The sequence below is a fragment of the Ammodytes marinus genome (genome assembly GCF_949987685.1).
Source record: "Ammodytes marinus genome assembly, chromosome: 5".
NCBI lineage: Eukaryota > Metazoa > Chordata > Actinopteri > Uranoscopiformes > Ammodytidae > Ammodytes > Ammodytes marinus.
In genome coordinates, this window is record NC_137234.1 from 26,409,414 (window position 1) to 26,533,492 (window position 124,079).

The 124,079-nt window shown below is 42.0% G+C and overlaps 4 protein-coding genes across 5 annotated transcripts in view; 2 read left to right on the forward strand and 2 right to left on the reverse strand.

Annotated features, from left to right (window-relative positions):
• Positions 1-12,224, forward strand: part of jph3b (junctophilin 3b) — a gene marked incomplete at both ends in the record, with an annotated part of 57,584 nt that extends 45,360 nt beyond the window's left edge. The window contains one exon of the mRNA XM_080027450.1: positions 12,144-12,224. Coding sequence (XP_079883576.1) covers positions 12,144-12,224 — 81 coding nt within the window. The remainder of the gene's footprint in view (positions 1-12,143) is intronic.
• A 3,901-nt stretch (positions 12,225-16,125) lies between these two features.
• On the forward strand, positions 16,126-47,580 carry zcchc14 (zinc finger, CCHC domain containing 14). The gene is made up of 14 exons (XM_080027449.1): positions 16,126-16,996; positions 19,149-19,355; positions 29,182-29,410; positions 33,188-33,258; positions 33,406-33,477; positions 33,823-33,887; positions 34,432-34,610; positions 38,003-38,039; positions 38,128-38,527; positions 40,107-40,204; positions 42,059-42,159; positions 42,295-42,450; positions 43,145-44,116; positions 45,088-47,580. Exons 1-14 carry the CDS (start codon positions 16,496-16,498, stop codon positions 45,141-45,143), a joined length of 3,144 nt encoding a protein of 1,047 aa, XP_079883575.1. The 5' UTR covers positions 16,126-16,495; the 3' UTR covers positions 45,144-47,580.
• Positions 47,581-50,563: 2,983 nt separating this feature from the next.
• Positions 50,564-60,747, reverse strand: map1lc3b (microtubule-associated protein 1 light chain 3 beta). The gene is made up of 4 exons (XM_080028652.1): positions 60,490-60,747; positions 56,506-56,561; positions 52,293-52,399; positions 50,564-51,840 (listed from the first exon to the last, which is right to left on the reverse strand). The coding sequence occupies exons 1-4, from the start codon at positions 60,527-60,529 to the stop codon at positions 51,663-51,665; spliced, it is 381 nt and encodes a 126-aa protein (XP_079884778.1). The 5' UTR covers positions 60,530-60,747; the 3' UTR covers positions 50,564-51,662.
• A 6,914-nt stretch (positions 60,748-67,661) lies between these two features.
• On the reverse strand, positions 67,662-78,322 carry det1 (DET1 partner of COP1 E3 ubiquitin ligase). 2 transcript variants are annotated; one of them, XM_080028403.1, is made up of 9 exons: positions 78,183-78,322; positions 77,042-77,413; positions 75,768-76,034; positions 74,729-74,941; positions 74,101-74,324; positions 72,822-72,951; positions 70,370-70,560; positions 68,912-69,103; positions 67,662-68,403 (listed from the first exon to the last, which is right to left on the reverse strand). In XM_080028403.1, exons 2-9 carry the CDS (start codon positions 77,288-77,290, stop codon positions 68,214-68,216), a joined length of 1,656 nt encoding a protein of 551 aa, XP_079884529.1. In that variant the 5' UTR covers positions 77,291-77,413; positions 78,183-78,322; the 3' UTR covers positions 67,662-68,213. The 2 variants fall into 2 exon arrangements, with proteins under 2 accessions (XP_079884529.1, XP_079884528.1); XM_080028402.1 differs by having other exon boundaries at positions 78,103-78,322.
• Positions 78,323-124,079: the final 45,757 nt, after the last annotated feature.

The window sequence follows — 124,079 nt, forward strand, 5'->3', positions numbered from 1 at the left end:
CGATGCACAGGCGGAGGGAGCGGAGATTGCCGAAGCACACACACTCAAGTGTTGACAGGACGTGCTGGATCGCCAAAATAAGAGAAAGAGCTTCCCGAAAATCTACATAGTTTTTTGTGATGTGATTCGTGTCAGGTTGCTCTATAGCAGTGTAAAACAAGAAATTAAGACCAGAAAAGTAGTATAATAGGTCCTCTTTAATGATCGCCGCTGGTGAGGTGCTGCCACTGCCACACACAGTCCATTGGGGCAAAAACATGTTAATGTTCAGTTGTTTTTCACTGTTTGTTTGATGCATTTAAAGTGAGGGGCTTGTTTAAAACCTGATTGTTTGTGTCGATAAGCCTAAATGAACTGTTTTGAAATTATGCCTAGCAGGGTTCCAATCATCGCTGTATCACCAGATTAACCTAGTGCGTAGATTTTTATAATTACTCAAAGGATGGCTGCCTTTAACAAAGGAAACTTTTGACCTAGAAGTAGTATTACATATTGAAAGGTTTCCTCACTGAATGCAGTAAGACAACTGCAAAAAACAATTGCGGAATTTGTCAATTAATACATTTATTTTTATTTTTGGTCTCTCATGTTATTCTCTATAGCCAAATGTATAAAATGCATACGTGATTGTTTCCAAGACCATGGGAATTCATCTTAATTCATCTATCGGTGAATGTCACTCAAGTCCTTTATAACTGGCAGAACCGTTAGTTTCCAAACCTGGCTTTGTATTGGGAGACACTGTCATGTAGAAAACAGGAATGCGCCTTCACCAAACAATAGCTGTAGAAGATCTCATTGAGTGTGTGCTATATCCCACAAAACAACCCCAGTACATACCCTCACCTGTCCATACACAAATGTACCCAGACAGCAGGAATGTACATACTGTTCTTTGCTATAGAGTGTACATACTCTTTTTTCACCGAATACAGTTTGTTAGATATCTTTCAAACTGCAAAAAGGGATTGTTTGGCCACTTCTAAATCACAACATTGAATATTGACATTCTACAGTATTTTAAAATGAATTTTAGAAACGTCAATATTGCCAACGTTAAAGCAATCAACTGCAGAAATAGAGCTCAGTGTTCAATCTTGTTTGAGCAGTTCTGGTCTTTTTGATGGAAACAAGGCTGCTGGAGCATTTGAGACTGAACCAGGGCTATGAAACCAACACACAGAGACTAAAATCACTTGAAATCTAATAATGAAAGATGGCACCTTTCATTTTCCATAGTTTTGAACCCTCGCATGGCTTCGTAGGGCCTCAGTATCACCCTGGAAAGCGGCTGTACGGTAAATTTTCCATATCTGCCGTCTCACTGCCACACATTGATTCGACTAAAAGGATTTGTTGCCCACTGTCATGAGGATACATTCCATCCCCAGTGACATAACACAATGTTATCCTACATATTAAGATAATCCAGGGGCAGAGGCACGAGGTTTAACCTTGTGAAATAAAGAAAAAATGTTGTGTAATACGAGCAAGCAGCCGGAGGATTACGCCGCTATAATGTCATTTTTTTGGCTACGTCTTGATTCAGGCTGGGTGGATGGCCACTGAAACATGCTAATACTGGTTGGTAATACGATCGCAGCATTAGCTAATGAAACCGACAGGAAAATCATTAGCAAGTGGAAAGCACTCATCATACGCCATAGACATCATGGAACGCATCATGAATACAAACTGGCAATGGAGTTGGGTGTTTAGAAGTTTAGTGGCTGCTGCTACCTGCTACTTAAAAACATGAAGCCTAACACACGCGCACGCACGTGCACACACACACATGCACACACACACACACGCACACACACACACACACACTCACACGCACACGCACACACACACACACACACACGCACACGCACGCACACAGACACACACACACACACACACACACACATTCTACTGGCGAAGAGAGAACCCCAGCGGTCCTCTCTGCACCTTAGTAACAGCAGACTGGCAAACTAGCCCCTTCCACACAGAAGGCCCCCTATTGGTTAACCAGCGTTCTGTTGCTAGGGAACAGCTTATGCCTTGCTTCAACGGTGGCCAATCGGTGGGCATGTGAAAGGGGGAGGCGGGGGGTGTGTGTGTGTGTGTGTGTGTGTGTGTGTGTGTGGGTGTGTGCGTGGTATTTGTGTGTGCGTGTGTGTGTGTGTTTGTGTGAGCAAGCGCATGTGCGAGAGTGTGAGTGTTTGCAGCCGCAGAGAAGCAAGTGAGGTCTGTCTACATCTGTCTGAGATGGTTCACAGCATACACAGATACTATCACACTCTGATAAATACACACAGGGAGCATTGAGAGCACCATGGGAACACTGGTGATGCTCTCACACAGATATGTATATGCAGACACACACGCACAGGAACTCTATTTATCAGTCAATAAATCAAGCATTATTGATATGGTGCTTTTGTGTATGATTGCCACGCAAAAGTGCGTTATATAAAACCAAAAGAAAACGTTCAGCATAGCATGAAACATCTGTACCAAATATAGTGCTGCACCTCTGTGTCCACTCAAAGACGTCAGCCAGTCATCGTTGCTGAGCTCATATTCACAGGTACAACACCTTAGGAAGATGTTTTCCGAGCCGGCCCACAAAGTAAAAAATTGGTGATTGAGAAATCTATTAAATATCTCCTATTATACTACTTTTCTGGTCTTAATTTCTTATTAATGACTCCTATAGAGCAAACTGACACGAATCACAGCACAGAAACTATGTAGATTTTCGGGAAACTCTTCCTCTCATCTGGGCGCATTCAGCATTCTCTCTCAACACTCGGCTTCGTCCTTCTCCGCCCCCTCGCCCCCCCTCCTGCCAACCCCACTCCGTTGTGATTGGTTACCTTCCGGAAGACTTTCAGCAGCACGTGGGCAGATTTGAGCAGGCAGGTGGGGGCATGGCAGGAGCGTGCCTGAGCACGTTGCAGCATTACCATACATGGAAAATCCAGATTGATCTACGTAGATAAATCCCGGAAATTTGAACAAGTGAATCGTGACCGGCGTTCCTAGTGTTTAGCGCTCAGCAGGAATGACGTCTAAATGCTTGTAATTCATTGTTTGACAAACATGACTATAAATCATTCATTATAACAACGTTTATCGGCCATAAAAGTTGAAAAAGCATAATAGGTGCTCTTTAAATAAATGAAGAAAATCGCATTCAAAAAGTAAAATAATAAATATACCTTAATTTCAAAAGATTGTGATGCCACGGGCTCCAGACAGACACTACACCCTGCTGCTCTGTTGGTAGCTGGAACAAATGAAAGGCCTGTGTTATATAAATGAAAAGATTTAGCAGTGACACATCTTTGGTTGAGCAGAGCTTAAAATGCATAAAGAAGTATCCAACTACCGAACAGGTGTATGAATACATAACATGTCCCCTATTGATTCTGGTCAGCACACACATGCTGCTGCTTCTTGGCTGGTCTGCAGTTTGTCCAAAGCTTTCTTGGGTGGGCCACAATGTAAAGCATTACAGCACTGTAGTCAAAGCCTGCTGATAATAAAAGCACCCATAGGTCTCTCTGGGTATCTGCGTGGGAGAGATAGAGCAGTTTTTATCTGAGATGATAAAAGGCAGTGCTGGGGATATTTTCAATATGTGAGCCCTCAAAATTCCGATGCGGTTCAAGAGGTAAAACAAGGACACTACTTACTGTAGCTTTGGGCTTGGGATTTTTATTTATTTCTTTTTTTCGTCAAGGTTTTATGTGATTGCATAACTCCATGTCTCTGAGCCTGTGTTCTGGTATAGTTTGAATACGCTGAAGATGGTTCCCAGTTGCGCTCTTGCGCCACTGAGTGGCGTTCAGCCCAGTATAAGGCAGAGGGATTGTGCCCATAATGGACCAATCCGTACCTCACGATCTATGCCCTGTGCCAGCGTAGTGCAGTGCCAATGCAGGAAGAAATGTAAAGTGAAGCAGAGTTCTTTGGTGTGTAGAGGTGGGGATAGTTACGACGTTGGTCATGTATCACCAAACTGCTTTGCGTGCCTAAAACCTGCAGAGTCTTGCAACTGTATATGGTTTGCATGGCAGTGAAAACCAAGTCTATGTTGGCTGATCACCCTCTTAACTGTTGCATTTAAAGACTGAACAACAATGGAGCAAAACCATTTGGACTCATTTATGGCCCCCTAACATCCAATATCCACTCATCCTTCAGCTCTGTTACAATTCCATGTGTATACTGTTTAATTCTTTGCCTTTTTCAAATCTTTTTCACTTGCTAGCAGCTTACCTTTGGGTTTTACTTGAAGGTGGGTAGGGGGCGGGGCATTGCAATGTCAAGGAAGTGCTGTGCATATGTTCCATCATCTGTAATGAGTCAAGTGGTTCGGTCTCTTTTTTTATTGCACCTCGAGTAGGGGAGAACGGGGTAATTTGTCACATGGGTTGGATGTCACAATCGTTATATCTCGGAACCAGAAGGTGCTGTCTGTGAAATTTTGGTATGTAAATATCCAGAATTGGGATCAGAGGTCACCTACATAGTCTTCCTTGGAGTTAGACCGCTGAATTTGAGGTGAGACGACTGTTTGTGTTTTTCATGTCAAATTGATAGATAGATAGATAGCTTTATTGTCATATGCACCGTTACAGCACAATGAAATTTGCCTTTTCAGTACACACCTCTCCAAGAAACATACAAGACAGTGACAATAACATGGGTGGACAGGAGATAGTGTAACTGCAGGGTCGCAGCAGTGCCGCGCCCCTCTTTCATAGGAGGAAAAGGAGAACAACAGGAAAGATAGGTCAAAAAAATGCAAATCTCGAACTACGTTCCTTATGGGAGCGCAGTGCGTGATCAGTGAAAAACCACCTTAGCACAAATAAGCAACATGATAAACACCACAGACAATAAGACTCGTAGACAATGCACATTAAAGGAACGGGTTAGGGCTTTATGGGAAGGTAGGTGTCACAGCCCAGGCACCAGGGGGCGTACGCAGCCGGCAGGCGCCCCGCCCGCAGCTTCCGGTCCGCAACGAGGGAGGGAGAGGGGGACGGATTCAAGAGGGCTTGATTAGTCAGGGTTACTGTGTGCTATGTGTTTACGTGTGTGTGTGTGTGTGTTCCATGAAGCTATCTCTGTCCAGACGTAGTGGGAGTCTACAGGCGCCAGGTGTTATGAGACAGCCGTGGAGACGGCCTCGGGGCCCGGTCACAGATAGAGTTCACAGGAGAAGTAGGTGATGGGAGGGTGGGGGTAGAGCGTCTCTCCACGTAAACATCCCGGAGAGAGAAGAGATAGCACCGCGCCAAGGACGGTGTAGGGAGCCGAATCGAGAGATTGTGATTTTGTTTTGGTTGAGACTAGGCGCTGGAATGAAGCCTGTCTTACAGTCACTGGTTTCCGTCTAATAATCCGAAATCCAGTGGCCTTTTCCAAGTGCCAACGGCCGGTTAATTTGCAGCCATGATCGAATCCACTTTTCGAATAAGTCCAGGAATCACTTCCAGCTTGCGATTCACCTCGCTTATCACTTGAGTCTGTGCATTAACGGCCCGGCACAAACCCTCAAAGACGGGCAGCTGCTCAATGGCCTGATGTGCTGCCAACGCCTTATTACCGTTGCGGTAAATCAGGAATCCGCCAACTCCAAACAGCAGGAAACCTGATACCATGAGCCCAATGATGTAGATGTCTTCGGCGTCCTCAATGGAGAGTATTGCTAGACACATCTGGTTCCAGCCACTCCACCCGTCCCAGGTGTATCCAACAGTAAAGGTTCCATCCGGACAGGAGGCTTCTCCTTTGCCCCCTTTTCTCGTCGAGAAAATTTGGTCAATTGCAGAAAGACCCCAGCTGATCAGATCCATAATTTAGGTTTTTCGGAGGAATATGCAGAGAGACACTCGGAGGTTAGACAGAGACAGCACAAGACAGGAGAGAGCAGAGCAGGAAAGATAAGGGTTTCGGGAGGGAACAGAGTATGCGACTGCCCTCGTTGAAGTGCAGAAGAGAATATTTAGCTCCTCAGTATTTTTCTTCCAGGCTTTTACACAATGGGTTTATAACAAAACACTTGTCACCCATACAAAGTGTGAAGGGTAAACTATAGTTTAGATTGTGGTTAGCGAGCTAATTAGTTGTCAGATGGTTGTTGGCCTTGATGCTAGCAAGAAATTCAAGTTGGGGTTGGTCGTCACATTTTTTGGGGGGTTGGTTGTCACATGTTATCTCAAGGCTGCAGCCAGAAAAGGAACTCAATAATGAAAGAAATTGTCAAGCTGCATCCTCACTGACACCCCAGAGAAGGAAAGAATAGAGCAGGAAAAGGCAGCAATCATGCTAAAGAAAAAAGGGCAACAAAATCAAAACAACCCAGTGCATCCCAAACTGGACCAGCTGCCAAGGCTACAGTAAGTTATGTAGGCCTATTTGTCAACTTGACAATGCAATTAAACTTTCAAATTTAGTTCTACTTGCTTGCCTTCTTTTTAAGATTATTCCCATTAAGATAACATTGTGACAAACAACCCCATAGTGTTTGACAACCAACCCCTTGATGGGGTTGGTTGTCACAATGTGTAAGGGTGTCTTTGATGATTAATTTCTTCTTTATTACAATAAGATAGAAAAAGTGAGGGGTACACATTTCAAGCCAACACCTTAAGCTTCAATTCAATGTAGGAATGACTATTGAAAGATGTTTAGGTGATAAGCAATTCTCACTAGAGTAAAAAGTGTGCCTACTTACCCCGTTCTAACCTACAGTCCTGTCATTTGGTCAAGTGCTGCTGAGAAACATCTGAAAAAACTTCAAACTGCACGGAACAGAGCAGCAAAATTTATTCTGTGTTGTTCTTTCCGGGCTAATGTGTCTGTGACGCATAAAAGGTTATTATGGCTTTCTGTGGGGCATAAATTAAAATGTTGTCTTCTTCTGCTATTCATGCATAATGTTATATGGAACAATACGCCGCACTTCCTTTGTGAAAACCTCGTCTATACAGGTTTCTGTCATGGTCATACTGTATATCACATGTCAAGTGAGCGGTAGTCTCGCAAAGCCAGACCAAACTACAGCAAGTAGTATGGTCTGGAACCACGCTTTTTAGAGCCGTCTATCCGGGGGGAAACTGGGCTGGCCTGTTTTTATTTCTTTAAACCAATCACAATCGTCTAGGGCGGGGCTGAGCCCAGGAAGCAGCAGCGGTGTCCGTGCAAAATAGTGTCAGAGAAATGGCTAAATCCCAACCGCAAAAAAAAAAAAAATGATTCAAGACAAAAGGTATAAAACCTAGTTAGTTGCTTTCTCACCAGGATGTCAAGACAACATACACCTTAGCCCTCGAGGAGCTCACGGGATAACTTAACGGGAGTTTACTCTGGTAACATTAACAACGGCGGCCTGATGTCCCGTAAATAACTAAAGAAAAGGAACGGCGGCTCTTGATCTAGCTGGTTATAAGGTCCGCTGCTCAATCCAAACCCCCACGCTTCATTTTCCAGAGTTTATGAAGGTATTTCTGCCCGGGGGAAGTTGTACAATGAATTGGCTAGGCTAAGCTAATAGGCTGCGTCCCGGACCGCCGCCGCTATTAGTAATGGCGAAACCCGGCAAGCCAGACTAAGTGGTCTGGTTGTGCCAAGTCCACGAACATATTTAATGATGAGAACTGTTCTCTATAGGGCTTCTTTTGCTTGGAATAAGCTCACCATTAGCATCAGACTTGACAAAAGCAGACGTTCTTTTAACTATTTGCTTAACAATTGATGAACCCAATTTAGATCTTCAGAAAGTGTGCTTATGGATCACTATCAGTTCCTATTGTTTGTTGGACGTGGTTTCATTTATTCACTGTTAGTTTCATTTGGCTTGAGTCTGTCGTTTATTGTTGTTTGTTTTGTTTTATTGTTTGTTTTGTTTTAGTTTTATGGATAGATTGTGATTTAATATTATTGTATGTTTTAACCGTGTCGCTTTCTGTGTGGACCTCAGGAAGACTGGCGAACACTTTGCGGAAGATAACGGGGATCCAAATAAAGAATAATAATAATAAAGGGCCATAAAACCAAAGATTAGCTTAAAGAAGCTAAAGCTCTGTAGAGTGTGTTGATACTTTTCCATTTTCACATTCTACTTGTCAATGTACTGTACATTTTTTTAAACTGTCTTTCCAATGATCTTATTGAGTCGTTCTTTGAAACAAGTCTACATTTTTGGAAGTTTCTTTTATCCAAGAGATGCTTCACAATGGTAGTTCTCAGTGCCATTGGAAGGTGCCAGTAGGCAGGAACATGTTTTTTTCTTTTCTTTGCCAGCACTAGATCCTCAGAAAAATAAGCACTCTGTTATAAAAATGTGTTCGGTCAGGTCAAGGGGAAGTGGTAACGAGTTGAAGTAGGCTACGATGCATTTCTCTGTTAAAGACAGCAAAGTGGAACATTATATTTAGAAGAAAAAGAAAAATTATGGGCAACTGAGGGATCCCACTATTGGTGCAGTGATTTTATACTCACCCACATCTTTGTTATCTCTGTAGAGTACTGAGCTGTTCATTTTCCTGATTTCACACCAGGAAGATTAAAGGTGAAGTAAGCAATTTATTTATGTTAATATAAGTGTTAAATCGCTTTTTATTCATACAGTGATCACTTAAATAGTGAGTGCGTTTCAAACAGCTGATCTCTCAGTCACCCGCTCTACATGCAATAGGTAAATAAACTTTTCGGGGATCCCACTACTGATAACAAATCAGAGAGAATACTACAAACCGGCACCCGTCTCACTGCCGGTGCAAATGCAGAGCGACAGATGGGTGAATGTGTATGCGCCTACAATGGTGGAGCAGGTCAAAATCCTTCCCAATGTCTGTTTTGATGGTTTTTATCATGTTTTATCACACTTACGGATCTGAGATGATGCTAGATAACTCGCTGCTTGAAGACCGCAGGGCATTAATGTGGTAACGTGGGGACGAGGGAGGGGACCGCTAACTGCAGTCACTGAAAGGAAGTTAGCTAAACTGACCATTCCGCTTACTGAACCTTTAAGAGACGTTTTTAAACTATATATTGTCACTTTTTGGCCACGAGAAGTCCACCGTTTCATGCTTGAGGCTTTAATAAATTGTAGTAGAAAACACATGGTTTCAGAGTCACATGACGTCAGCTTGTATCGACTGGTACAGATATTAGAGAAACAAGAAAGCAAATCAGTGTATTTTTCAACATATCCTCCTTTTCCAACTATTCATTTAAAAGGCAGATCCATGTGGCTAAGATTTGAGAGTATTAGATTATTTACTCATTGAAAATACAAATTGTGAATGATGGTGCTCCTTTGGCGCAAATGAAATAACCGACAACATAATCCAATTTAGTCAGTAAACAACATGTAAAAAAAACCCACTGGAAATGATATCATTATAAAGATCTAAAATTCAGATATTGAACTAATAACAAATAATGCACACATGTTCTTACTAATTTGGAGTTAGAACAGGCTGATTATCAGAGGAGTTCACCCACCTGACCTGGTCATTATCTATTAAACAGATCTGTGATAAACCTATCACCGCATTGATCGGCAGAAACCTTGTTATAGCAGCCCACCCTGGACAGATTCATTTACAACAATGTTGTGCTAATGCTGCTTAACTGTAATATCAGAGTGTTACTCCGGGTCCCATTTTGTTTCTCATTGCAGCTATTGGTAAAATGATTTTAGAGAGTGACTTAATTAAAAAACCTTTTAGGGCACCTTTTCCTTTTGGTATTATCACACTCTTTGTAAATACTAGAAAAAACACATTTCAGACTCAAGCAATGGAGAATATTTGTGAAACTAACTGTTGCATTGTTGATACTGTCAGTGAATATATTTGATTCACTTTCACATATTTACCAAGAGTGGACAGGTGGTCAGAAAGACTGGCCTTCACCCACATGACCCGGGTTGTCAGCAAGCATCTGCTGTTGTGTCATCGAGCAAGACATGGGCTCCCCACCGGCTCTGGGCTTGCTATTCTACAGCAGAGCTTTGCCCTTTGACCCCACCTCTAACTGGGTTGTGCTAAAAAAAATCCATACGGCAATTAATCATGATATTTATTTTTTGAGGATATCTGTATCGTATCGTAAGATGCAAAAATCGACATTTTGAAAAGAAAAAAAGAAAATTCCAGTTTTAAACGGGTTGCAACTATACACTTCAGTACAGGCTTTGAATTTGAATTAAAACATTTTAAATAAATGGTTTTGACTCAATTTGTCTGAATGTCGCATTATGGCAATGTATCGTGATGCGTATTGGATCGTGAAGTCCTTGCCAATACACAGTCCTCCTTCTAACCCAAACCTACAATTCCCCTTAGAACACTGAGAAACATCTTAAACCCGTTATTCAATTGCAATATTTTCCAATTAAGAAACATTGCCAAGCTATGCTCCTCTACCTTTTAAACAGCTTGAACAATAATGGATTGGATTTATTTAGCGCTTTTAATCACACTCAAAGTGCTTTACAGGGTTCCAGGTTCCATTCATTCACACACAGTCATACCGGTGGTGGTAAACTACGATAATAGCCACGGCTTGAGCTTGATGACGGCCCCTCCGACCACCACCTCAAACATACAGCGGTCATACACATTCACACCAGGCAAGGTGGGTGAAGTGTCTTGCCCAAGGACACAACAACCATGACACAAGTGGCAGGGCGGGGATCGAACCGCCAACCCTTTGATTATTGGCCGACCCGTTCTACGCTCTTTGTCTCTCGACACGTCAGGGCTATATGGACAATGCTTTGAATTCTGCTCCTGCTTGATTACTAACAAAGACTCCACAATGTTCCCACATGAATCTGTCACTGTCTTACTTTAAAGGCATACAAGTGAGTAACTAAACCTGTTTGCTTGTCTTTGACCTAAATATTCAATCAAATGCTTTTCATTGTCTTTTTATTTCAACGGCGGAGCACTCTGTCACCCCGGTTTTAAAAAGTTCTTCACAAATTGAGTCCGATTAAGTTACTTACAGACTATTTCTAAAGGAATATTGGGTTAGATAGACACATCTATGTGTGGCACTATACTCACACATCTTCCTGTGTTACTTAAAGGCCTACTTCACCGGTTGGAATATGAATGTGTATTGAACTCGGAGATCCTATTTAGTATAAATGTGCAAAAAAAAAATTTAATCGGATCATCTTAGCCTGAGAAAAGGCAGAAAGAGTGTTTTATGGTCTCACTGTCTAACCCTACAGTTTCCTTCTTGTGCCATCACAGTAAGGGTTAGGATTAACAGGACAGCTGGGCCAAGGGAAGACTAAGGGAAGACTGAGGGAAGAAAAACCTCATTCATTATATTATAATAGTTATTTTATAATGATAAGAACGCTGGTTCCGTATGGGTGAAGTATTCCTTTAATGTACAGTATATCAGTAACACAGGAAGATTTGTGACTATCCAGTGCTTGGAAAAACTAGGGCTTTTTTTTCAACCACACCGGGGCAGAAATGAATGAATGAAAAACTCCAAATACATTGCTTTAAGCATCACGCAGCAACAGTGAAGGCGATATCAACATTTACTCAATACAGGAGAGCGCTGCTGCTGTCAGGTTGAAGCCTTGCATCTTCAACGTGTCAGAGCGTTGTATTGAAGTAAGTTGACATCCATGACTTTCAGTTCACTTGTACACTTCTTTTTTTTTGAAGATGTTTTATATACAGTGTGGGGCATAAGAAGGGATTATCTGAACCAGTAAAATAACCTCATCAAGCTCAAGGGAATCCACCTGACAGGGTTGGGATGATTGATGTGTGGGTGCAGTCGTTAAATGTGTTCAAACATAGCCCATTACCATACACCTGTACTTCAGTTATTCCCCCTTATACTGAGTATCATGTTTATGGGAGACATTCATGTGAAACATGTGGTACTTCACAAATGTATTGGCTGGTGTGCATTGCCCATGTTCTGAAGGTAAAGAGAGATGAATATAAGATACTGTGTTGTTTTATGCGTATTAGAAGGTTAGGTATACACTCTGTATGAAGACAGCCTTGCATGTGTGAGAACCCTGTGTGTCCTAATTATTATTGACACTCTTCCCTTTTTCTCTCTCTCTCTCTCTCTCTCCCACGCAGGCCTACAGCTCTATCCTGGTTGTCATGGTGATTCTGCTCAACATTGGAGTGGCTATTTTGTTTATCCACTTTTTTATTTAAAGACAGCTCAACCGCTTTCAGAGTCAAGCCTATCTATACTTCAACAACTATAAATTCATATGAGTATTAGGTCGATGGCTATACTGCTCCTTTGTGTTCCTGGAAGACTATAGAACCAAGGAGGGCTCCGCCATCATTTTGGGCTAACGGTGGCTAACCCTGGGCTAATCTTGGTCCAGCGATTGTGAAGGAGATGCTGAGGTGCCTAGCCCCCAAAAAGAGGGACGGAAGAAGGGTAAAGCGGCCCAGGACTCTGGACCACAGGGAGATCACATACTCCATGAAGCTGGACTCCAGATCATGTAAACTCAAATGGGCTGAGCCCGTCTGACCCGCAGGCCAGACCTGCACCTGGCACTATACAGCAAGATGTCTGCTTCCACTGTCTGCACACACGACTGACCAGACAGACTTTTTCATCTTCAAACCATAGTTTTCAACGGATTTGTAACTTATAATTTATTTATTAACATTTTCCTCTCATGTACAATATGTTGATGGATATATTCTTTTTTTTTTGTAACCCCCCTCCACTCCTCTTTATATACAGTAACTCCTGCCTTTGTGTCCCTCTGCCTGCCCACCTGTTGTTACTGATGGTTCGAGCTGGCAAATGTGTGCTGCCTGGATACGTGTATGATAGCCGCAGACACAGACACACACACACACACATTTCATCCATCCCCACTCTGATGTCTTTTTCATCTCATGCTGGGAATGAGACTGTGTGTGTGTGTGTGTGTGTGTGTGTGTGTGTGTGTGTGTGAAGGAATGTGTGTCTCTGCATACTTTATATACAGTATAAATGTCTTTTTGTGAATAATGTGAGCGAGATTGCGTCTGTATCAAGCTGCCATGTCTTTTCCGGCAGTGTGTGTGTGTGTGTGTGTGTGTGTGTGTGTGGTCTTCAAGTAGCTCAGTGGCCTTTCACGCTGTTCATGAACTTTTCAAGAGCATCTCATGAGGACGCAGTCACTGCCCATCCACATCCAGCCTACTAGAATGGGCTGACAGCTGCGCTCTCTCTCTCAGTCTCTCCCTCCTACTCTTTCTCCACCTCCACACAAACACCAGATCAGGATGGAGCTTCCTCTGAGTTGATGGTAGTTCAAGACAGACCGTTCCTTGGCAAAGCCCTGCGCCTATACTGCACTGCCAGCAGAGGTATTTAGAGGGGATGGTGCATTCAATGTCACAAAACCTAATGTGTGGCTGTAAAGATCCTATTGATAAATCAGCATCTCTTACTGCTTCTCTCAAAACTTAACCTCAAGACAAAGACAACATCTTTTATACTACACTTGCAAGGTGTCTGAAAAAAATACTAGTCGCCAACTACCCTGCTTTCGTAGCGCGCAACTTGATAAAAGTAAAGCAATGCATGCACATGTACTGTAACATCTTAGTTGTGCGTTGAATCTGAAAGTAAAGACAAGCTTCAGATGCACATGCGAAACGTTAAGTTTTGATGGGAGCAGCATCTGGTGATGAAGCGTATTTGGCATGGATTATGAAGCTTGGATGAAAAAGTCAGAATTTTCTTGAAGGAGCTTTATTGAAGGGATTGTTGTGAAGTGATCCAGCTCTGCTGTAGCGTAGGAACAAGCAGTGGCCAGGATCATGGTCAGGATTTAACGCATCCTTTCCTTAGCCTTTCTTATACCGATCCAAGACCCCCACTGATAAACGGACAGAATGAAGTAAAGTCACAGATGACTGTCACTAATTGTCTATTTTTGTAGTGGAGTGGAGACACTGTGTGCGAGTGTGTTTGTGTGTCTGAAATCTGGGAGACCAGCCCCTGTGTTTGTTTGCATGTATGCACATGAACGCTCATCTGAATGTGTGACCATGTGTGTGCATCCTCCTACATCCACGTGATGGGATGGGATGGCTGAACCCGTTGCCATCAGTAACAACATCCAGGGGGCAGGGAGGCTCGCTGCTGTTTTTTCTGTCCGACAGCGATTCTCAAATTATGGATTGGATCTCAAACTGGACTGTAGGCTCATTTCTGGTGTTCCCCCACATTATTACAGTCTAATTTGCCTGCACCCCGAGAGGCAGAACACTATATTGAATTTGATTTAATTTGGGTCCCAGACTGGAGCTCTGCTGTATGCCATCAGCCTGGTGACAAGGCCCTGCGCCAACTTGTTAGTCCGCAGCATGCTACAGCATGCCAAGCTCTCTCTATAGTTTGACTCTCCTCTTTCTTTCTTTCTTTCCTTCCTTCTTTCTGTTTCTGGGAATTACTCTGTTTTGTATTTGAGTTATGTGGAGAAAATAATGAAAGTGTTTGAAAGAAAATCACTCTGGGCTCTTGTGTTTTAAATCTTTTCTTTGTGTCTCTGTGTTGTGCCTTTAGACTTTTCCGTGTGTGTCGGGCAGCATCCCTGATGCAGAGAGGGAGTGCTACCCCAGTTGAAAAGGGAGGGGTGTGGTTACTATAGCAACCTTAACTGAATTTCCCTCCGTCAGAAGTGGGTGGGCCTGTGGTTTGTGGGCGGGGTTTACCTCCAGAGACCAATGTTGTCAATGAAAGGGAGGATGGAGGGATGCTGTCATGAAGGAGAAGAGGCCAAAGAAGAGAATAACACCAGGAAGGGTTAAAACGAGTGATAATGCATGATGCATCAAGTGAATCTGTCTTTAGTCAAGATTCTCAAATCATTCTTCAGTGTGTGATGTTTTTGTGAGGAGGCATGGTCAGGTGTCTGGTGTGTGCCAACACTACATTTATCAGCAAGTGGCTACTGCTACATCAAGTTTAAACATGGACATCTGACGCCATCTGCTGGTCCTAGGTAGGAATTACAAAATAAAGTAGGCTAACCTCACTGTGGGACAGATTTCCAAACTATGATACTTGTAACTAGAAATGTAGGCTAATACATATTGTTGCTGCTGCCATGTAAGACAGTCCGAAAGTCCTTCAATATTTCAGTGTATAGCCTAATTTTTTTATATTTTATTAGTCAGTGGGGTCCGTGATTGAAGCCTACCAAAGAGGCTAGGCCTAGTAAGATTACCATTTCGATGTATTTACTTTTGCTCAAGTAGGCCTACCTTCCCTGACATGTTCGAATAAGGCTAACTTCCCTCTGAAAATAAGTAGGCTAACTTAATAAGTCGTCGGGATAAAGCATCACTTTATTTAGGATAATATCATGAAATCAACATACAGACTCAGTTTAACGTGTATCTGGCACTTTAAAGCTCCAGCAACTAAGATCAGATATGTATGAGCGCATAAGAAAAAGATGTGAACTAGCAGGACAGCGGATATCCCTCTGAACCAATCACGAGAGAGGCCTCAAATACAGACGTGCCTCGCAGCCAATCAAATGGTAATTTTGTATGGTGGGCTGGTCTTTGCAGCATAATGTTATACACAGCTGTTTTTTTCTGGATTTTAACACTCACGGCAGAATGCAGGGAGCCTAAAACTAAATGTTGCCTGACTTTCATTCATGGACACTAAACAGAAGTTTGACTGCTATGCTATCACCTGTGAGTTTTTGTTTTACAACCACAGCGGCGTTTAATGAGGTAATATCTCGGAATTGGTCTTAAGTTATTTCCATTGGCAACGGCGGCAGCGGCAGTAGCCGCAGGTTTTTGTTTTTAAACTTTAACTAGTGCAGTCTTGCTAGCGGTTGGGACTTCAGCCGAAGGCCCCTCGCGCGACTTGGAAAACCATGAGGACAGAGGAACAACTCTCCAGGAAGGACTCGTTGTGCCTTGCGGGACAGGAGACCGGGACGGCTCACATAAAAAAATTCTGTATGGGTGAGCGTCTCCTTGAATGGGGCGGTGTGTTTTGATTCTGTCTGTCATTCTGTCAGAGGGGGCGGGGGGGTCAGCGGTCCGACCGGCGGGGAGGGACACGGCGGAGGGACTCCTGGCTGCCGTGCTAAACACTCTGGCTGACTGCATATGAAGTAAGGTTATGGTTCGGAAAGGCCTTCTGCTGCTGCGCTGCCCGGTCCGACAACGAAGAAAGCCGCTGTTGCTCCTTTCAAATAACTTCTATGGCCGAAATGTGTCAAACAAACAAACAAACAAACAACAACTGTCTGAAGTGTGAGGCGGCAGTCTCTGAGTTCAGCCAAAGTTGTCAAATGAGCTCGGACTTTATGGCCACTAGAGTGTAGACGCTCACGCGCGCCTGGGTAATTGCGCACGTTCTCATACACACCCGCTCCCTTTGTTCTGAATTTTACGAATTAGTTGAACGTGTAACATTAATAACAGTCCCAGTAGAGTGTATGAGGATGGTTGAGAGCCGGAGTTGTGTCCAGAGGGAGGGGGTGTACCGTTGGTTCTCCTCGCTCACCTCAGCCCAGAGAGCAGAGTTCCTGTGCGGCCTTCTGGACCTCTGCGTCCCCATCGAGCTCCGCTTCCTCGGGTCGTGCCTGGAGGACCTGGCCCGCAAGGATTACCACTCCCTCCGTGACGCTGAGATCAAAGCCAACAACCCCGTTGACCTGTCGGGACTCACCAACATCACGGACGAGGTGGTGCGCAGCAAACTGCTCGTGTCCCTCGCACTGCTCGGCTCGGACAACAGGGAGGCGGCAGGCGTCCTGTACCGGACCCTGACTCACATAGACACGGTCATCAATAACTACGGCCTGGCCTTGAACGACGGGAGGACCGCGGAGCAGTTTCTCCTGCTATTCACCATGGCCTCCCACCACCCGGCCTTCAGCTTCCATCAGAAGCAGGTGCTGAGGCAGCAGCTGAGCCACGTCCAGGACGTCTTTCAGGTGAGAGGGATGCTCCAAGTGGATGAGAGCCTCTAGAAAGTTCGCGCCTTAACATTCACGGGGTTCCCAGGAGGAAAGAGCACGGGCCCAGTTTTCAGACTGCCTATGACAAAATGAGTTATCCCTTTTAATTTACAAAGACCCTTTTTTTTGTAGTGAAGAAAAAAATTATTTGTGAAAATATTTCACTGCTAACATTATTCAATGCAATCAATTTAGTTATAACCTACTAGTAGAGTAGGCCTATACTAATACTTGGAAATGAACAGATGGTGCTTTTGGAAAGTACTGTGCCCTAGGAGTCTTATGTTATTGGGAAGAAATGCCACTCAGCAACATGTGACAAGACCCGACACACAGTCAGAGCACCGTTTTACACAAATGCAATTTAAGGTGAGACACTGCAGGTGAATAGGGACAGTTGATATCATTATGAAGTTTTGCCAGTTGATTACTTAAAATAAAACTTTTTTTTTTTACTTACAATTTTTCTGAGATGTTATAATAAAAAGGCAAATTTGACAATATCTTAGTAATTAAAACAAAAATCTAGATGTTGGATGAAGCCAGAGTTAACTTACAACATAAGTGTCCAAAGTTTTTCACAGAACTTGGTGCTTTATAATTTGAGATTTTTGCTTCAGACGTATAGAAAAAGTGAATGGTTGTACAGGATAAACATATAGACAGACAAGGCAGACAAGACAAGGTTTGGTCAAAAAAAAACGAATGTAAATTTTGGACCTTTTGATTTATATTAGTATGAAACAAGACACGTTATGGAAGCAAGTAGGAAACATGTCTATAAATTGACCAGTGCTTGAAAAACAATGTTTTTGCCTTCAGTGTCTCGTCTTAACTGTCCACTTTAAGTCTCTCACTTAGATGCCAACACACCTGTTACATGAGACATGTCAGTACATGTGCACAGACTGGAGCAGGGCGATACAATGTCTCGCATACTAAAAGGCTAGTGTGTTACCATGTGAGCACTCTGTCAGAGGGAGTGAAAGCAGCTCCAATCAACAGCCCTGTGTGGCTTCTATCAGGTGTGAATAGCACAAACAAAAACCCATTCGCTAATAGTGAACGTTCTTCTCAATGGCTGACTGATGACGTACGGTTCCCCCCACTGTCTGAAAAAAAAACGTTGCAGGCTGCCTGTTACCATTCAGGTTAAAATAAGTCCTGTAAATTCACAGCCAGTGCAGGCCAGGGTTCTTCTGAGCTCTTGAGTTATCATCACCCACATCCGCTGCCCACTTAACAGGTCACGAGTCCGGGCTACCTCTGAGAGGATAAGAAAAGTCACTATAGCAGCAGGTGAGAGAGCCAAAGTCATCTCAGGCTTTTCTGAATGCTGAAAGAGGAAATATGTCAGCAGACAAGTACAGCACTCTGTGTTACCCATACATCCAAATGACAGGTGAGACCTTAAGTCAATGACAGGCTGCCCTCATGTGTTATTCAATGCAGAGCAGAGTAAAGTACATGCTTTTAGGTGAAGCTGACAGCGAGACCTATAGAATAATGTATGTCTTTTTAAACCAGTTGTCTCACATTTACTGATGGATTTTGATGGCTTCTGTCATTTATTGCACTTTAAGTGAGCACCTGTCACCAACTATTATTTCAATGCTTTCTCCCTACTCCAGCCGTATCACACTTTGTTAAAAAAGCATACATTGCTTTATCATGATGGTAAACATTGATTTTTTAAATGATGACATGTTTCAGCAGTCCCCGGTGCCTACAGAACTTCCACCACACATTACTTCTAATGAAGTCTCCAGAGAACTAGGTTATTTTTACTCAGCATTCTCCATCACAAATATTTCAACTTCTATTTTAATGTGAATAATTATGTCACGCCAATTCATTTAGTTTTTAATCGAGGACATTTAAAATACAAAAAATGTTGCCTGCCTAACTTCTTTACAGATACTCTTTACATTCAGATACCACTAACACTGCATTTCCCAGACATCCTTTTACTGTTTAAAAAAAGTGGCGGTGTAAAACAGCAAAAGAGCTTTCTGTCTCTTGTGATAAAAAAAGACCTAGATAAGTAGAAAAAGAGATCAAACAACTGCCATGTGGTACTCTTGATGTATCCGTTGTGGCATCTCACTCAACATGTTGGTTGTTGCAGGTGAGCAGTGGTGGAGGAGGAGGAGAGGCTCCGGCAGCATGCCCTGCTGTGGATAGATCGTCTGTCTGTTACACTCAGCCACACCACCACTATCCCCACCAGACCATGTCCCTGCCTCTAGGCTGCTCCATGCCTGAAGCCAGCGCTGCCTTCCTGCCTCTGTCTGCCTGTCAGGCCTGCCACACACACTGCACCTGCTGGCACAAGGTAGGAGGCAACACAGACGCAGTTCAGTGGGCTTTGGAGGTGCTCATGTACATTTAGTGATAGAGCAAGTTTCAGTTCCTCAAGAAATAACACAGAGATAAAACTGAAAAAACTTTATTGATAGGTTGTCTGTGTTTCTGGTATTTTTATATGAATGGGCTGCCACGTTAATACGTTCAAAAAGTAAATGAATGTTAGTAATGACTTTCAAGAATGCAACACTACCTTGTTAACCCCTCCATTTTGGAGAGTGTACAGAAGCTATGGTGGCCTTGAAAGACATGAAGCAAGTTACTAAAGATGGCCTTATCCACCATTGCCTCAAGTCTTTCCACAATATCAAGTGATGAGGTGAAGATGTTTTTAGGATTTTATTTTATAGTACTTGTACTTTGTCTTCAAACATCTGCATTTCCGGCGGACACCCATTATATATTAAAAAAATAAATAAAGTAAGGCTGCTAGGTTTGTCCATTCTGTGCAACTGTAGAAACATGGTGGTTGAACATGGCAGCTTCAAAAGGATTTTAAAATAGATAAAACATGCAAAACTGTTATTTTACTATTCAAATGTAATTTATCTCCCTAATGGATCACACATTGGAACTTTGATCAATCAGTCTGCATGTTTCCATCAATGAATAGGAGTGATTCTTACCGTCTGTGTTGCGCACAGCTTCTCTGTACTGTATGAAAAGCAGTGCAGATACCGTGATACCTCTGTGTATGAGAGGGATAGATAGATAGATAGATAGATAGATAGATAGATAGATAGATAGATAGATAGATAGATAGATAGATAGATAGATAGATAGATAGATAGATAGATAGATAGATAGATAGATAGATAGATAGATAGATAGATAGATAGATAGATAGATAGATAGATTAGATTAGATACTTTATTGATCCCTTGGGAATGTTCCTTCAGGGAAATATAAAATTCCAGCAGCGGTAGCACAGACAACAGATGCAAAAAACAAGTGAGAAAAACACAAGTTAAAATGCACCAATAGATATGGTAAAAAAGTAAATAGGGGAGAACGGGGTAATCTGAGCCACTTTTCACATTTGCTCCCCTCTAAGGGAGCTAAAATGATTTATGACTCAAATTTACACATGTCCCAGTAACTCAGGAAGTTTCCCAGAAATGGGCATTAGGAGAATTTTTTCAAGACAAAGGGCAGTGAAATCAGAACCAGCGAGAACAGCCTGGGACTCAGAACACAGGAGAAGTCCCAACTGAATCATAACATCAGCCTGTCATACTCTACAACTACGCCTACTCTACATTCCAGCCCTGAAGGTTACAGGGAAAGATGAGAAGGTGCTCTTTCCGTGTTGTTGCCCCAGGTCGTCTTCCTGGTGTATTTCCTTGGCTTGATGGCTTTTCTACAATGTGTATGACATTAAAACAAAACATATGTTATGTAATATTACATTAAAATGTGTTTAAGACTAAACTTAACTGGTGCCTCATGGTGGGGGAAAGTGAGACAGTGGCTCACTTTCCCCCACAGCATTTGGCTCACTTTCCCCCACCACCACAATTTGAGAAAAAACTACCTCTCTTAGCATTTCAGGCTAATCTTCAGTTATCAGCATCACATGGTTTCATATGTTGGTAGTTCATCAACACGTATGATAGAAGTTTTTCTACCTGAATACATTTGCTTTGGCACAACAGTTGATTAAGTTGACAGCAAGAAAATTTACTTTTACATGTAAAATACCTATTTTGGTGAAAAAAACATGCTTACCACAGCATCATGAGGACCTCTCTTTCAGGGCCATGGGGAAATGAGAGGGGCTTGAAAACATATATCTCACATGACCACAAATGTTTTCCGTTGCCTAGATACAGGGGGTGGCTCACATTACCCGGTGCCTCAGATTCCCCCGTTCTCCCCTACAGATTTATACTTATAAATACATTTAAAACAGAAGCAGCAGCAGCAGATGTTAGCAGCAATTATTATATCATATTTGTGTTTGTTCTTGTTTAATAAATGGAGTGTGTAGCAATAAATAGATTATGCAAGTTATTATTATGTTCGATCAGCCTATCCTATTTCTATTTCTATTCCCCCCCCCCCTCCCGTCCACTATACTCCTCCTGCCCCCCCCCTCACCCCTCCTGTGTGATGGCACGATGGACAAAGGACTTTTTTAGTGTTGAAGCACACGTGGGAAAACAAAAAAAACAATAAGGAATCTTTCCAGTAGGTCATGATTCCCCTTTCTATTGGCAGTCTTATAATAACTAGTCCCCAAGCTTGTGGAGCTGGACGTGGAGTTTGAACCAATAACTTTCTTACTGGCAGCCAGCCAAATCCCTGTCGTGTGATAAATGGTGTGAAATGTGCTCTTGTTGTAAAACGGGTGCCTTTGTCTTAACAACAAGATGAGTGGCCAACAATAAAATCTCCAATTATGGATGATAGAAGAGGTCAGTAAGGGAAAAGACAAGTTGTTTACAAGCAAATGTGGTCCCTCCTCTGCCTCTGAAGTGTGGCAATGAAGAGTGAAGATCACAGGGAGGGAGGGAGAGAGAGGAGGGGATTTCCCATTGATGCAGCCAACTGAGTGCTGCTTCACTATTCGCTGGAGTCAGCCATTCTGGTTTTTGACGAAAAGTGATTTTGGCAACGAGCATTCTCCAGAATCACTGACTCCACCTTTAAATCTCTGTTAGGGCCAGACTTGGGATCATCCTGCAGAGGGCTACACAAGTTTTTATTTAAAGGATTCTGGATACTTTGTTTGGAAGAGAAATAAACTGATACTCTTATCAATGTGAGCAAGATTAAGAGAGAAGCAAATAGAAAGTGGAAGAGGCTACACGTTGGGTATTTTTCCTCCCTTACACACAGATGTAAACACACACACACACACACACACACACACACACGTATATGCTCGCACAGACGCAGGCAGGCACACTGTTTGAACATGTGTGAGCAGCAGTAGTGAAGGGAAAGTACCCAGCTCAGAGAGGAGCGTTTGTATTTAGTGTGTTGTTGCCCTTGGCTCCTGCTTTAGTGCAGGTCAGCACATTTCTCTATGCTGAAATCAACCCTCTGTGGTGTGTGTGTGTGTGTGTGTGTGTTTGGGAGCGTGTGCATGTGTGTGTGTCTCCAGTGAATCCCCAGGAAGTTATAAATGCTCTTACTCACTCTCTCTCTCTCTCTCTTTCTCCGTCTCTCTTTCCTTCCCTCAGCGCTCTAAAGGGAATGACAGGGTTTTCATTGTAAACCAGAGAAGTGGCTTACATTATCTAGTAGTAGAGCAGCTTTTAGCCAGGCCTACTGCTGCCTACTGTACACAGATATTTGACACAACAGCTTGCACTCAAGGCTGTAACAGTGTGTATCTCTGCTGCAGACAGGGCCGCCCATAAGGGTAGAAAGTGGGAAGGCTTTCTAGGGCCCAGCCACTTGGGGGGCCCATGGTCTTTGGAAGCCAATAACCTTACTAAGCTAAACTTTATTTTTAGATGTTTATGTCAATATCTATTCAAAGTTGGGTGTTTACACAGAGCCGCGGATCAGCTTACGGCCATTTAAAAAGCAGTAGAAAAGCAGAAATGTTCAAAATGTTTCAGATTGATCACAGCGGAGTGTAACTCTTTCAAACATAATCCATCCTATAAACCCTTTGTGTGCCAAATGGTGACAAGATTGGGTTTTGATATTAAGCAGTTTTGACTGGATTATATTTCCTGACTCGTTCCTGCTCACGGAAAACACATGTAGGCCTACCTGCTACTTGTGTCTGGGTGTCGTTGTGAAAAGTATTTGGACCCCATGAAAAAACAGGTTGGGTACCTTTTGTAGTTCTTCTACATTCTTATAAACAGGACAGGCTAGTTACTCTGTAAATTTCCTGAGTCTACAAACAGGTTTAAATTCTCTGTCCACATAATGTAAATTTTTGTGAAAAAGAATTTCCCTTTGGGGACTATACCTTCTAAAGGCTTTGACATAAGTCTTCAGGTTGACACGACCAGCCAAGTCTGACCAGTTTTTCAGAAACCTGGCCAATTGACCAACCAGACGGGTCATACCACAATGAAGCTGACGAGCAGCATCATCCTGTTTTAATTATTGCCACCAAGGTCCTGCTTTCTGTATTGTTTCTAAAAATAAAAAATAAAAATAGACCTAAAAAAGTTCTTAATGCAAAGAAAGACACAAGGCACAAAGAAGTTGGAAATAATTGAAGGAACAGATTTGAGTTCAAAGATTAAGAACTTTTTTTGTAATGATTTCAGTGCTTTTGCAGTGATGAGAGGAGAATGAACTAAGCCTAAATGTTGCAACCAAACATAGGCCAACTTTATAGTTTTGAGGGTAGGTTGGTTTGGTTATTCATGTAGAGAACCGCCTTTTTTTTCATTTGTGTGTGAAGAATTTGTTGTTGATGTTGTTTTTTAAGTGTTATTTATTTCAACAATACCACAGATTTCAAATGATTTAATGTCATGTGCAGAAATACAAAAAAGTGCAATATATGGTGCAGTCAATTAGTGTAAATGTATCTTACCAGAAACTAGTAGTATAGAAAATGTGCAAATTGTGAACAAACTGTTTGCTTTAGTGAATACTAAAGAAGAACAAGGTCTCTGTGTGAACTGATTATTTTGTAGAAATATGTTGATCTGTTAAACAATTGTGTGAGTGTAAGGGAATTAAAATAAATTGGTAGGTATGTTGGTCTAAGTCAGAAATGTGCTACTATTTTAAAATAATAATGAGCCCTTGCTCCCCCAACTGTCCCTGGTTGATAAGATAGTTAGTCTCTCTACAAATACATGTATGTGTTTATTGAGGGATGAGCGCACTCACACTCATTGTTGATAGGAGTAATGGGTAAGGGGGGCCCATTGACTGGAGGTTTTCAGGGGCCCAGCCATTTGTGTGGGCAGGCCTGGCTGTAGACAAAGTGTGAGTGCACTGGAAGTATAGTGTAACATAAATACATCATGGTCCAGTCAATCATTCAAGTAGTAGCACATCATCAGCGGTGAAATAAGAACTCAACAATGCTTCTATATTAACAATTAATCAAATGATTGTATGTAAGCTCTCCATCTCCAAAGCAACTAATAGCTACACCTGTAAGATACATATATTCGAATTAGGGCTGTCAAACGATTAAAACATTTTCTGTGGATTAATCACGATTAATCACGATTAATTTTACCATTCGAAATATGCCCGAAAAATTCGAATTTTCTCTGTATATTGTTGTATGAACGGATAAGATAAATGACAGAAGGTGGATATGTACATTTAAAATTAGTATGTTTATTAATTGAAAATCCAAATGATGGTTTTAATACTGAAAGTAAATTTAAATCACACTAAAATACGCGTTTTTGTAAATTTGTCAATTTTGTACGCGCGACCGCTTCCTAGGGGACTGTTCATGTGTGCCAGGAAGCCGACGTTATGTTGATGTCTGATCACACACACCTCTGAAAACTGCAGACGTTTGTGTCCTCGCGGGCTCTGAACAGAGCGGATAATGTTTCTCCTCCTGTTGCTCCCGACATCAACTGTCACCCGCGGCAGTTGATTTTATATCTATGCCCCCGACACAGACGTGACCGTTAGCAGTTTAAAACCTTAAAACACGGCATGGGCTAACGTGCTGCTATGTTCGGCTGCGCGCAGCTACTGATCCTTAGCCTGGCTCCGCCCGCCTACTTCCGGCCAAATTTCATTTTCCCTTCAGTAGTCAGTCTGGGTGTACAGTGCATTTCCCAGTTTTCTCCGGAGAATCTACAATCGTCCAATCAGCGAACAGAGCGAGTGGCTGAGAACGATGGCGTCGAAGTCGCACTCCAGTTTCAGTTGAATGCTGCGTTCCTTTATACTCGGAAGAAGGAGATTTCCGACTTGGTAGTTCCGAGTTCCGACCTGTCTGTGTTCCAGTGCATCTGCTTGCGAAAGTATGGACGCCTAAAACCTTTCTCGTCCAAATAACTAAACGTTAGGCTCTAACAAGTTACTGTTGCCAGGTACCGGTAGATTCATAGACTACAATATGTAGTGAAGTCGGAAATTTCCGAGTTCCCTGTCCAACTGGAACGCACCGTCAAAAGCCGGCTCATGACACACGTGACGACCAAACGTGATGCGATTGGTTGGCTAATCCAGAGTGGCACTGGGCAGATCCAATAGTTTTAAACTTCGACAGACACCCGCCTCCAAGTGAGTGAACGTTTGCCAATTACAGCACTTCCAGACCTTCTGTACAAATGAAATGAAGTACGATGGTCTGGTTGGACCAGGCTAACTGATCCTGGGTCAGCCACAACTATAGAGTGACTGTAAGACAGAGCCGGTGGGATGTACGGGGCGGATCATTCTGCACATGCGTTAAATGCGTTAAAAAAATTAACACCGATAATTCCAGAAATTAATCACCCTGTGTTAACGCGATAATTTTGACAGCCCTAATTCGAATACAATGTATCTCTGAACTGCTGGGCAACTGTGTTACCGCACTTTAAAATACTCTATTAAAGTACCTCAAAATTCTACTTGTACTCGTGAACAAAAGTACTTCTAACTATTAGTTACTTTCCACCACGGCACATGAGATACTTTCTACTTTTAGTGCTGCATCAGCCACAGAAGTCGGCTCTTCCTCCAGGATTCAAAGTCAACGTTCATGAGCGTTGTTTAACACGAAGCAGCTGGATTGCTGAGTCACTCCAGAGGGAAAAATGGTTGTATATTAGATTTTTCTCCAGCGGGATCTAGCGACAGAAAATGCTGTTGTTAAAAAAAACAGCAGATACCCATACACAGGCCACATCTGCTGGGCCCTGCTTAAATCTGCATAATCGCCCTATTATATGAGTGCTTTATGTAGCTATAAAAGCAAATGCCGTTGTCGGAATTCACAACAGAGTGGAGCTGACTTTTACAGAAGAGGAGGGAGGCGTTGCTGTCAGCCCACAGTATGTGTTTTATAGTTTATAGACAGCTTTTTGTTTTTACTGCATGATTGCTACTAGCAGTGTTTTGGGAGAATTACATGCTGAGTGTCCAGATCTCCGGAACGTGTCTTGATTTTTTTTTTTTTTTACCACGCTCGTTCATTTTCCTCTGCTTCTCCCCTGTAATCTTGCATATTCATATTGTCCCTCATGATTGCTTTTTATTTTTGACTGTGTGTACTTACTAGTGTACTTAAAGACTCCGACTTTCCCTTCCCTCTCCTACATTCTGCAGACAGAGCACAGGGCTGGCAGTTTGGGCAAGAAACATGTGGATGTGGCGGTAGCACACTTAATTGTTTTCAGATCTGCTCCCGCGTGTGTGTGTGTGTGTGTGTGTGTGTGTGTGTGTGTGTGTGTGTGTGTGTGTGTGTGTGTGTGTGTGTGTGTGTGTGTGTGTGTGTGTGTGTGTGTGTGTGTGTGTGTGTGTGTGTGTGTGTGTGTGTGTGTGTGTGTGTGTGTGTGTGTGTGTGTGTGATTGCTGGCAATAGCACATTTTGGGTTTTTCCCTTTGAAAAATAGAGAGCTGCTCACTTTAACAAGCTAATGTAGTCTTGTTATTTTCGATAGATTATTTGTAGAAATCAGCATTTGGAGGGATTCTTCTAGACAAGTAGAAAACCTTTATTTAATCAGTTGTAGATATAAACACTGTGTCTAACAACATGGCTTTAAACATAACTATGTATTACAGCAAGTATTAGGAACATCCCACCGAACCACTACATTTACATTCCATACATTATACAGAGCTTACTGCCCACAGCAGTGTAAAATAGAGTCGATTAGTAATTCAAATGTGATCTTTAATTTCGTCAAATTGAAGTGACAAAAAAACAACCATGGAATAAATGGCAGGGGAGGTATTTCCATGACTAACAGATGCTGTGTATGTGGCTCAAATAATTGAAGTTGCTTTGAAGTTCCTGTTGTGTTTGCAATCTGATGATCAACAACATTGTATTATGTTTCCATTTTCTCTCATATGCCATTGGTTTCAATGACAGGCTGAGATTTAATATTGCCCTCCTCTGCTACTTAGGCCACTGCAGGACACACAAATGCAGTAGTTCAGCTAAAATGTTCTCTCTGGGTTCTGTGATAGCATAGTATAGTAGTTTAAAAATAAATGTGTAAGAAAATAAATGATTTAAAATGTATTCGTATTATTTTTTATATTCATGGCAATCCTTAGATGTACATGTAACAAAGGAGACTATTAAGGTGGCACATTTTAAATCTTAAACTACAAAAAAAACATTAAAATCAATTTTGTAGCTATTTCTTGACATTTACCACTATCTGTTAATCCCCTCTTAAACAATCTTATTTGCACTAAGTAAGTATGTTGCTTTTAATAAATGTTCTGTGTTTTTTCATTAAAAAAAACTCATGTAACGCAGCTGGAATTTTAAGGGTTAAAATCGTTCAAATTAAAATTAAATTTTTTTTCTATAGGAAGGACTGAAGTTGAAAATGAAATGTGTATACAAATATTCATAGCAATCCTATGGGACCATACATGTGACGAAGGAGGCTGGGTGTGATTTTTTTTTTTAGGTTTTTTAGGCACTGCAGGTTAAAGTTGTTCTTTCAATAACACCTGCATTATTAGGACATTTCATTAACTCAGACATGAACCATTTCATTGAAGTTTGAATTGAAATGCCATTATCAATAATGAAAATAACCTATTGTCCCAGCTCTAGTAGAATGTGTGTGTGTGTGTGTGTGTGTGTGTGTTATTATTTCCCTATGTTTGTCCTAATGATGTAGGATGACCCAACAATGTCCAATTAAATTGGTACCTGGTACCTGGTAGTCTGCGTCAACTTCATGCCTATTGGTGGCTTGTAAAAAAGCCAGTGTGAATAAAAACCCGCCCAGAACTGAAACACAATATTGTATCATTGATTTCCTGTTGGTCTGGATTACATGAAAGGCACCGCACTGCAGATGTGAAAGCCCCCCCCCCCCCCCAGGGAAGTGGGGAAACCACTAGCGGAATGAGAAGTTATTGGAAAGTCCATCCAACACAGACTGATATGACAAAAACTTGTGACTGAAAGATTGTCATGAAATAACAGTATCCTCTGAAGATGGGGAATTTTCCAAAATGTAATTGTTACAACATGACAATAATTTGCCAATGTGTTGCAAGTAGCTGATTCTTGTCCTAGGAGAAAAAAAAACAGTTCTGTTGGAGTCGTGGGAGCATTTCTCAAGGTTTTTTTGAGTAATAAAAACATCAATCGCAATTTTATTCAGAGCAGCATTCAGTTAAAGGCAGCTCCTACGGGGTTTCAATGGGTTTTCAGATGTCATCTCTTTTTCCCTTCAACTGCTCCTCGAGGACGTTGCTATAAATAAAAGCTGTCCCCTTAAGTGGACCAGCCCAGTTCAATATTGGTTTGCTCTACACTGCCAGCCCTGGACCGAGCTTTGCTTGGTTCCAGTTTGTTAAAGCAGTGGCAAACACAGAGCCTAAGCGTTTGCATTCATCAAGGTGGCTGTTAAATGTTGTGTCGTGTTTTGTTTTTGTACCAACTTGGGGACTGTCAAGCAGGAAGCACATGCAGAAAAAAGCCCTATCTGCCTCTTTCTAGTTGACCCATGATCAGTAAACAAAGTGCTGCCAACTTAAGGTCACTGTTATATATTGGTACCACACACACACATGCTCCACTGTGCAAACAACACCTGCGAGTGAGGAGTTTTAACGCTGTCCTTCACTGTATCAAGTTCTCCCTGACTTGTGCCTCCTATGGGTTTACCCTCTCTTTAGCTGAATGATCTCTCCCCCCTGCCCTCCAGAACCAGACCAGAGAGGCCTGTGCTGTCTCGGGGCAGGGCTCCATCGGACGGCCAGACCAAGCGCTCAGCCAGGAGCTCACTCCCCATCCCCCAGAGCTCCCTCATCCTCCTCCACCTCCATCCCCTCCTACACCGCCACCTCGGTCCCACCTGCCTCCTCCTATACCTGCCGGGCAAGACCAGGACGCACCGGCACCCACCATGAACCACCAGGGGAAAGCAGGGAAAGGTGAGTTGCTTGGGCAGTCGTTACAGAAGTTGTTGTTTTTTTCTATTCCGGTCTTTAAATAGTCGCTTCACTCACCAGCTTGTGTAATGTAAATATTCTCTAGTATGCCGCTATACTTGTCTTGATCTTAGCGTCTGTCTGTCTGTCTGTCTGTTTGTGGGACTTATATGTATGTCCCCTCACCCCCACATTCTGTCTTTGCAATACTGTGTGTCATGCAATACACTCAGTAAAGCCGGATTGAACAAGATGTGGCATGCTGGCACATCTGAGCACTAAAACTAAGCTTAAAGAATGCTGCCCTCAGGCGTGTGCGTGTGTGCGTGCGTGCGTGTGCGCGCAGTGCACATGGTTTCAGATGATCCGTCAGTGCTCTTGTGATTAACCTTTAAGATGTATTTCTAGTTGCTTCAAGTATGATGAATCAACCTTTTTGTCATACGCTGATACAGTACATTCCTAATATTAAATTAAAAAAATTAAACAAACTTTGGGGTGATAAGAAAACAAATCTCAGAGGTGTCTGGGGGGAAAATACTGGTTTATGAGAGTTTGTTTGCTAAAAGTAGCTTCCCGATGCTGCTATGGAAACAAGGTTTAATCAATGCATGGTGGATATGGTTCAATAACTGTGCGGTTCAAGAAGCAAACCATTATACACCGTCTTTTGTTCTAGTGTTGACATACAACTAATGATTTAAGAACATCTGTATCTTTGAGTTTTAGTTTTTTAATGTAGTCAGTTACAAAAGAAGCTAGTAGTCATAGCAGCAAAAAAGGCAGGTAATGGATAACATTAAAAATGACTGCATTCCATTCAGGTGAACTAGTTCCAGGGTCCTGCAAGTGCATGCTCACAGCTTACTGTTACACTTGATTGGAACTGAGCCACAGACCTTATTTCACCCTCTGCTTTTCCTGCTGTGGCTTACCCTGCGTTCCAAATCACATACTTTTTCTTTTAACTACACTACATTCTAAAGTACAGAAGAGTTTTAGGGCCACAGGAGCGAAAAAAAAATAAGATAAGGACGTTTTTTTTCTCATTATGTCGAGAAATGTCAAGAATAAAGACGAATACTCAAACATTTTATCGGAGTTAGTGGGGCATTTATGTATTTTCAGCATACTATAATTAACATGCATGTATCGGGACATCCTAAATCTTTTTCTGGCATACTAAAATAGTAGGGAAGTATTGGGATTGGAATGCAGGGAAGATGTGTGCAGTGAAAAGGAACCATAAGATTCACAACTAGAACCTGAACAGTTTTTTTCAGTGAGGATTATGTCAAAAATGAAACATGAGTCTGTGGATATATCCTCCCAATATTATTCATTTGAAATCAATCACACAGTGACCGGCTGGTGTACACTTTGTGGTTTTCAGGGGGCGAGCCTCTGCAGGCCAGTCTGTTATTGTCTGGGCCTCATACCTCTGTCTGTAATATAATACCAAACTATCTCACTACCTCATGGTCACATCACATAACTGTATCCAGCATCACCGGACACACACACACACGCACACACACACACACACACACACACACTGAAATTGTAGTTGTAAAGTTATAAGGACAAAGAGGCAACATGAGATGGATTAATGGATAGACAGTATTAACTCTTTAGGAGATAACTAACACTCTTCTTTTGATCATGTCATCACCATGTAACGCACACACACTCCTGTGTTTCATATTGTGTGTGTGAGAGTAGGATGTGTGTGTGGCAGCCTTGATCAGTGTGAATGGCAGGCGGCATTTTGAGCCTTCCACAGCTGCTGCCCGACAGGCACAAAGCAATGTGGTGAGGGACGTGTGTGTGTGTGTGTGTGTGTGTGAACAGCTCTTTTTTTTCTTTTCCCCTTTATCCTTCTTTTAATTGGTCTCCTCCTCCGCTCATGCCCCCCCCCCCCCACCTGCTGCTTGTTCCAGCATGCCTTTTGTGTTTTTAAATGGAGAGTTCTTGGAGTCTAATATTATTCCATTCTTGGAGGTCTTGTGCAGACGACACACATACCCAACTTTGTAATGTTCCCATCAGAGCAACTCACTCTCATCCCTTCTATTTAATGACATGGATCCTGAAGCAGTAGAGCAGTCCTGACCTGCCTCTGCACCTGGGGGCATGCATCCAGACATATTAGTAGGCACTTAAGGATGTGTGCTGTCTGTCATCCTGTACACCGACATGTGTCAAAGTAAATACGAAAACAGGACCATCATTAAATATGCAGAGGACTCTGTTATTGTTAAGTCTCCTCCAGAAAGATGAGACTTGTCATGGCCCTACCATCATTTTATCATTTTTTTTTTACTATCTAATTTATCCTGGTCAGTTTTAAGTGTTCTCATTGGGATTAGCAATGGAGCACTTACATTGTTTTGTTCATGTCACTGTCCCATTTGTGTTGTATGTTTAGTCTGAAACAGTGTGTAATGGAAGCCCAATTTAAACTGCAAAACAAGTTTACCTACGGGTTCAAATAAAGTAACCTGAACCTGAACCTGAACCTGAACATGCACACATATTCCCAAATATGTTTGCACATTGTTTCATAGGTGTAGTCAGCGATTCTGGAGAACGCTTGTTGTCAGAATCACTTTATGTCAAAATCTTTGAATATCTCCTCACGATCCGCTACCTGTCTGTACTGTGTGTTCGTTTGCTGAAAACAAAATCTGGTGTTAAAACACAGCCTAGGCTCTGTAAACTGGTATGTAAAAAAAAAGTGTAAACAAAGGAGGCCCACCATAGCAACATGCCCATTTACAGAGCCTCGGCTGTTTATTAACACTGGATTTCTTTTCTTGGCGCACACAGATTATGAGGAGATATTCACTGAATTTGACAAAAAGTGATTTTGACCATGTATTCTGCAGAATTGTTGACTGCAGTGAAAATCATTTCAGAACCACAAGAGAGGATTTGCTGGCAGACTTTTGTAGAGGCCTTGTAGGTGTAACTGCCTCAATAGTCTCGAAAGCCAGTTCCAGCTTCCAGTTCCAGTTCTAGTTCCTTCTGGACAGACTTTCTGTCCAGAAGGAAAATGAGTGTCAGTGCACACATACAGTGGCTTGCAAAAGTAATTCATACCCCTTGAACTTTTCCACATTTTGTCACATTACAACCACACACGTAAGTGTATTATATTGGGATTTTATATGATAGACCAACACAAAGTTGTGCATAATTGTGAAGTGGAATGAAAATGATACATGGTTTTTTCTGTGAATAAAAAAACTGAAGTGTGGTGTGCAAAAGTATTCAGCCCCTCTGAGTCAATACTTAGTAGAACCACCTATCGCTGCAATTACAGCTGAAAGTCTTTTGGGGTACGTCTCTACCAGCTTTGCACATTTAGAAACTGCCATTTTTGCCCATTCTCCTACATCATACAGACATTCAGTATTGCTGGAAAGCTTTTCTGCTCTTTGAATTGTAACATTATCCACGTGACTTAATTCAACCAAATATATTAAGATTATTTATTGCAATATTATATGATCCTAAAAGGTTAGGTATCTAATATGCCAGAAGCGCAAACATCGCAGTTGGTGTGGTAGCACCTGATGACATGTTTGAATGACTTCCCTCGTAGCTTCTTGTTTTGCCCTCACGTTATTTATTACTTCTGAGCGTAGGCCAAGTTGAAACGCCTCCAGGCCATTTAAAGTAATCAACCCTTAAACAACTGATGTGTCACAGCAAACCGTCTCACACATGAAGTGAAGTGTGCCTAATCATCTGTGAAACCTTCTGCACCACTTTCAGTGGTGATCGAGAGGGTGGTGCTGAGGGGAGTGACACACAAGTCTGAGGACGGCAGCGAATATGTGTTCGAGGTGGGTCTACTCGGAAACACACACACACACACACAAACACACCTTTCGTTGACTACTGCCCACTTTGACAAATGTTCAACAGTACACCTCTTCATGTTTTCCACTCCTTCCCCTCCACCCTCCTCCTCTCCACTCCCACCCCTCCAGGCCAACTGGTCAGACGGTCTGGTGTCATCCATCATCAGAACTCGGCAGGAGGTGACAGAGCTGCTGTCACAGGTCACGGCCACCACTGAAGCACACACTTTCCCTGATTGATTTTTACAATCACATTCTTTAGAATAGTGAAATGTTTTAAGTACTGTAGACACTAAAGATTAATTGTTAAGTCCTATCACATTATGAATGTATGAAGAACGTTCCCCTCTGTTGGGATTGGACTATGGCAAACAGACTTTTGTTCCTATTTATATAAAGCATCAGGCTGTTTGAACATTCAGGTTGTATGAACATTCAGGTTGTATAGGGATAAATAGCTCAGTATCGTCGGCATAGAGTCTTAGTGACACAGTGTGCTTTGTTTAGTGTGTATCTGTCTTAACGGTAGATTTTCTTTCTTTAAAGCTGTCACAAGCATTTCCCGATCGCGTGGAGAAATTCCTCCCTCAGTCTGTAGAGCTGGACGCCAGGTGAGTCCCTCAGTGAGACCCTCCCTGTCTGTTTCTCCCATGAAAAGTGTCCTCTGTCATCATTTCTTTTGGAAATAATTCAAAACCTGTTGTGTTTTCATCTATGTTTGTTTTAGATCAGTCTCGTTCCTCATTGAACTCTCTTAGTGCATTCCTAAGTTTCTTGGTATATTACTGCCTTTTGCCTATCAGTCAGTGAAATAGCATGACACCTGGCAACTGGCAAGTATGGGTACTGCATCAAATGTATGAGAACATAATGTGGAGCAGTTCTACAGTAGTAGAAACCCAAATTACAAATTTGAATCTTAAAATGAGCATAATATGTGACATTTAGTAGAGCATGTTAAGATGCATTAATATTATGCACAAATCAACTTGTTAGATGCACCTGTATTCTGTAGCTATGAGATGTTGAGTGGAGTCCCTTTTAAGCCCGACATCTCAGCATCTCGGCCTCCCTGTGTTTCTGAATCCCTGTCATTTCACCCACCCCCTGCTCTCCTGTCTCTCTGCCTGCCCCGTCTCTCTGCCTGCGCCCCAGGTGTCTGACAGCGCTGCCCTGCCACGTCCTCCACCACCACAGTGTCCAGCTGTTCTTCACCTCCGCCCTGCCCGTCTCACCCAGCAGTCCTGTTTCCATCCCTCCATCCCTCCATCCATCACCCTCGTCTCTGCCTACTGCTCCCGTAGCGCCGACCTGTCCGTTCAACTCCACCTCTAGTAAGTCTGTATTAAGTTTTATCGTTAATTGTGTGTGTGTGGTTGGGTGGGGGGTTCTTCCTTTTTTCTGCATGTAAATAGGGTATGCCAGTAGTGTCTTTCCCACTCTTTCCTCGTATCCTTGCTGTCTTAGCGGTGTAAGCAGTTGTTGTTAAACGGGAAATTGGCCGTTGATTGAAGACATTGCTTTTTGTTGGCTACCGTAGTGCCAAACTGTCAGACTGCTAGGGTCGTGAACTGACGCAACAACGTCGGTGCCAAAGTGACTGGACAGTCCCAACAGCCAATAAGAACGGAGAATCGGAGCCTCGCTCTGATTGGTCAAAGTGTACAAGAGTGGTGGCAATTTTGGGGGGCGGCACACAGAGGCAGGGGAGAGCAAAGTGATGAGCAGATATTCTCAGACCACTTCACCTACATATAGCTGAATGGCTAATATGACATTTTTGCCAAATATTACAGTGAAAAAGTTTCCCATCCCATCTTTAAGAAGTTGAGATTTTTTATTTAAAAAAAACTAATTTGGAGATCATGGCTTTAAAGGTGGTTGTATAGGAGAAAAAAGATGCAAACAGACACATTTTAGTCAAATAAACACTTTAATGCACATTTTGGACCTTTTATTCATACTAGAATGAAGACATGTTACGGAAGCAATTAGCCAAAAATCTCTTAATCTTTAGTTTTTTCCCTCCGTGTCTCGCCTTGAATTGGAGATGACATGTAGCAGAGATGGTCACATATGTTTAACCTGCACGTCATGAGTGTGGCAGCAGAGTCTATAAAACCAACAAGTCTTTCTAAAGGGCAGCGAGGGTATACAACAGGAGAACCCTATTCTTAGATGCAGGGAATTAATGTGCCGAGGAGCTACGAAGCAAGATGGAAGATGTCATGTCTGGGTTCTTGATGTTTGGGATGAGAGAGCTAGGGACCGACCGATTTATCAGTGCTTTATTGGAGGTCATTCAAAGACACTTTACATCATACATATAGAAAATCATACTTATAGAAAAAGAAAACAAAATACAGACAAATTAAAGATAAGGTTCGGAGTGGAGTCAGGTGTCATTATGCTTTCTTAAAGAGGTGAGTTTTGAGTTGACTTTTGAATGAATTTACTTAGTCTGAGATGCTGCTGTTTGGATGGGAGGGAGCTCCAGAGGGTTGAGTGCAGTCAGGCCTGCCCACACACATGGCTGGGCCCCCGAAAACCTCCAGTCAATGGGCCCCCCTTACCCATTACTCCTATCAACAATGAGTGTGAGTGCGCTCATCCCTCAATAAACACATACATGTATTTGTAGATAGACTAACTATCTTATCAACCAGGGACTTGCAGGGACAGTTGGGAGAGCAAGGGCTCATTATCATTTTAAAATAGTTGCACATTTCTGACTTAGCCCAGCCTACCTACCAATTTATTTTGATTCCCTTACACTCACACAATTGTTTAACAGATCAACAGATCTCTAGAAAATAATCAGTTCACACAGAGACATTGCTCTTCTTTAGTATTCACTAAAGCAAACAGTTTTTTTCACAATTTGCACGTTTTCTATGCTACTAGTTTCTGGTATAAGATACATTTACACTAATTGACTGCACCAAATATTGCACTTTTTTGTATTTCTGCACATGACATTAAATCATTTGAAATCTGTTGGTGGTATTGTTGAAATAAATAACACTTAAAAAACAACATCAACAACAAATTCTTCACAAACAATTGAAAAAAAGGCGGTTCTCTACATGAATAACCAAACCAATCTACCCTCAAAACTATAAAGTTGGCCTATGTTTGGTTGCAACATTTAGGCTTCGTTCATTCTCCTCTCATCACTGCAAAAGCACTGAAATCATTACAAAAAAAGTTTTTAATCTTTGAACTCAAATCTGTTCCTTCAATTATTTCCAACTTCTTATTTTTTTAGGTCTATTTTAATTTTTTATGCAATAAATAATAATAATTTTTTTAATATTTTTATTAAGCAATACAGAAAGCAGGACCTGGGTGGTTAAGGCAATAATTAAAACAGGATGATGCTGCTCGTCAGCTTCATTGTGGTATGACCCGGCTGGTTGGTCAATTAGCCAGGTTTCTGAAAAACTGGTCATCCTGAAGACTTACGTCAAAGCCTTTAGAAGTTAGTGTCCCCAAAGGGAAATTCTTTTTCACAAAAATTTATGAGGGAGAGATAATTTAAACCTGTTTGTAGACCCAGGAAAATGACAGAGTAACTAGCCTGTCCTCTTTATAAGAATGTAGAAGAACTACAAAAGGTACCCAACCTGTTTTTTCATGGGGTCCAAATACTTTTCACAGCCACACCCAGACACAAGTAGCAGGTACATATGTTTTCCATCAGCAGGAACGACTCAGGAAATATAATCCAGACAAAACTGTTTGATATCAAAACACAATCTTGTCACCATTTGGCACACAAACCCTTTGTGCCAAGCAGGAGAAACATTTCTGCTTTTCTACTGCTTTTTAAATGGCCGTAAGCGGAGTTGCGGCTCTGTGTAAACACCCAACTTTGAATAGATATTGACATAAATATCTAAAAATAAAGTTTAGCTTAGTTAGGTTCTTGGCTTCCAAAGACCATTGGCCCCCCAAGTGGCTGGGCCCTAGAAAGCCTTCCCACTTTCTACCCCTTATGGGCGGCCCTGAGTGCAGTTAAACAAAATGCTTAATGTCTGAGTTTAGAAAATGCGTCATGTCACTTATTTGTAACACTTTATTATTTTTTTAGATAATGCATATTTCAAGTAATAAATAGTTTCTGTACACCTATCGACAGTAACAAGTATTTATATAATTTGACGGTTCAAAAAAGTAAAATGTTTCGATATATATTTTGGGGATTAAAAAAAAAATCGTCCATTTTAATCGTTATCGTAATTTTTCTCTGAAAATAATCGGCATCAGCACAAAAATCCATATCGGTCGGGCCATAGAGAGAGCAAAGTATTACAAATAGGTGATGTGAAGGATAAGGCTGTGAGTGTAGATGTTGGTTGGTGGGTAGTGAAGAGGTGAGACAGCAGGCAGAGGGTTTTCACTGTTAGTTTTTTGGAAGGTGTTGGAGGGAGTCTATTTTAGTCTGGTGTGGGAATTCAGCATGACATGTTTGTGTTGGGAAGCCTGGAGTGTGATGACCTCATGGTTGGTGTGTGTGTTTGATTCTAAGAGTGTGACCCCGAGAGTATTTATAGCTGTCAGCGGCAGTGTGTGTGCATGTGATTCTACCTCTGTGTGTGAGCGGGGTTTGTGGGATTGTGTGTGTGCTTGCGACCCAAAGGAAACAAGGCTCATTTGAATGTGTTTAACCCTGCTGTAACTTGAAGATAATAAAGGTATTGTGTCTGTTCACTCTGTCCCTCAGAACTTGGCTGTACGGTTCAGTACAGAGGAACCAACAGGTGAGACCTCTTCCCTCCTTGTCTTTCCATCATTCTCCATCATCAACATAGTTCCTGCCCACTCAACCTGTCTCCCCCCCCTCCATAGAGCGGTGTACAGAGTGGCCAGTGTCCAGCCAGTGGTCAGCAGCCACAGCTCTGTGCTGGCTCGCCCTTCTCCTCTTGTCTCCTCTCTTCCTCCTCCTCCCCTCCCTCCCCCCCAGCTGTCCTCCCTGCCTCCCTCCATGGTAACTGGAGGTGAAGCGTACTCCCAGCCACAGCTCTACCCCCAGGCCCTGCACTTGTCCCATGCCCAGCCAACATCCCACTCTCTCTCCCAGTCCCTCTCCTACTCCCCGTCCCACTCTCACTCCCGTCCCCAATCCCATCTGCAGACAGCGGCCCAGTGCCAGCCCAACACTCTGGAGCAGAACGGCATCCTGGACTGGCTCCGCAAGCTGCGGCTCCATAAGTATTACCCCGTCTTCAAACAGCTCACCATGGAGGAGGTGGGTCTACCTTCTATCCTGTCATGTGTTTGTACAAGATATATTATAGGTAGTAGGGCTGGGTGTGTTGAAATTCGATACTTTTTGATGTGATAGACCTTTATTGGTAGCTTTTTAGTGGCTGTTGTAATGGAGGGGTGACACTGCAGGTGAATAGGGTAACATTTGTAACTTATAGTTATTATCATGAAACTTCAGCAGTTGATTGCTTACATTAAAACAATCTTTTTTTAATAAAACTATTTTTTCAGAAATGTTTGAATAAATATGTTAATTTGGCAATATCAAATCAATATCATTCGTATATATATTTTTTTTTAACCATCAATAGGTGTCCGAAATAGCCAGAGTTAAAATAAATATTTAATTTTTACATCAAGGGGTCGGTTGTCAAACACTATGGGGTTGTTTGTCACAATGTTATCTTAATGGGAATAATCTTAAAAAGAAGGCAAGAAAGTAGAACTAAATTTGAAAGTTTAATTGCATTGTCAAGTTGACAAATAGGCCTACATAACTTACTGTAGCCTTGGCAGCTGGTCTAGTTTGGGATGCACTGGGTTGTTTTGATTTTGTTGCCCTTTTTTCTTTTGCATGCTAGCTGCCTTTTCCTGCTCTATTCTTTCCTTCTCTGGGGTGTCAGTGAGGATACAGCTTGACAATTTCTTTCGTTATTGGGTTCCTTTTCTTGCTGCAGCCTTGAGATAACATGTGACAACCAACCCCCCAAAAAATGTGACGACCAACCCCAACTTGAATTTCTTGCTAGCATCAAGGCCAACAACCATCTGACAACTAATTAGCTTGCTAACCACAATCTATACTATAGTTTACCCTTCACACTTTGTATGGTTAACAAGTGTTTTGTTATAAACCCATTGTGTAAAAGCCTAGAAGAAAAATACTGAGGAGCTAAATATTTTCAATTTGACATGAAAAACACAAACAATCGTCTCACCTCAAATTCAGCAGTCTAACTCCAAGGAAGACTATGTAGGTGACCTCTGATCCCAATTGTGGATATTTACATACCAAAATTTCACAGACAGCGCCTTCTGGTTCCGAGATATAACGATTGTGACAACCAACCCGTGTGACAAATTACCCCGTTCTCCCCTACCTCGTTCATAGTCTGCATTCTACCTACATGTATACAGGATCACATATCGCATATTTGAGTTTGTGTTCTGCGCTTGCTCGAGAGTTCCCTGTCGGGGATTTCACAAGGAAGTGGTAGGAGACAACGTAATAAATAGTAGTGTTGTTGCCGGAAAGGAACCTGACGTGGCTCTATAACCACTTGTTGAAAGGGCTACAGCGCCACCTATCATAGCGGAGTCAGCCATGCTTCGGCCATTTATCGAATATTTTAAAGGCCATATACGTGACGCGGTCCGTTCGAGTGGCAAGTTCGGTATATGTCTTAATCCAATCTAGTTGTCCCATGGAAACGCACTGAGTGTTACAAAGTTGCTGTTAAGTGTAAGCTTTTCCACTTAAAACCAAACTTAAAGCATTATGTCTGCACCTCCATAAACATGCTTTTTTAGTTTCAAACCGGTTTCTCTGTTCACTCCAGTTTCTAGCGCTGTCGGAGGACGACCTCAACAAGTACGACCTGACCCAGGGAGCGAAGAAGAAACTCAAGACTCAACTGGAGCTCCAGAAGTCACTAGAGTAAGCTGCACACGTCACTCATCTGTTAGCTTTCAGACTGTGAGTGTCGGGGGTTGATGTGTCCCTCTGTCTTTCCCTTAAGTGTAGTTAAAGGATTGGTTTCCATTGTGCTCCTCTTAAAGCGTTGAAACTTTAAAGATAGTTATTTTATATTGAATGATTTTTTTCTGGATAAAGAAGCAAAGCATTATGTTGTTATTTTGTGACAATGAAGCTAGGGAACAAGAGAGCGCGTGTGAGTATGTGTGTGTAGTGTCATTCTTTTGGACCCTGCTTTTCCCAGTAACAGCTATGTGTCCGTCTGAGCCCCGGAGCGGCTTAACGTGCATCCTCTCACGTATTCACAATCACACAGAACATCTGGAGTTAATCATGGGGAGCAGATTTTGAACCCAACATCACTCACAAATTGCTATGCACCGACATAATATTTATTTGCCAATCTTGACTTGCATAATGAATCACACCTTTAAAGCTATAGTGCGTAACTTATGTTGTACCCATGAGGAATTCTGAGTAATTACAACCACACTGTGGGCACGTCTACTGCACATGAGGTAAAGCCTTCAGTGTTCGGGCATGGATTTTATACCTTCTGCTGCACGTCCAGTGTTTTTTCTTAGCAGTAGAATCAACAACTGAAAGATTTCTTGGGCATTTTTCTAGGCTCCTGCACCACTGTCAGGGTTGACACCAGTTTGTAAACACTGCCATACTGAGAAATACGGAGAGAGTTTGTGGAACTGTCAGGCTTAATCAACTTTATTTCAACTCGTTTGGTTATGGCTTGAATGAGGCCAACATTCATTTATATATGAAAATGTTTCGCATTATAGCTTTAATTAGTTTTCTGCTTGCATAATAGTTTTGTCAATGTCAAATTCCCATGTATTGGAGGTTCTGAATTCAGCTTAGATGCAAAACTGATGTACTGGCCAGTGATGCTATAGCCATCCTCAGGCTGTGCGTCAGTAATAACAACTAGTCTACATACAGAGTGTTGTTATGTATACATGCCTGTCATCTTATCTTATGCACTATAATATAAGTGCCTGTATAATGAGGCGTATTGGCATTATTGTCCATACCCTTCTTCAGTGCAGATGGATATGACAGCAGATGCTTTTGTCCTATAAACCATTAACATAAACACTGATCAGGTTTCCACGGTGAATAGGTAACGGCCCACGCAGCAGTGTCAATGGTTAACCTACTGTAGAGATAAGATGTGCTAATGAGGAGATAACCCACAGAAACACACGCAAAAACACAAAAACATGGACGGGCCAACGAATGCATCCCCATGCACTGACTCTCTCGCTTACAAACGCATGCGCGCGCACACACCTACCTGGGCTCCTCACATGTGAACCTGTTCTTAGTATCTCCGATCGTGTTTCCATCCACAGTATCAACAGGTTTCCGTAAGGCGGATGACGGTGTGTGTTTGTGTGTGTGTGTGTGTGTGTTTGTGTGTGTGTGTGTTGGTGAGGGTGAGTTTATGAGTGGTTGTGTGAGCATGCTTAAACAAGACCCAGAAAACGGAAAGTTTCCCTCAGCAGTTTGTTTTCCATGTGACTGGTTTTGCAGATGTGTTTGTGGGAAGAGCAGTCAGGACGCTGAGGGGCCGGTTGAGTGGACAGTGTCTCCACCTAGTGGTGAAGGGTGGACACATGCTGCCATTCAACTCTTGCTGTTGACATTATGTAAACTCAAGAGATTTTAGTTGTCGTTGATTCCCTATAAAAATGTGCAGAAGTCTAGCTTACAAAATGATTTCCCCCTTTGTAAATGTACTGAAAGTTAACTTGTAAAATGAAAGCTGGAAGCTGTCTGCCTGTGTGTGTCCCACAGCAGAGAGATGAAGATGGAGAAGCGGCCCTGCAGCGGCATCGCCAGGGTGACGCCTTCCAGTCACATGGGACCCTCCACACATCCCACCTCCTCCAGCACAGGTTGGTCTCAGGCTATTCCCACTCACTTGACTTTATTCACACAAGTTTACATTGTATAGATGTCCTGTCCACACATGCAGAATGATGGCTGCCAGAATCCCAAATTGTGTTGCATTAAAATCCCTTGTATTTCAGGAGAGCTGCGTGTGGAGGTGGAGGGGGCGCCACACCACCAGCCCGTGCCCACAGACAGCAGCTCGTCCTCTGGATACTCCAGCTCCTCCTGTTCCCCCCGAGCCCCACCACTCTGCGGAGACTCCACCTTCGACAGGGCCAGGGACATGCACAGGCGTACGTATTTTTTTCATTGCACCATTGAGAGATCATCCTGAAATAATACACAATAGCAGTATTTGAAGGAGCATCCGACAAAGTGTATCCATAAGTATCCTTTAGTGAGTCTGGTCTTGTGAGACAAATTACTGGAAATATTGAATCACCAGTGGTGGGTCATTTGTACAGGCCCAATTATTATGAACATAATAATGAGAGATAATAACTAAACATTGTTAAGCTTTTTTAATAATTCACTGATAGTTTCTATAATAATACATTGGCATACACACACTCATTTTACTATTTGTACAAGAAAAATGCTTTTCATTATTTATTAAAATCCAACCCTATTTGTAAAGAAATCTTTACAAATTATTTTCTCTTTATTTTCTTTTTTTTTCACTGTAATCAGCACACAAACTACTTGTTTCTACAGTTAGAAGAAAAAAACGTATAGCACTCTAGTCTTCCGCATCATGATGCAAGACACCCTCGAAAAAAAAAGCCGGAAGGTTGTGTTCTGTAGACTGAACAGCAAAATCTATGACGTTGAAAGCCGCGTAGTGAGTCTTATTTTCCATTCAAATCCCAACATAGTGTATATTTATACGTCTATGAGCCTTTTAGCTTCCTTCTATCGGACATTCAATCATACACACGCGTGAGCATTAAGATGAGCTTCACCACTGTGTATGTGTGTGTGTTCCAGGTGTGTCAGGGCCAGACGCAGTAGCAGTGGGTCTGGAGAAGGAGCGGCCCTGTCTCTTCATCCTCAACTCCAGCTGCTCCAGTCGGCCCACGGCCCAGGTGCTGCCTGTTCAGACGGACCCTGGCCCTCCTCCTCTTCCTCTCCCTCAGTCTGCCTACCACACACAGGCCTGTTACCCCCAGAGCCTGCTGTCCAACCCAGCACGCATCATGACCCCGCCGCGGAAGCCCCGTCCCCCTCCGCTGTGCACAGACGACAGGGCTAAGCTGCCGGTGGGCTCGGGCTTCAGTACCAGAGCTGCTGTGGGTCTGATGGTAGAGACCAGCTCAGCTCTGACCTCCACCTCCAACAGCCTCCACCATGTCTCCCACCCTCCTCTGCACTTCCACCTCTCGTCCTCCTCCTCGTCTTCCCCCTCTCCGTCTGGATACTACTCCTGCCCCCCCATCTCCTCCTCCTCCACTTCCTCCTCCTCCTTCTCTTCCGGTAGCGCTGGGGGTTTTGCTTCCATGGCAACCTCCAGCAGTGTTCCTGTGATCGCCGTCCCAGGCACTAGTTACTACCCAGCCCAGCCTAGCTCCAGCCCCTCCTCTTCCCCCTCTGCTGTCTCTCCATTGGATCAGAGTTCAGCTCCCTCCATGTGTGTCTGCAGCTCCTGTGGTTGTCGGGGAAACTGCGGTGTGTACAGTGCGTTGCCTGGCTACGCGGCGGCCGGCTACCTGCAGCAGTTCTCTGCGGGCGCGTCCCTCTTCACCCTGGCTCCTCTGCTGCTAGCCTCAGGCCCCAGCTCCTACCCCATGATGGTGCCCCCCCAGCTCTACCAGCAGGGCCACGCCTTCTACCAGGCCCACGGCATGCTGGGAAACGGAGGACAGAAACGTGCGGCGGGATACCTGTCGTGTTATAACTGTGGTGCCAACGGACACCGAGCAGAGGAATGCAAACAGCCGGCCATGGATTCAGCTCAGCAAGGTGATTAAACTAGCCTGGCTCCGCCCGCCTACCTACTTCCGCTCAATTTTCATTTCACTTCAGTAGTCAGTCTGAAACGTTAGGCTCTAGCAAGTTACCGTTGCCAGGTACCGGTAGATCCATAGACTACAATATGTAGTGAAGTCGGAAATTCCCTATTTCCCTGTACAACTGAAACGCACAGTCAGAAGCTGGCTCATGACATAGGTCTGACCAAACGTGATGTGATTGGTTGGCTAATCCAGAGTGGCACTGGGCAGATCCAATAGTTTTAAACTTCAACAGACGCCCGCCTCCAAGTGAGTGAACGTTTGCCAATTACAGCACTTCCAGACCTTCTGTACAAATGAAATGAAGTACGACGGTCTGGTTGGACCAGGCTATGATTAAACCACACCATAATTCTAACTTGCTTCCTGAACTGAATAATTCAATAATAATAATTGAATCAATGATAAAAATACAAAGAAAATTACATAAAAATATATTAATTTTAAATAATTAGGATCTTCTTTTTTAAGTAGTTTGAAATACTTTTTCTCAGTAGCTTAAGTCAACCAAACTAGGTTACTCCCTGGGTCTTCCATTGTGGAATAATGGGCAGTTTGCTAAGCAATGCTTTCAATATAGCTTCCCAAACACTGCTAATTGATTTTAATACACAGTTTTGCCTCAAATATGAAAGTTTTTAAAAGTCCAGAATTTCAACACAACCACACATGAAAACAAATATTTAGTGTTTAGTTTAGACTGCATTTAAAATTCCTTTTTTTGGATCCTTTTTATCAAACAATCATTTTGAAATTATAATTGATATTCTGTTGATAATCGCACCTCTCGTAATTGGGGGCACAGAATTAAATGTGGCTTTTGAAACACTAGAATTCACTCCACTAAATAACCAAATAAAAGGATGTCCGGCATTGCAAAGCTTTAACACAAACTCTCTTTTTCTCTGTTGGGTTCCACAGGGACGTTTCGGCTGAAGTACACTCCTCACTCCGACAGTAAGGACTCGGGGGACTAAGCAGTGGGAGCACCGGTGGATTGGAACCATTACACTCTCAGTATGACAAACCGTACCTCATGTTCCTCCTGCTAACGATGTGGCAACAGACGGCCTGTTCCATGAGCACACACGCCCCCTCCTACCTTTTACGATGACTTATGGAGAGAGGATTGGCTTTTTAATCCTTCATCAAAATCACCCACCAATACAAACAACATGTCAGAAGGAGAGCTGGAGATTTTAGTTAGCTCTGCTTTGCTTTGTGTTAGAGACTTTTTAGCTGGTCGCGGACCCTATGGTGCAGTGCAAGCAGCTAAATGACAGAGCATTTTATAGTCTCTCCTACATAGTTCACTAACCAAAGGCCACAGCTAACACTCCAGTATCCTTATGACTTCCACAGGCACGCAGTCAAGTGCATTCATACTTGTTGTAAACAGAAAGTTCCACTCGGATCAAATCATGCCTTTATTGTGACAGAGTGGATACCTGTGAAGCCACATACCACCAGCTTCATCATTCCTTTGACTCAATCTGCTGGTATATCAAACTACTCAAAGCCTTGCCTTGTACGTACTGATTGTACACAGCATTTACAAAATAGGAATGTTTATAGTGAACGAAAAAATGAATAATAATAATTTTCATACCTACAGTCAATGATGTATGTGTATGTAATGAATATGTGTAATGAGCGAAGGCAATTCAAATGTGACTTTAGAACACAACAGTAAAAGATTTACAAAGAGAAATTGGTATCTGACTAATAGCCTACTGACTTATTAAAACATGGACACAGTGAGGTTTTCCCACTGTGTCATCTATGTGGTCATCCACCTTGAAGAGGAGCAGAAGGGACAAAGCCCTGTGGTGTATTCTTTACCACTAGCAGCACTTTGGAGCCATGTTTTGATGAGCGGGTCCATGCTAATAAACACAGGCGTAACCAATGCAGGATTTGAAATATTTAAACAATAAGCTTTGTAGATGCTTTACAGGGAAGGAAATGCACTCAACATGTTTGTTAGCCTCCAAGGATACACACAGTGTAATTTGGAGCAAAAAAACTGAATGTAAGCATGGCTTATGTTTGTTTACAAGAAAACTCCACAGGGCACCTTTAGAAGGAACTGAGTAACCCCTGATTCAGGAATCTGCTCAAGTTGTCCCATCATATTTTCTTTGCAGGAAATGAGATGGGACCGGCCTTGTTGGCTGTCTGTAAGTAAAGAAGTCGCTTTCTGGGTGAAGATATTTGGAATGTTGGAATACCCAGCCCTTTGTTTTGGGACCCAGCATAATAATATCATTCAAGTGTGTGGACAGGTCACACTTGGAAACTGGGAATCCCTCTTCAGCAGTTGGTGATCTCAGAGGGGAGCTGCGCCAGCCACTATCTAGTCCAGCAAAGCCCTTCAGTGCCTGGGGGTCAATCCACAGCAGCCTCTCTACCTCTGAGTCAAGCTGAGAGCAAGAGGGCCTCTAGTGCCAAAACACTGTTCACTACACCACAACCGGACAATCAGAATGTCTTTGTAGGTTCAGCTCACACCAGCGTTTATGTGCTCATTCAAGCTGGATGGATGTTTCAAAAGGCCATAATTGTTTTCAGCTCAGTTTAGTGATGTTCCATTGTTCTGGTGGTTGGTGTGAGGGAATATATGAGCTGCCTGGACGTTAATACCAGACCCCCAGGGACAGGACAGATGGAGCTTTTTGTAATTAATGTTTTCTTTGCCAAAAGAAATAGCAGGGTTGTTGAATAGGGAAGAGTTTAAGTAAGTTTGAAAATGTTTCAGCGTGTTCAAGTGTGTGACTGGGAGTGAGTCGCTGGGCAGGACCCAGTTTTACAGACACGAGGACAGCTGGTCCTTCAGATGAAACTGTGTGTGTGTGCGTGTGTGTGCCCCTGGAGGGCACAGTGTGGGGACAGGTTTATTTAAAATAGTAAAGACTGAACATTCAGTGTGTGTAACAACATATGTCTGTTGTTTAAAATAAGTGTGCTTTTGTATTGTAATGTCAAATGTATTTGGAGTGTTGCCTCTTCACAGGAACATGGGCTGAGCCCCATATTACTGTGAAGTGGCAACACTCACCCAGCCAGCCCTGGTTTGTTCTGCTGAATGTCCCTGACTCTATGACTCTACAATGGCTGCACCTTCAAGAAAAACTGCCTCCATACATTATACCAAAGGGCGCTTGCTTTGTAGTTTTACTGAAGCTTGCTCTGTAAGAATCACAGTCTGGTTAACTGTGGCTGTCGCGTGCATGTTGCTTCGTCTTCAGTAAAATAAATGTGCTTCGGAAAATATTTGTGTGCAAATGTTGGAACGCAGTTTATAATCATCCAGTTCATTTGTAGGTGAGGTTTTGATATCGCTCATTGTGTTTTCAAAATGTGTCTTATCTGAACTTGTGTTGGTAATAAAATATTTTTTGATTCTGTCTTCCATCACATGGTTCATGGTGATTTTTTCTTTTTTACAACTCAAATATCCAACCAGCCTTTTTCCCAGCAGACAATTTCATCTTGACGTCATTGAATAAAAGCACAGGTGGAACCAATAGCATTAACGATGCTTCTGTTCTATTCAGAGTCGTAACCGTGAGCAGACAGGCACAGCACCAGCCAGGTCTGAAAAGAAAGAGGGATGTGTGGAATAGAAAATGACCATGTGACCATTTAGTTTTTTCCGATGGCGCAAACACTAAAAGCAAAAGTATTACAACATTATGGAAACCTTTACCTCAAGAAGCGAAAAATGGCCCAGATGTGCAACACTATAAGCACAATGTCAGCCTCACACCTTTGCAAAACCCTAAACACACTTGTAGACACAGAAGTATACACTCACCGGTCACTTTATTAGGTACACCTGTTCAATGGCTTATAAAAACAAAAAGCTAATCAGCCAATCACATGGCAGCAATGTTACGCATTTAGACGTGGTCAAGACAATGTACTGAAGTCAAACCGAGCATCAGAAAGGGGTTTAGGTGACTTTGAACATGGCGTGGTTGATTGTGCACGGCAGGATGGATCCATACTTTCATGTTGTTTACGCCAAATTCTGAACCTGCCATCTGAATGACGCAACTGAAATCGAGACTCATCAGACCAGGCATGATTTTTCAATCTTCTACTGTCCAATATTGGCGATCCTGTGAAAATTGTAGCCTCATTTTCTTGTTTTTAGCTGACAGGAGTGGCACCCGGTGGGGTCTTCTGTTGCTGTAGTAGCCCATCTGCTTCAAGGTTGGTCGTGTTTTGCGTTCAGAGATGGTATTCTGCAGAGACACCAGAGTTACCAGAATGGCAGCTTAATTAAAAAGGTACGTTTATTTTCATTTAGGCCTAGATATACCGTTGAGATGTTATTATGAAGGGACAGAAAGCAAAATGTAGCCTACTATCTTGCTAAATCATTATTATTATTAATATCATATATTATTCAGTATAAACTGTGTTCGAACAACATGTTGGGTTTTTTATTGTATTTTGATCTGCATCACATTCTATACTATTAGATTTTTGTCTGAGTGATCTTTCAAATGGACATATCTTTGTGTACTGTCTCCCTTTTTTGTCTTTACTACATCTAAATCTATGGTGTCAGATTACAGTTGGTATGCTGTTAGCATGCTAGCATGAAATGACTGCAAAAAATTGTGTCAAATGCATGAAACCTCATGTTTTGGTCCGTAAAATGTCAGAAAATGTTGATACATTTTCCAAAGCCCATGTTGACGTCATCAAATGTATTGTTATGTCCAAAACACACAGATATTTCAGTTTACTGTCATAATAGGATTAAAGAAACCAGAAAATATTCACATTTGAGAAGCTGAAATCAGAGAATTTGGACATTTTTTATTAAAAAATTACTTGAAACGATTTATCGTAATCAAAATAGTTGGCGATTATTTTAGTAATCGATTAATAATCGATTCGTCGATTAATCGTTGCAGCTCTAATCATATGGTGTGTCTGGTTTTGCCTGTCACACCATATGATGCATTTGTCACACCATATGATATTCTGTATTTTCTTACACATAAAATGATTATTCACCTGAGCTAACACGTTATGTTTGTATTGTTTAGGTAATGGCTAGGTTAAATGTATATTTTGTCTTTTTTTTTATTATTATTATTGGTTCATTTCTACTGCTCTTCTGAGCCCGACAGGAAATAAATAAGTAGTTTTCAAAATAAAAGCCTATCCAATAAAGATTTATTACTTTCATTAAAACAATCAGTACATTTTGTCTCTTAAGCTCTTTAAATACCAAAAGTCTTTATGTTGGATAAAGCCAACATTAGTGTCCAAAGTCTTTACACAACAGATGTCACTGAGAGCCAGTGGTCTTTTCCTTTACATAAATTAAGACATTTCCACCATAAATTAATAAAGAAAAGGCACAGATTAGTGCATTAAAATCCACCAGAATGCACAAAATGAAGGGTTTGAAGCTACATTTTATTCTGGGGGAGTATCCCCAGACCCCAACTTTTAATGACTGTGCTTTTCAAGCTGTTTCTCCCAATCTTTGGAATGCCCTCCCGTTAAATCTGCGATCTCTTGAATCATGTGTGCAATTTATGAATGAGCTGAAAACACATTCCGACATATCTACTAAAGGGAGAGCTCAGTGACCCCTTTAGTGTCAGTCAAGCTTCACTGACTTTTGCTGGTTTGTGCACAGAATAACACAGGAGCGCATTTTTATTTATTTTTTTCTTCTTTTATTGTTTACAAAATACCAACATAAATACATAAAAGGAGGCTGTGTGATATTGCTGTGTGTGTGTGTGTGTGTGCGTGTGCGTGTGTGTGTGTATGTGTGTGTGTGGATGTGTGAGTGGGCAACAGAGGAGCAGGCAGAAAATGGCAGCACAAACAAATGCCGCTCCACCCCTCGGTCACAAACACACAGTGGCTTTCAATAGTCAGAGAAAGACATAAAAAAAAAAAAAAGATTATCCTCCACACACTGTAGACAGGGAAGAGTAAAGACATGTCGTACAACCAAATAAAATCACGTTAAATAAAATGCACAAAGATGATAAAATACTGCCATATAAGCAGCTAAAACTGGATGTGGGGAGTAGGAGAAGCACAAAAGCTCAGAATGTGTAAAGACAGACCCTCTATATACAGATGGGCTTTTCCTCTTTCTTTTCTGAGTGCACACTTTAAAAACCCCACTGGGCGGGCGTTCGTTCCCCCATAGACTATCAGCCCCCATAAGGTCAAAGCACCGGACGGACAGTCAGACGCTACGCTCATCAACCTGCCCCGTGTTTCAATCACTTCTTTTGCCTTTTTTATCTATTATTTAATTCCTTGAGCACCTTAATAAATATTGTGTCAAAGAAAATTCTAAAAAAGTTAAAGAAATGGCATCCCCCCTCCCTCCCTCCCTCCCTCCCCTCATCAGCATTTACAGAGACACCATCGTCCTCCATTCACACATCATGCAATCAGACCATGCTCCTCGTAGTGTGTCCAAACTTAGTCCACTTGGTAACACTCTCAATCGGAACCCATTTAGTCATATTCTAAAAGCCGTGAAGCCGATATTATCTGTACACACCAAGGCATTTAATTTGTTTCTTCTTTTTATGCAAAACTACAATCATCTGTATTTAGGGGCAAAATAGCAGTTTCCTTCCATATCTTTGTTACAGTGAGGATGTTTCAGACTACATGGCAGGGAGGGATCAACACAACCAGAGGAGGACCATTCAGGGGAATGTGAAGGGACACACAGATTAGCGAGGAGCTGTCTATCTCTATCTGGCAAAAAAAAAGACCCGAATCTGATTCCAATCTGATACAAATCTCTACGTTTGACCAGATATCTGCCATAAAAATCTCCATTTAAAAAACAACCTGTGAACCCACAAATCCTTAACTTTCTCTGGGGCTTAAGGTGTGCGTGGGGTTCCCGTCTCCTAAAAACCTTAAAAAAACAAAGGTTGGGGCTTTGTTCATTGGCTAATGTATACATATCTATTATGTCTATAGATAAGTGGTGGAGCCTCGCCAATTGTTTGTGATATCGCTACCTTAAGTGTATATATACATTTACGTAAATATAGACAATTGACCACACATTAAAAAAAAAAATTTTAAATGCTAACAGGTCGTAGGTTACCATGACAGCAGACATGATTCACCAGAGAGGACAATACAGAAGCAGAGGCGCTCACTAAAACCACTTGAGTCATAATTAGACTTGGGGATTTCTCTACTTGGACTGTTGTGGCCCTATTGGGACAGTGGTGTGTGTGGGGCACAAACAGTTCCCATCCCTCACTGCCTTCATACTATAGAAATGACACAACCTGAACCAGGACAGGATTCTACACTGTCTTCAGATTGACTTGGTGTTTTTTAGGTCTTATAGTCAAAAACTAAACGCGTGTGGCGAGAAATAGAAGGGCAGGCGGGGGCATAAAACTACAATTGTCCAATGGGCTGCCGGGTGGAAGAAGAAGAAGAAGAAGCAGAAGGGTCATGGCTGTTGTTCACTGCTCGGTCACGGGGGTTCCAAAGGTCTCCTGGGAGGCATACACCATGTAGAGGAAGCCATCTTGGTCCCTCTCACGCTCATACACCTCAGAGATGGCAGCAGACACAGACACCATGCTGTGGCCGTTGACCAGCAGGAAGAAAGCCTGGTTGGAGTTGAGCTGGAGGCGCCTCCTGTGGGAGGACAGACTTTGAATCCTGCTAGCATAACATAATCTCTGTGGCTAACAGCTGGGTTGTATCTATGACCCGTCCTATTTACTGGAGTACTGTACTATGTTTTCATTACATTAGTAGAACCTTATTGGATTGTAATGATTCAGGACATAATCATTCCTGATAATAGACACCTGGTCGGGCATCATCCCTTACATAATGAATATGAGCGGGCTTCAGTATAATGTGCTTGCAGTACTGTCTTCATTCGCTAAACTTCAGTTTCCACTGTGGAGTGAAAATGTGTCGCCCAAACCTGCAGCGCCCAAAACTGCAGTGCAAAGAATGAGGAAAAAAGGTAAGGATAGGAAATGCAATTGGAGACAATAAAAGAAAGGAAATAGGAGAAGAGAGGGGAGCGGAGGCAGGAAATGTAATTAAAGAAGAGGAGAGGAGAAGGAGAGTTCTACCTGATAATCTTGATGAGTTCACTCATGTTGACGTGGTCCGGCACCAGGAACTTGGTCTTGTCCAGGATGGGAAGCTGTTTTTCTCCCTTGTACCTCTCAATGATCACCTACAGGAGACACACACACACACACACACACACACACACACACTCAATGATTCCTCCCCCTTTTATTCTGGCTGGTGCACTTGTATTTCCTGTGCTGTTTTTAGACTGGACACCATGACAGTTGAAACAGTCTGGATCAATAGTGAGCTGCAGTAGGGAGTGGAAGTCACACATATCAGATGATAGGATACAAGAGAGCGCAGCCCTTTCCTCTGCCTAACTGACTTGTCCCTGTGAATCTGAGGTCTGAGTGTATTACATATCTAAGCCATTTCCTGTCTGGACTATTAATGTGTGTGTTTGTGCTACCTTCAAAAGGATAGCATGCACTTCAGTCAAATGTACCATGTGTTTTGTCTGTCTGATACAGATATATTATTAGAGATAGATATTAATGTAGCATGGAATGTAAAGTCTTATATAATTAAGGCCAGACACTGCAGACAAAAACATGTTTTTTTTTTTTCAAGCACTGGTCAATTTTGAAATGTTTGGCTATTTCGCTTCCATGACATGTCTTCTTTCATAGAAACTAGTATACAAGTTCCAGACCATTTGACTAAACCTTGTCTGTTTGCGTCTGTATATTTCTCCTATACAACCATCCTTAACTGACATTATCTCAACATTAGTTTTTTATACTCTCAACCAAAAATCACAACTTCTACAGCACTTACATCAATTTAACTTTCAAAGCTCATTCATAGCACTATTCTCAGGGTTAAAACAGAAAGATTTGGTCTTGTAAATCTTTTTCTGATTTATGAGACATTTTCTTCTTAAAAACTTGCTGGAAATGCATTCTAAAAGACCTGTTCATAGTATTTTCGGATTTATAAAATGAAAAAAAGGCTATATCCAAAATCTTTTCTGTAAAAACGTTGGACTCTTAAAGGTTCAGTAAGCGGAATGGTTCTTTGAGCTAACTTCCTGTCAGTTACTGCAGTTAGCAGTCCCCTCCCTCGTCCCCACTAGGGATGTGAACAATGTGTCGATTCTCGGCTCGATTTTCAACACATGCTCAAGACGACTCTAAAAATAGAAATCGGTAAATCGGGTGTTATACTTTATTAAATGTTTTGGGGACATGGGAGACATCCGTGATGCGAGTTCACGTGTGGTCGCAATGTGCGCGCATAACATGTCCGGTGTGGGTCAACAGTGCAGTGCAACATATGCAGCATAAATTTATAATATTCGTCTACGACCGTGATGTTAAATCACCTTCACTCAAAGCCTCCGCCCGAGCAAAGCAGCGAGTAGCGCTGTGACGGTGACGATCACCGGGAGACCTCGCAAGTATGAGTGAGTGAGCCGCCGTGCAGAAAAACTCTGTGGTTTGATGGATAACATAACCGGGGGTATCCTGCCCGTTAACGTTGTCTACGGGAACGGCTTCCGCGTTCTATTTTTATGTCTCGAGTCTAAATACACAGAGCCATGTCGGCAAGCTGACAGCGCCACTGAAGGGGCTGTACAGTCCTCCGTTAGTTTCTGTTTTCAGCCGAGTAAGTTACATTCACCTCCGACGCATGGACAGCGTTTTTAAAATTTAAGCCTCTCATTTTATTATCAAAAAGGCTTTGACGCAGATGAAGTCTGAACACACACAGCGGGCGACAGCAGTTTTTTTTAAGGAAAGCACAGTTTATCAGCATCACAACTAGGTGCTGCTGCCGCAAAAAAAGGCACACTGCCCTTTTTTTTCTTTTCTTTTTTTTAAATTGCACAGTAAATCGATCGATTTGTCGATTCATGCGTCCGACACGTCGACACGCAAATAATGGAGTCGTTTAACATCCCTAGTCCCCACGTCACCACATTAATGCACTGCGGTCTTCAAGCAGCGAGTTATTTGGCATCTTCTGAGATAAGTAAGTGTGATAAAACATGATAAAAACCATAAAAACATACATTGACAGTGTCGGTTTATAGCGTTCTTTCTTGTGATTGGATATTAATTTTGGGATCCCCGAAAAGTTTATTTGCCAATTACATGCAGAGCAGCTGACTGAGAGATCGGCTTTATGAAACGCGCACACTATGTAAGTGATCACTGTATGAATAAAGAGCGATTTAACACTTATATTAACATAGATAAATCGCTTACTTCACCTTTAATATGTTATACAAAGAATTCAACTCTGGCTTCATCCAAACTGTTCTTAAGGTTTTATCTGGAAAAATAAAGGTTAAATTAAAATAAAAAAATGTCGATTTAAAGCGATGAAAATGTATGCATGGTTAGTTACATATGGCCAATTTCATCTACTTATTAAAACATTTCTGGACATTTTTAACATAAACAAATATTGTTTTTTAAAGAGGTGGATGTAAAAAAGAAAAAAAATGGTTCAGAGTTGCAAAAGTAGCGTTCCGTCCTAGTCAGACACGCCTACGTTTCCCATAAAGCAACATAATAAAATATTGTGTAGCAAATGGGCTTTGTTTGTAATAAGAGCATATGTGATATTAAGAGAAGCCGGCCCTGTTAAGTCATACAGTGCCCTGCTCCCCCACAAGCCACTGTGGCTGGCTGCATGGGGTTACATTACACTGACACAGCGCATCTGCATCTGCTCACACACACACACGCACACGCACACGCACGCACGCACACACACACACACATACACATACACATACACACACACACAGATGGAAAGCTATGCTGCTGATACTGATATAATGAACAGGTGAAGCGCGAGGGCTTGGTTTGTTTATTGGTGGTCGCTAGGAGACACTGAACACCTGCTTTATCAGCAGACTGATGCAGTCACACCCATTTTCTCAGAGGAATAACCTGATCATAAAAACTAAACTTAGAATAATGTGAGAGCAGTGGTAGAAGGTAACTAAGTACATTTACTCAAGTACTGATTTGAGGTATTTCTGCCTTACTCGAGTACTATCTTTTCCTGTTACTTTGTACTTTTACTCCAGAGTATACACTTCATCCATCTAAATTAAACTTCCCAAAAGTTCATGCAAGTACGGCTGAAACATTAGTCGACCAATTGATTGGTCATTTGACAGCCATTAATTGGCTACTAACTGTTTTCACAATTGTTTTAGTCATTTTCATGCAAATGTGGACAAGATTTCATGCAAACGTTCTAGACAGTAAAAAACAGTTTTTTTCAACTAAGTTTTATAATATTTATGAACATTTCATTTCAATCAGATTTTTGAAAAAGCTTATTGAGACACACAACTTTGATATCATATATTGATTTTTAATAGACCAGGTTTACAGAGGCTTAAACAGAGATTTTAAATATAGGTGGGGAAAATATATTTTAGCATAATCTTGACCAAAACAACCAGATTTCATGCAAGTACACTTGGCAATTTTCCCATAACACACTGCTTACTGCAGGGCTACTGAAGCCACACCCCCTACATGCACTGTGCATTCCTCCATCACATGGGGGACATTTGACTTTATTTATTGAATGGGTTGGGGTCAGGCAGATGAGTAATATTTTACTCAACATTCACCTTTTTGTTGTTCAGTGAAATTATTGATTGTTCATAAAATAATCAAAACTTCATAAAGTTCTACTAACAAATACATCTGTTTAAATGTAATGTTTTTTTAATTGTATTAGTTTGCATGGATGTCTACCTGTAACGAAACCTTGTGTTTATGTTTGTATATGATACAGATCATTTTAATTACCGCCATTTCTAGTTCATTCCCATAACTCCCAATTTTACCGGAAACTTTCCACCCCTTTGCAACCCTTATCAGAAATATTTCAAAGTTCCCCATAGCACCTTTAAGTAGGATCTTAATACTTAGTCCACCACTGCTAGGGAGAAAAAACTCCAATCATGAAGTCAACGACCAGAAAGCTCTTGCCCAAATGTGTCAACATATGACATTTAAAAATATCTCCCAGACAGTTGGGTGTACAAGCAGGAAACATGTGGTTTTCTGTTGCAGTAAGCCTGTCTTGTTCTTACTCGTGTGTCTTCCTGCGTGCCTTTATACATAGTGTGCTGACACATTTCAGCCCTAAAAAGGGATTTTTTTCCCCCCGACATTGACATTGGTGTTCGCTCAATCATTGTAAGTGAATGTGCAGCGTGTGTGAACTCACAGGGATCTTGTTGGGGTGCTGCTCTCGGATCAGTCTCACATCTTCTACTCGCTGGTCTGTTGGGGGAGAAAAACAGACCTGGGGTTAATGGAAATGCCATGTAGACACATAAGCATGGTCAGGAGGATAAAACACAAACCATGACAAGCAGGCAAAGATATGAAAACCAAAACTAAAAATGGAGTCACAGTACACACAAACAGACAGACAGGTTTTGACAGAATGTCTGGGCCACTCCACCCTCCTCTGTAAAGTATTTGCTGATGGACTGGAGGAGCAGCAGTCAGGGGGTTTGAATCTCTTTGTTGAGGGATTCCATGTCAAACATGTCTAGGTAGATCCAAACCAAAGAAGGTCAGAGCTGTAATTGGTCTTCTAACATTTCTATTGTTTAGTAAAGAAAAAAGTCTTAGCCGAGTTATTTATTTAAAAGAATAATGATAATTTAAAAGGTCATTTTAGAATTTGTGTGAATTGACTTCTTCCCTAGATGACCTGCTCCTACTGATCAGTGTATCTTCCTTTGATTCATTCAATAAGCCTTAGTGGAACAGAGTATGTATCCCTAATAATATGTCCTTTTCTTATATGCACTCATGGATAATTAGTGGGGACTATTGCACACAATGTGAACACGCACACACACACACACACACACACACACACACACACACACACACACACACACACACACACACACACACACACACACACACACACACACACACACACACACACACACACACACACACACACACACACACACACACACACACACACACACACACACACACACACACACACACACACACACACACACACACAATGCAGGAAATTTGACTCAAATGTGTCATTTAGTTTGTTAAGAGTCCCTGCCTAACATGGACCATTCTAAAACTAGTCTAGGTTGTAAACACAGCTGCTGATGGAGCAACCACTTACTTGTTAAAGACCTAAGGCTGGGCATCCCCCCCGCCCCCTTCTTCCTGAGGTTTAAAGGAACTGTACAGTGATTTGCCAAAGTAAACAGTCTCAGATCAGACCTATGGGCTTACTGCACTTTGTACTGACAACTAGGGTTGGGCTGTAATAATGGTTATTCTATTCAAAAAGCGCCAACGATAGATTGCTTTAATTACCATCATGAAATAGTCTGCTGTGTAATGAGCGCATGTTTACAATAAATGCCAGAGAGTGTCTCCAAGTCCACAAGCAAGCGATGACTGTAAATGACATAGGTCTAGCTTGTCAAATGGAGAACCTGTCAAAAAACCTATTCAGACCAAGCGCTCATACTCGCTATGCATCACACGACAGCCTCTTCTCAGAACGGATCAATTAGAAAGAAAAGATGGCCGACACGGCAACTGCTGCCTCATTGTGTATAGCATCTTTAATATAGGAATGCAGCTTAAAAGGCTTTACAAGTAATGTTGGGCTCACACCACTAAAAATAGTGGATCGGTGCATCCCTATTCCGGAGTAGAATAGAATAGGGTAGGGCTATCAAGACAAAAAAATCACAAATTGGAATACCACCCAAACCCACTGACAACATCAACAGTCTGATGTGGAAAATGGGATCAGTAAACAAACTTTAACTTTGGGGGATAAAAACATCTCAATATCATGGGTTCAGTTTGTGGTTCATTGTGATTTAAACCAACTCTTTTGGTAGAACTAGTCCAAATGTACCAGATCATTGATTTCTCTAGAGCCGAGTGATCAAAAGGACAGCACACACCCTGTCAGCTGTCACGGTCACTTCAAGCATTTGACTTGACTGCTATTCAGTCTTGTGACACGGAACTGAAAAAAAAAAAAATGCTGGCAATGAGGACTGTATTTGTGCCAACGACTGATGGGATATATAATTAAATCGACTGACAAATGTTTATCTTCCTTCTTTGGGTTGACTTTTCCCATGTTTAACTTGAGGAAATGTATAGCCACTGTTCCATGATTACATCTCAATAAGGATGACCTCACCACCCATGTGTCTGCATGCGTCACTGTGACTCACCTGTCTCACATGACCAGAGCAAGCAACACAAAGCCCTAAGAGTCATCACTTCACATCAAATAAAAGAAGGAAGACAATATAACAAAAAAAAATCCCCAAAATAGGAAGCAGTTGACCTAAAAGCCTGACCCCCCCCCCTCTCATAAACATTTCTGTTCTGTCATAATATGGGAATTAGCCAGCAGCTGCACCGCCCGGCCGACTGGAAGATTCCCCGGCCTGTGGTGTCCTGCTATGAACTATAGTTCTGTATCTTTAAATGAGCTTCACACGCGCACATTTAACACAGGCTTATAGACTTAAGCAGAGGTGGAATGTTATACTAGTACATCAAGTAGCCTAGAATTTGCAGTAATTGTATTTTACTCAAGTATTTCCATTGCAATGCTACTTTAAACATCCGATCCACTACATTGTCCTAGTTACCTTACGATTCAGTTATGAGCCTGACACAATATATAATTCAACTCATACACTCCAATGTATTATTATGGATTAAGTTACCAGTAGTTTAAACCAGCCACACCTTCAGCAGCTGCCACACTAAAGTGATGCTACAAAATACATCCATCGATCATTATAATCCCAAAAATACAATAGGCATTTTAAAGGAAACTGACCATATCCTTTACGAGTACTTTTACCCTTTGATACTTTAAGTAGGCCTATACAATCATGACATGAATTAGGTCTACACAAGCATGAATAGACTAAGGCCTACCAAAAATCATGTAAACAACCACTAAAGGGCCTACAGACAACGTGTTGCTTCATAATGTGACAGCCTTGACAGACAGTTAGCAATGCTGCAGTGAGTTGGTCAAGACATGCATACAAAATAAATAAATAAAAACATCGATTTGGAACTAAAAGCTCCAAGGCGCGTGTGTCTCTTGTTGTGAAACCGGAAGTCGGATACTTTCAGCCATAATACCATGCATAATACTTTCTTTATAGGTCCATAAAAATACCGGGAATAATATTTACATGGCTCAGAGGAACTGCCCCCATCTTTGTTCCAGTATATGAAACGTGGGGAAACAACCAGAAGGTGGAAAAATATCATTAGGTGGAACCGTTTTTTAAAAATAATGTTTGGGCCTCCTGATGATCTTTCCTTTACTGTATTAACTTGTGTAGGTCGTCTACCCAATGTCTGAAAAGCAACGCTAGAACTGAGCAACTTATAAGTAGGCCTAAACTATATGACGTCACAGAGAGGCAAGTGGATAAGGGACTGTTCCAATGGATTTTCAAAAACACATAATGTGCTAGTCTTTAGAGTGCAACTATTACCCGCTAAAACAAAAATAAAAACAAAACTTGACACTTTTAGGTAGGACTAATCTTCTACATTATGTCTGTCCCCTCATTTTAAACGCCTCACTTCTCCTCCAACACAAACTGTCCCATCCCCCAATCCTGCAGCTCTCTTTCTCTCTGCCCTGCATTTCGACACCACTTTGTTTTTCTCCCACCGCTCTGATGCAAATAAACACACACACGCGCGTACACAAGGAGAGAGGCCTGCAATAACAGCCCTTTTCTATCCTATATTTTAGTCAACGTGTGTAGGCCTATAGCCTACGAATGGGAACGATTTGTCGTCTTACTTTCCTTTAGACAAGTTGCAGACAACAGACCTCCCTGTATGGTTAGTTTATCTTACTCGCTATTGCCGAGACAACACCTTTAACATGTCCCCTTTGTGTCAACACACATTTAAACTGTTAACCGAACAAGATGTTGGCTACAAAATGACCGCTAATGCTCCGCCAACGGGATGACTACATGGAATGTCTGTATTAACGGCCAAATGTAGGCAACACTTCCACAGTTCAGAGAAGAAAGCAGGCGACAGCTGCACACACGGCACTAGGCCTACAGTACAACATTCAGACACAGAGCTAGAGTTGTTAGCGTGTAAAATGTTAAAACAAGCCGTGATAACAAACACTTACCGAACGTCCTTCTTTGTTTGAAGGTTTTTTCTGAAGGCATATTGCGTCAAAAGTCGACGAGCTGGCAGTAGACGACAACAGAGAACCGTAGGCTATAGCCGACGTATCAAAGTAAGAATATAAAAGCTAAAATCGATGTATAAAACTAGAAGTATATTGTTCGCTGTTGGTTGCTTGTTGGTAAATAGACTACTAACTCAAGAACACTGGTTTCAATATGGTTTGATGTCGTCGCTTCCTTGCTCTGGCTGTGTTCTTTTTTTTTATTTGATCAGAACGAGCTCGAGCAAGCAAAACAAACCTGTCAGCTGACATGTGACGTCACGCGTCTCGCTCTCAAATTCAACCAAAACAATTCATTAACGTTGGATAAACACATGTAAGCATCACATGGCAGGACTTTGAGCGTCCTTGTTCAATTAAAATATTATGTAGGCTAATGAACCACTCTGAGTCACACATTTGAATACAAGTCGTCAAAGTCGTCAAGTCGTTTCTGTATATTTATTGTAGGCCTAAATAGTGCAGTGGTTTACAGTGCAAATAGTCCTGGATTAAATACTGAATGTTTAATGAGAGGGGTTACTCTATATACATTTGATTGAAATTTATTTCGAACATGTAAAATAAAACATAAAATGTCATACAGAAAGAAGATTGATATGACAGTCTTACAGTATATGCGCACTGCCATACATTTATATTTTAATATGATAATACGTAGGCTGCAAAGTGTGTAGGCCTAGCCTATTTAAACTATAAAATATATCATTCATAGGTAAAGATTATTGTACTTGTGTCTGGTGGTGTTGGCCTACAGTGCTCTGTGGTGTCTCTGCTGTAGACTCCTGATGTAATCTTGTATGGAAGCTGGCTGCTGGTTGGCACCGTAGATAGTATATCAAATTGGTTGGCACTAATGATTTTCTCTGCAGTCCTGGCGGTCCGTTGTTGTCTGGCCCAGACCCTGATGGTTGTGCACTTGTTGAATTGGACACAGACTGAAGTCCACTGTCATCTTGTCACCATAACTATTCATCCAATAATCATTTCAGATCATCTATACCATCTTTCCTCTCTGCTATTTAGGGACACAGTGCACATTAACACCCCAAATATTATTTCCTTACCCTGAACAGATGTTATCATTTTCACGTTGGCCAGATATACTTTAATCTTTGGTCTTATGCGGAATGTTTATCATATTTATGTTCGTAAAGTTGAAATAAGGACTTGCAGTATACGTTGTAGCATTGTAGTTTGTTAGCTGCTGCATTTATTAGGTTTTTGCAAAGCCAGTGCTATTAAACAGTAAAGCCTTCAATATGACAAGTCTTATAAGACACAATTACAGTTACACCCTTCTGGTAAAGAAAGCAGTGAGATCTAGAAAAGCAAGATGTCCAGTCAATATTATAGGCAATTTTAATAACAGTAAGATGTAGACTTCTAAATCATCCTAGCTAAAAAAATACAAAACAGCCTGACTTTAACATTTAATTATTGACATGTTTCTCTGAGCCGAAATGTATTGTTGTAGCTGCTCCAGTGGTGGTCACTTTGACTACTTTGTATTACTGTCGGTGGTTTACTCTATAGCAAATCCTATCAGATCAAAATATGTGATGCATGTATTAAAATCTGTAAAGCTAAGAAATAGACCTACTACTGTACATGCATGTGGTGGAACAAAGCAGCATGCAGCATTCTCCTCTGAGATGCGGCGAAGGAGCAATGAAATTAACGCTCAAATAAAAGTGTGTTGAAACTGCAATTAAAAGCCCGGACCGAAGGGTAGATAAATAAAGTGAAGTTGTCCTTCTTTTTCTCTTGGGGGCATCAGGATTTGGAAAGGTACAGGCTTAAGAAGAAGAAGAATGCAGTTCAATTATTTGTCCAGCAGGTGGAGAGCTCTGATCACCTGTTGCTGTCAAAAGGGAACAGCGCTGGGGGAGACTGGAGACTCACCTCAGGTTGACTAGAATAAGGAAAGACACCGACCGACCGGCATGCTGGTTCAGGCCTATGGGAGTTAACCTAAAGCAAATTGATAACTTAGTAATGTCTCTCACAGACATAAAACCACACACACACACACACACACACACACACACACACACACACACACACACACACACACACACACACGATAAGCATAATATTTCCCTTGCAACAATGTAGCCTTTCTCTTTTCCCCGTTGCAGTTCTCTCTGCCGGAATGGCTGATGTTACTGTGTTTGTTTATTCACCAGGGACCTGCCAGGGCATTGTATTTTTAGGTCGGCCATGCTGTGAAGCCTTCCCCGCGGACTTCCACCTGAAACCCCCCGACTGGTGCTCAGTCAGGTGTGTGTGTGTGTTAAAACGGGTTGTTAATGTGTGTGTGTGTGTGTGTGTGTGTGTGTGTGTGTGTGTGTGTGTGTGTGTGTGTGTGTGTGTGTGTGTGTGTGTGTGTGTGTGTGTGTGTGTGTGTGTGTGTGTGTGTGTGTGTGTGTGTGTGTGTGTGTGTGTCTATGCCGTGTGTCTATAGGACAGATATGAAGTCAGTTAGAAATGATCTGCAGCTAATATACACACACACACACACACACACACACACACACACACACACACACACACACACACACACACACACACACACACACACACACACAAAGCCCCTTGTCTTTCGATCTCTCTCGCTCTCTCTCTCTCTCACACACACAAACGCACATCCACCACAGTCAAGCTGTGTATTTGTCTCAGCATGGTGCAGGCCTTGAGGAGTGTGTGTGCTGGTGCGTACATAAAGCATGCACCCCTCTACTACCAAGTCAAAGACAGCTGTAGACGCTGATAACACAGGAAATTGTCAGTAGGTTTTTTTCTTCCAAGTCCGTGTGAACACGTTCATTGTGTGTCTGAACACACACCTATGAGTCGGGGGACACCCATATCATTCAATCAAATATTTGCAGTCAATATGTAGCCCCTCTGCCCCCCTTAGCGTGCCCTCACCTGCTCCCACCACTCATTGTGATTTCATGGCTCTCACCGGGTCGTCCACAAGTGCACGGCCAAGCTCAAATTAGCCATACACATGGATACAGGGCTAATCCATGTGATATGAAATGTTGACACTCTTATAGTGTTATATACTTCAGAGAGGAACAATACTATAGTGAGGTCAATAACAATCACAGGTGACGGATATGAAGGGGGCAAAGATCTAACACTCTTATCTCTCTTTTTGCAAGACCAGACTGAAGCTACCAATAGGGGCAGCTGAGAAAAAAAATATTGCTAACTCTTTATAATACAGGCAGCAATATAAATCAATGGGAATTATTTTGAATGTACAAGTACATATTAAATACCTATTGGTTCTTACTGGTACTCAACGGTGGGTACAGCCAAAGAAAACCAGACAATGTGAGGGAGCGAGGCAGTCAAAATTGGGCACTATAAAGGCAAGTAAAAATAATAGAAATAAAGTTTTCTGTAAGATTTTTTTCGTAAATACTGGGTACATACAGAGTACCACAGTAGTATTGTTCACACTTTAATTTATTTGTTGGTCTGTTCTTTGCAAACCTCTATTTATTCATATACCTAGTATTTAAAAATAAAGATGACAGCTATAGAGTATATGTATCTCTGTAGCTTACTAAATGTCGCGGTGCATTAATCACAGAGAGAGAGTAATAAAACTGTGGCCCTTCGATATATGTCAGGGGATGATGAAATCCCCACCTGGTAAATCTTTTCTGATCTTTTTTTTTTGCAGCTGCTGAATCCATATAATCATCTGTTCTCCCCCCCCCCCCCAACACCCAACACCGCCTGTATATTTCAGCAGTGTGAGTGAGTGGACCTGAACCACTACTCTACTCTCACTAAAGCTCTTAAATCCATCAGAATGGAGCGGGGCTGTTGTCGAGGATGCAGTCATTTTCAAATCCACCATAAGAAAAAGTCCTGTTTTTATAGTTTTTGGATCCTTTTTTGCCCAGTGTCAAGGCAGGTAATAAGCAGTAGAGAGAGGAGTGTGTCTCCTCACATGTCACATACAACATATTGTAGTGGGATATACTGTTCAGTAGGCTATACCGTTCCTCCCCATAGCCCTGTCTGAGAAGCCCCGGTAGGCTACTTAGTGTTCATTTAATGTTCATGTTACACTATTAATTAAATACTCTTACAAGTGGATGCTGCTCTTCTATTTGCTTTGTAAATTGTATATTCTGTATTGCTGCTGCATTTTTTTTTCTATTTTACATGTATATTGCATATTTTCATGTTTCCTTCTCGGCATTCAGTCTGTGGAAAACAAAGGAAGAATTTCATTTCATGACTGAGAGAACATGTTTCTTATTGTGCATATGACAATAAACACTTTGAATCTTGTCACAACAACCGCTTGGAGTATTAGAACCTATAGGTTTGGACACGTTTCAATTATTTCCGGCCAACCAATTACGACCCTTAAATCCATTTATTATGCCTATTTACTGTATTCAAGCTATGACTCACAGCTTTGGACTGTTTAATCTGCTCACTGTCTACCAAGTTTTCACTCTCAATCGCAACATTATTCAGATACCACAGTTTACTCAATATGTGAATATGTAGCCTAGGCTATGTTTAATCAAATGATAATTCCTATTTTGTCAAATTAGCTTAGATAGCCTAGTCTTTCTGCATTATGCCCTGCCAACTGTAGAAGGACCCCCCGGCTACATCTGGTTGGCAATTAGGCTACTGCACACTACAATGGAGAAAATAATTATATAGGCTATATATATATTTTTTTTTTTAATAGTGCTGTTATTGACTATACAGTACAATTAGCTACTCTGGGTATTTCAGTGCCAAACCTGCTATAGGCTCTACCTTTTATAAAAAAAAAAAAAAGATTAAAAGTGTCCGTGTGTGTTCAGACAGCGCAAGAGGAAACACTTAGAAATTGTGGCCTTCTCTGAATTACATTGGTTGCGCTGTTGCCAAGACGACAGCAATTAGAAAAGACTAGGTTACCAAGCAGAGAGCGGTTATGTTTCCGTAGCAACCAAGGTCAGGGAGAAGGCTTTGGGTTTACCTTCTTCTTAGGAATAGGACAGATGCAACATATTTGTTATTGCACTGGGTTCATGTGGTAATTTAATATCCTCCGCCAGAAGACTCCAGCAGGGACATTAAACTCCACACAGCAGCCCGCCCGTCCTCACTGGCTTTTAAACATCTGTGGGGGACATTGAATAGCTGATAATTGCTTACTTAGATACAAGAGGCTTACATTTCCAACAGAAAACAGACTAAAAAAACAAGGCTGGCAGCATTTGATTGGGTAAAAACAGCACAAATGTAGCTTTAAACAAAAATCAGCATTAGCCTGTGACAGTCAGATGAGACAGGGACTCTCCTCCTCAGCCTGCACTCAAACATTCTAAGTCCTGCGCATTTGCTGTAGGCAGTCTTTTTTTTATGCTTTCTTACAGACGGGAGGACAACAGACAAATGTGTCCTCCTCCCATACTGTATTTAGGCCTGTCTGCTCCCTGCATGTGCATCCTGTAATTAGTTGATTATCACAGCATGTTGTCACACACAAACACACACAGCTTACACAAACACTCTAATGACAATGACATAACATGACCTCCTTAAGCCTTGATCTACAAGATATATAGTGCTTACTGCGCTCATGCAAAACTCCACCTCCCTGCGTCCTGTTTTTCCTTCTCTCACCAATTGTCCAACTCTTTCTCCTTAAAGCCCCTTGTCTGTCCATCTCTCTAGCTCTCGCTCACACACACACACACACACACACACACACACACACACACGCACACCAACCTCTGCCAGGTCCACAGTAGTGTGTAACCAGAGGCAGAACACTTAATCCCTCAGCACCTGCTCTCCATGACCTCTTGCAGCTGCCTAGGTGTGGGCTATTTGGTTTTGTTTGCTCATGTGTGTTTATTACACGTGTGCTTGGTCATGTAGCCTATTTCAGACTTTGCGTTCATGCTATGAGAGGATGTGTGTTTGTGTGTGTGTGTGTTTGTGTGTGTGTGTGTGTGTGTGGGGGGGGGGGGGTGTTAACCAATTTGCATATTGGTAGACTTGTTTCTATCTGCGTGTTTTTAATAACGTAGCCTATTCTAAGCTAATAACAGATGTCCGGCGCTTCAGTCTGCAGAACATATGGACCTGATATAGAATAACAATGTAATGATGCTTCACACTGCGGGAGAACAGACTGCAGGAATCAGCAGTCAAATTAAACATCATGACACTTTTACACTGTGTCTCGTCTGCTCTCTGTATGCACTGCAGACCTGTGCTGTGCTGATATCCTTCATTAAAGGAACCACGGCATTGTACACAGTGAGATGTTTATGCTCAACCACTGTCTGTCTGTACAGCTCGTTATGATTATATTATTTGTGTTATAGGTAGAGTTCTAGGGCCACAGGAGAGAAAAAATATCAGATAAAGAAGGTTTTGTTTTCACAGTGTCGAGAAATGTCAAGAATAAAGACGAATACTGCTATTGAAAAATGCTATTGGAGTTAGTGGGGCATTTATCTATTTTCAGCATACTACAGTTGACGTGCATGTATTGGGACATCTTAAATCTTTTTCTGGCATACTAAATAGCATGGAAGTATGGGGATTGGAACGCAGGGAATGTATGCAATTGGGTTTCTACTCCAAACATTCCCCACTGACATGTGCACAAGAACCCATACCATGGCTGCACAGGCTCAGGCTCAGGCAGACGCGCGCACGCACGCACGCACGCACGCACGCACGCACGCACGCACGCACGCACGCACGCACGCACGCACGCACGCACGCACGCACGCACGCACGCACGCACGCACGCACACAGGTTTTCTTCTACATCTCAGAAAAAATATACTGGTCAATATTAGGAGTTGGGAAGCACCAACATACAAATGCTGCTTCAGGGTTCTTGCCACACCATATCCAGCATTTAAGTACCTTCATGTATAGATTTAAATTATAAACCAAACCATTCTGTTTACAGCAGCATACATTAAAATGCAAAAAAAAATGCTCCCTATCCTTCAGGAACACTCTCTATATCTCAAGCACCGGAAAAAAATATACACAAGAAGAAAAATGTAAACGCTTTTATTGGCATAAAATATATACAAGCGGTCATATGTATAAAAACAATACAATATAAAATTCCCGATCCACGCGAGAAAAATAATTACTGAAGCTGGAGATGCACCAGCTGGATAAAAGATGTTTCTGACATGAATGTTCAGCGTTAAAGGAAAAAAGAAGAAAAGCCTTTTCAGTTCCTTCTGAGAAGTGCGGCTACCTACGGCTGCCCACCTCCATCCCCACATCGATCACCTTCTCTCCATCTCCACTCTCACCTGTACCAGCCCGTCCTCTCTACAGCTCCCTCTTTGTTCAGAGGAGGACGGCAGAGAGGAAGGGACGCGGTGTGGACCAGAGGGAGAAGCAGAACGCCAGCCTTCTCTCAGAGGGGAAGGAGGGGGGTGAAGTGGAGCGACCACAGCGTGAGGACAATACAGGGAGAGAGGACTTGTGATTTCTCTGGAGTGGTGAGAGGGCCACTAAAAAAAAGCAAACTGTTTGTGCCTCTCCATGGAGGAAATGTTAGTGGTGTATTGTGGCTAGTAGCTGCCAGCAGAAGCACAACGGTCCTGCTAGTTTTATTGAGGGTAAGTGTGTGTCCCTTAGGCACAGACATGCCTCATGTGGAAGTTGACCACGTACTCTGCGTTGGTGCGCTGGACAGAGATGGCGAATGGTTCAAAGGGGTGGAAGGTGAAGGCCACCAGGCGTCTCACCGCGTGGTTGACGGGCCGTCCCAGCAGGCCGGCCTGGATCTTAAACTTCAGCAGGCCAGAGTCACGCGCATAGAACCTGGGGGGAAGGAGAGTGGGGGGTTACCTTTGACTTATCATATAGTCTTTTCTAAAAGGCCTCTGTTATCACTGTGTCAAACAAAGTATATCAGATAGAAACCTAACAAATCAAACGTATAACACTCTCACCTAAGCCCCCTCTCACCCATGAGCTTGCTGGTCTGTTCATCCACCAGATATGGATATGCCCACCCTTTGCTGCTCAGGGTCGATTAACCCAGACATTTGTGTTCATTTCTGAGTCACATTTGATGTGTGAAAAGTGTCTCTAGTTTCATCTAGAGGCACTCACTCACTTACATTCAAAATCCAAATGATACAGAACTTAGAATTGTGTAAAAAAGGAGAATGTCTTTCTCTTGATAAATTGTGGCCAATTGAGTGAAAATCCAACTACTCATGGCTCCTCTCTTTAATCTTTCTTTTGAATGGAAGTATTCTAGCGCTGTGTGACTGAGTTGCATGGTTGGAGGAGAAGGCTTGTTGAGCGTGCTAGGAGTGTGTACCTGATGGGGTGGTCTCCACAGGTCTTGGGCCTCTCCATCACCGACACCCACTTGTCATCATAGCTGAAGAGGGACAGGTCCAGGTAAGGGCTGCTGCTGTACGATTGGGCGCTGATGGGCAGCTGGCCCAGCAGCCGGCGCACCGCCTCTGTGTGCCCGCCGTATTTGGCGTTCACAATGGTGTCTTTGAATCTAGGACAGAGAGACAGGCAGACAGACAGAGATATCAGCGTCTCTTTTTTTGGATGGATGCACTACTTCCTTTAAGATGCTTGTTTGACCCTAAAGTGTTACCCCTCTTGGTTTGAACAAAGTTGAGAAAATAAACAAACATACAACAGTGTTTATTTCCAGCCACTTTTTTCAAACACTAAATTTGGAACCCTGTAAAGCGTCTCTGAGTGCCTTGAAAAGCGCGATATAAATCCAATCCATTATTATCATTATTAAATGATAGTCCCACCACTACCAACACTCTCAGCAGTGCTTCGTGGTGTCACTTTTCCTCTTCTTTTATCTTCTTCCTTTTCAAGCCTTTAAGCTCTCCATCCATTATGTCTGGCTTCCCTCTCCCCTCTTGTTTTGTGCTTTGTTTGTTGCAGACCTGCCCGCCGCTCTAAACTCGGTCTGTGGCTTGGAACAGGCCTCACTCTGGCCAAGTTGTAAGTGGTACGAAACCTGGTTTGCTGAATGTGCTCTCCAGCTTTCAATTTCTCTCCTCTCCTTCTCTCCAGATATCAATTTACACCACTCTAAAATCCAATTGTAAGCTCTTTCCCCTCGCTCAAACCAGCCCTTTATCTTCTCCTCCTTCCTCCATCCATCCATCCATCCCTCCCCTCTTCACCTTCCACTGAGGACATTGTCACCTAGGCTGGCCAGTGGAAGCACCAAATTCAATCAGGGCCACGCTTGGCTGTCTCACTGTCTCTCTTCTTGATCCAGATTTAAGTCCCTCAAACTCCTTCCTCTTCCTCCAGGCCATCCCTGCTGATCTGCTTCCCTTTCCCTAATCTGCGCCTTCAAATCCGCCCTGACATTTGGCTGCACACCATCGGTTGCAGATTTTTATTTTAATTTCTTTCATACAGAAAAGAGCAGTAACATCTGTCGCACCCATGAGAAATTCAGAGTAATAACAACAATACTGTTGGGCGCATCTACATGGAGGTAAGGCTTCGGTGGTCGAGCATGGATTTTATCCCTTCTGCTGTGCGTCCGTTTTTTTTCTTAGCAGTAGAATTAACAAGTTGAACATTTGGTTGCCGCTTTTTGCGAAATACAGAGAGTTTTGTGGAGTTGATATAGGCCTCATCAACATGTTATGTACAACTCATTTGGCGATGGCTTGAATAAAACAGTCATTCATCTAGTATATGAAAAAAAAGGTACACACACACTATAGCTTTAATTTGACTGGGCAGCACACACAGTACATGTCCCCGTCTTGCGGTTTACCTTCTCTGGACCTGCCGTGCGTAGTTGTTGGAGGAAGCGGAGCAGGGGAACTGCACGGCCTGGCTGTGCAGCGTGGCGTTTCTGAACAGGTCACAGAAGTTCTCAAAGAGCTCCAGCAGCTGGTCTGAAGTGTTCTCAAAGACAGCCAGCACCTCCGTAGACACCATGTTGTACACCACGAAGAACGACGGCTGGCAGAGAAAGAGTGATTGATTGATTTTCTTTTCTTTATTTTGAACAGGCAAGCAATAAAAAAAAAACAAGTTTAAATAGTAATAGATTAATAAAAAATAAAAAACAAAAAAAAACAGACACTTTCTACAAGCTCGAAAGGGGGAAGGAGGAAGTAAAAAAACGTATCTAGTCTTAACAGATCAATTTGGCTTGGATAGTTAGTATTATGTTATCAACATGTCAGTATATATAATAAAAAGCTATAATAATGCATATGTATATTAATAATTATGTATATATACTAGTGGTGGGCCGTTATCGGCGTTAACGTGCTGCGTTAACGCCAGACTCTTATCGGCGATAAAAAAAATATCGCCGTTAATCTCTTATTCCACCTCCTGTTCGGCTCAGGGGAGATAATAATAGCCGGGGGCCGTTGTTGACACTTGAGGAGCCTTTATTCTCTCACACACCCGCCGCTCTCTCTCTCCATCACTTGCCCACGACACAATCGGGTATTGGAACGCAGGGTGGGTGTGTGTGGCCACCGGTCGCCACGTGACTATAAGTTTCCAAGTTTTAAACACTTCTATCTCTTCAACGTCACCGTACCCGAATCCTAAATATCCCCTTAGCAGACGCTATATTTCATCGGGGGGAAAACTTTGTTTTGCGCCACAGTTCGGCCGTAATGCTGCTGCACACACACACACAGAGACACAGGCGCACACACACACGCTGCATGTCAGAGAGGGGCGCTACCAAAAAGACGAGAGGAGCGGTTGGAGCAGTTGGAGCGTTTAGAGACACATGCGTGCACATTTATTTACATAAAATCGCAATCGCAGTCATTTGTGCAGTTATGTAAAATGTTTCACTAAGGAAAATTACAGAAAAAGTAACGCACAGTGACTTTGATGAGTAACTTTAATCTGATTACTGGTTTGGAGATAGTAACGCGTTAGATTACTCGTTACTGAAAAAAGAGGTCCGATGCCGGTAACGCGTTACTAAGTAACATCTTGTTGAACATTATTTATTTTCATCACCAATTATCATAGTAGAACAGCTTCCTCAAGCAGATGAGCCCCTGGTCTGATGCGCCACCTGGCTTGAGAAACACGTTCTCAAAGACTTACTTTGAGTCATTATTTAGGAGCACACACATGTTATGAATGAATTCAAATGAGCCATTTTAATCTAGATTAATTCCAAAATTAATCTAGATTAATCTAGATTAAAAAAATTAATCTATGCCCACCTCTAATATATACGTATATATGAATAAGCAATACAATCAGAAAGAGAGTGATGCGATGTTCATTATGCTAGGGCAGGGAAATAATCAAAGATTTATACCAAAACTTACTTTCAGAACCTCTAACGTCAGTCTGCCCCAGGGCAGCTGTGGCTACTATCGTAGTTTACCACTGACTGGTATTACTGTGTGTGAACGAATGGAACCCGGAACCCTGTAAAGCGCCTTGTGCCTTGAGTGCCTTGAAAAGCGCTATATAAATCCATCCAATCCAATCCATTATCTAACCGACGTAATCTTGCCCATGTCGTTATTTTTCTTTTTTACTTAAAAAAAAGAAGAAAAGCACAACCTAGTTATTTTTTTACTTTTAACACGGCTATTATTATAGCTATTTAAAATATTTGTTTCCTAGATGTTCTAGTTATTTCCTAATCTTCAAATGGAAAATATTTAAGATCGTTTTGTTTGCGAAGAAATGCAAGTTATTTTCTACTGTTTTAGAGAAGTGGATTTTTACTTCAAAAATATGACATTTTCCTTTCAAGTGATGTTTTGATTTCAGTTATAATAATTGTGTTTCCTTATTTTTTTTCATTAGAAAAAAAAATAGCCCAGCTTTAATAGTTGAGCATATTTAGAGTACACACCTCGTCAGTGACCTTTGAGAGCAAATAATAAAATGATGATATTGATTTGAGGTCAAATCGCCCGGCCCTACATTATGGCATTTATACTTCAACTGGTGTGATGAAAACCACTGATAGGAAAGGGAGTGAGAGAGCTGGGATTTCCAGGTGAATAGAACAAATATTAATTAGATCTATTTGTTGTCTCCATGAAAGACACCCTCGGCCTGGACACAATGAAGAGCCAAGTCGTGTCCTTGGAGACCTGACAGAGGAATCCCTGCTCTTTAGACACCAGAGGGAAGGCCACAAAGAGAACACAGGGAGGAATGTGTATGTGTGTGTGTGTGTGTGTGTGTGTGTGTGTGTGTGTGTGTGTGTGTGTGTATACCTGTGAGGGGTCAGTGACTCTGAGTGTGACCACGTCTTCGCTGGTGTATTTAATGAAGAGGTGATGCTCATCTAGCAGCTGCATCTTCCACATGCGCAGCCTCCTCAGCTGATCAAAAAACTGGAAGAATCTGAGGAGAGAAAAAGCAGGAGTGGGAGGTGAAGTCAACTCTTTTCTTTTTACTATACTACATACTGCAGATGTCCATTAAAAAGTATGTAGGTTGCATGCACACGGCATACTTCTACTTGTAATTTTCATCATAACACCTTGAACTTGTACAAACCTATATGTATATAAAAAAAAATGCATTTAACCTCCTTTCGATTTGCAGACTAATTCTGGAAAACACAACGTCACACAGTGTCCTAGAATCTCTCAACACACACGACAACGCAGAAAACACTGACATAATCTACCGGTCACGTCAAACACCATAAAGAAGAAAGAAAAAATAAAGAAAGGCTTTGACGACAGCCTCCCGTCTTGTATTGGCTGCGATAAAAAGCTAAAAAGTGTGTAAAGAAGCCGAGAGCAAATGAGAGGCAGAGGAAGCTACGGAGCGAAAGAGAGAGAGAGAGAGAGGGAGTGACAATGAGAGAACAAGAGGAGTGAAGGAGAGAGAAGAAAAAATCATTAATTTGCCGATTGCTTTGTGGCGGGGTTGCGTTTTAAAGTAGAAATATCAAACCTTCTCCTTCTCTCCTTTTCATTGGTTCATTACATCAAAGACCTGTCAGGTATTTCTAAAATGAAATCTCAATAATACATCACATCCACTGATATGAAAACCAACCAGCAGCAATGCCTTGGATATAAAAGCAAGAGGCAAGATCAAGGCGTGATGTTATGTTGTAATAAATTACTAAAAAAAGGTATGTCCCAATTGAATGCCCGCTGAATGCTAACTAGAACTAGCTAACTTGATCAGCTTAAGTATGTAGGGAATAGAAAAAGAAAAAAAAGAGTATGCGATTTGGAACGCAGAGTCGAATTCTGCAGAAAAAGTGGGCTGGGTGTAATAAAAGTGAACAGTTTAAGAGTGTGATAGAGTTGAGGGCACCCATAGCTTAGTGGGGCAAGTCACTGCCGGGTTCGAATCCCGCCCGAGTGAGTTCTCTGCATGTCCTCTTTGCCCCATTTCAACTCTGTCTCTCCAATCCGTCTAATAAAGCAAAAATGCCCAAAAAATTATCTTACCAAAAAAAAAAGAGTGTGATAGAGCGTGTGTGTGTGTGTGTGTGTGTGTGTGTGTGTGTGTGTGTGTGGCGTTGTAAACCTTCTCTTGGCGGTGGCGCTGCCGTCCTGCTCAGCCCTCCTCCACAGATAGACCAGCAGCCTGTGTTTGAGAGAGTTGATGGTTTTGTCTGTGTAGAGGCGAGGGAAGCCCGGCTGACTCTCTGCCTGGGCCTCACTGTAAACCGCCGACAGGGTCAGGAGGTCGTCCTCGTAACAGAAGCGCCCGATAGTCCGGACATCTAGAAAGGTGCCCTCTGGAGTCACCTAGGAACGGGGGTAGAGGAGAGATGATACTTGAGGGCGTTATAATGTGTTCTTATAGAGCAGCAGAAGGTGTTTTGAACTGCACACAATTCCATCAAAAAATTGCTCAAATTGTTCGAATACCATTTTTTGGTATTTCATTTTTTTTCCAGAAATGTTTGAATAAATATAGAAGCTTTGAAATAATGGCCGGTAGGAAACATACATACGCAAACAGAGAAGGTCGAGTTGAAAACCAAAAAGAACAGTATGGGCCTTTTATTTATACTAGTATGAAAGAGAACATCTTATGGAAAACAAAAATCGGAAAAAAATAAAATAAATAAATAAATTGACCAGGGCTTGAATAAAATCAAGGGTGCCATGTCTCCTCTTAATATTCTAAAAGGGGTGAATGTGCTGACCTGAAAGACGTGTATGGTCTGCTGCTGGACAGACAGCACAGCCAGGATGTTCCTGTAGAGGTAGAGGCCCTGGTTGTGAGACAGGATGATCTTGTCACACTTGAAGGACCTGGTGTCACACAGTCTGCCCGTGTGCAGGTCGATGATGTGCAGGGAGTAATCCTCCAGAGGGGAGCGCGGGTTGGGAGTCACTGATTCGTTGTTCCTATACACCTGGTAAGGGGGGGGGGGGGGGGGTGGAGGTGAGATATGGATATGGCGATTTCTGTGGCTCAGGTGCTAGAGTGGGTCGGCCAATGATCAAAGGGTTGGAGGTTCGAGGGCAAGACACTTCACCCACATTGCCTCGTGTGAATGTCGATAGTTAACCTGCTATCGGTGTATGAATGGTAACTTGTAAATGGGAACAGGTCTCCCTTGAAAAAGAGTCTCCGGTCGCAATGGGATTTACCTGTAGAAATCCGATATTAATATCCGAAATGGCTGTGATCTACTCATCGGACTGACAACTCCCATCCATATACCGATCCAAATTCCATAGTCTGTTTTTAAATTTTTTTTAATTAAATTAGTTTAACTATGAGAAGAAAAAGACATTATTAAGACCATATCTATGTGATGTAGCACACGTTCAAATGAATTTAGCAATAGAAAGTAGAGTTCTGATGTTGTGTGACGGCTGTGCTCCAGGAAGACTAGCTCTCACTGCGGTGTGTGGCTAATGGGGATCCTAATCAATCAAAATCAAAATCAAAAAATGCTTCTGTATTCAGACCGTTCAAAGCTGTTAAGATAAACCTATACGCATTTGTTTATATGTGTTGCTCTCTTAAAATAAGAATTGCCGTGTCTCTTAAGCCTTCCTAACCTTCCACATAACATCACCACCAACAAAGAAATGTAGAATAATTATGATGGCTGACAGTATTGGTATCGCTGGATATCGGCCAAAAAAAAAAAAATCAGACATCGGAATCGGATCGTTCTAAAATATAGTGGATCGGTGGCGGTGCATCTCTTAATAACTGGAGTCTTTTACCTCAAAGAAGTAAGGAGGCGGCTCTTCCGGGACATACACGGCTGAGCCCACGATGACGTAGCGACAGTCGTCCGTGAAGAGGCTGCACTCCCTGTTGAGGTGTTCCCCGTTGGAGGCCACGTTGGTGACGTGCAGCAGGGAGAAGAAGCGCTCAAACAGGCGGCCGCGGATGTTGAGGGAGCGCTGGTCGTTGGCGGTGAGAAGAGTCTCTCCCTCCTGGCCTCTCAGCAGGTCCTGAGCAGCCTGGCAGCCCTGGTACTCATAGATCTACGGGACAAACAGTCGCGCTAGTTAAGAGGCACCACAGTCTGCTCCAGTGTAGGCCTGTTCAATCACACAATATTTCATTTTCCCTTTATTTATCCTCGAAAGATCAACTGAGGGGTGACCCTTCATTTACAATGATGTTGAGTAAAATTACAAAACACACACAAAACACAATGCAAATATACAACAAGCTGACAAAGAGACAAAGACTATTAAAACATTCAGATCAAATGGGTGAAGCAACACATTGCCTGACCAAAACAATTGCAGATTGGGGTGGGGCTGATTAAAAAAAATATGTTTAAATTTGTTAACGGATATTAGGGTATCTATTATAGTTGAGCGCAGTCCCATTGATCAGTATCGGCGGATAATCATTCAAAGAAGTCTGATCGGGGTTTCGTTGAAAGGAGCCGATCGGATGACATAAAACACGTGAAACACTTTGCTTCCCCCCCCCCCCACTCCATTTCGTGGGCCATGAAGTCTACGAGTTGACCCGCCTCCCGTTGATGAACAGACAAAAACAAACCTTCGATTGGTCAAAAGACTCTCCCAGAGCATCATGGGAAAACTAAGTTACTTTAGTGTTAAAGCTAACAACGATAAATGACCGATAATGGAACAAATGTGTAAAAAATAAAAAATAAAAAAACATTTCAATTTTGGATCTATGAGAGTATGGATTTATTGTAAAAAGAAGCTGCGGTTTACATTTCAAAAGTTATTACTGATATCAATAACATTGTGTATGTTATTGTCTTGGATCATGCAGTGTTTTCATTGCAGTCATGTTCATCTGCTTATCCAGGGTCAGGTCGCGGATCAATAGAAAATAAAATAGTATTGGCTAATAATACTGCTTTCGGTGATGGGGGGGCCTCAAATATCATGACGGGAACAGCCTTAACAGCTAACAGTTGTGTGTGTGTGTGTGTGTGTGTGTGTGTGTGTGTGTGTGTGTGTGTGTGTGTGTGTGTGTGTGTGTGTGTGCGTCTCTCCTCTACCTCCAGGGAAGTCTGGTCAGAGGAGAAGGCGATGAAGCAGCGTCCGTCGGGGGAGAACTTCCTGAGGAAGCAGGGCGGCTTCTCCACGTTGACCACGGTGAAGTTGGGGAAGAGGTTCTGGTGGAAACAGCGCACCCTGTACCAGTGAGCCCCGGGCCGGCCAGAGCACACCCGCCGCCGCTCCAAACGATGGACCACGTTCTGATTCTGGATCCGTCTGGGCTTCAGGGTGGGCGTGTCCTCATCCATCTCTATGATTGGACAGTGGTTCTCAAACTCCCCCTTCCCTTCCCTTCCTTTCCTCTCTCCTCAAAAGGCAGTTAGAAGAGCGCCACAGACTATGTCAACAGCACGGGCATTTTGTCATTTTACCTGAGTGAAAAAAAGTGATCAGTGAGAAAAAGAACAGATGACAGCTCAATTTTCAAGTGAAAATGTAATCAATGATTTCACTATGTTGTGTATTGGTGTTATCAAACTACAGAAATACCTGCTATGTATATTTAAGTAGGACTGCTTATTGTTTGGCTACCGGACCGGTGCTGGCCAGAAAGAAAGAGCACTAGAAAAGGTTAGGTCAATTTTAGTAAAGCCTTTGTAAAAAACATTTTAGATCAGCACTCCACATCCAAGTCCATATATATGAGCTGGATAGGACACAATTTCTCAGTTCTTAAAAAGGTATAAAAGGTGGAGAGAGACAGGCGGAGATATCCTGACTCTATGGCTTAAGATCTAAAATGACTCAATCCTACATGTCCCACAATGCAACGTAGCAGCAGGTTTCATTTAATCTCCCCAGCCTGAATCATGCCACTGTCTTCAAAAATCTCACATCACGGATTGATTGAGATAGAGGAACACAGAGACAGAATACATGTGAGTGGTCAGCAGTAATGGGGGAATCTTCTCCTGTCCAGTTGGACTCAGAGCCCACTGTTAATTCCCAAGACCCTGGTTTAAAAACGTGTGTCATTACTCAGTAGCTCATTTAACTGGAAAAGAACAGAGCAGCTATTATATCAGTAGACATGTATGTAGCACAGTAAGCTATTACTCACTTGTTTCTAAAAGACAAACGGCTCGTTATTGGGGAGCTCTGAGTGCTGTTAGCAAGAGGACTGAAGTTTGTCCCACTTACAGTTAGCTAGAGGCCGCTAGCTTGCACCCCGCGTCCGTGGGAAACGTCCAGCGTCAATTATCTCGCCATTGTGCAAACGGTGGACAATATCCAACAGTCCGAAGCATTTAGAGCCGTGTGTTGTGTTTGTTGTGAGTCAGCCTCGGGATGAACCGCAGAGGAAAAAGAGGAAGACAGCCGGTGGTGCCGGTGTGAGGTGAAAGTTGGAGCTGTTTTAAACAGCGCCAACACGTCTTCCTCAGGTGGAACGTGGTATTGCAAAATGTAACTATTTAGTTTGGCATAGTCAAATGGATATGTGAGCCTGGCAAGTAGGCCTACCAAAGTAATACATAGCTGTTATGCAAATAATGGCCAAAGTAAAGTATAACTCCACGCTTTCTGTATGTTGGATAGAGATGACTAATAGGGATAGCCTACTTTACAGGACGGATACAGGAAGATACATGTTTTGATTCGTCAAAAATACATCAGAGGCAATAGGACACGTTTTACATAGGCTATTAGAGAGTACAGAGGACATGAAATAACATAGCACAGCCAAACAATAAAATAAATTAAAATAACGTAAAAAAAAATAAAAAACATGTTCAATGAGTCAATTTGTTATCTTAGCCTATAATAATGACAATGAAATTGATCCTTTATGATTTATTTTATTTTATTGTGTTTAGTGTCTTGTCGTTTATTTTAAATGTGGAATTTCTTGTCTTCTAAAGGTGAAAATTTAATGTTTGTATGCTGCCTTCTTGGCCAGGATTCCCTTGAAAAATAGATTTTTAATCTCTATGGGATAATTCCTGGTAAAATAAAGGTTAATAAAAAATAAAATAAAATAAAGGAGAGGTCAATTGGAGGAGTTGTGCTATCTTTATGGCAAAAGGAATAACCTAACTGACACAGCAGTTTGTTGCAATATTGTTATTCTAAATGTATTTGTTTAACTTCTGCATATTATTACTACACGTTGTGGTAATCTCAAAGTCACTCAAACTAATACAAATATCAATCATTTTTGGAGCATCCTAGTGTTACAATTCACTAAATATAATAGGCTATTTAAATGGGTAATTGCAGTTAACTGTAGTTTTATGGTGACCCTTATATTGGCCACGCGCAAGCCAAAGTTATACCTTTTTGATTTCCCTGAAGTGCCAATTTACTGATCAGGTGGCTAGGCAGGTGAGGAGTGCAAGTGCTCCGGCAAACTTTGAGCGTGATTATAATGGCCTCAGCTAAATGATCAGGGTAAAATTTAAAAAAAAATTAACCGGTGCGGAGAAAACAAGACAGTTTTTTAACACTGTAGTACCAAATACAGTGTATAAAAGTGTCTTATTTGTTTAGCCCATTTAATTGAAATGATTTGTTTATAACAGCATGTAAACCCAAGGTCACTTACTCTTTGCCCCCCATAATGATAGATAATTAAATTATGATTATCCACTTTCCGATGAGGCATGCGGTTCCTGCATTTTGAGAATAGCATTTTGAAAAGAAAGAGAATAATGCTCAAAGTCCATTGGTCTTGGGAGACTGCTAATGGTTTCCATCTGCAATTATCCCTGACCAAAGAGTCTCTCTAAATGTTGTAATTTTCTATAAAAGCACATGTATGAAAAGGCCGGGGTTTTAAAAGAAAAGTGAAGAAATGAATGGAGGGTGGGATGTGAAATTACCCACTTTAAAAATCTAATGGCATTCTCCTTTTCAACTATGCCTGATTAAACCTGTGCTTCAAGATGTTGATGTCTGTGTCTTTGTGCAAAGTTTATGTGCACGTGTTTGAGCGGCACTCATGTTCGTGTGTGTGTGTATATGTGTGCAGGCCTATAGCCTATGTGTGTGTGTGTGTGTGTGTGTGTGTGTGTGTGTGTGTGTGTGTGTGTGTGTGTGTGTGTGTGTGTGTGTGTGTGTGTGTGTGTGTCGCACACTGTACAACTGTTTGCCGTGTGTGCTACAAAAGTAACTTGCATGGGAGTGATTGAAAACAGAAAACTATGTAGTACTATCCTCTTTTTTTTTTCTCCTGTTATTTTCTAATAAATAGATACACTCCACACACACAGGAAGCCTCACCTTAGCTTTTAGCATCAGCCCGTGAAGTGGAGAAGAGATGGAGAGTGTTTTTGTACATCAATTCTCTTCTTTTTTTTAGCCCATCTTGCCAGAAGACACAGCGCTTATTTTCGATATTTTTTTTTTCATCCTTCTGTGCTCTCTTTACAGCCCAAAGTGGCCACTGTGTTTATTTTTCCTGCTCTTGTACACATCTCTTTCTGCTGGTGAAACGGTGCAGACACATTCTCCTAACTACATGCTTTTGGGGCGCTATCATCCTATACCCCAAAAATGATTGCATACATTTCAAACAGCCTAGTTCTCTTTTCAGCAGTCAGGGGAAAAAATAAAGGATGGTTAAGAATCGCAACTGGTCCAAGCGGTGCCTTTATGCAGATCTCGTGTGCGACATTTATAAAAAAAAAAATGGAATGGAAGGGTGGCGCTCGTGGTGGTTAAACTGTCTAAAAAATAATCTTAATTTATTTTTTTGAATAGAATAGAGGCAAAGACAGATGAAGACTCTAACACAGAGTTTAGGAACAGTCAATAATGGATCTCAAATGAAAAGTCTAGAATTGAAGTCATTAGAACAGGCAGAAACACCTTAAAAAAGAGCATTCACATTAAAGGACACCAGGATACAAAGTATAGAGCAAATTCATTGATTTGATAAAACTCCTATGTAGAAGGCACTTAGAAAAAGGTTATTCCAAGTACGGGGAGCAAACAATGAACACATGGTCTTACCGTTTCCTCCTTCTTTTTTTGTACCTCAGACAGTTGTGTTTGGCATTTAACAAAAAGCTTTTAACTTTCGATCCAGCCTAATTTCAGAGCACAATAGGACATTTTCACACAGCAACTTTGCAATCCTCGTGCAGCATGAACTTTTCGTGTCTGTCATGACAGGAGGGTGATTTCGGCTTTTATCTGAAAATATTACAGTGGTCACAGATGCATTATGGAATGGCCAGTTTGCCACAGTCTACTCCTCAGCTCCTGGACTGTTTGAGAGAGGTGGATGGGAAGGGAGGCCGGTTACTGTTCGTCTGCTGCATGGATGGATTCATGAATCCATGGGGCCTCCACAGGGCCAAGGTCCAGGGGCCCCAAGGGAACCCAAAGAATGTTTGTCCAGTGTTTCCCATCAGTCAAAGTCGCCATTTATTGTGTGTGTCATTGAAAAGCCCTGTGTTCTTCTTAAGTCCCTTCCAAGTGTTGAAACTTTTGAACGTTTAATGCATTTAAGAGAGGTATGAAGTTCTTTACGTGAGTAAAAGTAGCAGAAATACCTCCATCACAGTCCTGCAATTCAAAAATGTCATAACAATGGTTATGTTTTATTAGCAAACTTTGCCCAAAGTGTAGCACGCATGATGCAGAACAATGTCCCCTGTATTATTATATTATCACTGTTGTCGATGGTCAAGATGGAACTTATTGAAATGATTGAATACACTGATGGAGAGTTAAATCTATCAGCATGCGACAAGTTGTATAAGCTTGTCATATGTTTTGTAACTTAGACCATGAAATAAATGTTATGAGGTAAAAGGTGCAATATTCCCCTCTAACCTTGTGGTGTGGTAAAGCCTATATAGTGAAGGAACATACCGTGGTAATAGTCAATGTGCACTTATTTATATTTACAGAACAATATTGAGTTGTAGTTTGTACTAAATACATTTGAGTGTTGAGTTTAAATTGTAACACATCTCACATATGATCACATTAAATTTTCCATGACTGTAGGCAGGAGTAAAAACAACTGGGTGTACAGTCCTTCAGGAGTGCAGTACAATATTCATGATGGAAATACAACATGTATAATAGACAATCGACACAAAACAAGAAGGACACACATTTGCAATATATGAAAAATGGCTCTGTACAAATACACACGCCCATTACACCTTTGAATAGGACCCAATCAAATAAATTACAGCACACGCTGATATATAATACAACTCAGAGTCATGTGGTCAAAGGTTCAGGCATGTTCATGAAGAAAAATATAAGAGAAATAGTAAATAATAATAAATAAATAATATTGGAAATATAAGTGAGACTAAGGAATACATTAACTGACAATCGGCCATACATTAAGGCCTGCGGCATTTCGAATGTATGTAAGTGTTTCCCACCCATACCTTTGATACCACTCAGTGTATATTGTATTTACCATCACCACAAAATGTATGAATTGGGGAGGCACAGGCCAAGTGTGACAAGAGCCGGATTAAGAGACAACGGCTGTATCTTGGGTATTTTGTGGATTTTTTTCTCTTCTATCCAGGAGGCCCACACATGCAAATCACACCTCATTAATGCAAATCATAAATCAGATCAAATCGGTTTTTATTTATGAAGATATCATGAATAGCTATTTCCCTCAGTGGGTTTCACAGTCCGCCTGACCTTAGGCCATACAAGCCCGATAACACACACACACACACACACACACGCACACGCGCACGCGCACACACGCACGCGCACACACACACACACACACACACACACACACACACACACACACACACACACACACACACACACACACACACACATATATATATATAATTATATATATATACTTATATATAAAGCATAACTATCATAAAGCATAACTATTATAGCAATCATTTACTCCAGCCTCCTGTTATTTATCTTAGCTGAAAAGCACTCCTCATCCTTGGGAAGCTCTTGTGTGTAATTGCTTTATAAGGGAACCCTCCTGCTAAATGTTCCACATCTTCAATTTCAATTTTCTTCAAGTGAGGCATCATTTTAGATGTGAGTTGCCAGGGGCAAATAAAGGACAGTGGAAAGGCCACAGCAAGTACACTTGTTTTTCTGCTTGTGATGTGTGTCTTTGCTTGTTTGTGCACATACTGAAAAAAGAAATGCAATTATGCATTCCGTTCTCTTGACCACTGCAGAAAAAAGAAATTGTCAAAATGACAGTTGTAATTCATTGTTTTTCCCTCTTGTTTTTGCTATTCACCAGGCTTTAACATCATGGAAATCAGAGCAGAGGCGGAAGTGTTAACAAGTGTACTTTAAGTGTGTGTGTGTGTGTGTGTGTGTGTGTGTGTGTGTGTGTGTGTGTGTGTGTGTGTTGATCAAGAACCAGACATGGCCAGTGTTTGCCAAAGGGCCAAGTTTTCCCCTCACTCAGGTTAGCAGCACAAGACGAAAAAGTTAGGACACAATTATTTTTTCAAATTTTCCCCAAAAGGAAAAGGGACCATGGTCACCTAAAACTTGCCTCACTCATATTCCCAATTGAGTAAGAGGCCAATGGCCTTGGTGAGTGTGTGTGTGTGGGGGGAGGGAGGGGGGGCTGGGCGGCTGTAGACATTACAGGCCCAGCAGGCCTTCTATTTCTGCTATTTGAGAGTGTGAGCTGAAAAGCGGAGTGATTGCCACTTTTCTGTTATTATTCCTTTGGCAGAGTGCCGCCGACTGAAGGAAACAACCAAGCTTTAAGAACATGTCTATCAGCCCCTGGTAGTATTTTTTGAAAAGGCTAGTTGTAGAAGTAACTCTGACATGTTGTATCGTTTCCTTTGAAAAGCAAGTGTGGCTGTACACAAGCTACAGTATATAATACCCCATAGTGCATCAGTCCTCCTCACCTCCTGTATAACGTGACAGCAGCCCATTGCTTAACTGCTCTATAGCAGAACTTGTTTTTTACACTCAGATCCATCACTGGCAAACAGCAGGCTGCCAAAACCTTCCTTGTGGCAGTATAGTGCCATTCCATTGGAGCAATGTTCAATATGGTGCTCATTTGCATAGAATTAATATACCGTTTGATTGAAAAAAAAAGTCCTGCTTATTCAGTGCGAAGGCCGAACTGCCTGCAGGCCTTGTGCTGAGTGGGGAAAACCATGCACCTCGCCTATTCATAAGCCAGAGATGGAGATATAACATATTAATCAAGGCTATAAATTAATATAAAATGGCATCAGATTGAATCAAATATCAATACATATTTTTGTTTTGTATCTAAGCCGCTGTGTATATTAATGGTATAGCATCTCAAAGGCTCTATTACCTTATACCTACACACACACACAACCACAAGTGGAATGTTCAGGCCTCCAATTAAAAGCAATTTGTGAAATTGCAATCACATCACCAGAGGGATGCTTTACAGGCAAGTCACCGTGTTGCATGTTTTATCAGTCATGCCTTCTGAATAAAGAAAACGTAATGCGAGTTGATGTTTGTGTGTTGAAAAATAGAAAAGCTCCTGCATGTTATTATTATAATGATGACGCTGGCTGCCGAGGCGTGACATTGTTTACGGGCTGAGAAGATGTTTAATATGAACGGGCGAAGGGAGATTTTATAAGAGTGTATTCGATCAAAATAGAACACAATTGAAGGAGAACGTAAATTGACTGAACCATTGGTGGTGTACAAAAAGGAACCAGCGTTTAGTTTTGGGTTTTTAGGACCTGGCTCTCTTTCTCTCTCTCTCGCTCTCTCTCTGTCTTCATCCTTCTCCTCCTCTGTATTTACTACATCATCCCTCCCTTCTATTTTTTCAGACCTGCCTTTACGTAAGCAAGTAAATGAGTCTTAGTGAGTATTAACTAAGATCAGTGCTGTGGTTATCTGATCAGAACAGGTCACATGGAACAAAGACCTCTCCTTTTTTTCTCCAGCCACCTGCACTGCTTTCTACAAATGAGCTCGAAAAGCCCGTTGTGTATATGTGTTTGTGTGTGTGTATGTAAGTGTGTGTGTGTGTGTGTGTGTGTGTGTGTGTGTGTGTGTGTGTGTGTGTGTGTGTGTGTGAGAGACAGAATACTCATGTAGGTATGTTTATCTATGCAAAACTGTGTGAGTGTGTGTGTGTGTGTTTGTGTGTGTGTGTTTGTGCGTGTGTGTGTGTGTGTCTGTGCGTGTGTTTGTGTGTGTGTGTGTGCGTCTCCAGGGCCGAGGGATCGACAGATGCTCCTTCTCAGTGAACACAATGAATAACTTATAGGCCGTTAAGCCAAACACGGCTGTGCTGGTCGCTGGTTTACCCAACACTGATAGGGCCATCTGCCCAGAGGACTCTACCTGCCTCGCTCCTCTTTACAGACACGTAACCAGACACTTATCTGACAGGGACAGGGTGGGGCCCAGCTGCTGGTTAAAAACATCAGGACGACTTCTACAATTGTCTGTGTTTGTGTGTGTTCGTGTGTGTTCGTGTGTGTTTGTGTGTGTGTGTGTGTGTGTGTGTGTGTGTGTGTGTGCATGTGTGTACGTGTGTGTATGTGTGTGTGTTTATTGTTTATTCGTGTGTTTGCATATGCAGGGCGTGTTGTGTGCCCTATAAAGAAAACGATGAGCAGTTTAGTGTGTGGGTGGAGACCAATGTCTTGTAAATACGGCTCCAGGTTCCCATAGAAATATATACACCTTTGACAGTGATGATGTTATTTCAGTCACTATCTAATTGGCTGTTTGCATCCTCATCCCAAAAGCCTTGTCTCTTGCAAACATACAGTTTTGGGCCACTCGGGGGCCAGCGGAAATAAGTTGTTGACCAAAATGGAACTTATATTGCCCCTTACTGTAAGTCTAATATTGAAGGCTAGAAATGATGTATTTAGCTGTATCTGCCAAACAACAGTTTATACTGTAGGGGAGAACGGAGGAATGTGAGACATCGGGTAATGTGAGACACCCCCTGTATATAGGCAACGGAACACATTTTTGGTCATGTGAGATGTATGTTTTCCTCTCATTTCCCCTGTGGCCATGAAAGAGAGGACCTCATGGTGATGTTGTAAGCATGTTTTTTTTCACAAAAAAAAATGTTTTGCATGTAAAAGTACATTTTCCTGCTGTCAACATAATCAACTGTTGTGCCAAAGCAAATTGATTCAGGTAGAAAGTTAACACTTCTATCATACATGTTGATGAACTACCAACACACAAACCATGTGATGATGAAAACTGAAAATTAGCCTGAATTGCTGAGAGAGGTAGTTTTTTCTCCAATTGTGGCAGTGGGGTAAAGTGAGACAGTGTCTGTGCCCTCTTTTAATGAATCCATTATATTTGAGGTAGCAACGAGACTAGTTTGAATAGGACAAAAGACAATGCAGGCCAGAGGTGGGGGTTGAATGGTTATAGGGGTGTCAGCAAGGACATGGTTTGGCAGGTATGTATCTGGGGGACAGAAGAGTGACCTTTAACTTCAATGGACTCTAAGTAATATGTATTTATTAAATGAATGATACCAATAAAACAAATGCAGAAAAATATTAAAACTCAAAAGATGGAAAATGACAGCTGGGTCTGGTCCTGTGTTCTGAGTCCCAGGCTGTTCAAGCTGGTCCTGATTGTCCTTTGCTCTCACCCCCATACATTAGCTGGCTCTAAGGGTCTTGTGTTCTGACCCCAAGACTGGTTCTATCTTTCATTTGAATGATAATTATTGAATATTAATTATGTGTTGTATTTGATCAGAGTTACTTTCAAGTGTTTAGAAAATTGTTTTGCTAAATTGGCCAAACCCCATGATTCTGTTACTCGTCCAACATTAGTTTTGGAATATTTGATTTTCAAGCTAGCCGTCAGGATTGTAACTGTTACAACATGTGTTGTTATGGTAGTTTAGAGTGGAAAAAGCAAGTGGTTCAGTTTACCCCCTTTATTTTTTTTCTGTCTCAGTTTACCCCGAAGCTGGGGTAAAGTGACACATGACAACTCTTTTTGAAACAATCAAATTTTCACTGCCGTTCGTCCTGAATAAATTCTGATAACGTACATTGCTAGGAAACATCCTGAATTAATGGGAAATGTGTACATTTGACTGATAAATCATTTTAGCTCGCTAAGAGGAGAGCAAATGTAAAAAGTGTTTTTACCCCATTCTCCCCTACGTTTTGTATACATTATATTACAGTAACAGAAAGGTGTACTCATTTGAGTAATACACTCAATGTTGTAGCTGCAAATGACTAATTAAGATACTATTTACTGTATAATGTAATTGAGTGTTTGGAGTTTAGTTAGTTCAGTTGTCTGATGGATTTCTCAATATTGAGTGTTGTATGTGTGTGTGTGTGTGTGTGTGTGTGTGTGTGTGTGTGTGTGTGTGTGTGTGTGTGTGTGTGTGTGTCATATTTGAAGTGATGAAGTGCCATGCTTACAGGACCCTCTGTATAAACAGTGGAGCCAGAATTATAGATTTGGAAGGTCTCTCTCTATAATGATGTTTGGACCTATACTTCAGACAAGTTGTACCCTATGAATAGAAGTGCTCAGTCTTACGTTCAATATCCCAAGTAAATGTTTCTTATTTTCTTTTGTTTCAATCCTATTCTGGGTTATTATTATTATTTTTCTTTACCTTAGTATACAATCATGTAAAACTGTTTGCAAAAGGCACGAGGTGGTTGGGGTTAACCAGGCCAAGGACAGAGGAAGAACCGGCCATGTATTACTGACCGCTCCTCAGGCGTGTCTACCCATGAGACCGCTGAATAACAGTTTGATTATATTTCATGTTCCCTGAGCACTGCATTGTTTTTCAGCATTGAATATAACAGCAGGTCTTGCAAAACATCTAGAAAAAAAAACTAAACTGAACCATGATCCCAATTTCCCCATGGAAAAGCATTAATGTATTATTTCACCAAACGAATGTCACCTCATCTTGGGCTGGGTGTTTTGCAGACATGTGGCTCACATGCTGTGATCATATGTTGGTGTGTGCGGGTTCGATTTAGGAGGACAACCTTCTGTAATATTAGTTCTTACATATATGCTTACAGATGGTGTTTGTGCCTCTGCCTGCTTATAATACATCCAATGATGAGTGAGAGGTATGCTTTGATTAGTTTCAGCAACCTGTCTATGAGTGTTGCTACTGTACATCATGTCATTTGTTTTTAATAAAAGTGGAAATATATATTTGAAAAATACACAATAATTAGCGAGTTGGCTAATAACGGAGTCTTGTGGTGCATTTTCTTTTGTCACTTTACTGTAATAATGGAATAGTTGGACATTTCTGGCAGATACGCTTGTTCGCTATCTTGCCACGAGTTAGATAAGAAGATTGGTGACCCTTGCATGTTGTTAGGCTATACCTATGAAGAGACTGCAAGCACCCATTTAGCTTAGCTTATAGCATAAAGACTGGAAACAGGAGGATACGGCTAGCCTAACAGTGTCCTAAAAAAAAACTATGGAGCGGCACCACAGAATATCACCAATTGATACTGTACTGTGTCAAACTAAAGCAAGTGGTATGTTAGTTAGTGAGCTATAGAGGTCCTGGTTGGTGTATTTTGTCACCTTTGGACAGAGCCTGGCTAGCTGTTTCCCCCTGTATCCAGTCTTTATTCTGTGCTAGGTTAAGCTAACTAGCTCCTGGCGCTCAAACATGAAAGGGATATCAATCTCTTCATCTAACTCTTGGCAGAGAGAGCGAATCCTCACCTTTCCCAACATGTTTAACTGCTAACTGTTACATTTGAGTGTAAAGGCGAGTGACACCATTGTTGCAGAATGTTGCGAATTAGAGTTTGTGTGGAAAAAGCACTAGGTTGATCCCAGGTAAATAAGCCCCATCAACATTAAATTTTCCTTTTGTTTGTTTACTGTTGTGCTCCTATGTGAAGCACTTTGTGTGCGAGAAAAGCGCTATAAAAATTGAATATATTATTATTATTATTATTATTATTATTATTATTATTATTATTATTATTATTATTATTATTATCTGCAAATGGGTGGTTGACGTGACGCTCCATTTTTGTGTTCATGGTGTCAATTATAAATACAAATTTAAAATATTTAATTAAAATATCTGTTTTTAAATACAGTTTAATCTTCCAGAACTAATACATCTGCAAGTATTGAGCATTATTATTCAAATATGTAAATATTTTGTTTTAAACATGACATTTGTCCACTGGCGTAACTGTCCGGGGTAGAGTTGCTTATCTTAAAACTACCGTAATTAAATGAAAAGTAGGTCTAAATACATTAAAATGCTTGAATAGATGTTATAGTAGTGTTAACTTAATGAAACTATATGTTATAAGTCTTAAGGTCCCCATTTACAATTATTATGACGCATTACATTTTGTCCGCAAAACTGGTGTCCACCTGGTGTGACGCCATTTTGTAGAAATAAATTGGGCATTCATTTGGGCACCCTATTATCAAGAGGGGCCCTTCCTCATCCAGGAAGTACAGTAGACCTCGCTGGAGCACATGGACTGCACAAATGAGTTTTGTCTCAAATATTTTCGTTACATTGCTATTTCCGTGCACTGTTGGAAATGGGATCCATTCTGCAGTCCTCTGGTGTGACGTAATTTAAGTATTGATCTGGACATTTTCATCCATTTAAATTGATAGACTATTGAAAATAATGTAAACCTTAACACTGTTAGTCAGGATTGAAGACTGTCTCTCATATAGCTAGGCCGCAAACTGTCCTTGATCTTGAAAACGTCCACTGGTGTGACAGCATTGTCCTATAGTGTGACATGAAATCAGCGTCACACTGGTGGAAATGGCTGTCACACCAGTGGACTTAGGCTCTATCAACGGGTACAAAACCATCACTCTCTCCCTCCTAACCTCCCTCCCTCTATTCTAACCTCCCCCTAACCTCCCCCCTGCCCCTTATCCCTCCTAACCTCCCCCCAAACGCCCCCGCCGTCTACCGGGCTCTGGATAATGGTGTCCTCCGTGACTTCTCACTATGCACAGTTTTTGTTGACGACATACTCATCTTCTAATGCTCTCAAGAGGAACATATCCAGCATGTGAAACAGCTGCTACAAAGACTGGAGAACAAACTCATCGTCCAAACGTTGAAGTGCAAGTGTCATGTGGATTCCTTGGATTTCCTGGATACGTCATTGAGTGAGGGCAGGAGAGGACGGATCCCGAGAAGGTCCAGGCAGTGGCATAGTGGCCTCAACCTTGATTGCAGCTCCAGCACTTTTTTGGCTTTGCACATTTCTATCAAAGGTTTGTCAGAGATTATAGCCGAGTTGCAGCCCCCCTCACCAGGCTCACCTCTCCGGGTGTCCCCTTCTCGTGGACCCCCAAAGACGAAGCGGCGATCACTGTGCTGAAGGGGCGGTTCACTTCAGCCCCTATTCTCACTCATCTCAACCCTGCTCTGCAGTTCATGGTCAAGGTAGACGCTTCAGACTCCGGGGTGGGGGCGGTCCTCTCACAACACTTCACCGAGGATCTCTTGCTTCATCCCTGCGCCTTCTTTTCCAGATATCTGTCACCTGCGGAGCCCAACTATGACGTCAGAAACAGGGAATTGCTGCCGTCAAGTTGGCGCTTGATGAGTGGAGGCACTCGATGGAGAGGGGAGAAATTCCCTTCATGGTGTGGACCGATCACACGAACATGGCCTATTCAGTCTGCCAATTGTCTCAATTCCCGCCAAGCACACTGGGCATTCTTTGGCCCATTCAACTTCATTCTGACTTATTTCCCCGGTTCAGGAACCCGATGCCTTGTCACAACAGTTTTTCCTCCAATCAGGTCTCCATGCTTCCAGACACCATCCTACCCTATGGCTGTGTGGTAGGGGCAGTCAGGTGGGAAATTTAGACGCAGATCAGGGATGCGCAGAGGGAACAACCTGATCCAGGCATGTTTGTGCCAAGCTCAGTCCACTCCAAGGTCCTCAAGTGGGTGCATAATTCTTGTTTCACTTGCCACTCGGATGTCAACCGCATCCTGTCCCTGGCTAAACGTCACTTCTGGTGGCCCACCAGGGAGACTGACACGCGCACCTTTGTACTCGCATGTACATTTTTGCGCCCGCAATAAGTCCTCTCATCAACCCCTGAAACTGAATTATAGTGGAAAAGCCATTTTACTGCACAAATTCGTGTAAAAAGTGTTGAATAATATAATAATGATATCATCACTATGCACATATAAGGATAGTATGAAGCTTTATTAGGTTTTATACTAATTATAATGAATATAATGCAGACGTTTGGGTAAAGTCCCTATGTGTACATCTTATAGTAGCATAATAACATGATTGGGAATTTTTATTGGTTACTTTTGATGTGGGAATATTATTAGGACAAATTGATAAGGATTGTGCATATTTGTCTAATCTGTCATACAATCTCTGAATTAAATATTAACATTTAAAATGATGTCTCACCGGTGGACAATATTTAGGACTGCCACACAAAAAAGTGAATAAAATGCTAAATAAATAATGGATTAAAAAGGGACATATTCAGTTTTGAGTTATTCACATATTAATTAAGCAATATAATTATATGTCATTTGACATACATTTTAGAAATATATTTTTTTCTACTTTGGATTTGAGTTCACATCAACCACCCAAATCCCTCTTCCCCAAACTCCACCTTTTGCTATTTCAATGTGAAATTGTGTTTCTTACGTCTTACTCAGAAATCCCTCTGACTTACTGATATGTCAGAATAGACATCTTCTCCGCAGACAGCCGGGCCAGAGGCAGTGGTAAGTGCCGAGGAGGACAGCATGCTGTGTTCACAGTAGGCCTGGAGCGTGGTACAGTCACCTCCACTATTTGCTGTCCTCGCTGCCTTTGTCACACTACAGTCTGTCATTAGAGGGCCCGGACTTGGCCTAGATGTATGTGAAAGGGAACACTTACAAACACAGGTTACATGTAAATCCCACAAAGACACACCCTGCACAAATGTCGTCATCAGTGTGTGTGTGTGTGTGTGTGTGTGTGTGTGTGTGTGTGTGTGTGTGTGTCTGTGTGTGTGTGTGTCTGTGTGTGTGTGTGTGTTTGTGTGAGTATGTGTGTGCGTGTGCGTGTGAAATGCGTGTTCAGACACACATTTCAAAAGCTGCACACACAAAAAGAAAAAAAAAACACAGAAAACAACAACAAAAAAAGAAGCACTCGTGTACACAATTGCATTTTTCCAAACAATGGTTTCTGAGTCGGGGAAATTAGAAAGTACAATGATGTGCGCAGCCCACAATGGCCTTACAAATTGCTCTTTTGTGTCAGAAAATTCACCCCTCTTTTGTAGCATTGCTGCCATCACTCCTACAGGGAGAGACACGGTGACAGATTGTAGCATAGCCTGTCATCTGCCGAGGGAGTAGAGTTCATATGAAATGTAGCGTGGTTTTTCAATGTCTTCATTGGGCTCGTGATTGGCCTAACTGTTGTAGTGCTGCTGGTCCCAGCTAGAGAGGAGCCAGCCAGGGGACGGCCAGGAGTGAAGAGGGTCACGGCATTACACAGTACAAACGCTGTAATGTACATGCATTCCTTTTCCAAAATGTCTAAGTGAATGTACAGGCTTGTCTGAAGTAAGAATTAGTATTTCATGCATTTCATTAAATATATGTCTAAACACCCCCTCCCCCCCTAAAGCAGAGATCACAATAAACATGTCTAACATTCATAGAAAATTATCAATAATTATAAAAGGTACGAGAGATATTAATTTAGATATTCATGCTTAGCTCATACACACTAATGGGTGCATTCGCAAATTCATAATAGCCCTCAAGGCTGTGACAGTCACTCAATGAGGGGGGCTTGGACTTTAATGATAACTGGTAGAAGAATTATTTGTGTCCTTGCTTACCTTGTCTTGGATAAAAGCCCTCGCTGCTACACGCCATGTTCAAATTGTAGCATGTGAATAGTGTAATGAAAAAGAAAAAGAAACAGCCTGTAAATCCAGCCTTGTTTAGATTGGGACCACAGCTGCAGGCTTACAGGCTCCTATGTGGGTTGTGTTACATCAATTAAACTAATGTTGATGGTCTTATGAAACCTTTTCAAAGGTTTTGCGTAAACATACACAAACAGGCATGATTAGACAAGAACACTGTCTTGTTTTTCTTCATTAAAATATTGTAGATATATCTTGTGTGTGTGTCTGATAGAGAGCACTGATTTGAAAGGTTTGAACAAGGTTTGAAGTGTATTCCAATTTGAAGTAAGATAGGTCAGTGGTAGAAGATGTATTAAGACGTTGATAGTTAAAATCCCTACAAGATAATGATTTCTTAGGTAAAAGCAGATTAGCTTCCAAGTGGAAATGCTCATTATGCAAAAGGAGTGTTATAATTATCATAAAATAATGACGCTTATATACAGCTTTTTAATATGTTCAGGTCAGAGCTTATTTTGGACAATTTGATGCCCTGTTCACTCCTCACATTTTGTAAGATGATCAGTATACATGTATGTTTATAAAAAAAAAAGTTTTAATCTAAAAGGTATGTGGTGGAGAAAATATACAAACACATTTCTGTTGTATATGGCAAAAGAAATATCGTTCAAAAATGTCATGGCATATTCAGATGTCGAGCTTACAGCCTGTTGCACACTACATAACTCACCTGCTTCTCTTTGTCTGCGACGTGTCTTCCATAGTGACTCATGTTAATAATGCTGGTAAATCAGGATGTGTTATTTTCACCTGGCTGCACCCCGGCAGAGAGTGGACGTCATGAAGATTGTGTTCGGGGGTTCACGAGTTCATGAGCGGGGCAGCTTAGCTCGCTCTCCTGCTCTCCTTTAAGAGGATATGTTCGTGTGCAAAAATCAAACGGAATGGCACTTTTATTTTTAAAGGGAAAATTAAAAAACTCAAACAATAGCTGAATAATAATGATCAACAATGATCAATTCACACACATAATGAACACGTCCGCTCGCTTCCACTCAAACCTTGTCCAGAACCGAGAATCAAATGATGTCTCAAATGAGTTAATTTTTCTTTCAATGTCGAGTGGGGGAATAATGCCGATATCATTTCGCCTATAGTTCAAATCGAGTGGGGGGTCGGGGTGACGTCAGGGCCCCATCAGGCACACAGACCTCCTATTGGACCAGTGGAGGCTTTTTAAAGGAGCCGGCTGCAGCGCACTGGAGGCTTCTTCTCCTCCTCAGACGCAACGCACCTCAACATCTCTCTCCATCTCTCTCTCCATCGGAGCCGGCGGCAGAGGACTGACGGTAACCAGGTGAGCAGCGTATTCACTTTTTTAGAGAAGACCCTAGACTTAGGAAGACAGTGCCGGTGTGAGAGGGGTTGTGTGGGGGTACAAATGGAGCGCACCGTTCTAACACTTGCTGTGCAGACCCAAAGCGGCGAGCAGGGAAATACTCTGCCTCAAAACCACTTTGTATGAGTAAGATTTGGAGTGAAAGAGAACTAGGCTATATACATGGCGCACATCTTCCCCTGCCTCATCCTCTCTTTTCTTACTCCTTGTTTAGATGAAGACGGAGATCCAGGACGCAGCGCGCGCCTCGGCGACTGACCCGCTGTGTATCAACAGGTATGTGAACCCGACTACCGCTCTCCACCTCACACTGTGTCTGTGCACATGGTCCTATAGTCCGCGCTAAAGAGCGACTGATCCCAGGACAGCCTGTGTGTCAGGTGTGTCCAAGTGTCTGTATTGATCTCAATACACTGGTGCCCAAATGAACAATAAGTACAAAAAAAATAATAATCTTTTTTACGGTGGCTTGGCCCCCCTGCGGAGAGGGCAGCGCTGTCCACGCCTCAGCCAACCCAGCAGCCTGTTTGGGCTTCCTGGGGTCAAATGACAACAGCTCAATGCTGAAACCCGCCGAATGAATCAATGCCGGCATATCTATTCTCCTGCAGGATGGACACCACATGGATGAGAGAGAAAATAAGAAAGTAAGAGCCTATTAATTTTCTTTCTTTTTCTTTTTTTGAATGTGTCCAAAGAGTGAAACACGATGGCTGCTGCTGCTGTGGAAATTAGCCAAAGTAAAAAAAGAAAGAAAAAAGAACAGGGCTTACTGATGCAAATCATTTCACTTTTAATAGTTAATTTCTTCTGCTTGAAATAAATTATTTTTTTATATGGGTATGAAAAGAGAACTGGATGTGTGTTAACCCGTAGGCAGAGTAGAGAGTTCAGCACCAGAGCAGCGGACAGCTCCTCCACACATGCCACACACCAAAGACATAAGAGGTAGAGGAAGCCAATCTCTCTCTCACACACACACACACACACACACACACACACACACACACACACACTCGTGCACAGGCCTCCTTTCACCTCACAGAATAGACGTTGTACTTGATATTTTATAGCGGCCTGATCCCCCTGAAAAGGTTGGGTCTGTAAGCGCAGCCTTGATGTGTTATTTCAGCATGTTACAGCTGGTGAAACAGGCTGAAACTGGCTCCCAGAAGAATTCAAGTTGAAGAGTGGTGACAGCGTGTGAAGTACGAGGGCCAAGATGTATCATGCATGTGATTCATTTTTGTCAAAGTCCCAAATTATTCCGGGTGATTGGCCATGGGACGTGTGTGTGTGACAGGCAGCCTCCTTCTGGCGGGGTCTGAGGTGTCAAAATGGAAACTGGAGCGGAGCCAGGATTTCCTATTTACACACCCCACCCCCCCACCTACCTCTTACACAAGCCTAGATGGTGAGGGGAAGGGAGGTAACAACGCAATCTGAGGCTCACACACGGATGCACACACACACACACACACACACACACACACACACACACACACACACACACACACACACACACACATGCGCACCAAATGGTGTGACACAGCACATACAATCTGTAGCCATGAGAGAAATTCAGTGCTAACAGGTGTTCAAACAGGCCGCTCGGTACACTCTTCCAATTATTGCAATTAGATGCTGCCTGGTTACTACTCCATAATGTGCAACTGCTGTGGAGGAGTATGTGTGTGTGTTTGTGTGTGTGTGCGTTTGCGTGTGTGTGTGTGTATGTGTGTGTGTGTGTGCATGTGTGTGTGTATGTGTGTGTGCGTGTGTGTGTGTGTGCATGTGTGTGTATGTGTGTGTGTGCGTGTGTGTGCGTGTGTGTGTGTGTGTGTGTGAGTGTGTATGTGTGTGACGGAGAGAGAGAAAGAGAGAGAGACGGAGGATGACAGAGACAGGCAGAAGTAAAGTGACAAATAGGAGAGATACAGAGACCCTCAGTGTGTTTGTGATGATGGCGGCCTGATTGTTGCTATCTGTGGAGTTTGATATGAAGTGAATGCATAACAAATCCCTTTTTGCCCTGCAGTCATTATCAGCTTTGGCAGATTGTCTCTAAACGGCAGGCTTTTCGCCTCCATTGCAGGCAACAGCGTTTGATTTAAAAAGAGAAAAAAAGAGAAAAAAATTGAGTCAATCAGGCTCCCTCTGTACTCTGTAGTGCATTTTAGATAAACTGCTGGTTATTATTGCTTTTGCGTTGTGTGTGTGTGGATTGGCGGAATACCGATCGGATAGGGCCTCAGTTGTAGTAGTAGTAAAAGTGTCGGTTTTGAAAGTGGAGCTTAGTTTTTTTTTTCGTTTCTGTAAAGCATCAGAATAAAATAAAAAACTGTTTCTTTCAAAATTTCCCAGAGCCCAAGGTAACGTCCTCCTCAGATTTCTTGTGTTGGACTGATAGCACCGAATACAAAGAGATTTGGTTTCCAGCTACAGGAAAAACAGGAAAGAAGCTGTCTCCCACATTTAAGAAGCCAGAATCATCAGAAAACGACTTGTCATAAATAAGTCTGATCTATTATTATTATTAAAAACCATAATTTTCTAGTCTATCGACTAAATGTTGCGGCTCAGGCACGTGAACAGATAGGACCCAAGTGGGGCCTGAGCCCCTGCCTTTGTACCCCCCACAGTCCAAAAGTGCCCTTGATCAAAATTAAAATAAGTAAATAATTAAGATAATTTTCTTTAATTATGTAAAGTAAAAGGACACATTCAGGTACCCTGTGATATAATTTGAAGACATTTATACCATGAATTTGTGGAAAAAAGGCACACATTGGTGCATGAAATTTTCACAATATGAAAAAAAAAATAATCTTATGGTGGAGGCTGCCCAAATCCCATTCTTAATGTGTCCTCCCCGATGTTGAAAAAAAAACTATGCCCTTGCAGCTTTGCATGGTTTTATTTTTGAAGGGAAGCAAAGAAAACACAAAGATTTAATATTATCCATTAAAAATATAAAATGAAGTATGTCATTCCCTCATTATTACCCTCTGTTGTCTGTACTTGCCTTCTATTTTCTATTGAAACATTTATAATACAAGTCAGATAGAGGAATGGCACAGCAATAAAGACAATGTCAAAATTATTCATGTTTAAATGAAAACACATTTTCTTTATTTAAATTATTATATATTTTGAGCCCCCTACCCCTCAAAATGTCTGTGCACGGCCCTGATGGGAGCCGTACCATTTACTGAAGAAAGAATAGATATTCCTTTCTGTTTGGAGAAAAAAATAAAAATAAAATGGGCTTCCATATTTATTTCATTGTGTCTTTGATAGATTTTATGTTTGAAGACTAAAGGTTATGATTGTGTTGTTCTTTAGCTGAAATTGCAGGTCAGGAAATTCCCTCGAAAAATACGAGAGGGAGAGAAAAAAAACGAATGTCGAGAAGAGAGACATGTGACGAGGAGGAGAACATCTTGATTTGACGAACGATTGAGCTGTCATACTTTACAGAGAGGCAGAGGGCAATCACTGCCGCCGCGCTCTTATCAGAGAGCAAGAACAAGAAAGGAAAGATAACAGGGTGCCATAAAGCAGGACAGCAAAGAGTGACATGTTGTGAGCAATGTGTGTGTGTGTGTGCGTGTGTGTGTGTGTGTGTGTGTGTGTGTGTGTGTGAGTGTGCGCGTGTATCCATAGGTGAGAGCACATGTGTGTCACATTAAGCGGGAGATGTTTGTGGCAGCTGTCGGCCTTGTTTGAACAGCAATCACAATCAGCGGTGGCGGCAGCAGCCAAGCGTGTGGTTGTGACAGCGCTGGTGTGGGAGACTCTCTCTCCACCCTGCACATTCTGCTCCTCCATTCCTCCCCCTCTTCTTGCACCCCAGTCCCCTCCCCACACCCCACCCCCCCCCCCCCCCTCTCCAAGGGCTGCTTATAAGGGCCCTTCGAGACCTATAACCTGACTAAGCTTCACTAACTTTATTTTGAACAAAAAATATTCACTATAATTTATCATGACAAATTTCAAATGTTTTTAAATTGTTACATGGGATAAAATATATCCTATTTTATCTTAAAAACCTAAGAATAGTCAGGAGTCTGGATTTTTCAACGAGAAAGCTAACGGATGAGACTATGAGGCAGTTACATGTAGGAATGAACGCACGCACACGCATTAATACGAGTCAAGCGTGAGTAAAAGGTTGGGTCCAATTGACTAGAGATGTTTTCAGGGGCCCATAGCATTTGTGTGAACGGGGCCCCGTGTCCTCTACTACCGTTGCTTTCTCCACCTCCCACCTTTCAGTCAAAGTGAGTGGCATTGCATCAGTTCCGCCACAGTTACTCGAGGCAGGTCTTTGAATCTTCAAATGAGAAAAAAGCGTCTGTATGTCACTCGCTGTCTAAAATGGCTTTTTTTAGCCATGTAGTTTGGTGTAAGAAAACAATATCTCCTATTATACTACTTTTCTGGTCTTAATTTCTCAGTTATGACTCTTGCGGAGCAACCTGACATGAATCACAGCACAAAAAACCATGTAGATTTCCTGGAAACTCTTCCTCTCATCTGTGCGCGCTCAACAGTCTCTGTCCACACTTGGCTTTGTGGTTCTCCGCCCCCTCCCCCCCGTCCTGCCAACCCCACTCCGTTGTGATTGGTTACCTTCCTTCCGGAACACTTTCAGCAGCATGCGGGCAGATTTGAGCAGGAAGGTGGGGGCATGTTGCAGCATTACCATGCATGGAAAAAGCCGGGAACGTGACGACACGATGGCAGGAAATTTGAACCGATTTTAACTCTCGACCGGCTGCCCTAGTGTTTAGCGCTCTGCACAGCCACCCCAGACGGTCAGCAGGGAATATGTCTAAATGCATGTATGTAATTATTTGATACGCTAGTATGGTTAAACATGACTATAAATCATTATAACAACTTTTATAGGTCATAAAAGTCGAAAAAGCATGATAGGTCCTCTTTAAGAGTGATGTCAGGTTTTCCTATATACTCAATGTGTTGGCCTGTTCTTCTACACCTGGTCCCCATGTCGCCCTCCTCCACCCCTCCTCCTCACAGCTTCATTTCTCCACTGTTTCCTCCTTCCACTCATCTGCTTAGGGAACAGCCTAAAGCCATTGTTTGATGTGGCCTTTCCATTGGCCTGGAGTAAGGCAGGAGAGGAGAGGGGGCAGGGATGGCATTGGGGGTGGTGTCACTTGAGGATGGGAGAGAGCAGAAGAAATACTACAGGTGGTGTGTGTGTGTGTGTGTGTGTGTGGGGGGGGGGGGGGGGTCTTGGAGCAACAGGCTTGTCAGTGTTTGTGGAGCTGCTTTTACAATGCTTAGTGGCATAATAAAAACCAGGTTAACACTTTTCTCTTTTATTATAAAAGATGTAATGTGGAGTCAGTGGCGTCACACTTTTTAAAACCCCTGTAAACCCAAAAATCCACAGGATCCTTCTAACAATGTCATCAGGGGTGTCGGTTGCATGATCGTAAGCATCGGAAAGAAGTTAGGCATATTTAATCATTCAATATGAGGATGTTGTCGTATGAGCTTGATAGGCTTTACAGAAATGTGGTTCTTGGACAAAATAATAATTTTTAACCAAACACAGCAGTCCTCTGCCTTGAACGTTATATACAAAAACTATGACTGTCGCCATGGAGACCGTTTGATACGGCCACGCCCACACAGTCCTGTCTTAAAAAGCTCTTTTAACTTAAGTTTGATCAAATTCATGAAGATATACAGTATTTAAAATCAGATTTTTGTTAAAGCTTATTGAAAAACACACAACTTTGATATGATATAATGATTTTTTTAATTTGAGTATTTTAGACAAGGTTTCCAGAGGCTTTAAAATTTGGAGTCATAATGTCACAGATGAGTGTTAACAACAAGTCAAATATCACATGGCAAATATTAGTTGCTGCTTTTTTTTCTTTTCTCTGCTACCCAATAAGGGCTGTCATTGCTAAGCTAAAGCTAACTACCTTAACAGGAATAACCTCATATCTCACATCTGTGCATTAGGAAAAATATATGACCAAACAGGGTGTTGTGCGAAACCAGTACAGACGCTTTGATACAGTGTCTACAGGTTCGATCATAAACTTGCTAGATTATTCTGTCAGTGCAGTGAGAGGAAAAGAAATAAGGAATTTTAGTTTAATCTCCATCGATATTTTTACAATTTGACTGGTGGAATAAGGGTGGAAGTGATGGACCAAGTGCCATGTTTTTTTTATGAAAAGCAACCTTTGAAAAAACGGAACTTTAGTTTTTCAGGTGATTCATTGTAGGTGAAATCTTGGCAACGGTCTAAACAACATCGAAAAAAAAAATAAAAAAAAAAGAAGAAATTGACTGAACTCCTCTGAAAGGTGAAACAAATTAAACAAATCCCGTATTGACAGATGGTAGAACATCCTAATTATAACTGGCTGGAGAAGAAAAAACAGCAGTGAATAACACCTGACCTGACACACTTTTTTTTCAAGAAGGAGTTTCAGAATGGACTTTAACGAGCAGTAAACTGATCAGCCCTGGTCGTCTGTTTGCAGTGCAGGGCAAGATGAGATGAGAGCGCGGCTGGCTGATTGGACCAGGCTGGCTGCTTATGGCTGCATGGATGAATCTCCTCATCGACTCTGACATTTGATTCCATGCTGAAGCGACTTTGCCTTTATGCTGCCCTCTCTACGAGACACACAGGGCCAAGGGAACACTGCTGTTATCTGACTGACAACCGATGTCTCGTTGTTGTGTTTTATATAATTGCCCTGAGAAAACTGCCTCTGATGTGTAAAGCGACTAGTTTAAAAAAACTGAGCTGCTTGATCCTCGTGGCATGTCGGTTGTGAGTCATGATTGGCGCGTAGAATAAAGGATGAAGCTGTCCCTCTCTGTCTGTCTGTCTGTACTCTGACAGACACATGAGCTGTCTCGCTCGCCCCAATGCACACTGATAAGAAAGGCCTTATTTCAACAGCTCTGACAAAGGACTTTCAGCAAGAAGGAAAAAAACACAAATGATCACAAATGAAGAATCACGCTCGAAAGCTGGATGGTCAGATGCAAGGTCTCTGCATCACCCGGATACGTGTTCCTGTATAGTACTGTTTTGCTGTCATACTGGCCACTTTGGCTGTACAGTATGTGCATGTGAGACCGAAGCCCTTCTACTTGCCAAACAGCATGACTCCAATTCTAGCCTTTTGGTGGATTAATTTCACTAAATTACTTGAATTTTTTTTATCTCATGTTTATAATTAGAAAAACTTAGCGGTAGATCAGCAATATCACACACATCCATCTCCGCTTTTAAAAGGATATTCCATGTGAAGTAGATGTCCAGCATGATAATGAGTAGCATGATAGCACAGAGAGGGGAAATATAATGAAAGATCTGCTGATTAACTCCCTTAAGCCAGGGACAGGTTGAGAAACACTGAGCTCAATGTATTACGTTGTCGATACGCTAGGAGTTTGATATTGATTCATCTGCTTCTTTAATACAATGTTTACACAGAACAGCACATGTCATTCTGCACAGAGGCTTGGTACAGATGTAGTATAGCTCTATATACGTACAATTATTATTTGAACACAAACAACACAGATTGTTGCCTCATTTGCATTTCAACGCCTCAGACCTGGCACACACGAGTGCAAGTGCACGCCACGGAGCTGCCGAGCGGAACAGCACTTAAGTTTCACACGTCTTAATTGGTAACTATTCACATTCCGCTGTTTCAGACAGGAATGTGGAGGCAAAAGCTCACGGAGCAGCAGCACGCGCCATTGTTCACGTCTGATTGCATTTAAATGCTCTCACACTTTTTATCGGGCCTTTCAGTCTATACAGAATGTAACAGCGCACGCCATTATGTATTTCAAACCCCTTTTGTACGATTACTTTTGTGTGAATGACGAGCGCGTTTTTCATGATTTACATTTTTCCACTCCAAGGTTGATGCAGAGTTCTCTTGGCGAGAGAGAGAGAGGCAAGAGACGCTTCCTCTTCCACCTGCAACACTGTGAGTAACCGTCAGCATGTCGGTCATCTGCCGCCTCCTTTTCTTTCTACACTGCACTGCATTGTGTGCTTCCTCTGATTGGAATGTTTGAAGTCAGCCTACGTGTGTGTATGCATTGCTGTTTATTTTCATTTCTGGGATGTTCTGACGTTTTATTTGTTGTTGCACGTTTCTTACATGTGTGAAGCTTGATACAAGTCTGCATGCAGGTGTGAAAGTGGATGCACTCAGAGGTGATCAACTGCCACATTACGTGGACGCCTTCTGTTGTCCTGAGTGATTTTGTAAGCTGTTCTTCACATTAGATGTGTGCTTTTTGTATTTTTTGCGTGTGTGTGTGTGTGTGTGTGTGTGTGTGTGTGTTTGTTTGTGTATGTCCATGCACAAATATGAAGGCCTACTTTTTTAAGCACAATATGTGTTTCCTGAGTTTGTTTGTGTGCCCTTGTGTGTCTCTGTATGTTATGTGTTCATAATCCAAGGCCATTCAATAGAACCGCATGGATCCATCCCATATCCCGGTGGCCATGGTTACCGGGGCCACTTATCACACAGGGTCCTGGCAGATCAAACAGGTGTGCATCCTGACCATATCTCTCCTCCATTACTGTTGCTAGGAACCTTTGTTGCACACAACGCACAGGTGCTTGTCGCAGCCTGTGAAAACCAGCAGGAAAGAAAAAAAAACGTGTCTTGATGCCCCAGCCTGAACTGGTGTGTGTGTGTGTGTGTGTGTGTGTGTGTGTGTGTGTGTGTGTGTGTGTGTGTGTGTGTGTGTGTGTGTGTGTGTGTGCGTGTCAGAACGTGTTGTCCTTGTAATTTTGTTCTTCTAAAAGAGGATGTTTTTTTATTGGGAGAAAAAAAAGAGAAGAAAAAAAGGAGAAATTTTCTGGGTCATCACTTCATCAAGTCACAGTTGTACTGCTAGACCTGGACTGAAGGCAGTAGGGTTGGGATATGGGATGAAGGCCGAATGAAATGCTTAAAATGTGCTTTCAACATTTTAAGATTTCCTGTATTATATTAAAGTAGCATTCTAGAGTCAGATTAGTGTTGCAGTTCTAAAAAGTCAGGGGACATTGAATTTTTGTGCCCAATCCTGGATCCTACCATTTTTGCCACACTTCCACCTTCTTTGCCTTATAAAATACCCGTATATATTTACAAACTCTGTCGATGATTTGAAGACTTAACGTGACTCAGACATCCCCACTGACAACATCACAGATGTTCTTTATAATATTAAATGTGAGTCTGTTGCCTAGAATGCATTATACAACCATTTGCTCTCTTGCTATTGTAGCATAGGCTGTGGATTGGTGGAGTGCCCCCTTAAGATATCCATTACTAAAATGTATTACATTTTGAGGGGGGAAAGAAATCCTTTAGTATGATTTAACTATTGAAAATTCCAAATTTGCTTTGTGTAGGTGTGGTTTGATCAGATTTGATTGGCAGTGGTGTGGAAACAAGAGGCAGCCAACCTCAGCACCAATTCAGATTGTGCTGCTATCACTCATTCCCAGCTGAGCCCTTTCTCACTTCAAACCCGTGATAAGATGCACCCATAAAACAACACATCCTGTTCTGACTTGACACAGGACAGAAGTGTTTGTGTAAAGACCCGGTGACTATGGGTATAAGAAGCTCATTTCCTCCGGGCAGCTTTTCAGATTTAGGCTCAAGGACTGAGAACGGATGTAGTCGTCATTGGGAAGTAGAAGCAAAAAGAAAAAATTAAATTAAATTAAATGACAGGCGACATTTTGAGGGGCCATAGAATAAAATGGCTTGAGTCCAGCCTCGAGAACCGGGAAATGAAAGGATTGCATTGAATCGTGAACCCAGCAGGTGTTCCTTGGCACCACTACTCCCACCCTCCCTCCCACCATCCATTTCTCTCCCCCTCTGCTTTTGCTCACCTCGCTCTCCACCTTTGCAACTGTGTCACTGCCACCCTCACCCTTTCACCTCACACCCTGCTGCCCCCCGGCTCTCTCTCTCTCTCTCTCTCTCTCTCTCTCTCTCTCTCTCACACTCTCTCTTTCTCTCTCCACCACCCTCCCCCCGTTTTTCTCCTGTACAGCACCTGTTCTCCTATTCATTCTTCTTGCCTCTCTCTCCATCCCCCCTAGCGCCCACTTTAACCACAGGTCCTCACCACAAGGCCTCCTGTGGTCCAGAAAAGCATGTATGCCCGCAATGTCTCCGTATCCAATCGCAATGGTGGCTTTTGCTGCACCTCCCCCCACTCTTCCTCCACAATATCCCTTATAATAAACCTGAAAGGACAAACATCTAAAAAAAAATGTGCCCTTATCTTGAAGGTCCTCTCCTCTCCTCTTGGCATTAACATACTTCAGTAGATCTCCATCTTGACATTCGACTACGTATCCACCTGTGTGTGTAATTTCCATGTTAGGGTCTCTCTCCCTCCACTGGTAATATTTACAATGTAATTAGTATTGACAGGAAGCGCTTGGTCTTGTTCAGTCAGCTGTTCAGGCTACAAGTTTCCACATAAATCCATATTGACAAGGGTGTGTGTGTGTGTGCCTGTGTGTGTTGGGGGGAGGGAGGGGGCAGACTCCAGTCTGCCTTCCACTGAGTTTATTTCTGTATACGGGATTACACGGTCGGGGGTGGCGGGGGGTAACCTCAGTGTTCCCCCGCATGCATTTACACCTGCAGTCGAGCTGATTTTTGTTCTACCTGATTAGGGTTTCAGGAGGTTGCAGTTAGGTGCCCAGGTGCATGGAGGTGCGTGTGTGTGTGTGACATTTCCACTGTAAATAATTTTTTATACATTTTTTAAAAATCTGCCAATATTCAATTGTTAAGATATCTTGAAATAAGAGGCAATATTTAAGCCTTTGATAAAAGACATGATCTTGGAATTAGCTGGAGAAACACATTTTGAGCTATATTATACTAGTACTGGGAAGAATGTAAAGCTCAAAACCAGTATTCTTCCCCCAATCCGTCCATGGCATTCTCCTCGTTTGAAGTGTAATTTAACTTATGTCATGTAAGATAATCACCTAGGCCTACTTGAAATAAGATTATCAACCGATATTTTAGCATTTGAAAATAAGATATATGAGCTAGAAATACTCATATTGAGCATTCGTTACCAGTAGTAAGAATAGCTTTTGTGTCATGGTAAGCCAGCCTTGTTATCCTCACTCACTTTCAAATCAAGCGTATTGAATTTATACAAGTCCCTACATGTCACTGACATGTTGCTTGTTAGGTGATTGTGTCTTATTATATTATTATTATATATTATATAAAGAGCCTTGAGATTGTTTGACTAGAAATGAGACCAGAATAGTTGGTTGGATTTTGACTTTTTTTGCAAATCATGTTCTACACCTCTGGCTGTCTCCGTTTCACCGTTCCCATATGCCGCTCGTTGTTTCACCTTTATAATCCCCCCCTCCAACCCCCACACCCCTCCCCCCATAGCACCTTGCCTTTCTCTCGCCATCACTCCCAAGTTTCTCTCCAGTCACTTGCACCTCTCTTACACCACTTCCCTCACCTCTCCTTCAAGGTACCTCCCCCCACGACACACAGACAGACAGACAGACACACACACACACACACACACACACACACACACACACACACACACACACACACACACACACACACACACACACACACACACACACACACACACACTATCTGTTCTCTCCACTCGCACTCCTTCCCTCCCCTAAACCAATAACCTTGCCTCTGGAGAGCTCCCCTACACCTCACCTAATACCCTGCTGCTCTTCCAGCAACAGCCACCCCCGCTCCCACGTCTCGGCTACTTCTTCCCCCTGCGGCGAGCACTGGTCTCAGGCCGCCGTGTACAGGATGCTCCCTGTGTGAGAGGTCAGGTCTGGCTGTTTTTCTCTGTTTGTCCCCCCTAAGCGATCGTCCAACCAACCAAGACTGAAGATCACAGTCTTTCATTCACTCTTGAGTAAAGGCTGCCAAAGGGTTGTATAGTAGGCCTATGTTTTCATGTGTATATATTAACAGATCCATTTTAACTGTCAGATTGTTTTTCGACAGCTACCCTCGACACTCTCTTTCTCATTCGAGCGTGTGTTTCGATTCCCTCGGGAGCATGGGTATTGTAGCATATTTAAACACGGATACGGGCTTCGCACATGAACTGTGAACCCATACAATTACCGCAAAACAAGTCTACACTGTGATAGCACACCAGCATCACTGTTAGTAGCTTTTTTTTTTAATCTCCAAATTAAGACGTCGTTTCCACTGAGAGTGGCAGCCTCACAAACAGGATGCTGCATATCTCCCGCTATTTTTATGTCTCTGAAGAGAATGAAACGCATGTGATATTTCAAATGTATTCCTAAGTATTACTATCTGTTTTATACATGATAGTTCAAATAAATAAAAGTAAGCAGTTGTAATTGTGACACAGTAAGCAGGACAACCGCATTATTTTACATGACAAATGGCCAATGATCAAATATCAAACATTATCAATAGGCCTAGGTCTACTGTGCATTAAAGTCAAAATATGCTAAGTAGCCTTATCTACATATTTAAGTTAGGCACCTAGCCTAATTAACAATAATAAAAAAAGATTCTGCAAAAACTGCAGGAACTACAAAAAAATAACAGAGAACCAAACTGCAGCGACTCAAAGGCTAGCTAACTGGTGAGAGCTTTTAGCTAAAGCAAATTAGCCCCTGTTGTTTCTGTTCCTGTTTCAATTTTGGAGTTTAGCAAATTTAAATGCTCCGACATTTCTGCAACAAATTTTGTTAGGCTATGCCACACAAATAATGAGGCAGCTAAATCGTATTGACAAAGGAAGAACCGAAAAAACCTAACACAAGACAAACGAGTCCTGCTCAAATGCAACTAGCCTAGCTTAGAGGCCTAGTGCCGTCTCCGAAGTCTCTCTGACTCCAGTCAAATTCAAGTGATATGTTGTGGTCAAGTAAACTCATATTTAAATATATATATAAATATATATATATATTTTTAATCTCTTTATACAACCTGCGTTATATAGCGCCACTTAGTAACATTTTATATCAGCTAAATTACACTTTTGTTCACATTGATGTGATACTGTTTTGTGCTGTAAACAAGACAAAGTCGAAGAATCCTGTATATATTATATTTATCTTTAAAATACAGCTTATAAATGAAGATTATATATTGCCAGCTATGCTTTTCGGTGGTAGAAGTGAATTCGCATGCGAGGCAAAAGGTGACATATGAATGATACTTGAGGGAGAATAGTTTTTCCCTTTTTTTACTTCATTTAAATTAAAGGTCCAATTAATATTTGAACCAATTTGAACACTGTTTTCAGCTGTGGAGAGATGTTATTATGTCCCTCCCAGCGATAGAATGACCTGTAGCATAAAAAAGGGGGCTTAATTGCCGAACCTATTAATTTACCATTCATTTGTTTTAAATGTACTTTCGCCGACTGAATCACGATGTAAATTATCTTCAGAATTGAAAAATCACAATGTATGCCGGCGGTGGCCATGAAGACGGAGAAATCTGTTCTGTCACCGAGCAAATAATGAAAATGTGTCATCTTGGACGAAGGGGAGGCAGATGCACACGGCCACTTCAGAGAATTCCATTTTCTAATTCTCTGACAGACGCAGAGGGGGAGCAGAACACATGTACCTCCCCCTCACACACACCAATTACTGCAATGAGCAAATGAAAGGTTGTGTCCCATCAGGGCCGCCGTAGGGGGTAGAGAGACAGAGAGAGAGAGAGGGAGTGAGAGAGAGAGAGAGAGAGAGAGAGAGAAGAGAATGTAGCCAGAGGAGGGGGAGTTATAGATAATTGCCCCCCCTCCCCCCTTCCTCACTCCTGCACACACACACACACACACACACACACACACACACACACACACACACACACACATACATACATTACCAACAATCATCATTCTGTTGTTGATTGTCCCAGAGTTGCCTGTTGAGCTTTGCAGCAGATTGGCATTCCGCTCGCTCGCCTTATTCTTCAGTCTGGCTCTCCATTTCTACGTCTCTATTTCTCCATCATGCCATTCAAGCCACTCCAGAGACTTCCCCTCCTCTTCCCCCCCCCTCCCATTTCCTCATCAAGCATCACCCATGCCCACTGACATTTTTTCCCTGACGTAAATTTGTTCGCAATAACAGCCAGTCAAAATATGTAGAGAGTCTGTCGGGTCAAACGGGATTATTTTGCGGCTTGGTAAGCGTTCCAAATGAAAGACAATGACTGACTGAATGACTGACTGACTGACTGCCTTTTAAAAGCTGAATTAACCCACTAATTAGTGCTCATTTGAATTCAGCTATCACATTGCAGTTAGTATAATTTGATCACGTTCAAGTATTTGACTCATTCTTGCAAGCGGAATGAATCTACGGAAGCGTATTAGGGCCACAGGGAAGAATTAAAAGGAGAGGAAGACGTTTTTTCTTCAGTATGCACTTTTTGGCATTTTCAAGCTTTATTAGATGGAACAGAGTTGAAACAGGGAGACAGAGAGAGATGGGGGATGACCTGCAGTAAAGGTCCACGGGTTGGATTTGAACCCCGCGACCACTGCAACGAAGGCCGGAGCCAACATGGTACTCACTCTATCCACTACGCGACCGGAGCAGCACAAGTCTTCCTTTTAAGACTACATTAAACAGCTCATATGACTGCCTCAACAAAATGCCTTGTTGCAGACGAATTGGTGAAACTGCACTCTAAAGATGTAGTAGCCTAGGCTCTGGCTTGCAGCTCAGTTCCTCACATAGCGGTCAGTCGGTCCCCTTACTGACCAGAAGAGTTGACTTGTTTTATTTTTGTCTCGATATCGAATTTAGTCTTTATTCCCGAAATGTCGTTTTTATTCTCGAAGTGCATAATGAAAAAAAAATTCCTCCCCTCTCATTTGTTTTTCTTTCCCGTTGCCCTAACATGGCCTACTCTGGCGAATGAAGCAAACCCAATAGCCAAAGAACAAATGTCCACAGAGGCGCTCCCACAGAGACGCAATCGGAATACGGTGTGATCCGAAAACTTAAAGTTGGATACCTTCTAGTCTAATTTGCAGCTGCTCAGTGGCTGTGTCTCCAATGTGCCAGAAGTTAAAGCTATAACTGTGAATCTGATGAGAGAGAGAGCCGCCAATCCCAACCCGACTGCATGTTCACGGCTCGGTCAGCAGTGTGTCTCCGAGGAGCTAATTGAAGTCAACCACAGGGCACGGCTAATGATCAGCCCGCAGCGACCCCTTGATGGTTCTGTCATCTTCCTGTCTGCGGCCCCCGCGTGGCATTTATACAGAGATTCCATGGAGGGTTTAGAGGGGAATGATAGAAAGAGCAAAGTTAAAAAAAGAGGGAAAGAGAAGAAAAAGACCGTGGGGGGGGGGGGGGGGGGGGGTGTTAGTGTAATACAAATGACCCAGGTGATGAAATGACCGCCACGCTGTGCAGGGAGTAGCCACGTCCGGCTCTGCTCACTTCCGCTCAGTAAGCCATCATCCCTCCCCCGCCCTACTCTACCAATCCACTAACGCAGAATCGATTGGAGCAGGTGGAGCGAAAAAGGCGGGAGGAGAGGAACTGTGGATGAGGGGAGAGCAGAGAGGAGGGGGAGGACGAGAAAAGAAGAGAAGAGGGAAAACAGGAGAGGGAATAGCCCCCCCCCCACCCCCCCAACACAAGCTTGTTCCTGCCACGTTTGCCCTCGTGGCATTTAGGTTTACGAGTCCCGGGAGGCAGCGGTTATAAATCATGAAAAAAAAAAAAAACTGCATCAAGGCTCTGCCAGTCAGACATATTGTACTGTATTAATGCAACAGTCAACCCTGGTCTTCACGAGGGTAAAGCCTTTAGCAGAAAACTGACAATTACCGGCCTTTGTCCTTTCGATGGCTCAGTTCAGACAATGAATTGTAAAAGCCCCAAATAAATGTATACCTTTGTGTCTAGCTAGAGTAAGAACTGTTCAAACTAAATGTAGTATGGACAAAGAAGACATAGTCAAAATGCTTTTCATTTTCCAGAAATTAGAAGACTTTGAAGTTCGCCCCAAGACTTCCAGATGAAAATCTCAAAAAAAAAAATGTCATCTGATAGTAAAAATGAAAATGTTTGCGTGGTCCACCAAAGGGAAATAAATGTCAGTATGAACAAAGAACGAGGTGGAGGTGAGCCATAGTGAGGTCTGATTTCAGATAAATCCTCTGTGATGTGGAATACACAGGCTGTAGGAACAATAACAGCAGTCCCCTGTAGAGTCTCACATGATCCAGCAGAACATCCCTGATGCCTGCTGCTCCTGATACTAAGCTTCTCCTTGAGACTGGGAGAAATCCCCCTGTCTGTGGCGATAGTGGTGGTGGTGCTGGAGTTGGACTGCATTACTTTTTAAGGTTCACCCTTTTATTTTTATAATAAAAGGGTGTATAAAAAAGAACCCCCGCAATGCATGGCCCCCCCACGTGAAGAGCCTTGTCCATATGAAGTGGAATTCTAATGTCCTTTTGGCACTAGAGATGCCCGCCATTAGCATGTCATTAGCATGGAATCTTACCCCCTTCTGAAATCATCACCAGGAAGGAACAGTTCATGATATGATTAGCTTGCCATACATGTAAAGGGTTACTCACATTGGATATGATGGAATATGATAAAAAGGGCCCCCTCTGTATAAGAATTACATTTCACTAACTGGCCTTGACATCCTAATTGAACATTAGTTCTATAATACAGAACATTACCAGGAGAGGAATGAAAGCAAGGCCCCATCCGTTGAACACCACTGTCGGCTTTGTAGCACACGAACGAACGCTGCCTGCCCTCCTCTGCGACTTCTATTTGGCTCTGAGTGAAAGGGCCTTCATCCCAGAGTGAAGAGCATAATTGAGCCTGCTCTATTCAGCGGGGCTGCCACCTAATTGTTGGAAGCAGGGCTGGGAGAATAATAGTCCCAAACCCTCCCCCTGCCAAGCTTTTCTTCTGCGCAAGTCTGAGTACATGCACCGACCTAAGTCCTCCAGAAAGAAAGAGAGACGGTGATAACTGAGCCTCTAAGTTATGTGAACTATGGGGAGCCCATTATTTCTTAATATGCTTTTTGAATGTGAAAATTAGAAGCAGGCTGGACGCGGAGCTAAATCCTAATGTGTCATTCATTCTGTGCAAGTGTGTGTGTGTGTGTGTGTGTGTGTGTGTGTGTGTGTGTGTGTGTGTGTGTGTGTGTGTGTGTGTGTGTGTGTGTGTGGGTGCGTGCGTGCGTGCGTGCGTGTGTGTGTGTGTGTGTGTGTGAAGATGTGTGAGTTAATGTCCTCTTGTGGCAATTTTTCAATGCTCCTGGGCTAATACCTGTAACTCAGTGGCTCACAGTGGACATTAATGAGCAGTGAGAAGGGCACACACCTCGCCAGGCAGAGGGAGAGAGAAAGAGAGAGAGAGAGAGAGAGCGAGAGAGAGAGAAGAGATAGAGAAAGAGAGAGAGAGAGAGAGAGAGAGAAGAGATAGAGAGAGAGAATGAGAGAGAGAGAGAGAGGCAGAAAGGAGAGCGGTAGCTGGTCTAATGAACTCATAGCCTGCTGTAGTCTGTCATTCTCCTGCTCAGTGCTGTGACCTGCACAATGCAGCCACATTGTTGGCCCGGGCATTGTGTGCGCCATAACCCAGGCTGCCAGCAGCAGTAACCCCCATAGAGAATCAATAGCTCCTGTAACTTAAACTTGGTGGCGGCGTGCGCCAGCCAAGGCAGCTGTCATTCCCAGCATTGTTGGCCCTGACAGCAGCCTCTGACGAGGGCATTGTAAAGAGAGAAACTATACAGACACCACGTGGTGCAATGCGGAGGCTGTACAAGTTCAACGCAATATGCCAAAGACATGGGCGTAAAATTGCATATGGACGGTGTGGACGTGTCCATACCAATATTCAATGTGCTGAAATTGTCCACACCAATATGAGAAGGGTATGACAACGACGAGAAAGGGTTAATGCGTTGCCTCTTTATAGTCCCGCCTTGTGTATTTTGTGATTGGCTTTGCCTCCTGTTGGTTGTCGTGGGTTGTGTTTCGGTTAGCGGTGATTGGTTGCTTAATTTGAGACAGGTAAAACAGCTTCTGCTGTCATTTCGGAAGTGTGCTAACGGCTACATTAGCATTTGGTTAAATTATATGCAGTTTGTTCATTATGAGATCTTTATCTCGTAATTACGAGATCTTTTCTCATAATTACGAGATCCTGAGTGTGCTAACGGCTACATTAGCTGTGAAACTTTTTTTTTTTGGTGAATGCTCAGCGTTTGCGCTGTGCAAATTGCGCACTATATATGCCTATTGATTCTGCTCTGCTATGTGCTGTAGTAAAGATAGGTCGCCTTGGAAACAATTAAGCCCCCGTAGACCGCGAGCATCTTGTCTTTTTTACTTGCGCAAATCACCATTCTCTGCAGCCGTCACCGGCTCTGTGTTGTTTCTCTCTCACCGGCTCGCCGAGGCTCGGGCACACTCGCGCTTCAGCTGCCCTCAAACTCCCCGGTTCACTCGTAAACTGAAATTCCGAGTCGGGGACAGCCCTACTGTGAAACATAAGCAGCCAAGGATGTATGAATATAATACGTTTTTTAGTGCAAAACGATTGATAGCCGCTCAACTCTTGACTAAACTGTAGGCCACATAGATACATGATAAAACTGTTTTGGTTAATAAACTAGTGAGCAGTTGGATGCTGGGTCTGGGGTGAGGGCATTTCGCCAAATTGTGTGAAGTTACGCCAAAATGTGTCCCCACCAATATGAACATAAAAGTTATGCCACTGGCCAAAGATGTATGTCTAGAGCTTCAGCGACTCACAGTTAAGTTATGTTCTGTTAAATATATTAGGTTAGGGTTTTTCTTTCGTCTGATGGGAGAGGTGGTTTGATGGGGGGCGGGGGGGTCTTTAATGACGCTATATTTTATATTGTATTATAATGAATAATTACCTGAATATCTATGTTGGGGTAATGTTGGGGGAGTGTTAAATGATGGACAAATCATGCATTCATCTTCCCTTGACAAAGTCAAAGTAGTGTTATTAGTTTGAAAATAATATAATCTATATATCTCATCTAATTTATCACTGAATGAGCGTTTCTATCTGGAACGGGGGCCCTCCACGGAGGCCACTTTGTTGCACTACCATGTTTCTAAAGTAGCACAGAATGGACAAACTTAATGGCCTTATGCATTTTTACAGTATAGTGTGTGTGTCTGCCGGAAATGCACCTGATGCAAGACCAAGAAGAAGTACAATAGAATAAATAACTAATACATCTTCACTTGATATTAGTTAATGCTTAGTAAATGCTAAATAAGCATTAACTTAGCATGTAGAGGTGATGTAGAGGCTTGAGGCAGTGGTGGGAATTGTCATCTTTAGTAGCTAGCTTCTAGTAGAAGCTTCATGCGTCTCATGTGGCTTCTGTCAATTCTTAGAACGGGAGGGGTAGAGACGGAGCGCTAAAATCTAGAATTTTCTCCAATAAATGACGCCAAAATATGTCTTTATTATCCTTTATTGTGGTACCTTTTATTATAGGAATTTGTCATTTTGGGGAGGGGGGACATAAAAATATAACAGCTTAAGCTATTTTGTGCTTTCAGAACTGCCACGTGTGGCCTGGTCACTCATATAGCCTATATATATAGCCAGTTATTTTTTATTATTCCAGAAAGTGTCAGAGCGTTTAGAACAACGTGTAATGTTTGCCATCAATTCCAGCCTCTCTTCTAATGTACCCTTTGATGGCTATATTATGTTACGGGAAGATATTGATGTCAGAATTTGAGTACAGGATTAAATCAGTTGTATCTATTCAGCGCTTTTCAATTATATTTTGCGAAATTGCTTTAAAAGAAGAAACATAACACGCAGCCTCCCCTACCGACCTTTGTCCTTTTCAAGCAGTTTCCTTCTTAGCTCCAGCAACCTTTAGGATTTTAAGGACTAATTACAGTGTTTGAAGATGTAAACTTCATAAAACCAAATGTCAGCGGTGCCACGTAGTGTTATTATTGGATAGGAAAAGTTGCCTTTTTCTAATGAGGGCTTTAACATTTGCCTTTTTGATTGTTGTCTTATTCACACCTGCTACTACACAGGGAAATGTAGTCATGTAGAAGCAAGTTGTGCTACTGCTGTCTTTGGACAACCTTTCAGTCAACAAGCATGACAAATTTGGGCGCTCTTGGTGCAGTGGTTAGAGTGTTCCCCTAGACTAGAGGCTCAGTCCTCATCGCAGCAGACCATCCCTACATTCCAAATCACATACTATTTCTTTTTACTACACTACATACTCAAGTATAGAGGAGTTTTAGGGCCACAGGAGAGAAAAAAATCAGATAAGGAAATTATTTTTTTCATTATGTCGAGAAATTTTCATTGGTCAGTTCTCTGCATGTCATTCCCCTCTCTGCCCCATTTTCAACTCTGTCTCTCCAAATATCTCTAAAAAAAAGCGAAAAACGACCAAAAATAATCTAAAAAACAACAAGCATAACAAATACACATTTTAAAATGAAACGACAACACCTTTACACGAGAGCCACTGGCATAATCAAATGAACATGGGAGTTCTATCACCAACTCCCAAAACCCCATGAAAAAAAAGACAAAACCAACAGTGTGTTATTCTGTGTAACACTATATTTCTCACTGACCCCCTGAGCCCATTAGTTCCTATACTAAACATCTAATCTGCACTGGTCTGTCCTGAACTTAATCATTTCAGTTTTAAAAAGAAAAGGCTTAGTGATTTCCTGAAACGGCTGTGCACTGTAGTTCCCAGGAGAGGAGGAAAATACTGGACAATATATTCAGCTGCGCATTACGGTAATTCCCATTTGGTGCCCTAGTGAGTACTCACGCCAGGGCAGTGTATGTGGGAAAGAATCCAACCGGAAAAAAAAAACAGTGCCCATGGTCATCATAATGAAGCGGACCAGTGCAACAGTGTGTTTCACTAAAGTGTTTTTATTGTTTTTTTTGTTGACGACCGCAGAGCTCTGTGGAGCAGCCGAGTAAGATACACCATGTTAGTATGTTAGTCTGGTTACGGCCTTTTGTTTCATTGTTGACTGTCAAAAATAATTGAATAACACCCATAATGCAAAAAAAAAAAAAAAAGGAAAAAAGTGATTACAAATGCTTTTTTTGGCTGACAAATGATCTGTTGAAGTGCAGAGCAGAAGCACCGAGCAGAAACTAGTTATCGCCCGGGATGTGAAAATCAATTAAAGGGAAGAACTCAAGGATTTGCCTGTGTGTGTGTGTGTTTTGAGAAAAAAAACAGTGTTCTTGTGTGGAAAGCTGTCATTTTACAGTAATCACACGCCTATGTGCTTTTTGCAAATACCAGTTTGGATGATTTATTTTTTTCATACAAAACCTCTCACAATCCCCCTCTAGAACATAATTTAGTGTGCAAACTACTAGGCATATCCATTCATTTCGTTCTGCGATGATGTCAGACTGATCATTCATGTCACGGTTTAAAAGAAAGAAATTGTCACTTTAGTCCTGGACTGGGGGGAGAGAGAAAATGCTTCTCTGAGACAGGCAGCTTTCCCCCTGCAGTAGTCATAAACTCATGTCAAGTTCTACATTCAACAGCCTGTAACAGCCCCGGGGTCCAGCTCCTTAATGGGATCTGATTGGATCCTGTAGTGCCTCAACCCCACATCCACCACCTGAAAGGCTTCGGCAGAGCAGGGCACCCAGAGAGCACAGCTGTGAATAGAAAGGTATTGAGGCCTCAAAAGAGAGAAGTGTGTGTGTGTGTGTGTGTGTGTGTGTGTGTGTGTGTGTGTGTGTGTGTGTGTGTGTGTGTGTGTGTGTGTGTGTGTGTGTGTGTCTTCTTTTCAGGTCTTAAGAGCTCTTGTACCCAAGCAGCAAAACATGGAGCGCAGCACATCCCGACCCGACCCTGCCCGGTCATTTCATCTACTTTCCAAATGTCAGTGTCACAGACCTTTGTTGAGTTCAGCACGCAGAGCATCTGTGTGTGTGTGTGTGTGTGTGTGTGTGTGTGTGTGTGTGTGTATGTGTGTGTCTACTACACATAATTGACCTGACAGACAAGGTAAAACAAAAACAAAAAAAACAGAGAGAGAGAGAGAGAGAGAGAGAGAGAGAGAGAGAGATGGAAAAAGAAAGCTAGCACAGAAAACCACTTGATACATTTATTACCTTTATATGACATCTCCCTCACAGTAAAAACCATCAGCCCGGGGGAAGATGGTCACCATTAGAACCAGAAGTTTTGACCATCATGATCATAATTAGAGATCTGCAATTAATCCAGGCTCCAAGAACACACACACACACACACACACACACAGAAAGATTAAAAAAAAAAAAAAAAAAACATGGCAATATCCGTCCACATCCTCAATTAATTTTAGGCGAATGAGTGATTTTCTTTTTGCTGTTGGTTGTTCTCCCCCCTCCCCCCCCACCCAAGGACCATAACAAGTTGGGGGAGCCATGGGAGCGTTTATCAGCCATTAAAGATGAATAGAAAATGGAAAGAAAGGCAGCAGAGGTCAGCCGGGGCCCAAGCCGGCGATATTAACAGAAAATGGGACGCATCAGAAGAGACGCTGTAGGAGGGCTGTGGGCTAAACAGGCCATTATCATTCATTTACAGGAGATTTGTCATTCACAACACAACCTGCAGCAGCCACAAATACATGTTTTTGCCGTGAACAACAGACCACTGCTAAAAAAAATTAAAACAGCTATCTGTCTGCTTTATTCTCACTCATCTAAATTCCCTGTACACTCCTCTTCCGCTCTCTCCTCCTTTTCCCCCCTTTTCACTTTCTGTTTCTGTCCTTCTTCCGTCTTTTGTTTTCCTTCTTTCTTCCTTTCCTTTCCTTTCCTTTCCTTTCCTTTCCTTTCCTTTCCTTTCCTTTCCTTTCCTTTCCTTTCCTTTCCTTTCCTTTCCTTTCCTTTCCTTTCCTTTCCTTTCCTTTTCTGTCTTTCTATTTTACTCCCCCTTTTTTCCCTCACAGATCCGACTTTATTGGCAGAGCTTTACAGAACCAATACCGGGAGATTAAACTTATGTCCTCTTCTGTTATTAAAGCAGCCTCTCTTTCACTGCTGCTCAGATTTGTGTGTGTGTGTGTGTGTGTGTGTGTGTGTGTGTGTGTGTGTGTGTGTGTGTGTTTTTGTGTGCATATGTGTGCACCCTACTTATCGTTGCATTATTTCCAGCTGGAAGGCAGCAGGGACAATCGCCTAAATGGATTCATCAAGGTCACTTTGTCTGTCCCACTGTATGTACTGTATGTTGTCCCCGGCGCTCCTGTTTGCATCAACACACGTCAATCCAAAGTGCCTTAATGTCCGATGTATGAATGGATAAATGGATACACGGATTGAGCTTTGTGTATGAATGGGGATGCTTTATTAACATATAGGGGTGTTTTTAATGAGGATATGTTATCATATCTTGAGTGTTTGAAACCCCTTTAACAGGCGGTGTCAACAACCGACTTAGTCATTTCAACTCTACCCCCCACCCCCCCTCCCCCCACCACAGTATGTGGTCTGCTGTAGTCACGTGATCAAGGAGCCATTGCTTTGACTGGAACCTTGTCAGAAGAGCGTGGCCCGCTGTGGAAGACTAGTGATTTTGTTGTTGTACATTCAAGCATTTGACAACAAGTCCCAGTCTACCTCAGTGAGTCACGCCCGCCCCTCTCCAACTCCCTTTTCCCTTTACCCCTTTCTAGTTGTATTGAGTTTTTTTTTAAGCCCTCCGGTGTCCATACTAAGGCCACAGCTTACAATAGTCAGCCAGTCCAGATCTCCACTTCCCCTTGAAACTGTATGTGGTCAAAACAGCAGAACCCCAGATTGAACCCAAATACCCCGAGGCTTTGTTGATTATCTCAAATACATCAATGTGTTTTTCGTTTAAGGAAAATATTAAAGTTATTCATCTTTAAAATGTTTGTTGTTTTGGTCTCACGTATGGTTACTCATTTTCAAAATCACATGTATTTTTATTAATCAATGGGGGCACGGAGCTGACTTTGAGCCGCTCTCCTGTCCCAAATTACACAGATGAAGACAAGCAATCACTCTAGCTATGCCCGCACCAAAGCAACAATGTTCCCTCCATAACAGAATAAATATTCAAGTCATTTAGACATAGCGTTAGAAATTGGGTTTGATATGACAAAAATCTCAATAATTATAACTGTAAAGGACAATTTGCTTCCTTCTCTTTCTATTTTATCTTCACCCCTGACTCCTACAATACTTGAGTCAAGTTCCTCAATAGCCCATTTTCGTTTGTTTGTTGGCCATCAAGTTCTTATCAAGGTAAGTTCTGTAAACCTTTTTCACAGGTCAACTGCAGCTTCATTACCCTTCCCAGCTTCTGTAGTTATGTATTTATCTCTGTACTTAGTTGTGTAAAATATATTTGCAAAAAAAATGCACATTTATAATGATCAAATGCCCAAAAGACCAACAAACGGTCCCCGGCTGGCGCACATGTGGATACGACAGAACAGCCACCCATCTGCCCAACACAATGGGAAATAAAAAGACAATTCTGTACTGTTAACCCTTGCATATGACTTGTATTGTATTCATTTCAAACTGTATCTGAAATAAAATGAGAAAGCCATGTAGCCTGTTGGTGTGAGCTGATTAATGTTCCTGCGCTCTGCATATTCCTTCCTCTATTGTAGCCCACACCCAGACTCCAACTGTGGCAATCAATTCAATCAGCGGCGCTTATGAACCCATTACAATCTAGCTGAGAGAGGGGGGAGGGGGGAGATCCTTCAACTGGCCTCAGAGTAATTATGATTTAGTCAAGTCCAAAAAGGATAGACGGATGGATGGTTGGATAGATTGATGCTAGGATGGTTAGGGTAGACTAATAAAACATGTCCCAAATGACTTGCATGTGACTATGAATATGCATTACAGCAATTGGGCAATAGGAGTGGGTGTTATTTACACCCCCCCCCCACCCCCCTCCCACACACACACCTCACCGCTCCCCACCCGAGAACGCTGTAGCCGGTTGCCATGGTGATTATCGTGTACCATAGCAACCACGCTGAATGTTGCGTCTCAATTTCCAAGGCCAAAGGTCCCCCCGCGGTGCACTGAGGATGTATACAGGCCTACGAGGGCTTCAGGGACATCAAATACAATACGATGCAACGCACTCTCACCACGGGCATAATGATGATGATGATAAAGACTCAGCTCAGAGGAAAAGGGATGTTTTAAAGAAGGCTCGGAGTGAAATATTCAAGCATTTGTGTGACCACTGTGACCCCTGGTCCCTGGACAACCTGGCGTGTATCTCTGGGTCACTGGACTGGGATCTGTATAGCGCTGGTGTTGTTTGTGTCAGCCAAAGCCTATAAGTGCTCCAGGGGGTCTAATAATTACTAATCGAGCATTATTATTTTATTTATTTTTAATTTTTTTACATACAGATTTTGCTTTCGATTAAGATAAGATCCTTCACTGTCATTCTACAAAACATACAACGAAATGCAGGTGCACTCAATGCAATTGATAATAAAAAAGTAATGTAGGCCTATTCATTCCATTCCCTCATACTCACATTGTGCATCATACACTTACACAGTAATTGGGAACGTACGCAGTTAAAAATAGGATAAAACTGCTAATTGATACGATTGCACATAATATGTTATTGCACTTTAGAGCTGTAATGTATTTGTGTGTGGGGGGGGTGCTTTAAGTAGGTTTATGATTTGACAAGTGTCATTCACACTGTCCGTCACTGTCTTATAAGTACCAGCTTGTTCCAACTCTTCATTAGACGTCATTCAGATATTTTGTACATAATTTGAAAATTATTAACACAAAACACTGGATATCAAACCTGCCTTCCAACATGGTTCATATGGTTGTGTTTGGCTGCAGGTAATTGGGTGACAAGAGGTTGAATGCAGCACAGCAAATTGCACTAGGTTGACATCTTTCTCTTCCATTCAATTGTATAGCCTATTTTAGTCTATTACAAGGACAGCTCTTTTTTTCCTGTCGAGTATACGCACCCACTCCTCTCCTCTTCAACCAGCCCTGACCGCAACATAGCCCAAGGTCCATAGAAAATTGTTTTCAATTATATATATATTGGTTTGGAAGCCTCTTCAGGCTCTAGATTTTTTATTTGAATTTTGAATATGATCTTGCATCTCAAAAAACAAACCGAATTCGATAGATTTGTTTGTCCATTTCAAATGTGAAGCTCATTAGGTTAACTTAGAGTTAAAGTTGCTACATATAGTAGATGTATATATTTGAACACAAATACAATAAGGCACCTTATTGAGCGTACTGCTAAAATCCAGATTTCGTCACATGCTTTAAAAGCAGTGACACCAAATCAACAAGTCCTCCAAATGAAACAGCAAATGATTCCATACCCTCCAGTAGCACATATAGAATTCTCATCTGTAGCCCTTGTGACAACGTTAAGGTTAAGGTGTGCCTAGGTTTATCCATTAAAAAAACAGGTCGGGATTGTAGAAAGATCCAGTTTTTGGATCAAATTGTGGTTTGGGTTTAAATAGATATCTTTTTAACCCTCCTGTTGTGTTTGTTTCCTGTTTCACAAAATGAATGTCTGAACACATACAGAACAATTTTGCATTTCCCCCAATTTTCATGAACAAAGATGTGATCACAGGCCTCAAGATTGGTCATATACTATAGATAGATAGATAGATAGATAGATAGATAGATAGATAGATAGATAGATAGATAGATAGATAGATAGATAGATAGATAGATAGATAGATAGATAGATAGATAGATAGATAGATAGATAGATAGATAGATAGATAGATAGATAGATAGATAGATAGACCTATATACAGTATATAGCCTATATATATACAGGGATATTGACAGGTTAGCGAACTTTCCAAAATGAACTAACACTAGAAGGTGTTTGATTCAAATGCTTTAGTGTTTAAACCTGCTGAGTCAAGTTTAAAGTTTCATTTCATTACAATGGCACTCAGAGAACCAGTGGTCAAATAGATGTGTTAATTGAGTAGGCTCATTTTATGGCGGCGTTCCACTCTCGCCTTATTTGATCTCAGCTGTTATTTCACATGCTCTGTGATTCTTCAGAGCTGATGTACTGTAGAGTTGTTTTAACCCCTAATCCAATTAAAGATACAGTTCAATGAAACAGGTATAATTTCAGAGATAAACACATCCAAAAAGGTGCAGTGAGTGAGGTGACAGTCTAATGCTATATCATCAGATGATCATTGGTCAACTTTTATTGCTGGGTATAGTCCTGCTGATTTTCTACAGAGGGCGTCTGTATTTGCTTTCAATCTCTGTGTGCTACGTACATCTCTCCCAGAAGAAATGTGTGTTCAGCGCAACTCAACCTCTGGCAAAGTTTATTACAATCAATACTGTATATTTCTTCAACTAGTCAAGACTTACATCCAAACTGTAGGCCTATACCTGCTTACTTACCGGCTTAGGACTTAATAATGTCTTGTTCCCTCTCGATCAAACTTTTGATGAAAGATTTTCATTTGTTTTTATCAGAGGGATATGAATTACACCTTGAGGTAATGTCGTGTAAATTCAGAAAAACAGGAAGCAGCTGCTCAGATGCCCAATATACTCATGTATGTTTATTTATTATCTTAATAAAATATGTAACTTGAATTGAGGGGGGGGAGGGGGGATGGTTGCAGCTGTGCAGTGTTGAAGTATCCCCTAACCTCCGTCTGCCCTCTGCTGTCCAACTGCAGTAAAACAGAAAGACAACATACTCAGGGAAGAATACATGCTGAGCTGCTATACACACTGTGACTTTGATGGAATCATAAAACAAGATATCTGCTGTTTGTATACCAGCAAAGTTATTATAGGCTACCTATTTTTTTCCCCCACATAGTGACTGAACTCTTATGGCCACAAGTAAACACAAATACCTTTTTAATGACCATGACAATACATTACGCTGTACAGTATTATACTCAAGTGCGACTCTTTTGGACGCAACTGATTAAAGGTGCTATAAGCGGAATGGTTCTGTTAGCTAACTTCCTGTCAGTTACTGCAGTCAGCAGTCCCCTCGCTCGTCCCTACGTCACCACATTAATGCACTGCGGTCTTCAAGCAGCGAGTTATCTAGCATCATCTCAGATCCATAAGTGTGATAAAACATGATAAAAACCATCAAAAGGATTTTTACCTGCTCCGCCATTGTAGGCGTGCACCGGCAGTGAGACCATGAGTGAGACAGGTGTCGGTTTGTAGCGTTCTCTCTTGTGATTGGATAAAAATTCCGGGATCCTCCAATAAGTGTATTTGCCGATTACATGCAGAGCAGCTGACTGAGATCAGCTTTATGAAACGTGCACATTATGTAAGTGATCACTGTATGAATAAAGAGCAATTTGACACTTTCACCTTTAACGTTCCCCAGCTCCATAATTTATTGTTATAGGCCTCAATATAATTCAGAAGCACTTTATTGTGTATGTTGCCTTATAGGCCTATATTTATATGTATTTAGTGGCCACTGGCCTATAACAAAATAACATGTTGGCTTTTTAAAGAAAGTTTTAACAATGAAACAACAGGTAGCAGCCTTCAAATCCTCCTTAACGTCTTCCGCTTTGAAATGCAGTTTTAGTTTGAGCTTTTTCAATCCTTTAACTGAGTTTTGCGATCCAAAAAAGGCTGGGAAAAAGCATCAAACTAAAACTGTGATATTGGACAAAGTATTAACGTTATCAAAAAGTTGAATGAGATTGTAATAGCTGCAGGACTTGTGACATATTTAAAGTTCAAATGGAGCCTGTAGCTAAAAGTATCCCGAAGAAAGTAGCATGTCATGGCTTTCTGACAAAGCTATCGTGGCAATTCATTTCGTAAGTTTACACACCGTGTGCCAAAAATGACTAACTGTTTTTATTTATGAGGCTGTACACATTGGTCGTGTGTCAATAACAATAATTAATAATAATTGATTGGATTTATATAGCGCTTTATTTCTCTGTGACTCAAAGCGCTTTACAGGGTTCCAGGTTCAATTCGTTCACACACAGTCATCCCGGTGTTTAACAGAACCACAGATTAATTAATATATAAATACACTACAGTAGGCTTTATCAACTGCCGTCTTTGTATCTACATATAAAAAAAATCCTCAGAGCAATGGGTGATTAACTTGATTTTGGTTTGCAGTTAATTCCAGTGGTTAGGTGCATTGTATGAGAAACCATTCTTTCCCCTTTCATACATTGGCGGATGTTAGTTTAAAAAAAAAAACTGACAAAATTATGCTCACTACACCCAGAGTTCAAAGAATCAGGATGTTGAGAAAGCTGAGACAAAACTGGATTGCTGACATAATATGTATTTTTGAAAAAGGTTGAACTGTGCAATGACAAAATATGTTGAAATAGAACAGCAAAACATTGCTGAAAATAAAATTAAAACTTTAGCTAAGGATATATCTACAGTTGCGGGTCAACAAAGGCCCATGCCTTATCAAGTACATACTGACCTGGATTTTGCTGTTATGACTTGCTGTAAGCCATACCCATACCAGTCCTACAGATATAACAGGTCCCAGCTTTATTATTTTTTTTTTTTCAAAACATTCAGGTAGAAAAACTTCTATCATACATGTTGATGAACTA

Bases quoted from the DNA above. Each gene is read 5' to 3' on its own strand.
- zcchc14 (XM_080027449.1), top strand. From the start codon at position 16,496: ATGAGGATGGTTGAGAGCCGGAGTTGTGTCCAGAGGGAGGGGGTGTAC. The intron at 33,478-33,822 runs GTCACGGCCACC...CTTTCTTTAAAG, and splicing joins TGACAGAGCTGCTGTCACAG to CTGTCACAAGCATTTCCCGA. The intron at 42,451-43,144 runs GTACGTATTTTT...TGTGTGTTCCAG, and splicing joins GGCCAGGGACATGCACAGGC to GTGTGTCAGGGCCAGACGCA.
- map1lc3b (XM_080028652.1), bottom strand. From the start codon at position 60,529: ATGCCTTCAGAAAAAACCTTCAAACAAAGAAGGACGTTCG. The intron at 56,562-60,489 runs GTAAGTGTTTGT...CTCCCCCAACAG, and splicing joins CAAACAAAGAAGGACGTTCG to ACCAGCGAGTAGAAGATGTG. The intron at 51,841-52,292 runs GTAGAACTCTCC...GTCCTCCCACAG, and splicing joins GAACTCATCAAGATTATCAG to GAGGCGCCTCCAGCTCAACT.
- det1 (XM_080028403.1), bottom strand. From the start codon at position 77,290: ATGGATGAGGACACGCCCACCCTGAAGCCCAGACGGATCCAGAATCAG. The intron at 74,325-74,728 runs GTCAGCACATTC...CCCCGTTCCTAG, and splicing joins AGACCATACACGTCTTTCAG to GTGACTCCAGAGGGCACCTT. The intron at 72,952-74,100 runs GTTTACAACGCC...TTCTCTCCTCAG, and splicing joins AGCGCCACCGCCAAGAGAAG to ATTCTTCCAGTTTTTTGATC.